Source organism: Athene noctua, chromosome 1 (assembly GCF_965140245.1).
Source record: "Athene noctua chromosome 1, bAthNoc1.hap1.1, whole genome shotgun sequence".
Lineage (NCBI taxonomy): Eukaryota > Metazoa > Chordata > Aves > Strigiformes > Strigidae > Athene > Athene noctua.
In genome coordinates, this window is record NC_134037.1 from 75,493,647 (window position 1) to 75,612,654 (window position 119,008).

The window sequence follows — 119,008 nt, forward strand, 5'->3', positions numbered from 1 at the left end:
TGTTCTGCAGTAATTTACTGTTGTAACATAGGACTGAGTGATGATTTTTAAGTGATTTTTCATATAGGAATGCCAAATGCTCATGTAGCAAACTAAACACTGTAAATTAAACCAGGCAAACCACCACGGCATAAGGGCCAAGACTCTGAAGGCGCCCTTCTCTAACGTACACCACAGCTTTGAGCGGCTCCACTGAACCCACAGGACCCTTACACTTCCAAAAGGGCTGAAAATGGTGGAAAAACAGACACAGACAAGTAATTAATTTATTTGTAAAGACTAACAAATGGTTGAAAGGATTGCTGTATGAAAAAAACACCACCTTATTGTCAGTGGTCTTCCAATTTCTGTATTTACAGCTGTTTTAAGTCCCCAAGCGTGGATCTGCATATTTCACAAGAAGATAAATGTTTTCATCGTTTTAACTGATACAGTATTTATCATCAAAAATTCACTGGACCGATTTTGCCTTTTTGCAGTGTTAATTGCCCAGAAATCCACTTTTAAATCACTCTTGTCACATGACTTAGAAGCCCTTTGGGTGCCTCTCTCAACATTTCACCTCACGGATTGCACCAAGGTTTCCACCACCACCACTACTCTGAGAAATCGTTTCTCAGTGCCTCCTTTTCCCATGTGTGATTGGCCACGGAAACAAGACGACACCTTCTCTGCTCCACGGGTTTCTAAACCCAGTAAGGCTTTTTAAAGCAATGTGAGCACCGCTGGCGCAAGTACTTGTGCTTAAAGTCACCGGAGCCAAAAGGCTTTCCTTAGTTTCCCCCCAGACGGACTTTCTTCCATCACCCCTCACACGAACACCTGTTTGTAGAGACCTGAAACACCCCACAAACCCAGTGTGAGGTTTTAACCTACCCACTACCCTCCAGCCCCGTTCTTCAGGGGCGTAACCCAGGCCCTTTCCCCCCGCCCGCCGCATACGTCGGGAGGCTTTGCCGAGGGAAGGCGGAGGGAGCCCTCGGCCTCGGGCTCACTCCCGGCCCCGCCGCGCCGCCCCTGCGCCCGCCGCCAATCACGCTACAGCCTCGTTCTGATCCTCCCTCAGCCACGCCCCACTGAGGGCGAACGGCCTTTTCCCCGCCCCCTCGCCCGGAGGCAGCGTCTGCGCCTGCGCCGCCCGTCGCCCTCCCGTTGCTTTTTCCGCCGGCGGGGGGGGCGGGGACAGCTGTCACCTTCCTCGGAGCCCATTGGCCGCCGGCCGGGCCAGGGCGGGTGCGCGCGCATCCCCGCGCCCGCCTCCCCCCCCGCTGCCCGGGAGGTCCTTCCGACTCCGCCGGCGGCCGAGGGGTCGCCAGCTGCCCGCCCCCTTCTCCCCGCCGCCGCCGCCGAGCTGGGGGGCCTGCCCCGCGCGGGGAAGTGAGCCGCGGCCGCCAGGGCAGCCGCAGCGCCGTTACCCCTTCGGTACGTTGGTGGCGGTCGGCTCCGCTCCCCCTCCCTCCCTCCCCTAGCCTGTGCGGCTCCAGGGGCCGCGGCGGCGGGCCGCCCCCCCACCCCGTGCCCTCCGCCTCCCCGCCGGGCTAGGGAGGGCGGTGGCCGGCCGGTCTGCCTGCCCGCCCGCCCGCCCGCTCCCTCGGCGACCTCCTGGCCGTACCGCGGCGGGGCGGCCTTGCCGCGGTCGGCTGCGGGGTGACGGTACGGCCGCAGCGGGGCTGGGCGGCCCGGGGGCCTGGGCGGGTGCCCCCGGGGGGCGGGAGATGCCCCCGCGGAGCGGGAGGCGGCCCCGGGCCAACTGCTCGCTCCTCGCCTGGCCGCAGGGGCCGCTCGGTGACCGGGGGGTGGGCTCTCCGGTGGCCGGTGTCGCGGGAGGTGAGGCACGGACTGCGCAGGGGAGCGCTCGCTCCTTGCCGAGTTTCAAGTAACTTTCCTCGTTAGGGATAACGAGACCTGCCCGCGTCCTGCCGGGGGGCGGCAGCAGCACCGGGGGGGTCACACCCGCCGGCCGCCCGGTGTGGCGACTGCGGAGCTAAAGCGGGGTTGCTCCCCAGGCCCCAGGGGTAGCGCGGGCATCGGCGCCGTGTTACCTCTCCAGAGCGCCACGGGTTCCTTCAGGGGCTCCTGTTTGCAGCCTCGTTGCTTCACGTGGTAGATACCGTCGTTTCCCGGCCGTAGGGGTTTTAAACGGATCCGCTCGAACAGAGCTGTGCTCTAGTTCGTACATCGGAGTGTGATGCCGAAGTTGGTGTGCACATGCAGACCTGGTGACGCAGGAACCCTTCTTTCTTTGGTTTAAGTGCAATGTTGTGGTATGTGTGCTCGCCGTTGGGGTTTGTTCCATTTACTCTCAGCAACACTCCGTGTGCATGAGTAGTATTTTGAAAAAAACACGTTTCCTTAATTCTGTTGCGTTTGAAATTCACATATATCAAGATCTGTGTATTCCTGAATGTTTCTGTTGATTTTAATGAATTATAAAATTTAGGGTTTGTTTGGGTTTTTTGTAAGATCCTTTTAAAATTATCTAGAATTCTAGGACTTGCGTCCTGTTCCAGCATAAACCCCTTTAACATTAGGATGTGGGATACTCGATTTAGTAGTTTATTTGCCTCTCATCTTCCTACATTACTTCTAAAAGTTGTATGCAGAAGCTGAATTGACATAGATACCTAAATATTTTCCTGTCTTTATTGACAGAGTGCTGTTATATATGAGATCATAAATCTGTTGCTATGTTCAGGCTCCTTATAAAAACAGTATTTTTTTTTTAAAAAAAGGTAACTACTTGCTCATACTTAAACATGTAGTTTTGAGTTAGTAGTTATTAGTTTCCCGGATGGTTCTAATATTCTGTAATCTGCTTCTTTATGTGTATCATTTAGTGTGTGTACTTTATTTTTAAATATTTTATCCTCAAAATCTGTTCACTGCCCTGGTTCAGTCAAGGAGTTGGATGTGTATCTTGACTCAGCTTGCAGTTAGTTAAAATCAGTAAGACTGTGTATTTAGTTTGATGATTGGTCCTACTGAAATGCACAGTAGAACAAGTAAGGGCTTCTTTGAACTCTGCTAACAGTTTTTATGTCCAGGTCCCAGGATGCACAGTTTCCTGTAAAAATGAAGTATTCAATACTGGTAGAAAGGTCATTAGGGACTTCTAAGGACAGAACTTCATGGCTTAGGCTCTAATCCATATTTTATGTAATGGCAGCTTCAGACTGGCCCAGTGTCAAGTTTGCTTAAAGTTTCGTTTGAACGTAGGTTTTGAAAGGAAGGGCTTTGTGTATTTTCCCCACATCCACCCCCAAATCTCCTGTACCTCCTGCACTTTTGTGGAGTTTCTTTTGCTGTCTCCTTCCACCCCCGCCTTTGAGGAATTCCACTGCCTCTCGGTTTTATATCTGTCCCACAAGATTCTGAGTAACAGCTGTGAAATGTAGCATTCTTGTTGATCGCTGTCTGGCAAAATGGTAAGATACAGTACAAGGTAAATGCCTCATGTCCAGCTTTGTGTGATGGCAGAGGAACAGAAGAGGCTTTGTAAAACAAAGTCCCTTTTGAACAGTTAGATTTCTTAGTGCATATGTCAGTGGCCAAACTTTTGCAAGTTTAGCGGCTACTGCACAGTGAAATTTCAGTGTAGGCATTTGATTTTTTTTAATACTTATTGCTGACTAATTTACTTTCTCGCAGAGACTAAAAATACTGTTGAGAAAACGACAAAATGAGTAGTCGTCGAAAACGTGCACCTCCATCAAAAATAGATGAGGAGAAGAAGAAAAAGCTCTGCTGGAATATGCATGAAGACCGTAGAAATGAGGTGATAGTGTTAGATGATGAAATAAGTAATGAGGACCATGTTCCAGGTCCAAGCACTTCATCAGCATCCTTCATTATTATAAATGATGATAGCACTGATGATCTCATTCAAAAAGAAGGTAGTGGCTCAAAATCCGTTAAGTTTTTGACAGTTAACGATGAAGACGACTCTTATTCCATCTTGACTCCTGTGTCAGTACAGCTAAACATCATAGTTTTGCCATACCGTGAGGATGGGTCCTGGAAAGCTTTGTTGGGAGAATTTGCTCTTCATCTTTCTTCTGAGCAAATTCTAACTGACGAATTCCATGAAAGGAGCTTTACTTTGATGAGAGGAGACTCTGATAATCACCTGCATGTCTGTGTTCATGAAAGAAGTGAAGAAGAGTACAGTAATGAAACAAAAGAATATCTGGGTGGTTATGAACAACGTATTTTGGTGGAACCAACTTTAGGAGGTGAAATGTTGGAAGGCTTGAGATGGCTGCAAAAGAAAAAGATAATTGGCCTTTATCAAAGACCTGGAGAGGTTCAAGCTTTAAAGGTATGGGTTCATATATTTGTTTTGAATTTTAAAAGTTCTTTTTTACTTGAAAAAGAAAATAAAAACCTCTGAACAACAAAGTCCGGCAGCTACCATATATTTTTATAACATGATTGAAAACATGTAGTTTCTACATGCTTTTGTAAATGTTTTCAGTGTGTTTTTTCTGAAAACTTACTTTTTACTGTGGCACCATTAGTAATGCATTACCCAAAGGAATCACAGAAGCTTTTAACTGCAAGGTACTGTATCCTCTGTATGTAGTGACTCTAGTAGATATATCTGTCTGTCTGCTGATTTTCAAAGCACTGTTGTTATTTTTATACTCTTGTTGATAATATTCTTAGAATTCTAACAGTTAACTAAATGGTAATTGTATAACCCTTTCACAGGTTGGAATTTATCTTCTGGAAGCTGGGCTAAGTAAACCAGAGTTTCTTAGTGATGGAGGTGGAAGACCCAAAAAAGCTAATCAGCTGATTCAAAAACTCATGGAAAAGTACTATAGTTTCTTAATTCCAGGTAATGCAATTCAGTTGAATGTTGATGGATAATTTTTGATATTAAAGTGTGTCTATTTTAGGAGTTTTAAATATAAGGTAAAACAGTAAGTTATTCCTGCCCCCTGGAGCAACTTTATTTTCAAGGTAATAGTATCAGATAATTCTCTCCATATTATTGTCTGACCATTAATCGTATGCTAATTAGTTTGTGGTCAAATTTCAGGTGATAATATTCCTTCTCTACAGATAAAGCACTGAGGCACATAGAAATCTTGAGTCCTTACCTTTTGGGGAGTAAAACCAGTTTTCATGGATTTATATGGTTTGTTTGAACAGATCTACAGTAACTTGTCTGAGTTACACACAAACTGTTTAAAAGGAACAGATGTTAAATTTGGAAGACTGTTGTTCCTAAATTTGGTGCCTAAAACACAAATTTGGTTTATATTGTGAAGCAGTTACAATGTAAACTACTACAAAATGCACCTTTATGACAACTTTAAGAATACACTGCTGCAAATTTACAAATCATCATTTTGGAATTGAAGGTACATTTGCCAGACTATATTCATTAGTGATACAGATTTTTAGGGTGATCAGTGACCACTTTATGGTGTGGTGACTTAAGAAACTCAAAAACCACAGTCTTGGACTTGTTCCTGATTGTAGAATGGATTTAAAATGTTAGCTGAAAACTGACTCAATAACAGTGACTGTAATATATACTGAGTTTCAGTGTTTTTGCAAGCAACAGAAGCCTAGCACCACCTGTATAATTGTACTTAATCTCAAAAGACAGAATTACGTAAAAAGTAGGCAATTTGCTAAATAGAAGCTAAAAGGAAGAGCTAACAGAACAAAATATATACATCTATACCCACTGTAAAGGACAGGCATGCAGCTGTTGGAAGAGACTTGAGAGATACCAAGAGAAGAGCCAGTATAACTAAGTATGTGGGGTAGGAAGATATTTCACATAAGCAGTCATCCTTCAAAAAACTGAAGTAATCTGACTGAAGCAAATTTGTCAGTTTAAGTTTAAAAGCACAATAAAACAGATCCAGGAAGAAGTCTGAAGAATGAATGGTTAAAGAGATGAATAATAATGTTTTTAAATGCATTAGGAGAAGTAAGTTCTCATAAATGCATTAGAAGCAGAGTATCTGCCAGAGAATTCATAGACGAGATGACTAAGGCATACGAAAGAGTGCTGAAAGTGATGCTATAGCAGGAAGCACAGTTTTCTTCTTTGCGTATCTTAGCATTGTGGAAGAGTGGTCAAAACAGATTGTTTATGGACAAAATGAACAGTGACCTATTTTGAGATCCACAATTATTTGCTGCTGGAACTTGGAGCATTTGTCTTCAGTACGCGAAAGGATAGATTTTTACAGACTATGTGATTCAAGGTAGAGATGAACAACTGAAAGCTTGCAAGCAGGCTAGGCAATGGTGATTAAATGTAAATTCAGTATAGACAAATATGAAGTGATGCAGAAAGGGAAAAAAAAAACCCAAACCAACCCTTACTTCTCATTAGAAATAAATTATGTCCTCTTACTTAACTGTTTCAGCTAGGGTTGTAGTTCAGTAGGTAGGTCTATAGCACGGTCAATGCACTAACTTCGTGTTCGGTGTCAGTCAAATCAAATCAGAGGTAAAGAACTGCCCTCAAAGTATTAGAGAACATAATGGGATCATTAAACCACTATATGAGTCCATAGTGTGCGTTAGGCTATTCTTCAAATTAAGAAACAAAGCACGTCCCAGAAATGGAAGAGATTTGGGAGGGAATACTCCTGTAAAGTAGTTAGAGTTTTTAAGCATGTACTTTTTTGATATAGCATAAAATAATATAGCCTTGATTCTGTGCTGATGAATAGATTGCTCTTAAGTGTAAGTTGATTTCCATTTCTAACAGCTTAGTCTGGGTTTGAATTTCACCTGTTGTTAAACAGAATTAATTGAAAATTTTAAAACTGCATGTGAGTATGTATTTTAACATTTGTCAGTATCCATCTAAAATGAACTCTACCCAACCACATTCTAAGATGAGGCTTCTTATTCTCCCCATTGATGAGCAAATTCTTGTGTTGATGGAGCTGTACACAAGGATTTACACAAATAAGGGACATGGCCAATCTGTCCCTACATTTAAGTTTTATATATTTGTTTTCCTCAATGTACTTGTCCCATTAATGTTCTTCTAGATAGTTTTGAGATTTTGTGGCAGGAATTCCATTTCAAGTTATGGCAAGCGTGGGATAGATGCATTAATGAATCTGCAAGAGTGGCAAAATATTTAATATGCAGAAGCTTCATGAGTTTTGAAGCTTAATTATAGAGTTAACCTCTTCTTAAGAAATTTGTTTACAGATATTTCTTTTGTTTGCTTTAATAAATAGCTGGTTTTGTAATGGCTTGTATCCTGTATCTGCTATTTAATATTACATGTGGCCCTGTGTTGCTTCAGTGAATGTACAGGCATAGATCACTTATCTGCTTTCTTAATATGAAAAAACCTATAGTCTTTATAATTAAAATTTTAAAAAAGGCTAAAATGTCTGTTTAATCACTATTCTAGTGAATGGTAAATGTTTTGGAGTTTGTTTTCCTGTAGTGTCATGGAACTATAGTGTGATATACTGGCAATAGCATATACCATTTTCCTTCAGTTTTCTTAAGAATAAATTCTTTGTAGAAAGAGGGTTTTTGTCTTTTTATGGCATTTATAAATACCAAATGTGACACAACAGGTTTTCCATTAATCTAGAATAAAGAGGGAAAAGATTAAATTTTCCTTGATGTAGATATTCTTATAGAGCAGTCTGGAAACTGCCCTACAGATGAAATGGAAAGATCCTACTGCAGATGCAATAGCTTAACTTTAGTTTAGTTGTCAAAGGAATTAAACAGAATGCTTGATTATGAAACATTCAGAGAAACTGAATTTTTGGGTGGTACAATACTATCTCTTTGTCAAAGGTAAAAAGTACTAAGATGAAAGCTATGTAATTAAATTGCATTTTGAAATGGTTGAAAGCATAATTAAATATTCACTGTTTAATAAGTAACTGAGAGGGGTAAATTTTTTTAGCATCCTTTTAAAAATCCCTGTGGTAGAACCATTTAATCAGGAAAAAAAAATCTTGGGGAGAGTAAACAAAACAAGAAAGACATGGACAAAACATATCCAATTATATAAAGAGCATTTTACTTTACAGTATGTTGTAGCATAATAGATTGACTTCTATGTAAACCAAGTCTATCCAGAATTTTTTCCAAATCCAGAGTTTATCCAAAATTCTGGATAGACTTGGTTTATATAGAAGTCAGTTTGTTATGCTCTGAAATGTGAGATTTGAAAACTTATTTTTAGCAAGTATGGTAATAGGTGTTGTTATAGATCAGCTTCACTGATTTGAGTTATACTCTGCAATCATTCTAATTTCTGTGTTCTTTCCATGAATTGACGAGTGTGTGAGAGGATCCCTTGAAACAGTTTCTGTAGTATATAAAGCATCTGCTTGGTGCTTTTTGTTTGGCTGGAACATTAATTAACCTCACATGTGCACTGATTGCCTTCTTTACAAGATTTTATATCTACAGTTTTCATGAATTTATAGAAAGTTAATGTTTTTCAGAATTCCCTTTTCCCTTGTGAAGCCCTGGAATTGTTCCACTGACTTAAAAGGATTAGGGGAGGGCACTGATGACTGCAGTGCATAGGCACATTATTTCCTGCTATTTGTTTTGGAAACCGTTCTTCACCTTCACCGTTTATTTGCAAGAAAGAAAGCTCTTGCTTTCTGTGGAAGAGAGTCCTAATGGCAGCCCCAAACCTTACTTCAAGGTTAAACTCCCTGGTGTTTGTGCCAGGTACATCTCATCTTTGTTAGTGTCAGACACTGTAATTTATAATTTGATTTAATTGTGCCTGCCATTAGATGTTTTCTCTTTTTATCAGTATATTATATTTTTAAATATAACTTAGGGTCACTTTGTGCTGAAAATGCTGTCCTTGACTTGCTTCTAATTTTTTTCTTTTGAGAAAAATTCTGAAAGGTGTCTTCATCTCCAGTACTAGCTAGGGTTAGTGTCTTCATTTGAACTGTAGAGTTTTACAGCTGTTTTATTGCTGTTGGTGCTGATGTTTTTAATTTTGAGACCTAAAACACTGTTAAAACTTGTCTTGTAAGTTTTTTGTTCCTTCATCTTATGTCAGTTTCCTTTGAATTTTTCATAAATTCTTCTACAGTGCTTGAGTGCTGTGTATCCCTATATACCCAAATTATGTGAAAAATACATAAGCACAAGGCCTTCTTTCCTAGAAGGTAGAATAGAAAGGTAGGCCTTCTGTCCTAGAGTGTACATAATTCTCTTGAAGTGGGATTTTAATTTCTAAAGTATGCCTTGTCTTAATTTTTGCAGTGATGCAAGTGGTGACTATTTTGTGTTGTTCTACTGCTACAGTCTTATTATCTAAATGGATAATTTAAAATTAACATGGAAGCTCACTGAAAAGAATCTCCTGGTTGTTTTTTATAATGTTATTTTATCAAAAAGGGCTTTATTTAATGAAAAATGTACAAATCCTTGACAACCCATTGTGTTTTTCCCCTTTCTATAAGATCATGGACCCACGTTAACATTTAAATCTGAAATGTGAGTTATTTGTGGTTCTGTATCAGTAGGATATGTTTAGTGGAAGGTCTTCATTAAATGAATAAGGTCTGGTCATTCTACCCCTAAATTCTAAAGGAAGAGCTTTGCTGATTATGGTTACCTCTCTAATCACTGTAGCATGTTAATCTTAACTTTCAGGAAAGTGCTCGTTGTTTGCTACTGATGTTAGCTGAGGCAGGTGCAGTCGTGACATACATTTAAGTGATGTTTTGCTGCAACATATTTAGTTAACACTAAATATGAAAGCAAAACAAGTGAAATGTTGACGAAAGTTGATTGATAATGTGTGTCTCAAATGACTTGGTGTATGCAGATGAACTGGAGGAAGATGAGGAAGAATCTGACATGGAACTAGAGCGACAAAATATTGAAGAGCTTTATGACTTTGTAAGGCACACCCATCAGGAGGATATCCAGTCACTGAGAGAGGATGTGCAGCATCCTGCATTAATTCCTATTCTGAGGCCGTACCAAAGTGAGGCTGTGAACTGGATGCTTCACCGAGAGAATCTCACAAGCACTTCAAGCAGTGGCAAGTATATGGGTCTAGAAAACTTGTGCAGTTGAGGAAAGTGGCATTGTATTGTCAGCAGTAATATTTTCTTGCTGTTTGATTAGAAGCTTTGTTAATTATTTCATTACTATTTTTATAAAAGTTGCTGTTTGGGTAGTAAACTAAATGATGAACGAAACCTTGTTGAACAGCAGTTGATGTATCTTGTTGGTCATGAAGCAGTGTGAAGGTAGATGTCTGCTTTTGTTTTTTAAATGCAACAGTATAACGCTGAGCAGTTCTAAGCAGTGTGCTATCTATAGAGAAACCTCATAGTAGTAACATGAACTCTTTCTCCGTAGAAAATGCACTGCACTTCTTATGGCGGGAGGTCATCACTCTGGATGGAGTAAAAATCTACTATAATCCATTTACTGGCTGGTATGTTTTTATAGTTATCTCTGAGAACACCTCAAGGTTGTACTTTGTGAAAACTTTATTGACAGCTTTTACCTGGAGGATATAAGATAGTCTGTAACTGTCATCACTGTTCTAATTCTTTAGTTGCTATTTTTAATTTGGAAAAAAAAAAAGCAAACTGGAGTATGTAATGCACAGGTAAAGATGTAAATCTCAGGTTGAAAATATAATTCTTAAAGCTTTTTTCTAAAAAAAAAATTCAGTGCAGATTTGTGATTTTTAAGATTAATATTTTTTAAAATTAGAACATCAGAGACTTCAATGTTCTGGTCCAGTGTTTTTAATAAGGCAGTATAATGCTTTTTATTAATACTGGGTATCGCATTGCTAGTTTTGTTGCACTTTTCTCGTTAATTTGGTTAGAATAGAACCTTTTGCTAGTTTACTTTTTTCCCCCTCTATAACTTTCAGATCTTTAACACATGTGAATATGAATATATTTCACTTTTTTTGGAGACTAATATTAGAATATACTACAATGACAAGGCTAGGTCTGTTAGGAGGGCAAAAAATCCAAAAACTGGCATACATACTCATCTTGGTCAGGTTTGTACACGCAAAAAGCTTGCCAACTTTTGTCAGTCTCAGTTTATCTAGTAAAAGCTATTGCCTCACCTGACAAACTTTTCCTTGCTGAAGCTGTGCTCTGTGTGTCCCTGAACACATGCGTCTCTGTCACACCATTCTGTAGTTACTGACCTTCATTTGGGAATGTATTTGAATTTTAGTATTATCCGTGAATATCCAGTTGCTGGACCCCAGTGGCCTGGAGGTATTTTGGCAGATGAGATGGGTCTTGGAAAAACAGTAGAAGTGTTGGCTCTTATTCTGACTCATACCCGACCAGACATTAAACAAGATGATCTGACATTACCTGAGGTAAGAAAACCAGGATAAGATTTAGTACGAAGAAAATGCTTTTCAGAATTAAAGGGAATATGCTGCTTGAGTTTTGCTTGGTTTAAATCCAGCTTTAAATCTGGACTTCTGTAAAAGCACAGTGAAAGTTTTTCCTTTGTAGGATGTTGATATGTTGATACTTGGTGGCATAAAGAGTGGAATGGTTGCATGAGAAGCAAGTGATAGTTTGCCATTGTTGAAGGGTGTTAGCAGGCAACTGTGCTCTTAATAGGCTGTTGGTAGTTCACACAAACTCCAGGAGTGTATAAATATATAAATTTGTCTACTACACTGGAAATCATTCTTCCCTTCACTTCATTGTATTGATGAGTATCAAACATCCATTAAATGTACATTCTGACCTAAAATAGGGACAACTTGGTGAATAAAGATTTCTGTTCCCCTTCTATTTCATATAATAAACAGGCTTATTTAGCAGCTGTTTTCCATCTTTCCACTTTCCTCATCATACATCCTGGTGAAAACTTAGTACGTTCACTAAAACCAAAATTTCTGTCTGGTGGGAGAGAGCCTTCATCCCTAAGTAAGCTCTTGCTACTTCTGTGGGTTCCATCCTTTTGAATTCATGGCAGCTCATTTCCGTGTACATGTAATGATCTCCAGCCTGCTTGTATTTTTATTAGTTCAAAAGACCCAGTTCTGGGAGAATAAGATTCTTCTGAAATTTAGCAGAGGGTCAGCACTGAGGAGTGTGAAGAGGGGAGTATTAGCACTAAAGCATCTGGATATCAGTTGGTAACAATAGCTAGACACCACAGGTTTTAGAGAGCTGGCGTTATGAAACTGTTTCATTACATGAATAGTTGGGACAGACATCTAATATTTTAGGATCTTTATGAACAGAATTATGTATGACATTGCCTGTGGTTAAGAGGCATTATTTCACTCATCCAGAAGGCCTCATGTCATCTGCATTTTTCTTGTCTTAAAATATAGAATGTCTTTGTGTGTTGTGCTGAAAAAAAAACCCAAACCTGAACCAGAAGTGTTTTATTCCAGCAGAGTTTCTTGATGAGTCCTGGCTCATGTAAGCCAATGTCAGAGTTACTCCCAAGTATTTCAGCTCACCGTCTGGAGTTGCAGTTACTGTTAAGAACTTTGTAAAGTAACCAGTTGGACAGGGCAGAACTGTTAATGAATACAGCTATAAAACAGTTAATCATAGATATATTGGCACTGCATTTGTTCCAGCTTTGGAATTATTCTTTATATCCTGGTTCTTGAGTATACATCTCCTTGAGTTAAATCACTATTCCTGAAGCACTAATAATATGAGTAAATTTTGGGGAGTCAGTCCCTAAAAAGAGAAGCTTACTTGTAAGTAACAGCTAACTAGGGCTTTTCAATCTATATTGGTTACCTCCTTTTGTGTTTCTAGCTATATATTAAATATGTATTTTCCTCACCCTATCAGTACACTTACAGCTGTAGATTCCTGCAGCTTCATTCTGAAGCAGTGGAGGACCCAAGCAGCTTGCAGGGCTGCTCTTTCTGTTCTCAACACAGGGTGCTGAACACCATTTGCTGAGAAACTGAACTGAATGGTACATCACTGTGTATGTTAAAAATGGTCTATCTGAGCAAATTGGTGAGATCAGAGCACACATCTATAGCAGCTTATGTTTATTTTCAAATGTGGAGAGGTCAATGAAGTTTAGAATTACTGTGAAAAGACATGACTCTAACTATTAAATGTTGTCTGCATTAGGGTAAGCTTGTGAACTTCTTTGTTCCACCTCAACCTTTAGAAGGAAATAAAAAGAAAAAAACAAGGGAGATGGAGCTTAAGTTGAAGGAAAAAATACAGTATCCCAGTAAGTATTTCTGATTACTTTTTTAAACACATTTTGCTTTTGTTATAAGTCCTATATTGGCTACTGACTGTGAGTGCAAGGCTACTCTTCGCTTCAGCAGAATGAAATGATTCTTTTGCTGATCTCTGATTTAGGATTGCATGCTGCAGACAAGTGATCAACACTTTTAAGTTACCAAATCAGATCTCTCTGCCACAGAACTCCATGTAATTAAAGGTGGCTGTAAGAGAGTCTACACATTTAACTGAAATATACTGTATTTTTATAAGCTTCAGTAAGAAAACTGAGTGGCTTATTATATTGCTACTCAATACTGTGTTAGTATCACTGAAAAATAGTGATTTGTAGGGCTTCCCATGTTAACCGTTGCGGGAGAGCTGAGCCCGCACATGACTAATGTGATCAAGCAATGCCCGTTTATTGTAACTAAGTAAGCCCTTTCATAATGTTCTCCCGCACACGTGAATAAATCCTCAAGATTGGACAGTTAACTTAGCCCGCGCTTTAAACCTTCTTATGGTTGGATAAAAAGTGCCACATCAGCCTTGCCAGGCTTCCTGCCTTGTGAAACTTCCTTCTCTGTTCCAACCCCTTCTGGGGGTTGTTTGTCTCCTCGAGTTTCTCCCCCTTCATTCAGGGTCACATCCTTATCGCATTCTTGCTCGGCTGAGGCTCTTATCAGTCTTGTTCTCATGCAGGATTGCTCACATGTCCATTCTCTCACAGAAAGTCCTCTAGAATCCCAACAAACTATGTCAAAACTGCTCCCTGGGTTGGTTTGTTTTTCATTTTTTCAGATGAACGCAGTGTTTAGTGTTTCTTTAATATGCATTCTCTGAGGTTACTTTCATTTTATTCAAGCTGTAAGGTTTTTTGCTTTTATTCTACTATAGGCTTACGAGTGATGATATTAGCAGCTGTAAAGGAAATGAATGTGAAGAAAGGAGCATCCATTATTGCAATATTTAAGTACATCAGTGCTATATATAGATATGACATACAGAGAAATAGACGGCTTCTCAAAAGAACTCTAGAAAAATTAATTGCAGAAAAAGTAGTAGAGCAAGTCAAAGGACATGGTCTGGCTGGGTCTTTCAAGCTGGGAAAGAATTACAAGGAACAGAAGAAGCGAGAAAGAAGCAAAGAGCAGGTAAAACATGCTGCAGGGGCTGGAAAATGTATTGTTCTTACTGTAGAGTTGTCTTTTAAACAGTGGTAAACATTAATCAAATCCTCAAACTGGAAACTGATATAAAATCTTTATGTCTTGATGTGTTTATACATTAAAAAAAAACCCAAAAAACAAAGGTGAGAAGAAAGTTTGACATTCTTGGTTAATTTTACTTTGTAGATAGCAAGGACTTCAGAAAGCATTCAAAAGAAACAGTTGATGGATGCTAAAACTCAAACCAAAGAATCAAGAAATAGTGATGTCACTTCTGAAAATGTCCTTAAAACCCCTTTACGGGTTGATATTGCCATGGAAGAACATGATTATTGTACAACTAGCAAAAATAACAGGAAATCTGAAGCAGATCATGAGAAGTCTGTAAAAGAGGATAATGTTCAGCAGGAAGCTGTGGTCCCAAAGTCTGATTTGCATGGCAGCCTCTTCGTCTCCAGTGATGTGAGCAGTCATCCTGATTTTGATGTTTCTACAACTGCATCTGATGTTCAGCAGGAAGTCCCAAAGGTCGAGTCCTCACATTCCCAAGAACATGCCAGCAGTAGTGTACAACATACCAGTTCTGTGTTTCCATTTAACACCTCTGAATACCGTTTTGAATGCATCTGTGGTGAGCTTGGATTGGCTGACTATAAAGCTCGTGTGCAGTGCCTGAAATGTTATTTATGGCAGCATGCAGAATGTGTAAACTACAAAGAGGAAAACCTGAAGATCAAGCCCTTCTACTGTCCCCATTGCCTTGTGGCAATGAAACCAGTTTCCACAGGAGCAACACTGATAATTTCTCCGAGTTCTATTTGTCATCAGTGGGTAGATGAGATCAACAGGCATGTAAGATCATCTTCTCTTCGAGTTCTGGTAAGATTATATAGCTTCATATTCTGGGGAGTTACTTTATCAAGGCTCAGGGCTTCCTGTTTGACACTCAGTATCATGTAAAGTTCAGACTTTCTTTGTCCTCTGTGTCAGAATTCTACATTTCTTGCTATTAGACCTGTGATTTGGAACCACACGGTGTTATTTGTGTCCTAGCAAGAGTCAGCATTTAGTTCTTCATTCTTAACTTAGTTGATCACTAGGAGATGATACAGTGGATGAGATATGTTCATGAAATGGAAGAAAATTTTGACCAGTTTCAACACAGGTGATTTCAGAGAGGGAAGGCTGTTTGTGTTTTTATTTTTTATTTTTTCTGAAAGATTACTATGGAACTTAGGCCTAACTATAGGTGTTTTGGCAGTGTAATGTCTCACTGTGCATTTGCACCTAACTAGCTCTCTGACAGTTGCTTCTCATTTTGTTCTAGATTAAAACCAAATGTTTTGTTAGGTAAAGAGTGTACTTTTGAATTTCTGGTTCACAGGCGTTATTGGGCCTTAGTGTTTACTGAGAATAACACCATTACAACTTGGGCGTTCTTTATAACATCTGTCGTATTTGTTAGGACGTTGCTTATCTGGAGACCTTGTATTGTCCCTTTGCTTGATTTCTAAGAGCCCTATCACTAAAATAAACTTAATTATAGATATAATAACTATGGCTATACAGGATTTTTAAAATATAGTTGCAAGAGTAGCCATTGTCTCTTATTAATGATGTAGTCAAGTTTTGTCCTTCATATTTTTAGGAGGCAGGAACCTTTGTAATGGTAAAGTGCTTTGAGAATCCTTCTATTTTGAATAAAATAGCAATAGTACTAGTAGATTAATAGAGAGGAAGCTTTGTGTTCAGGGATATGTCTGATACCTTCAGCTATCCTGCATAGATGCCCAATGTGTAAATGAGTTCTAGGCCTCCAGTAAGACATTTGTATGAGCAGTCTAATTAGCTGTAGTGCAGCAACTAAAAAATGTGTAAAACTTACACAGTTTTCATCGGAACCAATCCAAGTTTTATACCAGATTTGATGAAAACTGTCAGAAATAGATTTACATGGTAACAGTAAAATAGCTTAAATACTGAATGTCAGTACTTTTAAGCTGTGTGACACCTTCCATTCTAAGACACTGTTTTCATTTTGTTTTAACTGCCAACTGTAAGTCATCCAGACTTGCTTTCAGTGTTGCTTCAAAATGAAAATTTGTTTTTTCTGTAAAATCAAAATGAAAATAGTGCAGATGTTTCAAAGAACCATTTTCCCATGTTAACAGGTTTTGCATTTCATGTGAAGGGTGTTTTTTATTCTTCCAACTGCTTGCAACCCATGGGAAGTTCTTAATGGTTTTATGTAATAGAACAAGAAATTAAAATTTATCAGTAGGTCTTGCTTTGTGGCAGGTTGTCTTTTCCTGCTGCTGTGAGAACAACCAAAACTTGGCCAAGTTATAAACCTCCGTAAAATCTGTTCATGAATACTTGGAAGAGATCATTAGACTTTGACAGCTATTTTTTAATTCTTAACAGTTGTTCTGGTGAGCATGCTCCTTCTTTTCTTTTTTCCTCCTCCCGTTCTCCTCCTTTAGTTCACATGCATTGACCTGATTGAACGTGATTTGTTGTCACACTCATGCTGAACAGAAATTTTCTACCAGTGTTTCAGTTGACAGAAACACTGTTGCCATATGCACAAACGTAGAAGATTATTATTACTGGAAGGAGAAGTACAGTAAGGGTGAAATTAACAGTAAAATTGTGTGCTGATCATCAAGGAGTAAAGGGGGAAAACCAAAGGTTTTATAGTTACCTTAGTTTTGGTGTTTGTAACTATTAGTTGCATGAATTAACATTAAAGTTTGTGACACTGAGGGACTGGAAGGACTGTGTGGTTTGTTGGTTTTGTTTTTGTGGTTTTTTTTTTCCTTAAAAGTGTTTGTAGATAGTTGCAGGTAAGAATTAGACCATCTTGTTCAGTGTTTATATAATTATGAACTCACAGAATAAGAGAGGAATAGAAAGATGCTACCTATTTGAAGATGACACTAGAATGTAGATTCTTTCTAAACAAGATAGGGGTATTCATCTATTTTAATATTGTGATTAATATTAATAGATAAGTGGTAAGAAGTAGCTGATGATAAAAGTCTTAAAGTAAGCAATGGATGCCTGTAATTTTGAAGGAGGTTCCTGAGGTAAATGGGAAGTGAGAGACAAAGTTTGTATGAGAAGGAAAAAGGCAATTGATATATAGCTCTCGTAATAATTGCTTTTCATAGATAGAAGTCCTGGAAATTAGAAAACACTCATATTTTAAAAATATTTTTTGATGTTGTGCTATATTACACATTATTTGAAATTTTAACACATTTTGGTATTGTAAGTATATTGGGACTCATAGCACGTACTGCATTTTCTTTAGATATAGAATGCTACTGTAGGGAAGCATATAGTGAAATGTTTTGTTTAGCTTGTTAATTTTTTAAACTGCTGTATGCTTCCAAAAGGGTTATGCTTAAAATAATGAGGGAGATAAGAAAAATACTACTGATATTAGAACAAATATCATTATGAAGGGTTTAGAATAATACTCTGTTGGTGCACGAGGATTGTTTCTTATTAGGGTATTCTTTCTATTTCATGAGTCTCTATAGAAATCCTTTTTGTAGATAAAACATTACCCAGAGTATAATTTCTTTTTTAAAATGCTTTGCTGCATACTTACCTCCTTGCCTAATCATCCATGAAATTCCTGGGGTGGTGGGGAGAAAGGTAGTACATCTACAGTAAAGGAGAGAACAGGACGTAATACTGACTTATGTAATGTTGCTCTGTGCAGCATTACAGAATACTTAATCTTGCATACGACTTGCAACAAATAACTGTTGTAGCAAATATGGAAGTCTTATTTTCTTCAAAGGAGAAAAACAATAGTGTTTTGCAAAGATATAAATACTTAAGTATTTTGCATCAGTATCTGTATTGCATTTGTTACGGTACTTAATGGATCACCCACAATGCTACTGTATGAATACAGGTTTTATGAATGATTTCGTATTATGAGGAACACATCTAAAAGCATGCATGTATTAAGTTGTACTGGTATTTTTGCACTTTCCTCCAAGTGTCTCTTACCTTTGTTCTTTGCTGTTGTGCTACTGAATACAAATCTATGCAGGTGTATCAAGGTGTGAAGAAGCATGGCTTTTTGCAGCCACACATGTTGGCAGAGCAGGAGGTGGTTATCACCACATATGATGTCCTTCGCACTGAACTGAACTATGTAGATATACCCCACAGTAACAGCGAGGATGGGCGTCGTTTCAGGAACCAGAAGCGGTACATGGCCATCCCGAGCCCCTTAGTCGCAGTGGAGTGGTGGAGGATCTGCCTTGATGAAGCACAAATGGTTGAATGCACTACTGCAAAGGTATGACATTCCCAGTTATGCATTATTTAACTTGAAAAGGTTGTGACAAGCTTATTTTAAATAATACAATAGAGTTCCCTTTACCCCTCTTAACATTCAGTGCACTCAGGTAATTTGTCCTTGTAGGTTGTTCTTTAGAAGTGAGTTTTCCGTTGGAGATATTTACTTTTAAATGGTTCTCTTGTTGGAATTTTGGCAGACTGTGAAGTATATCCAGTTCAGAAAATACTTAACATAATCTATACTGACAGTTTAAAGAACTAGGTCATCATGTTGTATATGGTATTTGATAGTTTCAAACAAGACACTAGCCTGTTCAGTGACAAGGTTCAGAGGCATAGATATGTCCTTTGGGTCTAGAAGCTAAAATAGTCAGCAGTGTGTCTGCAGACTCTAGGGCTGCAGTCTGCAGGGGGAGATTATTTTAATTAGTACTCATCCAGTCTTTTTGCCCAAGACAGGAAGACAAAAAAGCTACTTACATAATGGATTACAGGTTTTTAATTTTTTTACATATGGTTTCTTCTGCTGTTTGCCTTTTGTGAACCCTTAATTGCACTTAATTCTTTGGAAAAGCGTATGGCTTTTATTAGCTTTCAGTTACTTTCAGTAAAGCTCAATAACTTTATACACGTTTTTATAATATATCGCACCAATGCTGCTTATAGGTCTGCTAATCTTACATACTAAAAAGATGTTCAGACTTCTTAAAAATAAGGTCGACCTGTTTTCAGACTGTCCACACTCTCTTTGTTTTTCCTTTCCTGCCATTGGTTCTATCTTCTTTTGCTAGGCTGCTGAAATGGCACTCCGTTTAAGTGGAATCAATCGGTGGTGTGTCAGTGGCACTCCTGTGCAGCGAGGACTAGAAGGTAAGATTTTATACAGCAGTGTCATCTGTAGGTTTTCCTTCTGCTGCTAACTAGATAGTTGTTTGAAGCAGTTAAAATGTCTGCTAGTTTTGCTCTGAATTCGTTAGGTATTTTCACTTGGTAAGCCATAAACTTGAACCATGTAATAAAGCTATCAGTAAATGTATCAATATAAAAATTGTCAAGCTGAAATCTTTTTATCTTCCTGAGTTAGACAAATACTTTGGGGAGTAGTGAAGCTGTATGTCAAACAGCTGACTCAAGTCTGTTTTTCAGTTTTCACTTAACAGAGTGGGTAAATATTAACCCCTCTGTGCTGCAACTAAAGATAGTCTGCTCTGGTTACAGAATCATTCGAACTGTCAAATACAGCAAGCAAAGCTGTATTTGCTTTTGGCATAGCCCTGTATGAACTACTGTGGGCATCAACTGTCATGAATATAAATTTTAAAAACCATACTAAAGCTTAGTGAAACTGTATAAAGTCCTTACATAAGGACTTAATGAATTGACATGTGTGGAGTAGGGAGCTGTATGTTAGCAGGTGTCATTTATCTTGTCTTTTTTGTGAGATACTCAGTTTCTGTAGACAGGCTTCAGACAGATAGGAAAAAAAGAAAGAACTAACTTTATCTCCCTGTCTTCTTTGATTTAGGAATATGTGCTACACATTGAGGCAATGAGTTTGAAAGTGGATAAATCAGTGTAAACATGTGCATTTGAACTATTGTTCAGTTATCAAACTATGATAAAAATCAGTACTGTAGATTAATTCATTATGGAACTGTGGATCAAATTTATAAATACACATAATTGTGAACATACATAGTTAATAAAGCAAACACTATAGAAGGAAGTGAATGATTTGACCATCATGGTTAATTTGAACAAGCCCTTATGTGTGATAGTGTTGATTTAATACATATCTGAAATGTTGTATTCTTATAATAGATGTTGGCTGGGTGCTCAGGCTATACTGAGGCAGCCCCCATCACACAGGGGATGAAAATTGCTGACTAATTGGAATCGGTGCTGCCACTGCTTTAATGAAGTGGGATAGGACCTCTGGGTAAACAATTGCTTCCTGCATAGAAATGATTCCCAGGACTTGTATTTCTCTGGTCTGTGATATATTTGGTTAATGTCTTCCAGCTCTCAGCTGAATACCAGAATTGCCATAAAGCTAACAGAATAAAGAATGTAGCCTCCAGATCTTTAAGAACTATCTGTAAGATACCATCATAAATTTCTATTCCTGCATGTCCACATGCAGCATTTAAACATGTGCTGCTCTATTTTTCCAGTAGGATTTTGATACAAGCTTAAAGTCAGTATGTCCTCAAATTTCATCCCCAAAAAAGAGGTTACTGAATTGAGCAGGATTAGCGAGCTGTATTTTCTGTGTTAATAAGAAAACAATAAAAGTGTGTTTTTGTTAAATTCTTCTGCCGTAGTAGAAGAAAGTGAAAGTCCTCTGAATTGCAGCCCCTTTTAGGATGGTGGGCAACAGACAGTTGGTGCACAGCAGGCTGAGAAGTAACGATACAGAGCAATATTGCTGTAGAAAAACCTGGCAAACCCAGTTAACCATATGCAATCACGTAATTTCTACCTCTCACTCCTGCTCTGAATAGGTTTAAATTCATCGCTCTTTTCTGCTAAACTTGAAATTAGGAAAATGTCTCACAAATAGGTGTATTCCAGCAAGTTCCATGAAAATGAACAACCAGTTAAAGGAGAGAATCCCCACCTTCCCTCACCTGGTACCCTGCCTCAATATAGTTATTTTGGTGAGGGAATGACAGGAAAATAAGCCGAAAAGATAATGACCAAAATATAGTTGCTTTATGCCTGGTAACCTTTCTATGAAAGTTAATTTTTTTTTTTTTTGAGACATACTGTGAGGTATTAAAATATGAACATTGTACTAAAACACTTTCTTTTCTTGACAGATCTGTATGGATTAGTCCTTTTTCTTGGAGTTGATCCTTACTGGGTCAAACATTGGTGGGACCAACTTTTATATCGACCTTACTGTAGGAAAAATCCCCGGCCTCTCTACAGCCTAATTGCCAAGATAATGTGGAGATCAGCAAAGAAGGATGTGATTGACCAAGTAAATAAGAGTTCTGGGTTTCAGAATTCCTGAACAACATTTATCAATAGCTTTATTTGCAAATTACTCGTTTTCTTTTTTAATTGCAGATTCAAATCCCCCCTCAGACAGAAAATGTACACTGGCTTCACTTTTCTCCTGTGGAGAGACACTTCTATCATCGCCAACACGAGGTGTGCTGCCAGGATGCATTGGCAAAACTCAGGAAGATTTCGGACTGGACTCTTAAGCTTAGCAGCCTAGATAGAAGGACTGTGACTTCTATTCTGTACCCTTTGCTGCGGCTGAGGCAGGCCTGCTGTCATCCACAAGCTGTTCGGGGAGAGTTCTTGCCATTACAGAAAAGGTGAATTTCTGTCACTTCTTAAATGGCTTGCCCTATCTAAAGCAAAACCCAATTGTCCCTGATGGTGCAAGATCTTGTACAGTTCTCAAACAAGCCTAATTTTGAGCTGCTTTAGTTAAATGTGCAACTATGACACACCACATGCAGTAGGGTAGTTAATGTAATTCTTGTGTTAAAGAACATAGTACTGGCAGGCAGTTCGTGCAGTAACATTTTAACTTTAAGATGTTAATAGGTACTAGAGTTGCAGGTGATAGACTGAGCATGAAACAAACCAGATTATTTTTGAGTTTTAAATAAGCCTCCTGATTTTCTTTTGTCTCTTACAAACTCTCACAATCATAAATGAGAACAAAGAGCAAAATGAATAAACAGAATGAAGTAATTATTTAATTCAAAGAAAATGTTGTGAGGGGGTGCATTTGCAGATCCAAACTTCAAAGCTGTTCAAATGCTTTTTTCTCTTTTTTGCGTGTTTTCAAGATCATCTTTCTCACAAATGCCCTGTAAATACCAGTTTTGTGTCATCCTTTGTTAGACCAAAAGCATGTTGCTAGCACTCTTTGTGAAATGTAGCTGCTACTTTTTCAGTCGATTAGAGGGGGGGGTTGTGAAAGAACAGGCTGTTTCTATTTCAGTCTCTCAGAGTACTGTCTATGTTGTTTCTCTTTTAAGCTACAGGTAGGGAGTAACTTAAACTTTTAACACTGCCAATTTTATTTCTACTGCTTCTTGGAATTGTTCATTCATTCTATTCAGTCTCTCTATCTCTTTATGAAGTTTTGTGTCCTACTTCTTCCCCTTTCTCATAGAGCATACCTACAGTGCCTAAGCAGCTGTAACTGACTTTGAACCTACTTCAGCAGGGACCAATACTAGGCTCTGTGCTGTAGCACTTTCTGTCTAACAGTCTGCTAGTGTGAAAGCAAGGGCTCAAAACATGGGAGAGATCAATATTCCCACCAGCCCATACAAGATTTGCATTAAAATGAGCCAGTGGTGTACAAATGAAACATGTAAACTAAGCTGAGTATGCTGGGGACAGCTTAGTACTGTGTTGGTTTTGGTGGAATGGTTGCAGACTGACAGCTGCATAGTTAACTGTGGTAGAAAGACTAGTAATGAAAAAACCCCCTTTATTAAAATTATATGTACAAAGAAAAGTTGTTTCCCAGGTCTATCCACATATCTTTTTTCTTGTGAAACAAGCTTGACTGCAGCAGTGGACATTTCCAGAACACAGAGATTTGACTCCTGGCTTCGGTTATATGTAGGAGAAAAATGAAGAAATTTAGTGCTAGGAACTTCAATGAATAAGACAAATTTACTGAAACAGGAAAGTTGATGCTGGAGCATATAGATAAGGGAAACTAGCCTGAAACAAGGAAGCTGAGTTTGGAGCATATTCTATGCTAGATGACTTTTTTCTCACATGTGTAGTGAAGACAGTAAATGAGACCATCTACTCAGAAAAAATATATCCCTCAAAAGGGAGTTTTCTAGGCTCCCATAGTAAAACTGAGTAAAAAAAAAAAAAACGCTTTGCTTTGTCTTAATAGGTAGTCTTAGTCTACGTATCAAATCGTATACTTTTGCTTTTATAATTTTTCTTGAAACTGCCGATGGTTTTGATAATGAAAGGTAAGTAGTAATGGTAGAAGTATCAGAGTATGAGCAGCAGGTGCTATGTGTATTTGCCTGTAATTCAGCTAATTATAAATAGCAATTATATTGATTTAAAGCCTGCTCCAGTGTAACAGTGTAGTGTAAGCTCAAGGACCAGTTTCTGCAAATGGAACAGTGTTGCAAGGAGGGTAAAAGAAAGGCCTAGTCAAGGGTACCCTTCCAGCATACCTTGGGCCCAGACTGCACAGGAGTTATACCACCTCTTACTCTGCTCCACTAGACTAAATGCCAAGTAGTAGATGCTTTTCCTGTATGTGAATGAGGCTGAGGAGCAGTTTTGGGGAGGGGATCTCGCAACAGCAATTGGTCACAGAGGCAGCCTCAGCTCAGCTGTTGTGGACTGTTGTTGTGGTTTACTCTCTTGTCTCTTTACATCAGTCTTCTTCCTGCCTGGATTCTTTGTCCCTTAGCCTTGCCCCAAGCTATCTTTCATGATTCTTTCTTCTTTCTCATATTTGTTCTTGCTTCTCCCTCTTAGATCTCCATTTCCTGTATTTTTATGTTAAGAGAATTATCTTCTGACTAAATTCCTCTCATGAATTACAATATTACAAAAAATGTAGAAAAGGAAGTTTAAAATGATACTTACTAATCTTCACTGTTCTTATTTCACACATTTTCCTCATTATCTTGACACCTCATGTGTTTTGCATGTTTAGATTGGTAACGGGAGAAATGTAGTCTCTCATAGCTGTTTTCATTTGAACAGCTTCTAGTGAAATGAAATCTATTTTTGCATGTTTCCAGTTCACTGCTGTAACAGAAGGAGCAAAATATTACACCTTCTGAAGGATTATTTTACCTAGTTCTAATTTTTTCTTGATGTTTGTTTCCTTCTAATTTTAGATGTCAACCTCTTGACATACTCGTTAGGGTAAAGCTCCAAGTGAAGAAAAGCTGACAACTAGGGTTTTTTCAATAAGTAAATAAATCTCAAACATTTGCAGAGTATGTTGTATGTATGTAATAATCTTTCATACTGCACAGTGTGACAGTTTTACTTGTCTAGTATTGTGGTTTCGATTCAAATTTTAGCTATTTTGTCTCCATTTCAGTACCATGACCATGGAGGAACTTTTAACATCTTTGCAGAAGAAATGTCGAACAGAGTGTGAGGAAGCTCACCGACAGTTGGTGTGTGCTCTTAATGGCTTAGCTGGTATCCATATAATTAAAGGTAAGACTAGATGGCTATAGCATATTCTTTACTCCTTCTAGTGGGCTAATTATCCTTTAGATGACACCATGTAAAAACAGTGGCCCTTTTGAATTCAGGGAAAAAGCCATAGTGAAATGCTGAGAAACTAGAGAGGCTTGTAACAGCGTTTGTAACAAAAATAACATTCATTCTAGAGGAGGGAAAAAAAATAGGTGGTGTTTAGTGCATCTTTGAGATGTCTGAGAGTATTTCTGGCTTCTTTGGCTTAAATTCTTTCTTGATTCTACCATCTGTATGTACTGGAGGATAAAAGAAGTCATACTTGTGTGATTCTACTTAAACTGCTTTTGTTTTATCAGTACTGCTTTCTTGGCTTCTTTTGTTCCCCCTGCCATGTAAACTGCTATGCTGACTCTGGAATCTCTTTGCTGCTACAAGCTCTGTCAATGTAGTTTTTGCCTGAATTAGAAGGAAAAAAAGCTTTGAGTGGGAAACAAACAATTATATTAATCTTGAATGGCCCACTAAACAAAATAATAATAAATGACTTAGTCATGAATGTGGAAAAAACCATCTCTTTGCCAAGTAATAAGTCTTCTAAAGCTGACAAGCTGCTTAAATTTTTCCAGTTCATGTAAAAGTCTTCCTTCAGAAGAGAACAAGCAAACTGCCTGTTTTATTACTTGCCTTACAGAAAGACTACATTCATGTTCTCTAGTCTGTAGGTAGCAGGTTTGAAATATTTGGTTATGATTGCAGGATAGAGATCAAATTTTTCACATAGAATTAAGTGCTTAAAAAGACTTCTGTACAGATTAAATACACTAGTAACAAAAGTTAAGTTTGGCCTTGTTTGAAAAGCAGATTGATTAAAATTGTGTCTGGTGAGAAACAAAAGCAGGACTGAGGCAGAGTTCTAGTCTGCTTCCCCCCCCCCCCCCCTACTGTTATACTCAGCCTTTATCAGCAAGGAGGAAATACACCTTATATATAAGTAAAGCCATGCATTTATTGTAGTTACGATTGAAATCTTATAGGTCTATTTGTTATGAGTCCAGATCTAATTGTTACGGGAGAGAAAGCGATAATAATCATACCCCTACTTGTTTCTACTGCTTGTCCTGGGCTTTTCTGTAAGCTTACCTTTCTACTGCCCTTCTGGGGCCTGAGGTCAGTGGTTTCATACTGGTGGTGGCAGTGCTATGGCAGGTTGTCACCACCTAGAGTTCTTCGTCAGGAGGAATAAGATGTTTGTGTTGATGGTTTCTTCTTTCTTAAGGATCCAGTTAGGGTCATTTTTATGTTTGCTAGCACACTTTTACACCTTTCTTTTCATTGGTCTGCAGCTCCACATTAACACCAAATTTAGTGTATGTGATGCCTTTTATGAATGTTACATACTATTTCTTTGTTCTCTTTGTTGCCCCTAAAACCAGTTTTGTCCAGCTCTAGGTCTGCATTTCTTTGACTGTGGGTGAGTTGTTTATAGCCATGGCTTCCTTATTCACTGCCAAGCCTGTGCACCATCTCTTAGCATCCCATGGCTGTACTTTACACTGCATCCTATGTCTTTACTTTTCAAGGCCTCTGCTATTGTTACTAGGCCTGTATTTCTCTACACTACATCATTGTGTTAGTTGTAAGTATCTCATTGTACATGGAATAAATGCTTGTTACTGCTATCTATATAAAGCTGTGGTTGTACCACACAAAGATAAACAAAAGTTTAAAAAAATAATAAAAATTAGCTATAGACACCTAGTGAATTAGAGAAATTGCTGTCATGGTGAAGCCAAGTAAAAGGTACAGGCAGGTCAAGAAAATCTAAAAGGTGACCTGCCAAAGCCTCAAGCTTGAGGCCTTGTAAATTCAGCACACAGCTTTTTGGCCTGTTATTAGTAATGGCAATAGTATATTGCAGGGCTGCACCCCTACAACTGACAATTGTTTCAGTGTAAGAAGCAACAAATCTTGAAATAGGGTTGTTGGATATGTAGGAAGATGATTTCTGTTCTGTTACCTGTCTTCATACATTACATGTCCCTGTACTTCTCTGTTTTGAGTCTTTTAAGACTATTACTGGCTAAGTAAACTTTCATCAGTTGAGAAAAAATTAAAATAGATTTTTTTTTGCTGCTTTTCCATATGCAACTTCAATTTTTTTAATTTATATTTTACTTTATATAAACTATTTTCTGAGAAGTGATTGCGATATTAGCAGCTTACATTAGTAGTTATGCTCCCTGCATGTATTTAACCATTTCCGCATTTCTGAAGTGTGACACAACTTTCATCATTTTCCCTGGAAGTAAATAATGTATTTGCAGTGCAAATTTAGCAATGCATTGCTGCAGTGAGTTGTAGGTGATTTTTTTTTTTTTTTAAGTGCAACATGAAATTTTTTTTGGACTCATGCAACTGTGAATACATAGTAAGATCAAGAAGTCTACAGATCTTGCAGGCACAAAACTTTGTGAAATATAATACTCTGTCTTTTACCAAGTTTTTGGGGGGGGTGGGGTGGGAGGGAGGGGGCGTGGAATGAATAGGGAAGATTTGCTTGAAGAGAAGCAGATATTATACAGCCTCTCTAAAAACTTCTTATTATGTTACAAGTGATGTCCAGTCATGGCTGCTTGTATATCTAAAACCCAACACAATGTGTATTTTTTTGTTACTCTTTTTTAATTTAGGAGAATATGCGTTGGCTGCAGAGCTGTACAGAGAAGTGCTACGGTCATCTGAAGAGCACAAAGAAAAGCTCAAAACAGATTCCTTGCAAGTGAGTGAGCATTCAAATGTAAAGAGATGTAGTTAAGAACTGGAATACTTTAGATTTAATTTAACAGGTCAGTCTTTTCTTCCTTCCAGTGGTGTGCTGAATGACTCTTTCAGCCTGCTGTCATTACCACAATCTTTAGATAAGAATCTGTCCAGTGACCTTCATGTTTCTGCTTTTTATTTAAAAAGCTACTGTATTTCTAAAAACTTTTGCTTGTGAGTCTTAATGATATCCCAGAAGCAGTGTATGATCTCCACCTGCTGTTCTCCAATAAATTTAGCAAGCTGGATTCCTAGACGTGTGTGTGACTGTGACTGCTCACATTAACGATACTCATGGGAACACAGGATGTTGGGTTTGCATTGAGAATGATATTAATGTGAAAAACGGTAGAGAATAAAATTGCTGCACTGTAAAATGTTCTCTGAAAGGGCATCAAAACATGAAAAAGAATCAAAGTAAATTTTCTCTTCAATAATATTAATACATTTTGAATACTGTATGAAAAATACGAATATGATTCCCTGATAAAAAAGGAATGGTTCTCTAAGTAACATCTTCACTTTTCTTCAAGAAATATCTGTTCTAAATTGACCAAAATTATTTTAAATAAAACAAGATATTTAAAATGTTAATGACAGATAAGTAAGAAGGGATCAGTTCTCTATTTCTTTACTTTGCTTGCTTCACTAAGTTATTGTTTATCTTGTATGTGGTCATCTGATGGCTCCCTTGTGCTTCTTTGATCCTTCCTTCTCCTTTGACTTCCCAGAGGCATTTTTCACTTAACATAGCCATATCAGCATAAGCTTGTTAAACTACTTCATAAGGAGTTTTTTAATTAAGATGGTTTACTGGATTATGCAATCCAGTAAAGCTTTTTTTGTCTCCACAAAATGTACACTGCCTAATATTGCATTTGTGTAATAAAACTCAACTTCTGTTGAGTATTTCCCAGTTGTGTAGACTTAGCTCTTTAAGATAATGGTGAACCACTGCTGACTAGTGCTCTTCAGTGGCTGAGACAGTAACAGGGCAAAGATGAGTGAATCCAGGAGGTGAGAAGGGCACAAGTTCATTATAGTGGAGGTTATTGGTAAGAGTTTGTGGGAGATATGCAGGCATCATATTATTAGGGGTCTAGTTTGGGATATATAGGGTGAATTTAGGGAAGAGGAATAGAGTTGCCTTATATTCAAGTTTATCTTTCCTAAAAAACCTAAAAAGGTCATTTTTTTTCAGTCATCTCTTATTTCAGAAAAGTGAAAAATATGAAAAATTATTGAAGCTCTTGGGAGCTGGGTTTTTTCCTTATACTTTATTTTGCTTTAGGCTAAGTGAATTGTCTCCATAATATTCTGAAATATAAAGGAATGAGCTCTGAGATAAATTGTTTTCCATAGTAGTCAAGGGCTGTTTTAATTAGAGTGAGTATGGGACAGAATCTGATGACTTGGTGTCAAACTTGCCTGCTGATTTGCTTTTGAGATGTTGAAGATGGTCTTGTTAATGTTTCATTTCCTACCTCAGTAAAATGGGGAAAGGAATGTTTATTTTCTTTGTAAGATGCTTCCAGATTAACAGAGGAAAAAAAAATAATAATTTTAAACTAATATTAATTTCTTGCTGTTTAAGCTTTTCTTGTCACAGATGTTGCAATGTAATTTTTTTCCTGATTGCTGTTGACTTTGTGTATATTTAGAGACTTCATTCTACACACAATTTGATGGAATTGTTGTTAGCAAAGCACCCAGGAATTCCCCCGACTTTGCGTGATAGCAGACTTGCAGAAGAGGTAAACAGTGTTCATTTTTATGTAAATACATTTTGAAGAGCACCTTTTTATTTTTTTATCATTCAATATTTTCTGTACAGAAAAAAATTAAATAGCTTTCAAGTTAACTACATACATTTCCTTTCAGGTTAATAAAATAGAGTTGTTTAGTGTGTGAGATGAGAGCAGAAATGTCCAGTAAAACGCTGCTGTTCTGAATGTTTGGTGATCTTTGTTATGAATGTGTTTTATGGAAGTTTCAATAATTTTTATTATGATTTCCCCTCTCCCACAATGTTCTTGTGGAAATAACTTGCATAGAAGGTATTGATAAAGAATGCATCATCCTGAATTCTTTTGAGTCCTTTACTTCCTCACACTCTAGCTTTTCTCACTTTAATTGCAGACAATGTCTTCTCTTAAGTGAAGTTTACTTCTCTTGTATAAGTGCCCTGTATTCCTAAACACTTCCCCATCCCCTAGTAAATATAAGCTACTACTGTTTAACGCATCTTCTTATGCTTCAGAGCTGTTTTTCTACCTCTCTTTTTTTGGTCCTGCATGTGGTACTGATAGTGTCTCCTTTGAAACCTTCTTGAGAAGGTCCTGATTTGCAGTGTTCTTCATAGCCTAACGTTGCTAGTGGCATCTATATAGTGGCTCTCCCTGTATAACTTATGTTGTACTCACATGGCTTACATGGCCTACAGCAACTGCTTCACCTCTGACACTCTTGTACTGCCTTAACATCTAGAAAGGTTGACCATCTTTGGTCAGATGAGCAAGTCACTGGGCATTAGTTTCTGTGTGCAGAAGCACGTTTAACTATATCCTTAATCTTAACCGGGGAATATCTGGTAAAGTAGCTGGGATCACTGTTCCCCACTGGTTGCGTAGTGGAAACATGTACCACATTTGCAAAAGAACATTGTTATTGTGGCATCATTTGGGTTGGAAAGGACCTTGCGAGGTCTCTAGCTGAACCTCACTCTTGGAGCAGGGACAACACTGATTTCTGACCTTGTAGCTCAGGGCTTTATGCAGTTGGGCTGTTAAAACCTCCAAAGAAAGAGATTTCACAATTTATCTGAGCAACCTGTTCCAATAGTTTGTAATCCTAATAGTGGAAAAAGTTCACATAGAACCTCCCATTCCAGTTTACAGCCATTGTCCTTTGTTCACTTGCTGTGTACTTCAGTAAAATGTCTGGCTCCCTGTTCTTGGTGATTTCCTTCTGGCTGCTGGAAAGCTGCTATTTTGTATTCTCTAAACCTGCCTTCTCCAAGGTGGACAAGCCCAGTTCTTTCAGCCTCTCCAGTTATGTGGTGGTGATCAGTATCTGTCTTACTATTTGGTTATCTTGTGATATTTCATCATTTTAATGCAAATTCTGTGCATAGGTAGCATTTTTTTTCTGTTTTAATGAGACTTGTTCTCTTTAAATATTTAAAGAGGCTTCCTCCCACCTTTATAGAAATACTGCCCAATTTTTTATTGACCTGTAACTCTAGCAATTTTTTTATCACCTTGTCCTGACATTACTGTAAAGAGGAGGATCAGAAAATTTGTATTTTGCTTATAAATATGAAGCAGAGATTGTTTTTCATAGGTATCTTTTGCCAGTAGCTCATCCAAATATTTGAGAGTCCTGTCCACTCCTGGTAAACTGAGTTCCATCTGTAACAGTAGTATCTTGATAGTAGGAAATAAAAAGGAAAACTTAGGGTGTGTTTTAAGTTGAACAAAATAAAGATATTTAGTGAAATTGGAATGTAATTGTGAAAGACACATATGTACATAATGTTACTTGTAAGAAATGTAAGTTATTTGTTTTAGTTTTAAAAATATCAAATTGGTACTGATTATATTGTGAAGACACCTGCATACCAAGAGGGATTTTCACTGTCATAATTAATTTTTATGAAAAAATTGTATCTGATGCACCTAAAAATAATAAAATTTAAACTTTTCTGTCACTTATGTATGAGTCATATATGTAAGTAAGTTAAATTGTCCTGTTCTTATATTACTCTAGGATCTCTTTCTTGTTTGCTTATTCAGCACAATATATTATATGGAGAAGTAAGAATCATGAGATAAATTCCAGTTCGTTTTTGTAATTCCTAGTGTATTCCTACTGTGTTGTTTGGACTTGTCCAAAAGAAAAATTGTGTAGTTAGCCTCTCTGTAGTCATTTGTCTTCTGGAATGTTTTTTTTGGAGGGCTTACTAATAAATGCTAGATTCTAAGGGGAAAAAAACAACGCTAAATACTGCTTACAGACGAAAGTGGGTAGCATGTAGGTAGCTAACCATTTCAAAACATTGTGATAGCTGGGGAGTTTTTATATTTTCAATTATTCCTCATAAATAGGATTTGTGCATAATTTAAGCTTTTATTTCCACACAGGCAGAACAACTTCGACAGCATTATATGAGTAAATCCAATGCAGAAGTTGCAGAAGCCCATCAGGCCTTACAGCCAGTTTTTCAGACCATTCGGGAACTCCAGAGAAAGGCAGGTACCTCTTACAAATTTAGTCTCTGAATTCTGAGATTGTTTTAAAATATTGCTTTCATCTGTTTATCTAGAACTCCAGCTGTTTATTATCTCAAATGGTTCTTTGAAGGCCTATTTGGAGTGAGACTTTGGTATTGGGCCTGTGCACGCAGCCCCGAAACATACTCTGTGTTTCCCGCTTAGAAGCACACGGTACTTGATGGAGAGATGATTAAAACCAGAAGTACATGGTGGGATGATTCTAGTAAAGTTTAACACCATGCTTGATTTTTATTTTAACAGTGCTTCACCTGTAATTTAGGTAAATGTTAGAAGTTTTGGCCTTGAAATGTTTCTGTGATGTTTCAGATGTTATTTCAGTTACTTTCAAAGGAACTGCTCTTTGACGTTCATTTAGTCATTGTGCTTAAGGCTTAATTATGTTTAGTCAATCTGACAATTCAGGTTTCATGGAAATGTGTAAACCCTTAATGAATTGATGAACACCCGAGTTTAAATGCTGCTTGTCCCTTGCATAATAGTAAACAAATAATAAAGAAATGGAGGCAAAAGGCACATGAGGAAGTGAACTTCTACATCTTTTTTTACCTTTCAAAACAATAAGGTCACTTCAGTGTTGCTCCATTAATTTTAGAGAGCTTGCTTTCTCTGATTAAATGATCCTTTCATCTCAGAGGAAAACTCAGATTACAGTAACTCTGTGGCTATTCTGTGTGGATGGCCTTGGTGAATTTAACTCCACTGAAGCAATTTGAAGGTGTGAATGTAGATGGAAATGAAAATTTCTTGATCGTGTTTTCACTTAAACAGGAAAGGGATATTTTTAAAGCATTCTCTCATGTTCCACTTTCCATGGAATTTACCAGTCTGTGTGTGTGGCCTAAAGAGCAGTATAACCCTCTGCTCCAATGAGTAAATTGGTTGTTTGTTGAATGTGGATAAATCTGTTCTTTTGCGTACAGATACATTCAGGTTCTCCTTGGTGGTTGGATGTCATCCAGACAGCAATACAGTATGCCATCGATGAGGAACTTGTTCAACGTGTGCAAAACGAAATAGCCAGCAACTACAAACAGCAGACTAGTAAACTCTCCATGGCAGAGAAGTAAGAAAAATAACTAAAATAGGCTAATGAATACAGTTAAGTCTGCTCAAGTCCTCTTATCAGTTTGTGCTAACAGTTTTGCAATTAAATAGCAGGCATTTCTCCTTCAGAACATCTGGGCTGCAGTTAAATTTCAAAAACAGTTCCCCAAAAAGCATAACTGGATAGAAGACTTGGAAAGAAAATCGGGGGAATTACAGTTTTCTCCTAGAGAAGCATTCTTTTAAATGTTCCTTTGTATTATCTGCTGTGGTTTTACAGTCTACTGTACTTGTGCAACTGTTGTGTAAGAAAAATTCAAAGTTTGTTGCATTAAATTTGTGAAAACTCTAAAAAACTTACTTGCTTAAATGAAAAGTAGACAGGCAATATCAGAAAATCTTTTCATAACATCATAAAACAGCATCATTGTTTTTCTGAGCAAAGAATTTTAGTTTGGTTTCATGTTAGAGACAACAGTACCACTGTTGTGCGCAAATACAGAATAATGGATTGGAAGGGCCATCTGGAGGTCACCTCATCCAACCCTTAGCTTTTATAGATCCAGGCCTATGCACAGAGATATAGTTTAGGGTATGTCTAAGGATTTCATAGCCTCTACGTGAAGCTTGTGCCAGTATCTGACCCACTTGGTGGGGGGGCAGGGGGGGAAATCTAGTTAATGTTGCCTATGTTGCATCTTGTGTCCATTGTCTCTTGTCCTTTTGCCATGCACCTTAGAGAAAAGTTTGGCTCAATCTTCTCTGTACCTTCCAGTTAGATGTAGAAAGCAATAAAGTCTCTGAGCAATCTCCTTTTAGGGCTGAATAAACCCTTTTTCTCCCAGCCTTCTCTTGTATGTTCTGTGCTCCAGCTCTATAAGTTTGTTATGGAATATGAAGACATAGAACAGAGTGCCCTCACAATTTAACTGCAGGCAGTTTTCTCGGATGCATGAACAATCCTTATACTCTTAAATACAGTCTTTCTGAACCATGTTTTAGTTAAATACATATTTTAATATATGTAAAAATACAAAAATAGATCAATGCATATGTATATAAATATCCAATATCTATATAAAATGCGTATCTATGTATCAGTTTAGATACTTAAAATATGCGTAGGTTTTAAATATGTCAAGACACATTCTCCACTATGACTCCTCTGTTATTGTGATCCCAAAAGGTGGCAATTCCTTGCCCTTGCTGGAAGTAAGCATATCTTTTACTTTTCAGTACTTAACATAATTCTATTGAATAATCTAAGTAAAGATATAGAACTTTACCTCTTCTTCAAAACTCGGAATTATGCTGAGAAGGAAGAAGGAAATTCTGTTAAAAATATATATTGGGGCCACCCACCTGGAAAGTAGCTTTGCAGGAAAGGATCTTGGGGATTCTGGTGGACACCCAAGTTGAGCAAGAGCCATCTATGTGCCCTTTGTGGCAAAGAAGGCTAATGGTATCCTGCACTGTCTTAGACAGAATATTGCTAGCAGGATCAGGGAGGTGATCCTTTCTGTGTACTGAGTGCTGATGAGGCAACACCTGGAGTACTCTGTCCAGTTCTGGGCTTTCCAGTACAAGAGAGAGATAGACATACTGGAGGGAGTCCAACAAAGGGCTAAGAAGATGAAAGTACTGGAGAGGCTGAGAGAGCTGGGACTGTTCAGCAGTACAGGGGGATCTTCTCAATGTATATAAATATCTGAAGGGAGGTACAAAAACAATGGAGCTAGGCTCTTTTTAGTGGCACTCACTGACAGCACAAGAGGCAATGGACACAAACAGACACAGGAGGTTCTCTCTAAACATCAGGAAACACTTTTTACTGTGGAAGTGACTGAGCACTGGCACAGGTTGCCCAGAGAGGTTGTGGAGTTTCCTTCCTTGGAGTTACTGTCATGGTTTGAGCCCAGAGGGCAACTGAGCACCATGCAGCTGCTTGCTCACCCCTCCCCACTCAGGGATGGGGAGGAGAAAATAAAACAAAAGGCTTGGGAATAGATATAATGATAGTGAGGGATGACTCACCCATTATGGTCACAGGCAAAAGACAGATTCCTTAGGGGAAGAAAAAGAACATCAACTTAATTTGAACACTACCAACACTTAATTTTCCAATCAAAGTAGGACAGTGAGAAATACAAGCACATCTTAAAACTGTTTTCCCCCCCATCCCTCCCTTCTTCCCAGGCTCAGCTTTGCTTCTGATTTCTGTCCCTCTTCCCCTCCCCAGCAGCACAGAGGGGCAGGGTATGGGCATTATGGTCAGTTCATCACCCATTGTTTCTGCTGTTCCTTCCTCCGGGGGGGGGGGGGGGGGGGAATGACAAGTGCTGATCTCTAGCTGAGTATTAGAAATGCTTAATCCAGGATATACTGTGGGAGATTTTTATAAGTCTGGAATATTTGGCAACTGTGATAGTATTAACAACAGATTTACAGTTGCCATTTACATGTATTTTCACACTACCTCGTTAGGCAAACTCATCTATTCTAGTTTAAAATATATATTGCTCAAGTAGCTCATTAAATGCCAAACTTACAGCTGTTAAACCTGTGCTTTTCTCTCCGCACTTTATAAAAGGGATGTTTTGGATCAAACTTTCCATATGGGGTCTTGTAATACCCTGTCTTGTATATGAATGCCGGACCTTGTACAAATGGCGCACTCTCAGCAAGAGACATCTGCTCACAGGAAAAACACAATCTGGGAAGTGTTTAACTGGTGTTCATGTTCCCACTCCAATCAAGAAAGACAGATAGGGGTTTTTTTTAAATAGTTCACTGTCATGTCCATTTAATAATTTTAATTTCGAAAGCTAACTTGCAAAATGCAGTATATTTTTTTTGTGATGGGTGTATGTGTCTGCTGTGAATCGCACAGGTGCATTGAAAATCAGTTTGTTGGCCAACAGATGCAAATAAGAGTATAAGTATGTGCAGTTGTTTACCTTTAGTAGATTTGTGTTGTGGACCAGAATGTTTCAGATTGGTGTTGCCTACTAATATTTGGTTGCATTTCTCAAGTCTTGGGAAGAGTCCTTCTTTTCTGCAAATACCAGCCATCGTTTTGAGGGACACAATGGAATGATTTCTAACAACATTACATGTAGTAGTAATAAGCTTTTGCTTATGATATGAATTTTATATGTTGTCCTAGTTTAATATTTAGCTGGTTTTCTTCTACTTCAAAATACTGAATTAAGTTTGGATTCAGTGACTCAGTGTGCAGTTAGTTCCCTTTTTCTTTAAATCAGATTCCGTGACTGCAGAGGCCTTCAGTACCTGCTCACAACCCAGGTGGAGGAAGTGAAGAAGTTTCAGAAGATTGTAAGAGAAGCAGTGAAAAACTTAGAAGGCCCTCCCTCTAAGCAGGTTATTGAGGCTGCCACTATCTGCCATTTGCGACCTGTTAGACTTCCACTTAACAAGTATGTATTGAAAGTAGAAAATATGCTTTAGATGTGTACTATTAAATTTTCCTTCATTTGAAATAAGAGATTAAAGTCTTTATTCTGTACTCAGGGTTTGCATGCACACAGATATCACAGATCTGTTTGTTAGAGTCATGACCTTACTTAGGTGTTATTCTTACAAAATCTTTTCCTGTCAGTGATTATATTGAGTATACATAAGACTGTTAAATTGAGGTTTTTTTAACGACACTGTGTGATTTTATATGTTGGAGTAGGGAATTAAAGGAATTACTTTGGTTTCTAATAAAATTCTGAGTGCTTCTGTTTTTAATCTTCTGTATTGCAGCTGTGTCTTCTGTAAGGCTGATGAGTTGTTCACAGAATACGAGTCAAAGCTCTTTTCTCATACGTAAGTTTATAGCTTTATAAACTGCTCACTATATAAAAAAGTGGAAGTTGGATTGTTTTACATTTTCTACTTTTGGTTTTCTGAAATAACTTTATGAATGCATTACAGCAACTTCTTCCTAGTGGCCTTGATACTAATTTTATTAGGTTTAATTTTCTATGTAAATTTACTTTTTAGAACTTGCATACAAGGAACGAATACATGCCACTTCTCAAGCTGCTATAATATGACCATATATTTGAAATGAAGGTTTGAAGTGTTCAGAAAGTGCCTGAATAAATACGAGTATGCTAATTACATGCGTATTCCTGTTTGTGCAAATATTTGCAGTCCAGTTGCAAGTGGTACACTACTATACTCGTTCATAGATTTATTTTTTTTATTTCTGTGTAATTCGTAAAGTAACGAAATTTGACTAAAGCTACAATGAAAGAGGAAATTTCAGACGTGAATGCAGCTGTGAGCTGAAAGAAGGGTTGCACCAGCACATGGTATGAAAGAAGTATGCATAGGGGACAGTGCTGAGAGTCATAGATTACAGCCCTCTGCATGCTTTCTCTTTGAATTTTATCTTTTATATGCTTCGCAGTGTCAAAATTGGATGCAAAAATCTGAAGGTCACTGAGAAAACATTTTGAAAAGTCTTTACAAGTGAGAGCTCTGTTACCTAATGATTGCTGGAATCATGAGGAAACTGTTTCTGAATTAGCATTATTTGTCAAGGAGGGAACTGGGAAGCTGTAGTGTTCTTAAATAGTGCAATGAACAGCAAATTTTGCATCAGAGCTTAACTGCAGCTCTTACTGATTTAAGAATTCAGAATTGCAATTTTTTTTAAAATAAATGTGACATTAATGATTAGTAACTACTGAAAGATAATCAAGTTGTGTAAGCTGCTCATGATTTTGAGGTGACAGAATGGCCTGGACATGATTTCATTGCTGATACCGAGATCACTCTGTTCAAAGCAAGCTTTTGGGATATCAGGTAGTAAAACAGCTGTTTGTTTGTTTTGCTTTATTCTTTAATCAAATAATAAAAGGCTGAAATATATGGTGAATAAGTAGAAATGCATGTGGAAGTACAAAATCTGTGATAAGTATCATGTTGGGTTTGTTTTTAAGTGTTAAAGGCCAAATGGCAATATTTGAGGAGATGATAGAAGATGAAGAAGGGCTTGTTGATGACCGTTTGCCCACCACAAGTAGAGGACTGTGGGCGACCAGTGAAACTGAACGTGCCTTGAAAGCTATTCTCTCCTTTGCCAAAGCTCACCGAATGGATGTTAAGCTCACTGAAGAAGGCAGCATATTTCTGGAACTCTTTGAAGCGTGGAAAAAGGAATATAAGGTACAGTAAATGAGATGGTGGCAGAACAGTTGTGTAGTCCATTCAATGTAATATAAACAAATTTAAGCTGAACATGAACAAATCTAATTTGTATTCCTGAAACTAGGGTTTGCCTACACGAAGCTTTTTCACAGTACTTAATACGGGATTTGATTTTAAATTCTTTATATATGATTAAAGAGTTTCTAAAAGCTATACTGGCTACTAAGCAAATTAGTAAGCTATGTAATTGCATCTATTAAGACAATATACAGATATAATTAAATGTGTTTGTTTACTTAAATCAAAATATAGCGAGACTCAGCAAATCAAACATTGGTCCATTCTGTAATACAGTTTACCTTCAGTCTTGTGTTGGCTACAGATGTCCTTTCACTATTGCTTTATTTCCTGGGTTTTGTTCACTAGACAGTGTAACCTGAAATAGTCTCCTGTTGTTTGGATCAGAGAGAACTATAGGAGTATACTGTGGATTTCTTTATGTATCCCTGCGTGTCTGTGTTCCCTTGCAGTGAGTACAAACCAGTGATGGAGAAGGGGAAAGAGCTGTTGCACAAAAGGGTCTAATCCTCTCTTACAGCTTAGGTGTAATCAAAAGTGTTTTCTCTTGAATGGTTCTTCTCATTTTAATAATACAGACTTCAGCTTCAGTAGAACATGCTTGGTACATTGGTGTCAGGTTTATTGACTCTTATGTATGCTTTTTTTTTTACAGTCTGACAATAGAGGAAATTCCTGTTCTTGAAGGGTTTTCACCCCTGCGATCTTTCTCTCAGGCCTTCTATATTTCATGGTTTAGGAAATTGTCACTTAACTTGCTTTTTCCGAGGAGGTTCTGAAAAAGCAGTTTTTCCTGTAGAACTATACTATCCAAGAATTTAAACATCTGTTATTAGCTTTAGTCCACAGAAGAAGAGAAGATATTCTAGAGACCGATTTACGTTATGTACCTTAGATTAACTAATGGAATTCAGTCTGTCTTTGGTTTTTTAGCAAGCTTGATTACTGATCACCCACTTACCTCAAATTGGTAGCGTGATTTAGGAGTGGGACTTAATCTGGAGCTGCCTTAAAAAAATTACTAGGTTACAGTGTAACACAGTACAAAACTTTTTTTTAAACAAAATGACATCTCAGTCAGCTTTAACTATCAGATACCTAAATGCTATTGAACACGTTAAATTGTACTGTTCACAAAGTTGGGTCACTTACAGTACCAAAATGCTGCTTGGAGAATAATGACCTTAGCTGTTCTCATGCTTCATTATTTTACGTCCATGGTGTGTAGCGGTTCACAAAAGGATGACATAAAGTAATTACAAAGGCATTGCTGTATGTTGGGGATTTTCTGCTGCAAGTTGGGAATGCAGTCTCTTCGTGTCCTTTTACTTTAAGAAACAAAAGATGGGACTAATATGCCGATGAGAATGAGAATAGTGCCTTTATGATTCCATCTGTTGTGACTTGGAAATACTGATTCAGTTGTCCATACTATAATCTACATTGAGCTACAGGGATGATACTCTGTAAAATAACCCTTAAATCTAAAACAAGCTGCCTCTTTTTTTGCCTTGGTTTGAGGTTTTTTTGGCTTACTTTCTCCCTTATTTTAGTTCAGTTTCTTCAGTTTTGGGGGAGTAAGCACCCTTCAGCTTATTCTCTGTCCTTACCAAGTATACCAGGTTTAATAAACATAATTTTATATTTATAATCTAGGCATAGCTCAAAACAAATGCTTCAGTAGTCTTTCTTGAGCTAGAAGAAAAACTCCAAACAAACAACCTGCACACCCTCCAGCAACTGAGTGTTTAGAAATATCTTTACAATTGAAAAATTAGAAATCAACAAATAGTAATTTTTGGCATTTGCAAAAGGTCTTAGAATTTCAGTAAGATCACTGAAGATTTTTTATAAATATGTGATTAGTGGATAGCTTGGGAAGAAATATTTTACAGTATTATCAGTAACCGAAAAATAATGTCAGTTTATGTGTATAGTATACTTCCAGTTGTAGCCATTTCTGTTGTAGAAAGCCAGAATTTACTTTTTCGTGGGATAATTGAATCTGAGGTTATCTTCACCTTGTGCTTGTCTGTGCCTTTATGGAGGCCACTCAAATTTCTTTAAAACTTACTTCATCTTTAAGAAGCAGTCTTAGTACTATAATAGCTACCTGTTTAAAATTGCTTAATCATTTTACCTTATTTTATTCAGCATTTGCTTAGTCTTGCAAGGCATTTTGTTTCTGAACTTTTAGTTTCATTAGTTATTGTAATATTTGTAGAAGAAATGAGAGACAGCTATTTATAGTTTTTCATAAAGAGGCTGGAAAAGAAAGCAGGCAAGATGATCTCTATACTGTTTGTTTTACTTTGTCATTTGTTGTTGTGTGAATTACTATAAAAAAAAAAACCTCCAAAACGATTTTCACTTTATATATTGTATGGCAGAGCCGTATAAAGGGAACTCAACTCAGTTCTACTAATTTGTGTGGACTTTTCTTACAGTTACTTCATGAATATTGGATGGTACTGAGGGATCATGTGTCTGCTATTGATGAACTGGCAATGGCTACAGAACGGCTGAGAGTGCGTCATCCTGATGAGCCGAAACCAAATCCACCAGTTCTCCACATCATAGAACCGCATGAGGTAAAGTACTTGGCAGGAAATAAGTGGGGTTTTTTTTCTGAAAGAATCTACCTCCTACAAAGATAAAAGCTCTATCTAGATGTATGTGTAAGGTCTAGAATATGCCTCTGTTTCCATTTCAGAAAGCCTTGATGGAGTGTTCCTATCTATTTCTATATTCAGTGTGTGGGCCTTTTTGAGCTTATAACTCTTATTTTGATATATTTTTGTCTGCCTTCTGACTGTAAGAGTGGCATGTTTCCAAAAGACTGCTGTCCTTTCAGCAGCAGGTGAAGGCCCTGAGACCTTTCTCTGCAATTGCTCAGTTTTCCAAGCTGGTGCTAAAAATCAAGTTGACCTGATTTCTCACCCATATTGCTACTTTCCATAAGGACATAAAACCAGCAGTGAAAACCTAAAAGACAAATTTTTTTTCAATATCTTGGAATTTCTGAGCCACCTCAGAGATACTTTCTGTTCATGAACATAAAGACCATGCTGGGTTGATTTAACTTCTTTAATTATATTTTTTTTTCACTAATAGAAATATGTTTTCAATAGAAACATTTTGTGCTTTTTTTCATTGAGATTCAGTGTTGGATAAAAGTGCTTCTTTTTTTCTGTAGGGAAATAGATTTTCATTTCTGTATTAAAGCAACTTTTAAAATAGAGCACTTTGCTTAAGAAATGTTTAACAAAGTCTAAGATTTATGTATATATTTGCAACCATAAAAGAAAAAAGTGTTACTTTGGCCTTCATCCTTTGGGTGCTTGCCTCTTCTGCAGTATTAATAACTATACCACCACCAACTGTAATTAATCTAAAAAGGAGTCAGCTTGATGTTTCTGTCTTTGTATACGTTCAATGAAAAGTGAAATCTTCTAAGAAGTATAAAGAAACTAATTAATTGTTTCTTCCACATTGTTTTTGGAACCAGCAGTAGAGTCTAAGATGTATTTGACTGTAAGCAAAGAGATAATAAATTGAATGAAATTTGACAGAAACTTTTAAAAAATAAAGTTACTTTAAATTGGTTTTGTCTCTGGAAAGAACCAGTAATGCAAATAAAACAGAAAAGAGCAAGTTTGGATACCTCCTGGGTCTCAGCCTGTTCATAGTACTGTGTTCATACTGGGTACAGGAAAGGAATAATCAATCAATTTTGCCTAGGGAGAAGCACATCTTTACATTTACAGCATGAGCTGTTCTTTTGTCTGTCCCCAGTAAATTATTCAGTTGAATTTTTCCAAAAAATCAATTTAAGCTTTATTGTAAAACTTTTTTTTTTCTTTTTTTAATATGTGTTTAATACTGTTTCCATAGGTAGAGCAAAATCGAGTGAAACTTTTGAATGACAAGGCAGTTGCCAAATCACAGCTTCAAAAGAAATTAGGACAACTCCTGTATCTCACTAATCTGGAAAAAGTAAGGTTTACAGTTCTTGGTCTTTACCAAAGTGATGTACTCTATTTACCTACTGGAAGAAACCTACCATTATTTTTATTTAAAACTTAGATTTTAAAGAAAATAAATTTTATGTGAAGATTCATTACCTGTTGAGTGTTTTAACCATTTAAAACTAGTGCATAGTTTTATAACTGTAATTAAGAAAATAGCCAAAATATATAATAAATAGCTTTATGACTACACAGTAACACAAAGAACAACTGAACATTAAATTTCATTATAACTAACTGGGCCATGTTTACTAGAAGCTTTGTAAAATTATGTACCTCTCCACATACCGTTGCTATTTTACAAAGAGCTTACCTTCTTAAAGAGAGGACAAGCAGGTCTGTAGGTTAAATAAGTGTAAAAAAACTAGACAAACCGCATGTATGTTATGTTACTTTAATCATAATGTTCGGGTAAGTACAATTGCACTGAAGTAATCATAGTTAAGCATAATCAAGTATGTTTAAGTGTTTTTACAACAATGTGAAGCTGTTAGGAAAATATGAGGAGTTTCTTGTCTGAAGCTTGTATTTTACCAGGATTTTTCAAAGCTGTAGCAGACACGGTGGTATCTGAAGGATTGCAGTATGATCAGTTCTGCTTCTACTTACCATAAGTTACATACATTTTTTTTTTTTAATCCTCAAGGTAGACTTATTTATTAATGATGGTTTTTAATTTGCTCACACAGGTTTTTTTAAGGACTTCATTATTATTTTTTTCTAGAAGCTTGCTTTAAATATAGAATAACTTTTTTATTTGTTGAAACACAAAGTTTATATTTTTTTTCTACTTTATAGTCTCAGGATAAAACTACTGGGGGAGTTAACCCAGAACCATGTCCAATCTGTGCACGTCAGCTGGGAAAACAGGTAAGCTATTGAGTCAACAGTTTTGGTTTTAGAACGTCTTTACCTAGATCTGAGTCAATTGTACATCGAATTTTCAACATCTGATTTCAAATGAATATTGTATTGAAAGAGGAGAAATAAGCCCTTTCCTGCAATGTACCAACCAGCCTTTCCCCTGAAATAACATCTTGCTCGGATGCAAGCACCTCTACTGTCTTTAGCTGTTGAAATCTGCTTAAGTGTTTGGGCAAAAGTGTTCCAAAAATGTGTGTTGCTGATTGTTTTATAACTCTTATAAAGTTTTGCTTTTGTCAGAAGAATATCTCTGCCATTTATAAGCTAACAGAAAGAAGAAATAGTTAAGCTTCTGTATATACTGTTATATTTTACTGTAACTGCTCTTATTGATAGTATTTTTTTTCTTCTAGCCTTTAAAGAAATGGTTATTAGCTATTTAAACAGTTTAAAAAACCAATAGAATAAAGACTAGCAATCTGGATTTCTTTCCCCACCACTTACCTGTTGAACTGCAGGAACTGAAATCTAAGTGAGATTTAATCAAAACTGAGTTATATCATAAAGTACAAAGCCATAGTTTACTTATTGTGCATTAAGTAAAAACATGAAAGGACTCCTGTACAGTCAAACTAAATTGACTCCTTTTCTAGGGTAGCTATTTTAAGGTGGTTTACCTTCTGCTAGCTTTAATGTGTAAGCATGAACCAGTGTCCTTCCAAGTTTCCAAAATCTCTCCTATGCTCTTCCAGGGGTGATACAGGGTTTTACAGAGAACAGTTGTTTGCCCTGTTAACTGCCACTATGCTTCATCTCTGAACTGGAGGAGCTCACTGAAATTAAAAAGAATCTTTTCTTTAACTTTGGCTGGGACTGCCACTTTAGATGATAGTAGCCATCATGTTTTAAGGAACTCTTGAAATTCTTTGCATCCCATTACTGCATGATTGAAAGAAAGTCACAAAGCCTAAAAGATCTTTCGCTTGATAATCAGGCATTTAGTCAGTTCCCTCTGCTACTTGGACACATGAAAACTGTTGGGGTTTTTTTTTCCCCACTTAGAATGGCCTATAGAACAGACTAGTACAGAGTATGACGTTATTTCTAGGTGCAGAAACACTGGTTTACAAATTCTCTGTTATGGAAGGTCATAAGAAGATGTTCTAGGCCTGCAAAGGAAGAACAGCTTCTGCAGTGAATTCTTTTGTTTCTAATGCATTCTGTCAAAAAAATGTATTTCTTCAAAATCTTCTTTCTTCCTAAAGCCAAAGATGTCTATGATTTAACAATAGGTAAAAATTAAAGCACTTTATATATTCATACTCGATCAATCTTTGTTAAAAAAGTCCTAAAGACTTTTATAAAGGGCAATACAAACATTTGTGTAATCGTTTAAAAAATGTTGTAAATACTTAATCTGTGTACTTAGTCTATGCATTAAGAATCATCTTATTCATGGAGATGAAAGACTACTGTCTTTTCAAGTTTAAAACTGGAAAAATTCAAAAATCAAATAATAAATGCAAAGAACTTCTGTGGATCATGAATCTTTCTGTGCTGGAAGACTTTGAAATGCAGGCTTTTTAGCAGCTGGCGTGCTAAAGATTCTAAAATTCTTTAGTTTTTATCTAATGAGTTTCATGAAAATAATGTTTTTATGAAAATATAGTTTACTATGTATTAGTGCACTGTTTTTCTTTTGCATTGATCCAAAACTGATATTGTGCTGTGTTGGTTTCTTTTAATTCCCTGCATAGTGGGCAGTGCTGACGTGTGGACATTGTTTTTGTAATGAGTGTATAGCTATCATCGTAGAACAATATAGCGTTGGCACCCGCCGGAGCTCAATTAAATGTGCCATTTGCAGGCAGACAACATCTCATAAAGAAATATCGTATGTCTTCACTGCAGAAACCGCAAATCAGGAGGATGATATTCCTGTAAAGGTATGTTGTTTATATGAGCTTTGTGGCCCAAACTTTCAGCAGTGCATATTTGTTGTGTTTTCTGGCATACTGCATTTAGGCAGACAAATCTAGCATATCATTTTATAAGTAGGTTCACTTTATAATTTTTTTAACAGGTATAGTACTTTTTCTTTTAAATTGGACATGACTTATATAGGCCTTTCTTGCAGTGTAATCAGTGGTTTTGCATTTTTCCCCAGGGAAGGACACATATTTTCATGTCAGGTGAAAGCTTTTTTGGTTTTTTGTTTGTTTAGGGTTTTTTTAACTTATCCTTTTCATAACTTAAGAGTTTTGGAAACAAAACATGAAAAGAAATGGTGTGGAAGGGGCTATCTTTTTAACACCCACTGTTGCAATGTGCCTGAGAAAAGACCTTGTATGCAAGTTACAAAATTACACATCTGCTAATGTACTGCTTGGGGGGAGGGAGGGAGAGATGACAGCTTCTGATGAGCTTTAGTTATGATTTGGTTTTTATGCATTTGACACTGGATAGAAATTAGTGCTGTTTATATGCAGGTGTTTGGTTGTTTTTTGTTGTGGTGTTTCTGGTTTTTTTGTAGCTAAGATGAAGCTCTTTGGAGTTACAGTTTTGCTACGTTTGTTTGAAATGAGTGGTTTGAGAAAGCTGTCTGTAGTATAAGGCTGTTAGGATAATGTAAATATTTAAAATTGATAAGTCTTCATTGTTAGCCAGAGAACTTAAATTCTGATTAAGATTAGTCGTCTGGAATGTTTCTTGAGCTACCTGAGAAGTAGAGTAGTTGTTTTGCATTTTGCGTATCTGTGTAATATTGTCTGCTATACAAACCATAATTAGGAGGGAAAAAAACCCAACTACTTCTTTAATAGGGGTGAATGAACATTAAAAACCTGAAGAGAGTTTTTATCTATGCTTCCTCCATCTAACTTGTCTAATAATAAATTACTGGGCAGGTTCTAATGAGCATATGCGGTAACTTGACCCAAAGATTATTCAGTAATAAATCAAATCACAGTAAAGAAAATACAGAAGATTTAATCCTATAAAATACTATTTATCATAAACAATACTTTTAATTGGAACCTGTTGACCATGAATGTGTTCTTTGAAGAAAGGTTTCTCTGATGTGATGTTGGGGACATTCTCTTTTCCCTATAAGAGTATCATCAGTAACATGGTTGTGAGGCCACTTTATTCAAGCTCATCCCCAATTCTTTTGATCTAGTTGTGTGGTATAAGCTTTTTCTCTGTATTCTAGAGGAGTGTTGACTCTCTGCAGCTGGATACTCTACAAGTATTATTTCTGGGGTTTTCTGTTTGGTTTTGTTTGAAAAACCAGAAGAAAAACTTTAGAAAAACTACTAGTATTTCTTGCCTGTCTGCATTTTGAACTACTTGGTATTTGGTTAAAGCCTCACTGACTCAATATATATACCTACTGAAATGATGATTGTTGAATAAAGAGTGGCTGCTGGTCTTAGAACAGCTTCATGCCTGGGCAATTTCTTTCTCAAGGCTTTCTACTGACAATGTACTGCTCTGTTGAAGGCTGGTAGCTGTGTTCTCCACTGTGACTTTCTGTGTTTATTCCTTTTAGCCTGACTTTCTGAGGAGAATAAGGTCTTTTCATTGTATATCTTAAACATCTTCCTTAATTTAACAACCCTTAAGTTCTTTTCAAACATCCTGAGAGTCTGAGTTTCAAAGGTAATTCACTGTCTACAAGTCTTGTTAAAATAGCCGTACACATAAAGGATGTCTCCTACTTAGCAAAATATTGTGGCTTGACTTTCCCCTTACTACAAAAGATATCTTAAAGTTCAAGTTTTTAGGGGAACTTTATTTGTGTAACTTGTGTGCCTTCCTAATGACAAAAGTTAATGAACTTCTAGACACAAATCTGTAGGAAATCAGTCCGATTGCTTTTTTTTATCTACTTTTCTTGGTAACAGAGGATTTTCATTGGGTTGAAGGCAAGGATGGAGGAAGACACAGTATCTCCCTGAGTCTTCAGTAATACTGACACATATGTAATGCATAGATATACTTTTACTTGCACAAATCTGTTATAGAATACTGTTAAACCAAAAAACTGGTTATTGCAGTTGTGGGGAAAAAATAGAGGATTCTGGACTAAAATGCAAAGGTAAAAGGCTAATATTGGTAATATTTTGATTTAGATGGTACTGCTATCTTTAATTAAAATATGATTATAATGCAGCTGGACATACTAATTGTAGTTTTAATCTGGTTAGTACAGTTAAAAGTGATAATGACATGTGCTGACAAAGATTTCCATGGTGTCTGTGAGAGTCTTCTTGAACCTTGAGGCTATATTAGAGTTGCTGGCCTGTACTGAAGTCAATGCTACCACGTTCACACTAGTTACGTCAGCCTACGTGGACAACTGGAATTCCGTTTTATGGGTAGACGCTTTGTAAATCAAATTAATAGATTTGAAGTAGTTGACAGCATGTGGCACCAGGGGGAGTAAATAGGCTATATTTTTGAAGTGCTAGTTATTAGGACCTTGCTTCATACATGTGTTTTAACAGATTATTTCCTAAGGGTTTAGAGATATCACCAAAATTTCAAACATGTTTCATAAATTACATTAAAAAATAAATAGAATAATTACATTTCATAAATAAAACAGAGAAACATGTCATCTACTGTCCCGTGTAAAGAGTTGTAGTGTTCTCTTGAAGTATTTCTGCATCAAAAACTTCAGGCAAAGCAAAAATATTAATCCTGTGTGAATTTGCATGTCATCTTGAACAAGGCCCATTCTTATTTCGTGAAAAATAACAATTTATACTGCAGCTTCACTGTATGTACTATCAAAACAAGCAGCAGTTAAAAATAAAAATTTTTGTCTCATATTTCCTTAAGGACAGTTGACAAAGAATAACTTACTATGGTTTCTATAGAATACTGAATTAAGATCAATATCTCGCAGTATATATATGAAAATTTGTGTGTCTTATTCAGCATCTGTATTTTCATCTGAACTTTCTCAGTCTCTGGTCTCAGTATTCAGTACCCTTTTTTTTTTTTTTTTTTTGTCATGTGCATCTTGTTCTTTATTGGACCAGCACTAGCCATCCTAAGTTAATGCCTTAGATGTAAAAGGAGCATTTTATACAGAGAGAGGAATATTACTGGCATCCCTGCATGTTTTGGTTCTGTAAAAGCTTCCAGTGTCCAGTCAGTATTACAGTGGGTATTGCCAGCCTGTCATCTGAGACAGAAATTGTTTGTTAGAGGGTAGTTCTGATTCTAATGTGTGCTGTTCCATAATTAATTACAACTAGTTATCTGTTTGTAAATACTCATCTGTATGTTCAAGAAAATTACAAACTCAAGATGTATGGGTATTCAGTGGGGTAACATTCTTTTAAAGACAGACTGAAAACAGGGAGCTCATAATATCAAGGGTTCTTCTATCAGTTTCATCTCTCCATAAATATTGAGAACAAAATTGAAATTTCTTGTGTGCTGTGAACCAAAGCTTTAGTCAATTGTTAGTTCAATGACAAGTCTAATATATATAGTGTGTTTAATATAATGTAAGCAGAGGGATGAAGAACTTTGCACATTTGTTATCTTGGTTAAAAAATAGAGCAAAAAGACTGTAACCACTTTGATCATTCTGGTGTTCTTTTCTTCACCATAGTTCCTCTGACTGATCTTGTACAAAGTCACATTTATAACACCTGAGTCACCGGAGGTCTAAAGGGTAGAAGAATCAACAACAGTGGCTAAAGCTACTATCTCTTATAGCGGGGAAAAATAGGACCTATGGTGATGTCCAAAAAAGTCTCTGAGGAAAAGACAATCAGAGCAGATTAGCCAGAATTGTCATCACTGAATGAGGTGGATGGTATTAGAAAAGCACATAAATGACCCTGGAATATGTGGGAAATACCAGAAGTTAGTCTTGGATCTCCTAACTGTAGGTGGTTATGATTGGTGGGCAGCTGCTGTAGGGCTGCAAATACATCATTCAGCCTTGCAGATCGTAACACCTACTGACATACGCATTTTTAATTGTCTGACTTTTGGAAACAGTGTTAATGTCTACCAGATGCAGCAGAGTTGACATGGAAAAAGCTGGTTTATTTCTATGCCTGTGACAGAGTCACTATGGAAGACCCTGGGAAATAAAATGGTGCTGCTTACTGCAACCTTTCGAAAAACAGTCTGCAGAAGGTCTTTTATCTGCATTTCTGGACCACTGGAACATTCATTTAGCTGCATAATGTATGAATGGTCAAGCAGCCCAGCATTGGTTCCCAGCTTGTGCTTAGTGTGCTTACATGCTTCGCCACCAATTCTGCAAGCAGCATAACTTCAGTAAATTTGATCTGTCATCATAGCAAGCCAACATAGTTAATTCAATGTTCAGAGGACAGGTGCAGACAGAAATAAAATAATTTTATTGTCCAGCTGAATCTAGTGCAGCTTACTATGCATGTAAGAACCAGTCAGGAATTAAATAAGGGCTTCTTAAAAAAACACATTAGGTGAAATTGCTGTAATACAGAGTACATGCTGAAGGATATAGAGGGAGATACTAAAGAACTGTTTCTTGGAATCCTCTTCCCAAATTATAGGGAAAGGGAGGAGTACAGAAATCAAAGTGGAGAAGAAGTAGAATGTAGTATTGGATTCCTTAAGCACTGAAATACTTCTGAATGCAGAGTGTGAACATGTTTCCATTGCACTGCACAATCCTTCAAGAATTAATTTACCAAATTTGTATTATTTAAAATATATTTAACAAGCTTCACAGTACTGAATGTTTGACGTTGCCAGAGTGAAAAACAAAATAACCGAAACAGTGTTCAGATAATTTTTTTTTAAATATTGTTATTATTTTCTTTCATTGCCAGTTTTCAACAGGTGTGAAGGGAGGGAAATTTAAATGTTCATTTGCAAGGTTCTTTAAAGATTATGCCACTAAGTTAAACCTCAGGAGGCCTAACTGGCATGTTTGGTGCAACTGCACTGCTTGGGCTATCCATTCTGCCTCATGTAGAACTACGAAGGTGTATTTCTTGGCACTTCATTCTTCCATGTACTGCACGTGCATTAATACACCCCTGATCCTGTAGCCGTGCATTATAAGGGAGGTATAAAAGCAGTTCAGTGCTACTTAACCTGCCCTTCCTTCAGGTTGCTAATTTTTAAATTTGTGTAAGATATGTAAGAGTCCTAATATAACATTATTTAATAAAGCAATGAATGTGAAAGGAGTTGTTTAATATCCAGTTTTACTAATGCGCTTCTTTGACTTTTCGAAGGGAAGTCACTCCACCAAAGTGGAAGCTGTGGTCCGAACACTGAAGAGAATTCAATTTAAAGATCCAGGGGCTAAATCCTTAGTTTTCTCAACGGTATTAATCACCATTTTCTGTCTTGTCTTTGTGTCTGTGTGAGTTTAAAGCTGTCATAATATTTTCAGGAATTAGTTTAGCTACCAAGATGTTCAATCACCCTGTACAGCCACTTGATTGTTTTGAGAATTTGTAGGGCAGTTCATGTAACTGAGACATGAACAATGATCATATTCAACAGATGTAAAAGCTTGTTTCTTTAAAGGACAAACAGATTTATATGGGAGCATTAAATATTCTAGATATTTTTTAATGTAATGTCTAGATATTTTTAATACATTGCAAAACTTTGTGTTGGCTCCCAATTTCTTTTATTCAGGCTGATCTTTTTACTTACATTTGTTACTTAGTTTTATGAAAGATTCAGTTCATGGCACACATCTTTTTTTTTTTAACTTTTTTAATTGCAGTAAAATGCTAGTATTTTGAAAGGCCTTTTTATCTACTCTTTCTTAGGGAAGTTAATTAGTATATTTTACTTGTCATTGCTGTTTGTAATGTTGAGTTACTTTTATTGTACTGTGTGGTGTTTTTTTTTTTTTTTACAGTGGCAAGATGTGTTGGACATAATTTCAAAAGCTTTGTATGACAACAACATGATTTTTTCTCAAATCAATGGAATTAATAAATTCCAGGTACATAAAGAATATCTTAATTATTTTCAGTGGGGAAATATTTGATCCTTTTACTTCATTGCTTCATTTGAGAAACTGAAAGAGCAGCAAATTTGTTTGGCAGAAGCTTTGATATCTAACTCATTAATTCTAAAAATCATAATCACAAAAAGCTACAGTTTAAAGCCTTTGGAGATAAACACTACATTCACTTTTGAGAAAGAAGCGTTGGCATGGATATTGAGGATGAGACACACTGATCAGTGTTGCAATAAGTTTTTGTCTTCCTGATAGCTATTGAGTATCTGTTCTGGGATGACAGGTCTTAGGTCAGTCAGGTTGCAAGATTGTCTGTAGTAACCACTGTAATCTCTTGAAAATATAGAGATGTCCCCTACACTCTTTACCAAGGAACCTTATGCTCCTGTGGTGTTTGCCTTTTAGGAAAATCTCTCTGCATTTAAATATGATCCCAACATCAACATTTTGCTGCTGCCTCTTCACACTGGTTCCAATGGACTAAATATCATTGAAGCAACTCATGTTCTGCTTGTGGAACCTATTCTGAATCCTGCACATGAACTACAGGCCATTGGCAGAGTACATCGTATTGGCCAAACAAAGTAAGAGTTAAAATTACAATGAGTGGTTTAGATATGGTCCAGAATAGAACTGCATACTGTAATCAGAATACATCTAGTTCACTGAACTTCTCAATTTTGGACATGAGGGTATTCATAGGAATCCTGTTTTTAAAGATGACCATATAAGGGACAGAAAAATAAAAGTTAAAGTTTGCAAAAAATACACAATGCTTAGTCTTTTTCTGCAATAGAAGTAAGAAGCAGAAGCAAATTGCATTTAGGTATTTAGGAAGAGTACAGACTCTTGAATCCAAAATCCTGAAAAACCTTGTTCAGCTGCTGCCCTATTTTATTCATGTTGTTGATGCTTTATTTTTTAACTTTGAAGTTCTGATTGTAAGCATGTCCAGAAAAGCCTTACCTTTGCAGGTCTGAGCAACTCGCCATTTATGTCCTATGTGGCGAAGTTCAGGCATGGCCCTTCCTAGTTTCCTTGAGAGGCTCCTAGCTGGTCATTCCCAGCTCCAGATTAGGAGCTGCGTAAATTGTTAGGGGGTTTTGGGGTGCTTTTTTTTGTTTTAGTTTGGTTTGCTTTTTCCAAAAAGAAAGTTGCAGCACACATTCTTTAGAACTGATAAAGTCTTAAACCACCGTTCTGCCCTCACCCCTCTCTAAATCTTTTTGAAGACATTAATGAGTTTGCATATCTCTTGTTTCAGTGTTGTAAATTTTACATGGGTAGTACTGAACACTTAACAAAGGTTTTGGAAAGTTCGTCCTGAACAGATAAGAGCTGTATGTTTTTCCTTAGGTTTCATGTCACTTAAAAAATAATTTTAAAACCCTACACATGAAGAAGAAAAATAGCTGGAATCACTTCTGGAATAATTATATTCTAGAATAATAGTGGGGTTTTTGTTCTGGAAAAGGAGGCAAAGTGAGAGGGCATGATTGAGCATGTATGTGAAAGAATATTTATGAACAGGTGGATATTTGGGTGTGTTGGTAAAGATTTTTGAATTAACTGTGCGTGCATAGGAAAGATTGATTGCAACAGCCTGAATTATAATTTTACATGATGCTGGCACAAAAGGTCCGGCAAAAACCTCACAATAAAACCAGAAAGAAAAAGTGCTGTACTTCTTAGGAATAAGCCTTCAGCAAGGCTTATTTGACAAAGGGCTGTGTCTAAATACAGTGAGCATAAAGGAATATTCTGTTTGGTTTCACTGGTGCAACTATTACCAGTTCAGTTGAGTTCTTTCTTATGTCTCTTTTTTTGGGTAGACTGTCTGTCAATTACAAAGTATTCCCCCAGCATTCCTCTGTGTAATGTTACCTGCCAGAGTTTCAACTTAAGATCTTAAAAGCATCCAAGCACTTTCAAGGGTTCATATCTTGAAAGATGTTTTATTGGAGAGCCTGGAGCAATTTCTCATTTTTGTCTTTGGATCTGTCTTTTTTCCATTTCACACTCTCATGCCTGGCATTTCTTTTTTTATTACAGCTTTTTTTATTATTATTTTAGTTCAGAAATGGAGTTCTTCTTTTATGTTTATTGTCATTTTGGGTTTTATATTTTACTGGTGTTCACAATTACATGTTTAGTGACTACAGTTGCTGACTTAAAAAAATTACCGAATTTTGCCAACTTCATGAACAATATTGTTAAAACTCTGGGTATGAGCTTTAATTATCCATTACACTGAGCTCTGTCTCTTGGACTGATCTGTGACAATGCAGTGTAAACATTGTATGTAACTAGTGGGGCAAAGTAATTTCTATAAATGACAGGCTAGGCTCTTAAGGGTCGTTTGTTTATAGTAAGGACACAGAAACCAGAACTTCAGCCAGCATCTGCTTTAGGAGTTTAGTTAATACAGCTTATATTCATGTAGTATGTAATCCAGTGGAATTGTGTGCTCAGGGAGACACTAAACATACTTAAATTTCAGTGGAAGTTGTTAATCACCTTGATTTCTTTCTCAAAATGCAGAGGCATTTTTTCAGCACTCTTGCAATAATTAGTATGAGACAAAAATGTGCTATTGAACTTTGACAGTAATGGTGTAACTTCTGCTCACTTCTGGTCTTGTTTTCTTTTCTTTAAATGCATTCAGATCTACCATTGTTCATAGGTTCCTGATAAAAGCAACAATAGAAGAGAGAATGCAGACTATGCTGAAAACTGTAGATAGAAGGTATGTGTTGAATTTAAGATCGTTATTGGACTGAAAATGAAAAGGTGGTTCTCAGCCATAATTCTGTTACAGTTAGGTATGAATATCGTATATATAAACTTTAAACATTCTCCTTGAAATTGTTTTGATGGACAAAAAAGTTATAAGACTTTAAAAATTGATCTTTTAACCTGGTTCCAGTAACTTGAAGCTTAAAGTATTTTAATTCTCTGAAGAATATTTTAGTTATATTTTGTTTCATAAAAGCCCAATTAATAAATTACATGTTATGATTTATCTTTTCAGTTTACCTTTTCCCTTTAATATGAAAGCATTGCAATTAATGGAGTGATACTAAGGCCACCAGTGGGATAACAGCATATAAGCTCTAATATAGGACATAAAAATAATGAAAGAAATAACTAAAATTCTACAAACTTAGTCTGTCAGTGCTATGTCACACTGGTTGGTTTTGCAGTCAGTGCAGATGCTAGCTCATAAGTCAGTCTGGTGTGCAGACACAGAAAGCACTTTTCACTGTGTTTATCTTTTCAAAATCTATAAGCAGTGACAGAGTAGGAATGGAAGATGACACCAAGTTGGGTGGGAGTGTTGATCTGCTCGAGAGTAGGGAGGCTCTGCAGAGAGACCTGGACAGGCTGGAGCCATGGGCTGAGGCCAACTGGAGGAGTTTCCATAAGGCCAAATGCCGGGGGCTGCCCTTGGGCCACAACAACCCCCAACAGCGCTACAGACTTGGGGAGGAGTGGCTGGAGAGCTGCCAGTCAGAGAGGGACCTGGGGGTGCTGATTGACAGCCGGCTGAACAGGGGCCAGCAGTGTGCCCAGGTGGCCAAGAAGGCCAATGGCATCCTGGCTTGTGTCAGCAATAGCCTGGCCAGCAGGGACAGGGAAGGGATCTTGCCCCTGTACTGGGCACTGGTGAGGCCACACCTCGATTCCTGTGTTCAGTTTTGGGCCCCTCACTACAAAAAGGACATTGAATGACTCGAGCGTGTCCAGAGAAGGGCAACGAAGCTGGTGCAGGGTCTGGAGCACAGGTCGTACGAGGAGCGGCTGAGGGAACTGGGGGTGTTTAGTCTGGAGAAGAGGAGGCTGAGGGGAGACCTCATCGCCCTCTACAGCTCCCTGAAAGGAGGTTGCAGAGAGCTGGGGATGAGTCTTTTTAACCAAGTAATAAGTGATAGGACAAGAGGTAATGGCCTCAAGTTGCACCAGGGAAGGTTTAGACTGGATATAAGGAAGCATTTCTTTCCAGAAGGGGTTGTTAGGCGTTGGAATGGGCTGCCCAGGGAGGTCGTGGAGTCCCCATCCCTGGAGGTGTTTAAGAGTAGAGTTGACATAGCGCTGAGGGATCTGGTGTAGTTGGGAACTGTCAGTGTTAGGTTAATGGTTGGACTGGATGATCTTCAAGGTTTTTTGCAACCTAGATGATTCTGTGAATAAAAGTGGTATTTACATTCTTTATGCAGAAAGTATAAGAGGTTTGTACCGCTTTAACTATATTGTATACACATAACAAATCTTTTGCTGTTAAAAATTATGAGACTAAGAATTTATGTGCGTATCTTTGGCTGTAGTTATGAAAGATTTCAGCTTTATTTTTGAAAGAATGATTTAATCAATTTCCATATCCGTAAAGTAGCACTGCTTTTGCATAGGTAATTCAGATAAATATGCAGTGGTTGCATGATCCAATGAGGGCTAATGTTTTGAAAGTAATATAAAACCTTATGCTTGAACCTGAAGCCAGTCCCTTAAATGTTAAGAGGGCAAAGCAGATTATCCTCTGTTCTGCTGCCTCTGCAGTGTTTGGTGTTGTCCACTGCTAGGGACAGTAGATGGACTTTGTGTCTTACTCAGAATGTGCAAGAGAAGTAGCTGATCAGTGTATGTATTTTCCGTGATAGAAAGTGTGTTTTCCTGCTGAGATTCAAAGCTGAACAGTTATTGGATTGTGAACTACGTGGTCTGTCTTCAGTGTGTACAGTTTGTTACTTAAGTTGATTCTTCTCTGATGTCTGCGTGCAACTTTTTCCCACAGCCACACGAGCTCCTCCATGAAACAGTCAGAAGCCTCAGTTCTGACAGTGGCAGACTTGGCTGACCTTTTTACAGAGGAAACTGAAGAACTTGAGTAAAAACATTGGTTTGGCCTAATGAAATCAGAAAGTACATGACCTAATAAGCACTGGTATATAATCCATTTGATCTGTCACTCCTGTAAACATCTAACATTTGTCCATAATATCTATTAGAAATCAGAAAGTCTTAATTGTTACTGTTTTATTCTGTGGTGATGTCCTTAGCAGCACACAGTTCTGATAGCACTGGAGAAAACTTGCACTTTGCACATTTTACAAAAACATGGATATTATTCCCAAAGAGCATTTGAGCTGGATGCTAAAACTGAGATTTTTGGACCCTTGGCTGAGAGGATTTTTACCATCAAGTTTGATTGGCTAGTAGCTCAGTCTGAGAGCAAAACTATGAGGGTGGTTGGGTGGGAAAGAGAAGCAGAAAACACTAAAATTTAATTTTTTTTACTGTACAAAGAATTGTTGGAAAGAATGACTGTAAATTAATATTCTTCTAGAAAGGGCTTGTTAGCGTTTAATGCAGAGTTACTGAACGTCTTACTGATAACACTTTAAATGACTAATCTTTACTAATTTGAATATTTGTATTAGGCTTTTAGATATTCATAAAGACTTGTGACAGTTAAAATCATTGTTAATGCTTACTCATTGCAAAATGATAATTAAATTATGCTTTTTGGATGTGTGTTGGTCTGGTAATCAGTTAAATACTTGAACTTACTGTACATGTTTTCACATATTCTTGAAGCCATGACTGATTTAGTGCTTTGTTAAAAAAAAAAAAAAAAGTAATGTATTTGTTACAGAATTTTTTTTAAATTAATTGGTTAAGCTGCTGATCACTTCATAACCATTTGGTGCTTGTGTACATTTTCTCACACTGTTTCTTTGTCTAGTTCTCCCGCTTAAAGATACAGCAGTCTAAATACTCAAGATAGATGAAATTAAGGTAGGCAGTCTAATTATTAGATACCTAGTCTTAAGTTAGATAATCAGTGGAGAGAGATGAAACTTGTGAAACTTCATCCTTAGATACACAAGATCACTCTATCTCTATTGACAGAGAGCTTGGAAAACAAATACAGGCTAACTTTTAGATAGCTGAAAGTAGGCAAGATAAATTTTAAGTCTTTTGGCCTAGATTATGGATACACATTTACATAACAACATTTCTGAAGGTATTACAGATGCAAGCTCAGTTATGCAGTTGATGTTAAACAGAATTTAGTCTTTAGAGACTGGGCAAATGGATACGCATAAGCAACAGGCTACTTCCCTCAAATTACAATATTTACTATTTCAGTAGAAAGTGTTTTCTGTGTATTTTAGAAATCTTGAGGTTGAAATTGAGTCCTTTAATAAATCTAATCTTAGAATTTTTACTCTAATCATATATGCTAAATAGATTTACCATGTCTTATTGAGCTTCTTGAATTCTGCTTTCAGTCATACTACATTTGAGTTGCACTGTTTGGATATTAAGCTTTTCCACATGGTAGACAAGTTTTCTGCTGCTGACAGCAAATGTGAATAGAATTTACATGAATAATATTGTATCAATAAGTGGGTTTTTGGCATTTATAGTGTGTTGTCCTTCTGGACCAATTAGATACTTTGTTCTAAAGACTATTTGAGTTAAATTTACAGACAATGTATCTTTATTTCCAATATTTGTAATAGTGTTAGTCTTACACATTTTGTTTTGGAGATTACTGATCTTTTGCAGATTACAGTTTGCAGCAAGGGAAATAGAATAGATGGTAGATTATTTTTTTTTTAAATGAGATTGATCAAACAGTTTGCACTTCCATCTTCATCCTTGAACATATTGGTAACTCAGATGACCCTGAGCAACCTGATCCAGCTTCAGAATTGGCCCTGCTATGAGTGATGTATTGGACCAGATGACCTCCATGGATCACTTCCAGCCAAAATTACTCTACAGTGAACTGGAGATCATGTGGTATAGATACTTCAGAAACTCTGAGGGCAGCAACATTCCAGTTTCCTCATTGTCCTCAGGGAATTTTAATATTATGCAACATAATGTGACTGAATAAGGAGCTGCTGTTCACTCTGAGAAATGATATATTTATGTTAAAAACTGTGGAAGCTCATAGTGTTTACATTCATAGCTCCCATTTTAAATAACTAGATGTGGGAATAATAGTTGTCAGTGAATGTGAAGAAAGAGAAGCAAACTGAAAAATATCTGCTATGAGAGGTTTCCCAAGCTTTGCAAGTTACTAGCTTATTTATATAAAGATGGTGGCTTCATTGTTTATTTATAAAAATGTGGCTTTTGGATTCCTAACCAAAAGAATAGCTTCTCATCAAGCAGTTCATGAGTCTTTAGTCCTGAGTTAATTTTTTCTTATGCTCACATAACAGCATGTTCTAGGTGTTCTCTCGACTGCCTTGGAGGACCAGGACCTAGAGCTCTGGAGGTATAACATTAAAATGTGTTCACTAGTTGTGTTAAAGCACTTCTTGAAATTGGAAGGTTGAACCATTGGAGTATACGGCATGTGTCGGTAGTAAAATGGATCTTTCAAGTTCCACATAATACTAAGTACAGAGACTAAATTTAAAGAATTATTTTGAAAAAGAAGCCAAACTTTTATTTACTACTTTTTCCCATTCTTTGCAACATTTAGTTCCTTTGACAAAGGTTTTCTTTCAGACATCTTAAGACACCTCATGAGGTGAACTCTTTTTTTTTTTTTCTTTTTTCTTCCTATGGGTTTCTCTTATCAAAGCACAGTAAGCCTGTTTTCACAGTGTTGCCATGATTTTGCTATCAAGGGAACACTCTTTTGAAAGACAGTATCTTAACTGACAGCAAGCTTTGCCCTATTGTAATAGTTCAAATAATACTCATAGAAATGGCATTTTTCACAGAAGACAAATATATAAATACTGACTGCAGTGTTCACGTGATACTTGTGTGGACATACACACAGTCATGTACCAGATTCTCACGGGTTCTGCTAAAACATGTAAACATGACCCAAGTTGACAGTATTGTTTATCTAGTGAAGTCAATCCCTGTAAAAATGAGGCTTCAGCTGGTTCCAAAGAGCTCAGTGCTGACCTTTCAACTCTTTCAGTTCCATGACAAATGTTGGGAGTTTTTTTATTTTAGTTGTTAAGGATTTCAGGACAGGTTCTTTAGGTTCTTTTCGCTGTATATAAAAGTTCAGTGCCTTGTAGAACAGAGCTGTCATGTTATTTAGGTTTCTGTAAAAACTTGATGGAAACAGTAGATTTCCTTGAACCACACAATACGATTGTGTTGGAAACTAAGAAGTGGATTCCCTTATGGTAAGTTTGATATGGAGCTCTGTGAATTTCACTGTGGATCTTTAAATGAGTTTGTAAGTTCAGGTCCTCTTTGCTCTCTAAATAAAGACTATGCCAGGAAAAGTTTTTCATCTTAACCTGTTAGGTAACTTTTTAGCATACTGATGAAAGTCTGGGGTACACTGTAGTTTTCATGTAGATAATACGAAAGAATAATGTGCATGAGAAGACTGAGGTAAATAAAGTTGTGTGTTAAGGAATGGACCTCAGAGTTGATGATGCTTTTTGTGAGATAAGTCTTCCAAAACCACTTTTCTGCCAATATCTGTAGATGTATTCAAGCTGTCTGCCAGCAGTGCCCTCTACTTCAAAGGTAACTGTGCTTCAATACAAATGTGAGTGGAATTCTACAGAAAATGCACAGTTGTTTCTGGTTAAAACCATAATTAGACATACTTAGACATACTTCCTCCTGTAAGATTCTGTCTGGATTAGTGGCTGAGGACCAGATAACAACTCTCTACCACTGTCTTTTCTGACACAAACAGTGCTGTCCTCTTTCCATCCCTTTTTGCAATTCTTATGACTACATTATATTTTCTAGGAGTCCCAGAATTAATTAGCAGCTGCGCTTCAGTTAAGTTGGAGGGGAAAAAGTCAGTGATGATCGATCTTGCATTGACCAGTGTAAGAAAAATTAACCTTGAAATTTATTGCTCCCTCAAGGTAAGGGATTAGATGAGTTTCTGAAGGAAAATCTGGGTATTTTTTGTATCTATAAATGGAGCCTGTGTCTGAAACTTAAACTAAGACTTACTGCTTAAAATCTGTATGATAAACTTTTCTATAGACTGAAAGGCTAGTTGCAAAGCTACCGTGTCTGCTTTTTTCCTTTTTTGGTGCCTGAAATAAGTAAGGTCTTGCAAGATTATATACTATAAATGTAGGTTAAAGAAATTTCATATTGGAGAAAAAAGGAGGTCCAAGGCATCCTTGTCTCTCCTTCTTGCTCTGTCTGTGCGTCTCCCTTTCTCTGTGTCTGTCATTTTGCCCCACCTCTGCCACCTCCACCCACCCCCAGCTCACTCAGTTCGTTACACAGAATGTTTGTGTTTGGCCAGTAGAAGTAGAATAAAACTGTCATAATCCATAAAATTACTACAGTAAAACTATCTTATTGTGTTGGGGGTAAAGGGAATTTTAGCCTAGTATAAATTCTTTTTTATACCTGCAATATCTTCATTTATTCTTATTCTTCACCACTGTAGAAAATGTTGAGTTTCAGTCTGTTAACTTTTATGTTTCTGGTTTGTTTGTTTTTTTTTTTTATTGTACAGCTGACATATAAAAAGGACCTGGTAAACTAATTACTGACCAGTCAGTGAGGCTTACAAGGTTTTGGAATCATAAAGTGCACCTGAACCACTATCACAAGTCCCAGTGCATACCACTGTTTTGTCTTCTCTTCTTTAGCAGAAGAAGAAAGAATAGATAGCTACTGAATCGCTGTAGTACTGAATTCAAGTCCCAAGTAGTCATTCTACATATTCTGCAGTCACACACCATATGAAGATGACTGTTAGTTAAACTTCTAGTTTTCAAATGTAGTTAAGGAATTAAGTCATATGAGGAGTAAGTAAATGACATAGGGTTTCTAAATACTAGAATAATCCTACTTAGAAAATTGGGATGTGAGAAAACTGTAAACCTCTGGCTCAGTTTTCTTCTAGATACAAGATGTCAGCCTTCCAGGCTCTTTGTTCTGTATATTTATAGATTTCACACAAGCAAGTGCCTAGCCCCATTCATTCAACGGGACACATACCATATTTTACTAGTTTAGGAACAGATGTCCTTATTTCCATGATGTAACATCTCTTGATTTGGTAGCAACCTTCTCATCAATTAGAAACTACCTTTCCAAATTTTACCAAGTGTAAGGTCTGCCTGTTCACAGAGTGTCTCAAAATGTAAGTTTTTAGTGTGGGCTGCCTTAGAGAGTTATGGGGTGGTTTATGCTGCTTTTCCTCCTATCCTGTGGGGGATAGCAGGATTCATGCTGTTTTGCTATGAATTGTCCCCTCTTCATGCTAACAGGTTATCATCATTTCTCAAACAACTTTTGCTGATGCATCTAGACTTTCTCTTGACTATGTCATTTGGTTAAGAAATAAAATCCAGGCTACCTTTCTTGTTATCCTGATGGAGTTTTGTCCTGTTGCTCTTGGAGTCCCCTGAGTCTGAGGACCATGAGTGTGGAAACAGTCACTTTCCATTTGTGGATGCTGAAATTGTAAGGGACCAGCTGTATCAGCTGAATGTTCACAAATCCATGGGGCCTGATGGGTTTCATCCCAGAGTTCTGAAGGAGCTGGCAGATGTTATAGCAGGATCCCTTCCATCTACCAATGGTCTTTTGAGTCTGAGGAGGTCCCTGCTGACTGGAAGTGAGCCAGTGTTATTCCAATTTACAAGAAGGACACGAGGGAAGACCCAGGGAAGTACAAACCTGTTAGTCTAACCTCACTTCCTGGAAAAATTATGGCGATTATACTGAGTACTATTGAAAGGTATTTACAGAATAATGCAGTCATCAGGCGCAGTCAGCTTGGGTTCACAAATTGAAAGTCCTGTTTAACTAATTTGATATTCTTCTATGATAAGGTCACCTGCCTGGTGGATGAAGCGAAGGCAGTGGATGTGGTTTTTCTGGATTTTATTAAGGCTTTTGATGCTGTCCCTCACAGCATCCTTCTGGGCAAGTTGTCCAACTGTGGGATGAGCAGGTTCATGGTGCGCTGGGTGAAGAACTAGCTCAAGGGCAGAGCTCAAAGGCTTGTAGTAAACAGGGCTACATCTGGCTGGTGACCGGTCATCAGGGGTCTTCCTCGGGGTTCAATTCTAGGGTCAGTCCTGTTCAATATATTTATCAGCAATCTGGATGCAGGAGTTGTATGCACCTTTACCAAGTTTACTGATAATTCCAAACTAGCAGGTGCTGTTGACTGTCCTGAAGAACAGGAGGCCTTGCGGAGGGATCTAGTGCATTGGGCTGTGATGAATGGGATGAAATCTAACAAGTTGAAATGCTGGATTCTGCACCTAGGACAGAGTAACACCAGGCTCAAATATAAAATGGGAGAGGAGTGGCTGGAGAGCAGCCCTGAAGAAAGGGATCTGGGGGTGCTGATTGGCAGCAGGCTCAATGTAAGTCAGCAGTGAGCCCTGGCAACCAGGAGGGCAAATCCCATCCTGGGATGCATCAAACACAGAAGAGCAAGTCAGTCAAAAGAGGTGATTGTCTGCTGTATTCAGCACTGGTGCGGCCTCACTCTGAGTGCTGTGTGCACTTCTGGGCCCCACAATTTAAGAAGGATGTGAAGGTCCTTGAATGCATCTGGAGAAGGGCAGCAAAGCTGGTGGAGGGGCTGAAAGGAATGTCCTTTGAGGAGCAGCTAAGGACTTCAGGCTTATCTAGTTTGGAGAAAAGGAGGCTGAGGGGCAACCTCATTTCTCTCTACAGCTTCCTGAGGAGGGGATATCTTCTCCCTGGTATCCAGTGCCAGGACGCATGAAAATGGTTCAAAGCTGTGCCAGAGGAGGCTTAGGCTGGACATCAGGAAGCATTTCATTACTGAGAGGGTGGTCAGACTCTGGAACACGTTCCTAGAACGAAGGTCTATGCCCCAAGCCTGTCAGTGTTTAAGAGGTATTTGGATGATGCCCTTAACATGTTTTAACTGTTGGTCAGCCCTGAATTGGTCAGGCAGTTGGACTAGATGATTGTTGTAGGTCCCTTCCAACTGAAAACATTCTACTCTATAAGAGAATGGTACTTAAAATGCCAAAGTGCATTCAACCATTTTTAATGGCTTGTTCTGCACTAATAGAGTATATGCATATATTAATTTATATATTCAGTATGTCATCTTGGACAACCAAATAATTACTATTAAAACTGTGTATTTATACAGGGCCACTGCTCTACTAGGTGCTCCATATGTGTTTATAAAAAATGCATTGATAAGCATTTGATAAGATAGGGAATACATTTTATAGAGAACAGGTAAAGCCATTATATTTCACATATTTCTTATTCTCCCACTGTGACGTTTTTTGTTTTGCTTTTTCTCTGCATGCAGTTGACTTGGTTTGTATTCTGCACTGTAGGCTTAGAAGCAACGCTAGAACAAATGGTGAAGGAATAGACAGAACATTTGACTGAAGTGATAAGCACCTACTTTTACATCACAAAACTGGAGGTTTACTTAAGCAATGTGAAAGTCAAGTCTTTTGGGGGTGGGGCATTATTTTTGTGTAATTTCCAAACATAACTGTATTGGGCTGTGGAACAAATTCCTGGGAACGCCTCTTCTATTTTCCCCTTTGGCAGTCCAGGTCCTGTGAATGGGAAATGTTGATTGCAGGTTTCTGATCTCCTGTTTGTTAACATAAAGGACATATCCTGCTCACAGAAGGACATTTGCTCATAAAATGACAAATAATTTTACTACTTCTTCCTTTTCCCATGTCTATTAATGCATATTTTTAAGAATGTATTCAGTAGCTATAAGCAGTGGAATTGGTTTCTATTCGTTTCTCCCAACATACTGGAAAGTAAACCAAAGTAGTTGCAGGTATAGAGCTAACAGCTCTTCTCTGCAATGTTGTTTGGGTTTTGGTTTTTTTTTTATATGGGGCACTTTAAAAAATAGATACACTTTATTCGGCAGCAGATATACCTAAATATGACATAAGATCTTCCATAGTATACTACCATTCTCTTAAATGCATGCCAACTTCGTAGAGCTAACCTCCAAATATCACAGAGACCATGCTGTGTGTCTGGTCCACACAGGAATGGGACCAGCAGCAAGGAAATGACATACATGTGTTGTTTCTCTTCTAGTCTTCTACAAAGTCTTAGTAAAGCAATGTAGGATTTTATGGAAAACGATTACACTGTGCTAACTGCTGTCACCATTGTTAGGTCTTGAAAGCAGATCTGATGAAAGGACATCTGTCACACAGCTCCTCTTACAAAGGTAGAAAGCCCAGAGCATTTCACCACCAGCCAGAAAAGAGATGGAGGGAATATCTATGGGTCCCAGTGATGTATTTGTATCTGCTGCTGCTGTTGCACATGCTGCAGTGGACCTGCACTGGATGGTGTTGGAGGAGTTGGGGAGGAGGCTGGGGGAAAAGCTTGAGGAATAGTTTAAAACCTTCCTCTGAGTGTTCTGCTGATTTTCCTGCGGAAGAAATGAGTCGCTGATATTAGCAATGAATAAACAAAGGGTGAAAGATCAGAAGTGTAACGTATTTACTGAAGCTTAATGTTTGTCTAAATGCAGCAGCACATTCTTGTGTGTTCATGATTTGAAATGATAGTAACTTTCTTACTGAAATCTTGGGATATGAATATACAGGGCTTTCCAGTGGTTGAGAAAATGGGAATATTTGAAAAGCTTTAGCTCTGTGATATGTGCTTTAATATGCACCTAACAAAACTCATAGGATTCCCTAGCGAAATTTATGCTGTGGATTTGTGAAGGATAACAGTTCAAACTCCTAAGTTATAAATTTGTAGACCTCCCTGAAACAAACTGACAAGTTCTGCTCAATAAAGGAAGGTAATTTATCACTGCTGCTGTAAATGCACAGGTGTCTCTGAAGGGGTGAGACTTTCTAATTGCCACTTGGGAAATTTTGCACCTGGTGAACTTCCCTGTCAGCAGAGGGGTGGAAAGCAGTAAGCCTAGACCAGTCCTGTTGTGCAGGGAAACAGGCTACTGGGAAGCCTTGCCAAAGGTTTGAGCCTGCTATGTCAGAAGGTGTTTTTGAGGAATCTCTCCTTTTGCAGTCATCAGGCAACTCATAAGTATAGATTTTCTGTAAAGTTTCTACAACTCTTAACATATGCTTTCTTCATCAGTAAGCTACCAATATTCAAAATAACTTTATTTTTCCCCCGTGGAGCATGTATTTCTTTTTTGTTATTCTTAACAAAGGTGGGTGCCTCTGAATCATTTACAACTCTTTTTAAAAGCCTCTGAAATAGAAGTGAAGGACATAAAACACCAAAGGGGTGGACAAAGTGAATGAAGTGAGGAAGGTTCTACTTCCACCTAGTAAAGGAAACACTATGCCACTGCTGTAGCACATGAGAAAAACGTGTGCATGAGAGCATGGCAGGGGGTGGGTTCAGTCCTATCCTGGGGGAATCAATTCTAAAATAGGTAGAAAAGGCTTTCTAAGTAATGTTGGTCTCCACTGACTGCACTGTAGGAATCCTATTGTTGGGCACAGGACACCATTTGGTTATTTTTTGAGGTGCTTGATTCTGTGGAGTGGTTTTAAATCCCCAAACCGTGACACCAGACTTCAACTCTTGAGAGATTCTTACACCTTCCATTGAACTGAAAAAAAACCCCAGCCTTTATTCCCAGCAGAGAAAGTAGTTGGAAAGGCAAAGATACAGAGATGTCTTCAGAGATATCCTGACTTTGAACAGCAGAGGGAAGTTTGATATTGACTGTGCTTTGCAACATCTTGTTTGATGGTTTACTGACTGCTTCTGTGCTGAATTCCTTAACTTCAGCAGAGGACGCTGACATGGGAGAAGGTGAGTTGTGTGTTTTTCTTGAAGAAAATACCATCGTTGGTTATTGAAAAAGGGTATTTCCATGGAGCACCTGTAGCAACACAGAAACCTGTAGGCCAGGTTCTTAACATATGCTGGTATAATTGTCAGCTTTAAAACTTAAATCAGAATCTGTCATAGCTGTGTAATAACAGGAGGCAGTACTTCCTTGGTGTCATACTGATTACAGTAGGATGTAGAATAATTTTAGATAGTACCAAAACAAAATTTCTTTCATAACCTCTGAATTAGTAGAATACTATAACTTTGCTGCTTGAAAAGGATAGCTAGAGCCTTTGTAATGTTTTAAATCTAAATAGATAGATTTTAAAATAAAATGGTCAGTTGCCTTAGTGTCAGCTGTGCCAGTTCCTCATTTGTTCATTATTATTTTGTTACTATAATAATGTTAAATTTAAAAATCATTTGCAACATTAATTCCTGAGAGAGATCTTTGAATTACATTTAAATTTTTAACTTTTTCAAATAGTTTTAATAATCAAATTACTATGAAGTCTTTACCCACTTTTTGATAGAAAAATGTTTTCTTATAGATAAATACCTATTAACAAATACTTTGTCAAGTATTTGCAAATACTTTGATGTCTTGGAATTTAATTATAGATTTCAGTTTGGAAACAGAGAATAATTGAATTGGTCTAGTAATAAATTAGTGAAACTAATCAGCTTTTGCAGTGGCAAGTTAATGACTTGTAGAAAGCAACCCATGGGAGGGAAAAGAGCAGTTATCAATTGTGTTCCAAAACTGAAATTCCTGGATGATGAGCCAAGAAAAAGTATTTTGATTACCCTATCTGTTTCCTTGCATGATACAGACTTTGTAATTTTAATGAAATAGTTTATCTAGAAAGTAGCAAAACTAAATTTTTATTTGAAAATTACCAGGGATAGATAAATGTACAACTTGATGTTCCCTTGGTCTCAGACTAACTGAACATTCCCATCAATAGCCTTTCTTTTGCATTCACAGTTTGCTGTCAGAATTACATCATCTGTCTCTTAAGGTTTGCAGCTATTTCAAAGTATTGGTGAACACAAATTTTTGTCTTATATTATCCTGCTACTGAAATAATACTAATTATTGTAATATTCATTAAATAGCTTTTTCTTTCTGTCTTTCTGGTTTGTGGAAAAATAGCTGGCGCCTCTCCTGGGAGACAGTGCTTAATAATTTGTGTTCCTTTTCTTCAGTGTGTAACTGAATTGTCTGATAGATGTTACCTGCTCAGTAGTACCAGTTAATAGGAATGCTCTGCATGTGTAAATAATTGTTATTCAAAACTACAATTACAATATGTGTAGAAGCCCAGGGGTCCATAATTATTTTTTTCAGTGTGGTTGGTTGAACCCAGCTCTAAAACTGCTGCTTTCTGGAAACAGCTAACACTTCTGCACAGCATTTCTTCACTGCAGTCTCCTGCACCATAGAGACTGGGCCTGGGACGACATCTCGATAAAGTCATCTGTCAGATCAGTTGTATCGCATTTCCTTCCTAGAACTGTAAATCAGTCCTAGTCAATCCCAATATACATAGAATTATTTTTAAGAGTGTGGTATAATTAGGAGACCTCTTTGGCGCACTGCTGTACTGCAGTTCATGTGTTACTGTTTCTAATTCCATTTAATGTTTTCAAAAATGAATAAAAAAAATTAAAATTGTTCAGTTAGTTATACCTAGACAGAACCTGAAGAATTAAGAAAATAACTGATGTTTCAAAAAAACAAAAATTATTGATGAAGTTTGAGAAATGATATTGAAAATAAGGTTTCTTAAGTCAGCATTCCAGCAGGTCCTTACTTTTCTGGGCACTGTAAAAATGCTTGGGATACAATTCAAAATCAAATTCAAAACGGGAGATTTTCTATTGAGTAAATGGTCTGTGGGAGGGAGAACCTGCAACCAGAACAGAAGCTTCAAAGGATGGGAGGGCAGTGAAGGGCCTTGCCCAAAGCCAGACACTGTCAGAGAGGAGAGGGGAGCCCCGGCCCCCCAGCACAGGCGCCCACGTGAGCCCGCAGGCAGCCAGCGCTGGCACACTTGTGTTCGGATGCCCGTATCACACAGAGCTGTTGGCACGGTAAGTGTCGGAGCCATTCAGCACAAGCTGTGGCTCACAGTGCCCGCTGGCCCACAACGGGATCCTGCTCCTGCTGTTACTGTGGTATTGTATATTGATGGCACTCCACAAAGGCCCTTGTGACTTGCTGAGTTGTTCCTTGCAATGCTCCCTGTTCCCAAGTGTCATGCGCAGGCAGAGCAAGATTGTCATCCATGTCCCCCAGGCCTCGGCTGACAGTTTTCACAGCCGTCCTGCACTGAGCAGCCAGTCCATCTTCCTCAAGAGATACCAGTCATAGCAATAATGTGGAAGAAAGTGTGACCCGGGGAAAAACACCACATCTATGAACTATCTGATGACATCACCTGTACCAGCACTTGTGCTAAGGAAGGGTGGGGGGCACGGGGCAGGGCACGGTAGGGTGTTGGGTTTGTTTTGGTGTGGGGTTTTTTGTTTGGTTTGGGTTTTTTATTGTTTTCCACCTTGCTGGAGAGACGTCTGTTTTAATACTGTAATATAATGTACGTGGTGAGAAATGAAAGGTAGGATTTCAATGGAATCACCCTGAAAACGTCCATTTCACACTGAGGTTTCACTGTGAAGGAGTCAGAAGACCTCTCTGGCTTTGGGAGCCTTGCTGCCCAGACTTTGGGCAGGTGGGGATGCATTACTCATAAGGACATGACTGAAGGGTGAGAAGGAACCGGGGCAGTGGATCCTTCCCGGCTGCTCGTGTGAGAGATGATCCCTGTGCACATTTCACAACCCACTGCAGGGATTCCCCTGGTTTGAGGGGGCATGGGTGTGCGCTGCTGATTACTGGAAACTGTAATCCTCATCCAGAGAGGTGGAGAACAGGGGTGTGTGAAGTGGAACTGCAGTGAGAGAAGTGGGAGTGCGTGGGTAATGCTTTGGGGGGCAACTTTTTAATCCTAACCCTCACAAAAAATTAGAAATTATTGCTACATCTAGTTTCCCTTTGTTTAGCTATCCATGGTATCCTGAATAAGGAAGATCGTCTTTTAATAGAGCAAAAGTTGTTAGGTGTTTGTATGGTGAAGGAAAAGGGAAAATCTGGACTTCTGACAGAGCTAGAAGCTAAACAGAAGTCACAGCTGGAAGGAAAGGTCAAAAGTTAAGGTGTGCTGGTGGCCATTTCCAAAGAGATGTTTAAACAAGTTGGTTCCTTTGAGTAAGTTTCAGAATCTGAGGACATGTTTTGCTGTCAGTCAGTCCACTGTAAATCTGGAACTTTACCGAGTTTTTCCGTGCTCCTGCCAGTGCAACTGAGAGTAAACTTTGGTTCTGGTTACATCCATCTAGAACAAGCTGCAGCTTGCCTTATTCGCAGAAGAATTCCTTTTGACTTCATAAAGTTTTTCATGAGTTGGGACATCTGGATTTGGTACAGTAATACTTAAAATTGCAATGTTGCTGTAAACACTAGGATGTTTACAGAAATGAGAGACAAATCAGACCCCTGCTAACTATTTAATGGGAGCATAGGGTTTCTTCCAAGAAAAACATCTGAGCCCTCTAGGGCAGCATCTGCTCCCAGTGTTCTGTTCTGCAGGATGATTAAAATTAGCTTCCCTGGATTCCTGTATAAAACTGTCAGCTTGAGAATTTCCTCTGCCTCGCAATTGCTAATTGCACTAATTCTCTTAAGTGTCAGTGAAACTGTAATGGGCGCTGAGCAGCTGTCTCCCATCCATTGTGAGTTTCAGCCTCAGTCTGCCCGAGCCAGGGCACGCATCGTTTGATAATTAAACGCTCGGCCTCTGTTCCAAGTGAACAGAAAGTGAGCTACTATGAAAACTGAGGATGAAGATGAAGAATATTTAGAAAGGGAGAACTGTCTCTTAGAGACCTTTCCCTTGTATCCAGGTCTAAATTTTGGAGACTTTCCGAGTTAGACACACTGTATGGTTGCATTTCTGTTCCTCAGACCCCTTCTTAAATACAAATCGTCCATTGACAGTAGAAACTGATTTAGCCTATTTTTCTACGTCCTCACGATGCACTCCAGCATGTAAATTTAAAATGGATAGCCACCATGACAATTTGGAGGATAATTAGTACATAAAAACCTTCACGAGCTGCTTTAGTTACAGTGAGAACTGGTCATAAACCGGTAGGAATTTACCGTCTGCAATGTGGCAAAAGCATTTGCAGCTCTCTGTGCCAGAGGTTAGCTGGCAGCGAGAGGGAACTGCTGCTGCTGAGGTGGAATTAACTGGCTGCAGCTTACATGGATTGGTCAGGTTGATGCTAAACTGGTGACTCAGTGGTAAACAGAGAGCCAGGGCTCTCCCTGTGCAAACCCTGCAAGCAGAAGAAATACTCTTACCCTCATTTTGCAAAATACCAGAGGTTTTATGAACGACTGCAAAGCTCATATAGAAAGCACAAGGTTTTCCTCACCCTGGCTGGTATAATTAAAATGCTTCCTGACACAATTGCCGCCTTGGGATCTTAGCACCAGCCTTGAGCCTGAGATGTTGCTGAAGCTCTGTCCCTCATTTACCAGACGGGGAAGGATGGTAGTACTTACTAATGCTGTTTTCAGAAACCCTACTGGCATGGCCTCACTCGATCCGTGGTTTCACTGAGCCCCAGTGGATGAGTCACATTCAAGTAAAAATCTCCTGTGGCTGGAGATCGTCTCTTCACGCCATCAACTAGATTTGCCGTAATGGCAATGTGAAGCTGAGTATCATCTGTCTATTACTAATGCAATACTCAGTATTTCCTTGTTACTTTTCCTGGAGATTTCATATATACATTAAAGGAGGGAAAAGACACAGCAGGACCTTCCTCTATCAAATAATTTTTCAGCTTGAGGACTGCTCTTCCTGCATTGCCAACAGGAGGAGAGTACTCCAGCCTTCTCTGGAAACGTTTGTATGTCACTGCTCCAGTGCTTCAGGAGCTGTTTTTTGGATCAGGTCCTCTGGTACTGAGCCATGAGTTGCCTTGCTGCCAGTTCACCTGCAAAACAGGGTGAGCTGTGCACAGGAAGAGGATATTTCAGGGCTGTTGTGTACTGATGTGGAATGGTGCCAAGCCATCACCTGGTGTCAGAGTAGACACCTCCAGAGCCTTCTGGCTCCAGCAGACTTACTGGGCAGTTCATCAAAATGAGAGTTTCATACCGAGGGGTAGGAATGCCTCTTCAGTATCACAGTCTGTGATAAACATTGCTCTCTTCCCTGTCCTATCCAAAGATGTTAGTACTTACAAACTTTCTGGGTCTCTTGGTATCTATGCATGTACTCAAGCCGGACTTTGCACTGAAAACAACTTGTAAGTGGCACACACTACCTTCAGCACCAAGAGGGTCATTGCAAGGAAGAACTTGAAAAATGAGCTACGCTTTCCCTAATACGAAGTCCACATTGGGATATGTTCCTTCCTCTGTTTGCTAACATCTGAGCAGAAGGGTCCTACATCTGATGGGAAAAACAAAGGATACACCTTTCCATTCCTGTCTCCTTTCTGAGGACACTGTGTCCCTGTGCTGGGCACAGATGTGAGGAAAGAGGGTCCAACTCTTGCACATGAGACACAAACATTCTGGTTCTCCACAGGCCAATTTCCAGTTCCCCAGAATCTATATTTAGCAGTGCTAATGAAACTGAAAATAAACACCTTGGGTTACATTTAACAGATGCTTTTTTTTTTTTTTCCTTTATTTGTTAACCATTTCTCAGGTTGCTGCACATGTTCCCTCATTTGAATTCCAGTGCCACATGACAGCTGAGCTGTTCCTTGGTCAGCTGCTGGTCTCAACTCTGCACTGTGTCTGTGCACTGTGGTAAGCTCAAAGAGAGGAACCTGTGGCATTACTAATACTAGAGCACAGGGTGGGCTTGAATTCTTGCTCAGTTTTCACTTGGAGTATTGTTCTCAAGAAGGGATTTGCATCGGAGAGATTTTCATTGCTTCTATTTAATGTGATATAATTTATTAAGGAACTTGTCGATAGGTGGCTTGGGTAAAGAAAAAGAAGACATCAGGGCCTAACAGTTGCTTAAATTATTTCTCCAAGAAAGTTTTTCAAGCTTGCACTGTATTTCACAACTTAAAAACTGGTCTATATTAAAGGAAAAAGATACAGTAACAGAATTGCTTTCATGATGGAAGTCATTTGTTATCATGTATAAAAGGTTTATTGTATCTCTATTGCTACTAGCGGAAAAGGCACTGGACTGGTTCCTAATTTCAGTGGTCATTAACTACCGTGGTGTGATAAGGTGTGAGGCAGTAATTACTGGTTTTCTGGCATATTGTTTCCGTGATCTCTGAGTTAGGAAACTGATAAATTAGGTTAGAGCTTGGTAAGATTTCATGAAGAAGATCTGAGACACCCACTCAAGCAACCAAGGATGAAAGCTTCTAAAGTAAGCTTTATCCCCTGAGATGTCCATGCCCACTGCATTCATTTCCTTGAATGGCAAGGACTGCCAAGAAGCCAGCAAAACAGCCCAAGGAAACATCCCTATGAACTGCCAACTGCTTTCCTCAAGGGGTGCATGTTATACTAGTGCTTAGGGCCAGGCATGTACAGATTTTAAATACCTATTACCTCTGCAGAACAAGACTTCATCAAAGTCCACACTTGGGCTAAGAAGAGATTGATCCAAACATGATTCAAAGAGAATAAATTTCTTCCTAAAAATAAAACCTGTATATGAGCTGGACTTGTTCTATACTATATATATCACACATAATTAGGGGCTTAAGGCATGACCGGTAAGTTGAGAGCAGAGTTGTTATGCTACTCCTGTTTCTATAGCTGACCTGGGATTTCTGGGCATAATATACTTTAAATATGATATCCAGTTTCTGTCAAAGATTTTGTCATGTATTTTTCCTTTGAGAGTGCTAGTCTAAATGCCTCCTATATCCCATGGGCCAAGTTCTTTACTTCACAGTGCACCATGGGATTTCTGGGAGAGCTTCAGTGGGTGGCAGGAGGTATATCACAGGGAAGTAAAATACACAGAATAGAGTGGAAGCATGAAAGGTCTGAAGAAAACATTCCCAAGGCACTCTGGCCACTTACTGGAGCACAATTCTATGTCAAACTGACTTGAAATAAATTAAAAAAAAAATATTCTTAAATGTCAAAATATTTATGTTTTTTACATTTTTGAATCAGCATTTTCAAAAACCTTCCATTTTATAGAGGAGATACTATTTCCTGTTCAGGATGAAGATAAATATCAAAGTATTAGGAAATTATGGAAAAGAACATTCTGACTTTTTTTCCCTTAGCTGTACTTATTTCATTGTACCTTTTGTGACTGAACCTCAGAATAATTGTATTTCCACATACAATTCAGTCCAGCCATTTATCTTTAGATAGAAGGGATTTTGTTAAAACTGAATTAGGCTTTAATATGATGAAGAATCAAACTGGACTAGGCTGTATAAACTCAAATGCAGAAATCAATTAAACCTTTTTCTGTACCAAGGACCTGACTGAGATGGAGGTTCCAAATACCTTTTTTCTCAAAAAGAATCCTCTGATTCTAGTAAGTACTCATCCACATTAAGCAAATAGAGTATCTTTATGCCTTCAACTGTGGTTTTTTTTTCCTTGTAACCAGCATTATTTCATTTGATCTCAGTGACAATTACATATTCCTGTAGTCAGGCTCACTGTAATAATGTAAAACTTGCTGAATGTGGACAGACAGATAATGCTAGAGTATGGATGTCATGTGCCCCTGCAGCACACAGTGGGCTCTCTAGACTTTCATCTGAATTCAGATGTCTCACTAGACATGTCCATGTCAAAAGAAAGAGCAGAAATGATAAATCATTTTCTCTAATTCTTTCTAATCTTTCCTCCCTTTCAGTAGTAGAGAAAACATAAATTGTTGGTGGTAGCACAAAGAGAACTCCAGGCTATCAACGTGGTGAAAGTCCAGAACAGGTTAGAACAAAATCAACAAAACAGCATCCATCCTGTCACTTTCCTGAATTCAGCTGCAAATCTCTTCAGCTTAGTGTTGTCTGATCATCTCAAGGACTTTACAGGAATTTTGATGAATAACATGTTAAAAAAATAATAAATTAAAATCATTACTTTAAATATAAGAGAGCCTGCAATAAAACACTGGTCCTACTGTAGTTCTATTAATATTTCCAAAAGAGTTAAATCTGGTTTGCAATTCCTGCACTTGAATATTTCATCTGTCTCTTTTCTCTTACTTTCACATAAACAGACACAATCTTTACGTCCTGTATCACAAGCAATACAAAATTACATATGGCTCAGTTTGTCATGTGAAAATCCTTTTTTTGTCCTATCTATTGAGTCAAATGAAAATGTGATGGTAGGTAAAAGGCTTCTATTTTCCCACTTTACTATGTATTTTGCAAGAGACGTGCATTCCTGTTGACTGCCTACAGCCAGCAGCATACAGTGACTTGCATTTCAGGGTTCAAGAAGAGATAATGCTGAAAAGAACACAAATATGGTAAAATCTGATTGTTCTTTGCATGCATTTTTCTGGAGCTGGATAGGAAACACCTACATGGTGTTTCCTATCTCTACATGGTGTTTACTGTTGTGCTTTGATGTAGTGCTGTACAATTTATTATTCTCTCAGCCTATTAACCACATATAGTTGAAAAATGAAATTTTGTGTGGTAAGAGGGGCAGAAATACACAACTTCACATTGAATTTTGCGATGTGCTTCAGTCAAAACCATGGAGAACAGAATTATGAAAATACTGAAATATTGTGCTTTGACATTTTAATGACGTGTTTCATGTTGGAAAAATAAAAACATTATTTCAATGCCTTCAGAAAGAAATATGTTAGTTGGCTTTAAAATCACATTTCTCATTTTGCAATTAACCTAAGGGAAAAAGTGAAAGTTTAAATTGATTCAAAATGTTCTTGTTTGTTGGTCTGCTTGTTTTATCAGAGATAAAAACCCATTTAATTTCTTTCCAGACAAATTTTTTTTGTTGTTTTCTTTCTTAAGGTTGGCAATTGACTCAAAAAAAGCCTTTATTTGTCCAAACATGTTTACAACGTTTCAGTTATCAGAAATGTCATCTGTTATGTAAGAAAACTCTGTTTTGCAGCATAAATCAAACAGTAAAAGAGGAGCAAGGTTTATACTGGAGTTTCCTAAATCAATCTCAGAGGATTTTATTACGGTTGCCTTCCAGCTCAGATGATCCAGGCAGACGATTAGACATGAGAAATTTGCCCCTCATGATTCAACAGCAAAACTCTGCAAGAAAATATCCCAGTGCTTCTGCCTGCATTACTCCAGAGCTGTGTACAAAGCCTAAATGGGAGCTCCACTCAGCTACCAAACAAATTCTGAGTAAATGGGGATATAGATCTCCAGCTACTTAGCGTCTCCATCAGCACAGCTCCTAGCTGTCAACTGTGTGTCCTGTGGGTCTGCAAGCCAGAGCTCTCCGTGCTGTGGTTGAGAATTTGATTCCAAGAAAAGAACTAAGCACCCATTTTGAGATTTTTGGACCTATGTTCTTTCTGCTGTAGTGTACAGCTAAAATTAATAGCTCCTTTTTTAATGTATTCTTTAGAAATTAAATGTTCTATTTCAGAGCCTGAAATATGTGTATATAAGGTAATGACCATCTAGCTATTAAATGAGCTAATACTAATATGCAACAAGCTGCTAAAAATTATCATTTCACTCCAGATCTCTGATTTATATCTGAACAACCCTGAATGACATGGTACTGAAAAAGCAAATGTTTACGTGTTCAGCATTAAAACCAAGTTGACAGTCTACGGAAGTAGAGTGGTAATATGAGCAATGGCCTGCTGTTGAAAAGGAACCTTTTTTTCCCCCTAAACACCATGTCTGTTTCTTCTGCTGTTGCAGCTGGGGTGGCTTAAACTACAGAATAGCACACGTGTTTGACGATGCAGCAGAGTTCTGTATTTTCTCTGTCTTTTGTTGCTGATGATGCCCTGTATTAGTTTCTTATTATTCACTCAAACATCCATGAGGACTGCTGATGTTTCCAGAAAATTTTATGACCATGAAGAGTTTGCATAAACTTAATGCATCATTTGAATAACTAATATCATTAGTAAGATATTAGAATCATTAGGCAATGAAAGCAAGGATGCCTATTCTGCAAGACTATATTTTCTTTAAAAGACTGACAGACACTAAGCAAAAAGCTGATGTTGCTCAAAGTCCATGGGAATAGATCTTTGTAGAGACAAGAACAAAAACTTGCTATATGTGCAGTTTCAGAATATACATTAAAGAAAGAATCTCACAGCCATAAAAAGGCCAAATTCAGAAGATTTACCATAGGTGTAACTTAAGAAGAAAAATCAAACAAGGCAAAGCAGCTTTCTCCACTTACATTCCTTGGATAATAATTATAATTTGCAATGTGAAGTAATGAAATATACAACAAAAAAAAAAAAAAAAAAAAAAAAAAAAAAAAAGAAATCAGGATAAAGATATGTGCGTGTTGGAGAAAAGAAGAGAAAACCACTTTCCCAGAAGGCAGGGCATTCTGCATGTGGAAGGAAGGGGCATGTGAGGCTGCCTGACTTTTAGGTTTTAAACACCTATCACCAAAAAGGTGATGTGTACTTTTGGCTCCACTACTTTACACAATGTGAGTTTAAGCATGTCTGGCACCAACTCTTAGTGGGAAATTACTTTAATGAATGTTCATTTTCTCCTCTTAAGCTGCTCCGCTTTGAGAGCTAACAAAGCCTGGCTCCTTACGGATTTGCATGTCACCTCCTGCCTCCACTCCACTGCTGTAGCACCAGCCTCTTTCAATGCCACCACCACAAAGTTTTATTTCCTTTCAGGTTTTCTGGAGCATCTACCTTCTGCCAAGCATTTAGAGAATCCTCTCCAGAGCCCCTGGGCTGAAGGTCCTTCTGGTCCCAGCTTCTGTTGAAAGCTGTGCTTATCCAGAACCTCATCAGGCCAAGCCTGGAGTGTTCCCTCCCCCAGATACTCACACAGTGATATCCCTAGCTCTCCCTCACGTCCCTTTTGGTCCTTCACCAGCCCCTCCACACATTCACTACCCACCCCACCATGGTCTGCGGCAGGGTGGGAGGAAGCCTGGGGCCAGTGAGTCACATCTTCATTGGGCCAACATGCCAATGGGGCTGCCAGCAGCCTACTTCCAGGGAGGAAAAGGGAAAGGAGAGGCATGGCCCTTCTCCCTCTCAGCACTGGCAGCACTTCCCTTCTCCATCTGGGTGTTGTTTTACATGTGACGTGTGTGAAACCTTACTGTCCCTGGGAACTACACCTCTATCAAATGAGCTGAGGGTGGGCTGTAGGCTCAAAAGGTGTCGGATGGTGTGGTGCTCTACACTAAACTGCCTAAGGCTCCTGTCTGTGCCTCGTTGCAACGTACTGAAGTGCCCCCTCAGATGTACTAAGGTGAGAGCAAAAGCAAGCCTGGAGCTCATGCATAAGGTCCCCCTCAAACCACCCCATTCCAAAAACCAGTCTCTGTTTGCAGAGCTACGGCTCAGCCGTGCCTTAAGGCTGGGAACCCTCAAGGACAGAGCAGGCTGTTGGCAGCTGGTGTAGTGCCTGACTTGGGAGAGATCTGTCTTTGCATCTTGGTGCTAACAAAATAACATAATTGTTATTAATGATGATTGCTTTTAATAGAGCTGTGTGGTGCACAATGATAGAAATGCTCCCATTATGAAGGTTTGTATAAACAGCAACTGCTGACAAGTCTCCTTGTCTCCTAATATTTCCCTATTAACTTCTGACTTCTGATGATGCAAATGTTGTCTTCACAAACACAGTACAGTGTAGCTTCTCCAATATAGTTGCAAGAACCTTTATTATTTATTTATATTGCATTTGCTTGTCAATACCCTATTAATTACATGGCACAACAGCCTGACGGGGAGAATAAAATCTGTGTTGACATCAGGTAATTTTAATTTTCATCTTAACTGGAGTTAATAAACTGCTCTCTTTAAAGATCCACAAAGAGAACCAGCAAAATTAAGCCCAGGGATGTTCCTTGCCCTAAGAGTGCCTTTTCACTTGACCCCTGTAACAAAGAACAAGGCTAGCAGAATTTGCCTTGGTCTGCTTCAAACTGTAAGATCTTATGATTGATTTACGTAGGTATGATGTTTACTGCAGTAGGGTTTTAGCTACACTTGTGGCCTCTCTCCAGGCCATGTAGCCTTACAAATTTTTAGCACATTTACGAGGATCCTGTAGATCAAAGTCTCACAGTCAGAAAGCTCTGGAGCTCATGCCTTACTTTGCTGCAGCTGGTCAGACATGTCCCTCTGGGGAAGGACAGACAAGCCCCACAGCCAAAAGCCTCCCTCACATCCTCAGCATGACTTCTGCTGACATGCACGTACACAATGCCCGCGCTGGGCCACAGACACTCGTTGGTTTGGGTTAGGCATTTCAGCCATGAACCCTGACTCAAAAGACTCACAGGACCGGCCACTTCTCCTTTTTGTGGTAATCCAGTGCCCTGTGGTTTTGAGCGGGGAGTTCCTGGGTCACGAGCTGGACAAATGGCCACTGCATGTGCACAAAGCTGCTGTACAGCCCACACACAAAGTGCTGGGGGCACCTGGCTGTGTCACACCTACCCTGCACCCACAACGTTGAGAGGACGCGCACTTGCATGGACCAAGGGCTTTGGAAGCACCAAACCCAAGCGCGTTACAGTGCCTGCACGGAGCGGTTACGTGGGACAGCAGGATACGCTGGCTATACCATGTTTGATCTGACAATGTGGGCAGGTCTGGGCCAACTTCCATGTTTCTGTGAAAAGTTCACTGTAGCCTTTCACAGCACAGATCCTGATTCAGCAGAGCACTGAACTCATGCTGCAGTTAACGTGCATGTGTCCTAGTGAATTGAGTCGGATTTGAGTTTTACGTTCTGGCTTTGCTGAACTGGGCTCTCGAGCAAACTCAGTTTCATGTATCATCTGGCAAATGCTGGCATCAGAAGCATGGAGTGTCTGACACCATCAGAGTTAGGAAAATATGCTAGTTCATGTGATTTTAAAGCAGTAATTTTGTTTCTTAAAATAAGAAGTTCTTTAGAGACACAAGAAATTCAAAATTAAAATTGAAAGCACTGAAATATGGATAGCTGTAAGGTACATGAAGAGTGGTTTTTCAATTCAGACATGCTTCTTAAGACCATTCATGGATTGTCTCACTGTAACAGTATGACTGCTCTGAATCATTCACCGCACAATTACTCTGAATACAGAAGATGAGAATTTCTCTGTCTCAGTGCTGCTATACAAAGATTTGAAGTTTGAGACTATATGGACTACTATATCCTTTTTTACTCTGGAAGACAATGTTTTTGTTAGAATCAATTTGGTATATCATGTGATTGTATTGGGTTTGCATGGCAAGGTTTTGGTAGCAGGGTGACTACAGGGGTGGCTTCTGTGAGAAGCTGCTAGAAGCTTCCCCATGTCTAACAGAGCCAACGCCAGCTGGCTCCAGTTCAGACCCACCACTGGCCAAGGCCAAGCCCACTGACAATGGTGGTAGTGCCTCTGTCATAACATATTCAAGAAGGGTGGGAAAAAAAAATAAATAATGGCAACTTCAGACAGAGAGAGGAGTGAGAATATGTGAAAGCAACAGCTCTGCTGCCACCAAGGCCCATAAAGAAGGAGGGGGAGGAAGTGCTCCAGGTGCCAGAGCAGAGATTCCCCTGCAGCCCATGGTGAAGCCCATGGTGAGGCAGGCTGTGCTCCTGCACCCATGGAGGTCCATGGTGGAGCAGAGATCCACCTGTGGAGGGCCCTGTGCCAGAGCAGGTGGATGCCCGAAGGAGGCTGTGACCCTGTAGGAAACCCACATCGGAGCAGGCCCCTGGCAGGACCTGTGAAGAGAGGATCCCACGCTGGAGTAGGTTTGCTGTCAGGACTTGTGACCCTGTGGGGGACCCACGCTGGAGCAGTCTGCTCCTGAAGGACTGCACCCTGTGAGAGGGACCCATGCTGGAGCAGTTCATGAACTGCAGCCTTCAGGACAGACTCACATTGGAGAAGTTCGTGGAGGACTGTCTCCCGTGGGAGGGACTCCACACTGGAACAGGGGAAGAGTGTGAGGAGTCCTCCACTGGAGGAGGAAGGAGCAGCAGAGGCAGCATGTGATGAACTGACCGCAACCCTCATCCCTGCACTGCTGTGGGGGAGGTAGAGAAATTGGGAGTACAGTTGCACCTATGAAGAAGGGAGGGGTGGGGGAAAGGTGTTTTAGATTTTATTTTTTATTTTAGTTTTCTATTTCTCATTACCCTACTCTGATTTGATAGGTAATAAATTAAATTAATTTCCCCAAGTTGAGTCTGTTTTGCCTGTGATGGTAATTGTTGAGTGTCCTGTCTTTATCTTGATCCACGAGCCTTTCGTTATATTTTCTCTTCCCTGTCCAGCTGAGGAGGGGAGTGGTAGAGCAGCTTTGGTGGGCACCTGGCATCCAGCCAGGGTCAACCCACCACAATGACTAAATTTTTTTTTAAATACTTCTGAGGTGAAGGCTGGAAGATAGGCACTGATGCCAAACAGCTACCATGACCATTGTGCTTCAAAATCATAGAATCATTTAGGTCAGAAAAGACTTCTAAGATCATTGAGTCCAACTGTGAACGTAAGAGAGCTCTCACTGGTATTTAGTTAACATAAACATTTAATCAAGGGAAGAGAATTGATGATGTAACAAAGAAATAATTTCAGTTGTTGGGCACAGTATTTTTTTTTTTTTAATAAAAATGCTCATTAAGAGTGAAATAAAGAAAAAACTTGGGAAGAACAATGGCAACCATGTTTCCTGTGAGACCAGAGCACCGAGATGGCAACGAGACAGCAGAGAAGATGATGACTGACAAAGCTTTGCCACAGGGTCCTGTGCTCTTTCTGTTCCAGTGATGACCACCACTATGACCACCCCAAGCTATCAGCCCCAGGTCCTTCTCTCGACTCCTGTTCATGCTTCCCTATTCATGCATCACTCTGGTTCCAACAGTTTTTTTCATAGTAAAGATCCATTACGAAGTTAGATCATGGTTTAGATGAGCATAATGATTGATGTAGTGATGTGGCTTGCATCCTCTGACTTTCCTAGTCTGATGGACCATATCCCTCCACAGGTAGGTCGGTGGAAGGCACCCTTTGTGGTGTCCCCATAATGATGAAGGTAGTCAGATGGACATCAAGATGCAGAGTAAACTACTCACAAGAGGAATACATTTAAGAGGTATTACACATAAAGGATACCTCCAGAGAGGTTGTATCCTCACCTAGCTGGTAAATAATGCATGGCTTTTGGTAAAGGGAGGAGATCACAGAGAATGGGAGACTTGAGAAACACAAGAGCCTCATCTGACAAACCTCCCATGGCTGATCAACTAAACCATGACTCTCTGTGATGAGTCAGTAGCAGAGTCAGGCCAAATGGCGTCTTCACCACTTCTGTGGTCTATTCCCTCCCTGGTTGTCTTTTCTCTCATCTTTGGAGCTCTCTGTCTGGTTCTCCTGCTTGCTGAGCGAGAGGTGTTCCCACACAGAAGACCTCGGTTTTGCTCTCCTGTGTCCATACCTCATAATTTTTTTCTCACTGTGTATTTTCTCTGCCCACTCCTCCATGGACACACACTGCCAACATTGCCCCTGTGATCCCACTGCTTCTCTGTCCCCAGCAGTCTGTTTCCAGCCACAGCCCCTGTGTCTGTCAGCACTGGCACTTTTCATTTTAAAACTGTTGGAAAAAATGTTGGAAAGATTTCAATTAAGACTCTTCTCCCTTTTAGTAAAAACTAGATGCTTAACTGAAATGAGTTAGGTTCAGCCTCCTTCCAAACTGAATTTGAAGGGAATTTATTAAAAAGAACTGTCATATTTAAAAATATATAAACTCAAGTGAAAGTCTGAATCAGTTAAAACTATAAGAATTTTCACCGAACAACAATTATCCTCTCTTCTTTTGAGTTTGTCACAAATACCAGTTAGTTGAAAGCACAAACAATATGCCTTTAGCTTTGGAGTTAAAGATTTATAAACATCACAAAATTAGATTTGTCCCCTTACAGATTCCAGGACAATAATTCAAATTGAAAACTGCTGGTGTACACCAACAAAACACCCTTCACACCCTGTCCAGTACTCCTCTGTAGAAGAAAGCATTGTATTCCTGTATCATACATTAAACATTTTATGAAACTAGGGTTAACTGACATTTTTCTGAACAGCATTTTTCTTATTAGAGAAAATATGCTATAAAACTGAGTATTTTTCCAGAGGAATGTATTGTCCTTTTGAAAAAAATAATGGAAAGAATTATTGCTTTGATGAAATTCAGTGTGCTTCATTTGGACTTAATAGGTTATGAGTAAGGTTGAAGCTATTCCAAACAAAGGTCCTTACTTTATACTTCAAAAAGACCTGTTTGAAACTTTGAATTAATATTTTCTTGAGTTCTTATTTCATGGGAAACTTTGAAAATTTAAATTTCCCTTTCAATTTGTAACAAAGGGAAAAGTCAAAGTAGAAATGTTCCATAGAGGAGAAATTCTATATGTTGACCAACTCTACCGTAAGATCATTAGCTGAACTATATGTACAGTCTCACCATGCAGCCGTATATATTTTCATATTACTATAAGTTCCCATGTAATTTTATTCCAGAATTTAAGAACGCATTAAAATAATCACTAGCTCATGAAGGAGGGAAAGAAAACATTAAACATGTTAAGTAAATGTAGATTTGCATTGTGATACCTCTGTAAACCTAGACAAGACACATACTTCTGCAAGAAGCTTGCAGTTCATCTCTGTGAATTAGTAAAATAAAGACTGATAATAATTTAAATATATTACCTTTTCCCTCACGATAATTTGAGTGGAAACGCCAAGCTAATGTGTTTATCTGCTGGTTATGAACAGAATGACAAGCCAGGGATGAGCAATAGCTACTGCTGCAGACTGCGGGGATGGGGATATGGGCTGCCATCTGACAAACTATCAGCTGCTCTTGATCCACATTAAGATGTTGCTAAATTGCTATTTCCCAGCTGCTCCTCGCATCTTCCTCTTCAAATCCTCATCTCTGCTGGTTTACCAGCTCAGCTGAGAGCTCTGGGTTACAACGGGAAACAACATAGCAGCGGGTCTTAATTTGGACCACTGTGCAGAAGCAGGTAGTAACTGACTGATGAGACAAATAGGCAATTTAGCATAAACTGTCCCCCCTACCGCTTTCTTTACAACGTATGCCCTTCTCCTTGGGGCCTGCAGCTGGATGTGTGTAACCCTTCACATAATTTTTGGTGGGAGCCCTCAAATACTTTCTCGAAGGAATCCAGAAACATGCATGCCAGCAATTTTAGTGTGGCCTGTCTTACAACTTTATTGTTAAATCTTTCAATAAAGTGATCATCACAGCTTTCACTTTAAGGGGCAATTTTAAATTTTACAGTGTGCAGAAAAGCTAATGTGTACAGCTTGAAACAAACAAATAAAAAGAAATAAAAGAAATTGAACGTTTCATCTAGTAAAAAACTTGTTCTTTGAGGCAAGTTAATTTACAATAGACAGAGTCACTCTCCCCTGCCCCTCTCCAAGTATACTACCTGTTTCCATATTTCATTAAAAATGCTAAAACATGAAACCTTGATTCCAAAACATTTTGATTCAGAATGCCACCATGTTCCCTGGAATTACAGTTTGCTTACTTTGTGAACCAATTCTCCTCTACAGACAAGATTTTCTGGCTAAGCTGCATTTTTTTTTTTTAATATGGAGGGTATCATGAAATCTGCAATACGGCCAGAGAATCCAGAATATAGGGTACTGGATCTATATCACCCATTAGGAATCAGTATTGTCAGTAGTCTGCCAAATAAGAAAATGTAAAAAATATTTTGCCAATATTTTTCCATTAAATAATTTTTCTTTTGCGACCATCAAATTGTCCCAATAATAAACATACACCCACCCCTTTTTTGATACTGAGAGTTTACAATATGGGATTCTTCTCTAAAATGCAATACATGTATGCAATGATGCCAAATGTGCTTTACCATAAAGTCAAATATTTGCAACAAGTCACACAAAAGGATTGATTGAAAATGGAATGAACTCAGCACTTCACTTGAACATTTTTTTAAACAAGCATTTGAACATTTCTGAGGTCTTTGTTCACTCCTAGTGTTAAAGCACACCAATCTCAGCAGTGCAGCCTCCGGTATGACACCAGAGAGGTGACCCCTGCTCTAGCCCCTGCTGCAGCCCCCTCAGCTGCCCAGCGCCGCAGAGAGGGCCAGGTGCCTGGGAGGGACCTCTCAGCACCCAGCTAACAACAGGCAAGGGGAAGGGAGGCAAGAAACTTTGTAATAACACACCTGAGACAAGTCATTGTACGACATCTGATGGCCAACACTGTTAGAAGGATGTTGTATCACAGAGGCCACCTCCCCTAAACCACCTTTTATCTAGCTATGGCCTGCCTCATCGCGAAGTCTGACACCCCACTTCTTAATTTACCTTAGGCTATCCTTTCTAAAGACAGGCACTAGAACTTGATTCCCTTTGAATGCTCCACCTGAAAGGTCAGACTTACAAAGGTACATCTGCCTCCATCTGAGGCTGAGCTGGCATATTTAGATGCCTCCGTGTTCATAAAACAAGATTTTGTGACCTTGCCTCAGGAATCATCTCCTTTTGTTTTTCCATTTTATTCTAACGCTCACAGAAGAAAGAGCAGGCAAAAGAATGAAAATGTTTGTCCCTGCAGTCCTTCGCTTCTGTCCTCTGGCAAGTCTGAAAAAATTAAAACTGTTTAAAAAGTAATGTGAAAATTTAGAATTATTATTTTTAAATGCAGCGGACCTTTTATAGTGACATAATCTCTTCAACGTCTAAAACAAACAGTTCCACAGTCTAAAAGTTTTGTGATCTTTGAATCTAACTGCAGCATATCTTTTACTTTACATAGTTGCCCACAAGTTGTCAAGGATGAAACCCTGCCTGTGCTGATGAATAGAGAAGGAGCAGAAGCAGCGTTCAGGATCCAGATGTTCAGATTTGTTGGTGTCTCTTACAATTACATTTTTCTGCACTGCAAAATTCATATTTGTCACAACACTGCAGCTGTTTGCAAGCCCCTAAGTGCTGCATGTGTGATGTGAGGGTAAAGATGAAGTTATGTTACTGTTGGGCCAACCTAAACTGTTGCGAGCAGGTCCCTTATGTGGGAGTTTCTGAATCCCAATTGCTGTCATTTAGCTGGTGCTTAACCCTGAGCAAAGCATTCAAATATGGGGCATCCCCATTTACAAGAATAATAATTCTTACAGCCTGTGCAATGACTCAGCAGAAATGAAACCCAGGAGAAATCAGCAAAGGTTTTTATTTCAGCCTTACACTTACAGCTAAATAGCAAAGTATTTAGCCATGATTAATGAGGCAAAAGTCCCATCGAAATCAATTCGTGTTTTACATTATTTGGACTGATATTATTTCTAGAGGAGCCTGTTTGGTGTTGTGCATAGAAAAAAAGATCTGTACTGTACTGATGGCTGTTTACAGCTGAAATTACACACTTGAAGTCCCAAAGGAAAACAAACAGCAAAGAATTTGTCTCTCTCTGATGAGACAATGTAATGTGGTACCAGAAAGCAAGCGATGTTACTTGTTCCTAGAGGAGTTATAACTAGGTGACATTTACAAGCATTCAGCTAATGAATTATGGGCTCTTGAAATAGGAGTTTTCTAATGGGAGCACTATAATATTCCATCCAGAAGAACAGATTTTTTTTATGCTGTGGGATCCTATAGCACCCAGAAGAGAAATATTCTGTAGATCAGAAGAGAAAATATTATACCATATTCTCAGTGCTTATGAGATACTATGACACAAAATACAATATCTACTTGTTAAGTTTCAGGTGGTAGAGGTTTAGACATTAATGGCAGCTGCCTCGTGACAACAACAAGGTTTTATGAACCAGTTTGTTTCATTAAAGATATATCTGAAATGCCACCACACTGACATTAAACAAGGGATGAAATCAAAGCAGAAGGCAGTATGACATTTTGGAAATAGACTTAAAACCAGACCCTAGGCCTGAAAGTCACAAGATTACAATGCGCTCAACAAGTAAAGTCTGACAAAAACAATACTAGGGTTTACTTCTGTTTCCGGATATAAATGTCATATATTGCTTCTGACCTTGTTACATAAGTTGTCCCCACAAGAGCATGGACTTTCTTTAAAAAGACAAAACCCCAAAACTTTAGCAACATGTGATCCTATTAGCTCATTGCTCACTTTATCTTGTGATTCAAGACCTCAGCAATCCAATGTCAACATATTAATAAAATACTTTTGAAGGACACAAGTAAGTCATTTACCATTACACCTGATTATTTTTCCTAATAGGACTGAACCTAGCCTCATCTAATGCTGAGGAAAAGGAGATTATGGCACCATAAGGATCAGGACATATTCTGTACTGACCATTGCTAATGTGAGAAACAAAGACACCTCAAGATGTATCTGCAGAGTTGGTCTTGATTTGATCATAGGAGGTTATCCAGCAATGGTTGTCTTAAACGTACTTGAATATCCTTTTGTGTGTATTCGTATAAATGACAGTTATGTTACATTTACTCATTCATAGGAATAAAACTGATGGGGGAGGATAAGAAAGACTCAAAAATGCATGGCCAACCTTAGATCTTCTTCAAAATGTGCAGCCTGATAACATCAGCATCTATTTGCTGTAGCTGACTCCATTTTCTCTTTGTGGAGTAAGATAGATTTTTGCCACATAGATTTTTTAGGTTTTGGAACAAAGTGACACTGAGTTCTCAGTGTAATATATGGTCAGAGGCCTCCCTCAGCCTTACCCAGCTGTTAGGGCTTACAATGTCTAAGGTCCATAAACTTCAGAGCATTCAGACCCCTGCTTCCAGGCAACAAATTGGCCTGCCATAAGAAAATCTTACGGCTACAAATTAAGTACTGCCTATTGACTCCTTCTGCGGACCTCTCTCTTTGGTATTGCACAGTATCTTAACTGGGACATTCCCAAACCTCCAGCACATGTGTTTATGAAGAAGAGATAGCTACAACCCTAATAACTTCCCTGCACAGCTGTGACTGGAGGGAATTATGGGCTGAGAGCCCAATCAGTGAAGCAAGGTTTTATTTTCGTCTCTGCAGCTGACCTGGATGTTCAGCTGCAACCTGGATGTTCAGTTCTGGGTATGTTGCAAGGGTGTGAAAGGGGTAGAATTTCTGAATCCTGATCTGTTTTATTATGGATGGTGAAAGTTCTTCCTTAATCCTCAGTCTTGTTTTTGAAATTCACTGTTTCTGGAGAACTGGACCAGGACAATGTCATGCATATCAGGATCTTTCCCCAGATGACTGAGCACACTGGGAATTCCCTTCCCCATTCCAACCAAGATGCTGAGAGATGCACTAGCATTGCTCAGTGGAGTTCCCCAACATCACACGCAAGAACTTGATGACTATATATAGGGCTTGGAAAGAGGAAAAGCTTTGTCCTTGGAAAAAGGGAGTGTGTAGGATGCCAGGTTTGACCTGTAATTGCAGGCAGAAGCATTTAATATGAAGGAGTGCCCTACCTTCTCTTTGCACAGAGCCTTGGTTGAAACAGCCTGCTTGGAAAGAAAGGTGGAAACAGGAAATTACAACAGAAGGCCAATTTTACAAACAGCTTAAAAACACACTGTTTCTGCACAACATTTTGCCCATATACTTCTTAATCTGAGCATTCATTGTAATACTGCTCTCCTTGTTACACTCTCTTCCTACTAGAATTGTTATCCTCAGGATCACATTGACAGCCCTGTGACTTTTATTGTCGTGCCAAAACTGCCTCTGATTTATCTGCTTGTGATACATCTGTCAGTTTTGCCATGAAGAGCCAACAGTGTACCAGCCATTTTTTGAAATAGCCACGGTAGTTGTCCTTGCGTCTGACAGTCACCAAAACTTAATCCATTAACTCAGAATTTTGGAAGTATGTGAAAACTTGCTCCATATGGAAGCTCTATATAATATATAGAAATTCTATATAATTCTATATAACATAGAAATCCAATATATAAAGATATTACATATAAATATATAATAATCTATATAATATGCACAGAAATATAAGCCTAAATAAGCAAATACAGGTATTTCCTTTTGTCATATCTGCAAATACTAGGGACCAAGAAACAGAAATCTTTTAAGCTCACAGAGTAAAAGGGTATGTTTCAAGCCTGAGCTCAAATCCTAAAGTATCTTCTACGTCCTTTATCACCCCGATGTTTCACACTAATGTGTACAAGTAACCTTTCCCATTTTGGATGTGACCAGCATTGCTGGTAACAGCTCTGAAACATAAGTACAGTTGATAAAACATATGTAACATGTAACATATGTAACATGAAAACCCCATGGTGTAAGAGTAAAATGCCCAAGTTTAAACCCCGTTAATGTCCTTTCATTGTTCTTCTTGCATGACTAAAAGCATATGTGATTAGGAATTAATTCTCAGACAGACTGCCAGTACCTCTTTGTGAATTATTCTAACCTTTTGCAAGAGCTACATTGGTTTGCAGTGGCAGAAAATGAACTCTGATATAGCTATATGTGTGCAAGCTGCCCCAGGCTGTCTATAGCTCAGGGTCTTTGTCTGCATGTTCAGGCCACTACTGACCTCAAATGAGTTTGAACGATCCTGTCTACAAAAAAAGCTAGTGTTCCACTACAAGTCCTCTGAGTAGCAGATACTCCTGCTTTGGCTACAGGACAAGCTGTGTCTTATATCTCTGGAGTATTGGTTTGCATATACAGGTGTCAGAGCTCTCTCTTGAAAGAAGACAGCCCCTATGCACGAACTCACAGAGCTGGTAGAGCCATTCCTTCCTCTACTTGGTGAGCTTTTTTTTCTAAGCGAGCAGGTTTGTGCACAAATTAATTGACTTTTTTTTTTTTTTTTTTAGAGAAGCATATATAGGCCTGATAATTTGCCATTTCTTTTATCAGAATTGTACTATGGCAGAATGACCAGAGACTCAACTCAGTTCCCCGCTCACATGATTTCTTATGGTCCCATTAAGCAAAAGCTAAAAGACAACAAAGAAACAACTCCAACTGAGTCATAAAGTGGTTCATTAGAAACAAAACAGGTTTACATAGCCTGGTGCAATTCACCAGTGTGTTTTTAAAGTAAAAAATGTCACACTGCTTTTAAGTTGGTTTCTTATCACTGTTTGAGGAGATTAAGACTGAAATCTACTGTAACCCAAAAAACTTTAATGTACTCATGCACAGTTGTCATGAAGGGGCTGGATTTCCTTGCCAGTGTACTCTATTGGATGAGCATGTATGTGCACAACCCAACCAGGTGTTCCTGTCTGACTAATGAATACACTGCTTCCTGATCCCTCCTAATGACTGGGAACTACCATGCCTTCATGCCAGTAAACTGTGGCACAAACTAAAGCTAGAAGTTTTGAGGCACATATGGTTGATAGTTTACTGGGGCACCAACGAGCTCTAATTGCATTCCAGTTAGTCCTGACTGCTCCTTCTCCCCTGTCATGATGCTGCCAAAGCCAGAAATAATCTACAGGGTTGCAGAGCAGGCAGTAGTGTTTATATGGTATTTTGACCCTTGCTTCCCCTTGCAGCCCTCCATGGCACTCCCAAGTTCAATCACCTGATGTAGTTCTATCACTTGACCTTTGGCTTCTTTCCCCCTCAGATAAAACACTGAAGTGGCATTCATCACACTACCAATTCAGTTTTGTAAGGGAAAAATAAAAAGAAATTAAAAGCACCAGTGGCTGACTGAATCTTGCTAAGCCTTCTGAACCAATCACCTGGGTCAATGTTAGCTAACATTTTTCTTTTAAAATACAATAGCTCTGAAATAGAATCTTTATTTGTAAAACAAATGACGTAGCTTGGAATCACTAAAACCAGAAAGGTCACACAGTATGGCAAGGCTGTCTAGTAAGAATATCCCCAAACATATGGAATAAATAAAAACATTAATAGACTAAAATTGCTGAAGTGTAGTTATACAAAGAACTTGTTAGTGCCAACAATAATGAAATCCAATGAAGGTGTTATATCATTGTTAATTTTATTTTTTTAATGTGGAACTCCATCTCCACTAAAAAGCAATTTTGTGCTATTAAGCCCAGGAGGTACAATGATCCTTCCTTAGAAGCACTGCAGCTTCTAAGCCGAACTTGCTGCAAGCTCAGAGAGGATTCCTTGAAGCTGCCATGTAAAACTCAGCCATTCACACAGCTCCTCACACATGCGGAGTCAGAGGGCCCAGCTCTTCCCTTTTTCCACTACTCCAAATCAGACACAGCTCCATCAGGTTCTCTATGATTACCCTGCTATAAAACTTAGGCAATTTAAGAATTCAGGCCTAAAGCACTGTCTAGCCTAGCTGCCACCCATAATGGAAGATGCAACACCACGCAGTGGAGAGTCTTCCCTTCAGACTGGAGATGGATTCATCCTCTCAGCTGGATTACGGAGGATGAAGCCTCTGTGAAACAACAGGAGAGACCCACAGGGCTGAAAACAGCCCCCTCCTCCCAAAGGCAACCCACGAGTTGGAGAGGCAGTATCATATCCCAGACGATTGTACCCCGCACATGTGTATGGCACAAAAGCGTTCCGGGTATAATTTCATTAGAAGACCACCACACTGTCCCTTGCTTAGCTCCTTTAACAATCCCACTCCATTCCTCCTGCCTGAACGGTAATGGGAGGTAAAAGCAAAAAGTGAAGAGAATGTGTTAAGTCACAAAGGAGTCATTTTTGCACCAATTCACACTCTGTCCTAGATAATTAACTGCAGGTGCAGTACCCCTTCCCCAAGCTAAATAAATTGGTACCCATTGTTTCTGTATTGTTGTTTTGCTTCAGAAATGTTCTTTTATAAATGCTTTTGAACTGGGGAAACCTAATCAATACTAAGATAATTTACTATCTGTTAGATCTTATGGGAAGAGGCTCCTCTAAACAAACACTGCCTATTGCTTTCTCTTCAGATAAAAACAGACTTTGGCCAGTTGAAAGCTTACTCCTTGGGGGAGCACTGATGGCAGTTTTAATCGTAACTGGAATCTCTGGAGAACTTTTAATTCAGCTAAGAAGCACAATCCCTTCTACACCAGCGCAGTTGACTATGACACATTTTCACACTTGGAAATAGCCTCATGATCTGCACATTTCTCTGTCATTTCTCACAGTCTAAATTAGCACAAGACATCACAGGGTGCCACATCTAATTAATCATTAAGTTCATGGTTTTCATTGTGAGATAGTTGAAGATGTCCGATAACTAATGTTTCAATATAGTTTAACTATGCCTGTGCATAGTTTATTAAGAATAGCTGAAATATAAACACTGTAATTTATTACAGGTATACTGGGGGTTTCACCTATGAAAAAGTACTCCAAACATAACCATCATCTGACAGTTTTAACTTTTGTCTTACAAAAAAGGTGTCTTTGTCTGAAGTCAACACCGAATGACCACTGAAATCTTGGGACAGTTATTCAGACCATTAATGGGATTAGGTTTCAAAGATTATGATGACATACTTTAGTATTCATTAATACATCCACTCATGAGACTTATAAACAAGTTTCCATGCAATAGCACATCATTTTCTTCCACTCAGAGAGAACACCGATCCTTTCTATCTTGCTACTTCGTAGGTCTATAACCAACCAAGGGAGTCCAATTTAGCAGGATTAAACCTTTATTGACTTGAAGGTATTTATATGCCAGTACCTGGGTCAGAGCACCAAGAATTCCCACAAAACATACATGGCACCCACCCGCCACAGTTTACATGCTCATTAACTAGGTAGGTGGGCAATTATGCTGACACTGGGACACCTAATCTGATGTCAGGGTAGATTTTCCTACCAAAAAAACTTTCTTATGCTAAAGAAGGAATATGACAAAACACCACCAAACCCCAGAATTCACACGAGCTTCTCTAGCATCTTCTTTTATAGTCTGTGTTCCAGATGTTCTAAAAGATCCAATGTTACTACTATCAAAAAGCTTTTTGAAAGAGAATCTGATTACTATGCTACTTCAAGTCTCTAGGCTGTTTACAGGCTTTTTTAATGACAGAAGGGGTACCTTGTTAGAGAGGAGAGGCTTTGCTTGGAGACTTATAAACATAAAGGCATTAAAGTAAGTATCAGATCTCTGGATGGGCCTAGGTTGAAAACACAAACCCAGGAGGTGCAAAAAACTTCTTTTGAGGTCTCTGTTGTTTGGAAACATCCTGCTCTTAAAGCTGTGCAGTGCAAATTGCATATGCAGCTTTGTGGGCAGATCTCAGCTGTTTATTTTTACACACTGCTAAATACGAACGCTCACGCATTAGTAAATCTCCTTACAAATGCATTTCGGAAACATTTGTCATTTTTTTCCCTCTATATCTTCATGTAGAAAGAATTTCCAGACCCAAATACCTGTCAATAAAAAACAACTGTGATTGTTAGAATTTGAAACTAGAAAGTGCTTAAATAATTCACATTTATTACAACATGACAGCAAACAAATTGCACCTTCTACAACCTTAGGAACAAATGTGTTTTATTTCACACACAGTTACCAGCTTACAGGAGACTGTCTGCAGACCTTGGCAACTGCCTTGGCATTTGATACAGGCTTTGCTTCAGACAAGGGGAAAGACCCGAATTACACTGCCCCAAAAGAGTCAACTTACACTTCACTCTTCTGTTGACTTCAGTGACAGTACAGAACAATACTGGACCAGACATGGATACTCATTTTCCATTTATGAGTAACCAGAATGAAGTTTCACTCATTTTGGATTGAAGCCAGTAGAAAATAGCCTCTCCAGTTGTTCACCAACTGAATCCTCAAAGACCTTCTGGCTTGTAGGTCAATGGTACCAAGCCAAATTGTATGAATAAAACTTGCCTGATTACCTTAAATAGCAGTACATGAGAATGGTGATGACTGTCAGGTGGGGTAGAAGGGGATAGCTCTGAGAGTGCCAGTAAGTAGATGCACTAAAGCATTAGAGAAGCAGCAGATTCTTCCCTGACTAAATGACCAGAGGAATCTCAGCTGAGGTATAAGAAAAGTCCCAACCACAGAAATTCATTCTCCTCACTCTAAAGAAGCAATTAAAATAAAAAGCCCCACTTCTGTCATAGAAATCCAGTTCCAGCAACAGTCAGTCAGAGACACAGGCACTGCAACACCCTGTGTAATTAATACCTCTGCAGCAGGTTCTCAGCCAGCCACAGCGTATACTCCACTGTGAGACCGAGCAGCACAGCAAACTTCACCTGACCCACAGAAGACAATTCCAGTATGAGGCAGTTGTGAAAATCTCTATATGGATTCTGCCCAGCAATTTGTATAATTGCCTGCTGAGCAGGTGAAATTATTTTGCTTGGCTTCTGTGAGTCATGGAGCCAATCCCTACCATCTTCTGGACCTCACTTGGCTAGATGATTATGTCTTGATCCTATAATCAAACCTACAAGGAAAAAAAGGGCCTGTCCTCAGGATCAAGGAAGATCAAGGCTCTAGTCTAAGGGTGGGGCAAACCTGAGAGTGCTTATTATAGGAAGAGCTGGCAACAATGCCTCATATTAAGGTCATCTTATGCATTGTCTTACATACCTAACACGAAAATGACAGCTTACATCCTTCATCTTCTCTTATTTTTAGCATAAGAAAAGGTAAGAATCTTCCAAGATGCTAAATGTCCAAACTTGGCAACAGTCACATCTTCTACTTTTTCCCCACCATACTTGGGTTAAATGCTAAAAGATTGAGGGAATCTATTTGGCTTGCTCTCAAAAAACTACCACCTCTCTCAAACAGAAATCTACACAGATGGCAGGGAAATAAGGTCTTTGGAAACCAGGTGCAGACAAGGTTTTTAACTGGAAGTTTAAAGAAAGAATATTATTTTCTGTGAATTAACAAATTAATCTTCCCAATCTTCTGTGGCCACAAAGTATGTTTGTGTTAGTATGTTCCTTCTGAAAAAAGGGTATGGTCCAAATAAAATTGCTTTTCTCTCAAGACCACAAAATACACCGTACCCCTCAAAACATGACATGCATTATCAGGAATAAGGACTCTCAACAGTCTTAACACCCCGAGTAATTCCTGCCTAGCTACAGCTCCCTTTTAATGGTTGGCTGGTATAGTCTGAAGAGCAGAACCTGCAGAGACAGGCTCGACACCCTGCACCTCTGGGAGCAAGTGCAGGTTTCTAGGAAAAAAACCAACACGTTTTTCTCAGTGCTTTGGAAGCCTGCAGGGTGACCTTAAGCCAAACCTGGGCTGTGAAAGGTGCTAGACAGGCACTGCCGGTAACACCAAAAGGCGTATTTCGAACTGGCTGGCAGGAAACGCTTTATTGAGGTGACAACTTCAGCAAGGCCCAGTGTCACCGAGCCCACCGGTGCCCCAGCCGAGCCGAGGGGGTTGTCTGGGCGCAAGGCAGCAGCTCGTGCCCGCTGTGCGCTCCACCCAGGCCCCGCCCTGCTCGTTCCACCGCCTGCAGCGGCGGTGGCCGGCTCGGGCTCAGGAGAGCTTCGCAAACGGCAACCCCGCTGCCGGGAGCCGCTGGCCCCGGCCCGGCTGGGCTGGGCAGGCAACAGCCGTCCCCGCCGGGCTCTCCGGGCCGCAGCCCGGCCGGCAGCACCCCCCCGCCCCAGACCCCCGCCGCACGCTCCCCGACCGCAGCCACCGCGCACGCGCGCGGGAGAGAGCGGGGGGCGGGGCTGCCGGCGAGGAGGCGACATCCGGGCACCCGCCCCGGCGCCGTGGCCCCGCCCCTCTCGCCGTGGCTGCCGCGCGGCCGCTGGGGCAGACCGGCCGTGCCGGCGCCGCGCGCTCCCAGCCTCTCGCCCCGCCCCTCGACAGCGCCGGCGGGGCCCGCGCCCACCGCCCCGCCCCGCGCCGCGCGCGGCCGTTGGGGGCGCGGCCGTTAGCGGGGCCGCGGCCGTTAGCGGGGCCGCGCGGGAGCCCGGCGGGCGGTGAGGCGAGGCCAGGCCAGGCCCGGCCGGGCGAAGCGGAGCGAGCGCGGCGGCGGCGAGAGCCCGGCGGGGGAAAGCGCGAGGCGCCGCGCGGCCTGCCGCGCCCTCCGGCCTGCCGAGCGACGGGGACGGGTGAGCCGCAGCTGCCCGCGGTCGACGGGGCGAGCCGGGGCCTGCGCCCCCCCGGCGGGGCTGCGTCCTGCTCCTGACCGGCGGCGGCTGCCTGGCAGCCGGGTGGTAAACAAACGGCGGCCCGGCGGGGGCGAGCGCCTGGGGTCGCGGCGGGGCGGGGGCGGCCGGGGCTCGGCGCCGGCTCGGTCGCGGCTCCCCGCTGTCCCTGACAGGTCCCGGCCGGGAGGCGGGGGCGGCGCTGCCCGCAGCCCCCGGAGGAGGCCGCGCGGGGTTCGGCGTGCGTGCTTCGCCCGTGTCCCCTCCTCCCTGCCCGTCCCCCCGGCTCCCGCAGGGCCCGAAGTGCTGAGTGTGTGTCGGTGGTAACGTGCCATGTAGGGTGGCCGCCCCGCCCCGGCTCCGGCCCCGCTGCGGCCCTGCCGCTGCCGCCGCCTCTTAGCCCGCGGCGCTGCCAGCGTCCTCCGGGGCGTCGCGATTTCGTGTGGGAAGGGGCAGGGCCGGGGTCTGCCAGGTGCTGTCGAGACTGCAGTCGGAGAGACTCCTTCCTGCGCGGAAGGAGAGGGGAAGAGAGCACGCAGTCCAGAGGTATTGCTGAAATCCTTCTCTAATCCCCCGTGTTCGTGTACTTCGAGTAGCTGTGCTCAGATCATGCAAGAGATGGTGGTGTGTCTCTTACCGCCTTTTTTGTTTGATGTCTATTACTGACGTGCACCGGAACCTTTTTTTACCTTCTTTCTGAACATGAAGAAGGTTGCGTAGCTGTACTTCTGCAGCCCCGCAGGTTGGCAATCGGAAGCGTCGCGGGAGGTGACAGCAGCTTGTTGAACGGCACACGCACGTTGAAACAGTCGTGTGGCCTCACTTCCAAAAGTTCTAGTGCCGCCGCTGTCATTTGCAGCGGGTCTTCTGAATTCCCCAGCGAAAAACCCGTGGGCTGGAGAGACGGCTTGCTTTTGTTCTGTAAAATTGTTCTCGGATTTGGCTGAGGAGCTTTTCATAATCCTTGTTTCCCTTTTGCTGATTATGTTGTTAATACACCAAAATAAGTGTGTGTTAGCATGCTAATCCAAAATTGGGCCTGTGCTGCTGTAGCAACAGCATCACCTGTGCCAGCACTTCAGGCAAGAGGTCTCCTTCTGCTTTGTCTCGAATCAGTGTGTAGCACTTGATGGTTGAGTCCTTTCCCTGGACAGCTGCTGCCTTCTCTTGTGTGATAATGTCGTACACCTTAACTTGTGCTGTGATCTGGAGGGTTGAGGTTCGTGCATCCCTGCTGATGAGGATGTTAGCTGTGCGCGTTTGTGGTCTCCCTCTCTCCAGCCCTCTCCCAAAAGTACAAAAATATTATTAAAATAACTTTGGTTGCTAAGCAAGTTAAATACCTGGAAGACTGAAAAGTATACTGGCGACTTTAATCCACCTTCCACTCTATATGCATGTAAATATCCGTACCTAACTTCTCCATAGTGGTCAAGTTTCATCCAGAGAAGAAATAGATTCAAAGGGTGAATTGGGGTTGTATTGCAAGCTGAGACTTTTTGTAGGGTCTCTGTCTCATTCTTTTCCAAAGTTAGAAGGTCGTAGAGAACAGGAGAATTCCAGCAGAGTGGACAAAGGCTGTGCAAAAGCAGTGTTTCTACTTTGCTGCCCAAATGTTTGTTCTTTTGCACTAAGTTCTTTTACTCAGTTAACTTCTTAAATTTGGATTATACTTCCCTTGCCTTGTACTTTGGTGTTAAGAGGTCTAATGGGCAAAGTCCTGAGTTTAACTAGCAATATCTGGTTGGAAACTTTCTGGGCAAGATTTCTGTGCATCTTTGGACAACCAAGTTTTTGACTGAGGTCCTAAAGAGTGTCTTGGAGCATATGGCTATTAGTTTTCAAGTGAGCTCCTGTAGCTGCAGTGGATTTCAGCTTTCTAACCTATGCTTTGTATTCAGTCCAACTGAACTAAAAATAACAACATTTCCTTCATATTGATAGACCTAGGTCTCTGGTGAGCTCTGTCTCAAATGAGACAAATGCTGTTTTCCTCTGGCAACGACATCCAGTGGGATAGATGGGAGCAGGGAATCATTTATCTAGTGATCACTGTAGTGGTGATAATTCTCTTTAAGTTTGCACAGTAAGAATAAAGGTAACAAGTATTTGTTGGTGTGATGGTTAGATTGTATAAGGAGTAAGTATTCCTGAACAGACCTCAAATAAGCAAGTAGTTACATTACAGAGGGTTACAGTGAAATCCTAGGTAAGCTGTCCTAAATCTGGGCACTGCCTAGTCTCAGTATTGAGCGAAGGAAAAAGACTGAAAAATCTTGTAATATAAGCTGGTCTGAAGCAGGCCAAGAGAGTTAAAATCAGAGAGGAGCTCTAGATTCTGACTTACTTTGCAAGCTACTGTTTTCTGTAGTTTCTGAGGTGACACTTGAGGTCTTGTTTTACTGTAATTTGTTAATGCTGCTTGAATCTACAATACCCTGAAAACCCTCACAGTCTGTAGAACATCTAATTGAGTCGACTGTGCTGTTGCTTACCAAATGCCAAACATTGATCTAAGCTCTTAATGTGAAATCATGATGAAAACCTGATAGGTTTAAACTTAAGGCATGAGAACAAAAGGCACAGTGAGGTAAAATTCTAATTGGTGTAGTTACAGCTCTTCAAATAAAACTTAAGGTAGTGGTGGTTCAGGCTTGTCTTGGTTACATAGGTGCCGGAAGATGGGTGGTGTTTAGCTTGTTTGTTAAAGTTGAAGCTTTGTATTTGTCTATTTAGAAGCATCTCTAGTAGAAACTGTAGTTTTCCAAAAGTCCTGTGTGACAGAGAAATCTGTCAGAGTGACAGATTCATTGCAAATAAGATCTTTTTAGGAGTGTGCTTTATTGACATAGCTGTAATGCTCTTACAAAACCTTGTTTTAGCTGAGTCACTATTGTCATCGGCTATGGAATGTGTTTGGATGGGAATGTTCAGCTGGAGTCCGGGAAAAAAGTAATAGCATCAAGCTTGTTGATGTTTGGAAAAGGCAGTTTAAATGATACTAGAGATCAGAAATTGATGACTCATTGTATGTCCTAAAACCCTGAGTGCAGATCTTTGTGTTTTCCAGTTTTCTGTTTAAGTTAAAAATGTATCTAAAGAGCAGGTATAACATGCTCATTATGAGATGCGTTCCCAGCTTCCTGTCATCAGCTATTTGAGATCGGTGAGTTTTGGTTTAGAAAATCCTTTTTTTTTAAACCTCGACATTTTTTACTATTTCCATTGGTTTTAAAAACAAGCAGCCTGGAAGAGGAAAAAGCCTAACAGGTGCTGCAAAAAAGTCTTTCATTTGATAAGAAAGTGAAATACCTGAAAATAGAGTATATTGTTAATACTGTCTCTGTTCTTGTTCTCCTGTTCTTTTGTTCTGCTTTCAATTTTCAAAATATTTTAGGACAAACTCCATCTTTTCTACTTCAGTATTATCTGCTGTGGTATGTGTATGTGGGGGTCTGTTGTATTTTTTTTGTGTACTATCTACTATTGTACAGTGGTCAGGCCATCGTCTAACTAACAAGGATGTATTTTTAATAGAAAAAATAACCTTATATGTGCAGAGTACATGGCATCTGCATTTCGGTCTGGGATCTTGAAGACTTGTGTTCATGTTCCATTTACTTTAAAATTGTTTTCTTATTTTGCTATGGGAACTGGTTAAACTTGTGTAGTAAGACCTGAAACAGTATATTAACAAGATTTTTGGCCTGTTCTCTATAAATATACAGAGGTCAGGAATTCTGCAGCAGCATGTATGAATTAAAATATTATGTAAGAAGGAGGATTTATTTTTGGTTTCTTTTGGGTGGCTAAAACTACCTGCTGTAATGTAGAATGCATTGTTTCTACCTGATCCTAGAGGAAGGTGTCCCTGCCCACGGCAGGAGGGTTGGAACTAGATGATCTTTAAGGTTCCTTTCAACCCAACCATTCTGTGATTCTGTGATGATTTTCTCCAGTAGCTCTGTTAATGATTTCTGAGAAATGGCTTATTTTTGTTTCTGTTCTTCTGAAGGATTTGTGAGATAATATTTGGGGATAAGGATATCATTCATTGTTCCTTCGGGTATATCACCTTGGTTCTGTCTCTGTTAAGTTTTAGTGATAATCCATGCATATGAACACATGGAAGAAGCAGCTTGTTACAGTAAAGAGCTTTCTGATATTAAACAACTGCTTAATAAGTTCGTAGGTCCAAAGACTGAATCTGGACAAATTTTAACTAGACTAAAATGCAGTTTGTGAAAGATTGAAGCTTTGATTTTTTTTCATTTTAGTTCTTCAACTGTTGCAATCTTTAATTCAGGTTTGGTTTGTTTTTTTTTTTCTTCAGTGGTTCCTGCTGGAGCAAGCCAAAGAATTAAGTGAAGTAGGTCAGAATAATAACTTGGTAATGTCTTCTAGCCTTAAATATAAATAGGTAACCATCTAGTGTGACTAACAGCTAGCAATAAGCTAAAATGTCAGAACTTAGGTTGCGCTTGCAAAGTCTATTAGAAGCTTATTTATTTTTCTGTAAAACCTGCAAAATATTTAAACATTTGTAGCTCCAGGTAGTGTAAGCACATGACCTTTTTAGAGGATTGTACATAAGAAAGCAGTCTGTATGCCTGAAATGAAACCTTACTTTTGATCTCATTTCTTGCAGAGTCTGCAGCAATCGAGGAGTCGCACTGAGTTCAAGTTCAGAAGTGCTTTACACATGAAATCTACTGGCTCTCTAGGTGTTTCTGCCCTCTCACCATCTCAACAGGTAGAGTGCTTTTGTGCCTGAGCCATGCAGCAAGCGTAGCTGTTCCTGTTGTGGTTGTCCTGTGTCAGTGTGTGGCAAAAGGCGCATTGAGGCCTTTGGGTTTCTTCTTTGGGGAATGTGTCCAGGAGACAATAATGCATGGCAGATCTGTCACAAAAGTACTCTAAGGAAAAGCTTAGTAGTCTTGGTTTCGATTTTTAACACTCATAGAGTTTAATAGTGATAGAAGGTGTTCTATCATTCCATCAGAGCTTCTGTTCTAAAATGGAGCTAAGCCAGACACATGGGTCCACTTCAGTCAAAGCAGCATTTTGCTTTGAGTCATTTTCCCCTTAAATTTTAGTTTTTTTCGCTGCAGTGATTTGAGAGGAAATATCTCACTGAATTCTCTGAATGGGAGGTAGATGGTTTGCCACTAGGGAGAAAGGAACTCCTGAAGTGTTACTCAACAGAACACAAAATACAGGTCAGCTCCTGTAATAGGATGTTTGGGGCAGGAGTAGACATGGAAAAGTTTTTCTTTATAAGGTGGACATAAAAAAGCTGCACTGACATAGAATTCTAGTGCTCACTGTTTTTGCTGTAGTTAGAAGTTTCTTTTTGTTTTGGTCTGGTTTGTTTTTAAGGTAGATGGATAACTTTAATTTATGCTTCACAAAGCAGTTAGTATGTACTCCTTTGATACTAGATCACTGATAAAACTAGAATAATTCCAGAAGTATGTATCCCCCCGCATTTTTTTTCTTGCAATAAGAAGTCATGTTTTGAGCCTGACTTTTTTCTGCCTCTTTTGTGTAACACATATAAATTGCTGTAGACTGATAATGGTAGAAGTGGAATACTACTTGCATAGTAGTTTGGGCTTTAGTAATTGAAGCTCCTTCTCATGTATTCAGTGATTAACAAAAGCATAATGTAGACTGAATTCTGGTATGTCCAATATGTGCAGTACTACCAGACAGGGAAGATGCTTTCTTTGTTGTGGATGACTGTTTGAGAATGCAGTGAAAACTTGTATATCCAAATGTTTTGAATATAGTTTTAACTTCTCTGATCTGCCTAGTTGTAAGAGAATCCATGGTTGTCCTTGTGAACTCAGAGGTCGGGGTGGTAATTTGTGTCCCATAAGGTTGAGATTTTAAGTGGCATCTGAAAAGATTCTACTTCCTAAAAGTATGTTTGATGTAAACTAGTTTGAAAAAGTATAAGGCTTCACAAGGTTCCTGTCAGAAACTTCTCTTTCAGATGAGAAAAATTGTGTAAAAAAGAACAATTGCCTTAGTATATAAGATATGGCCACATGTACTACTGTTACCTGTGCAACTGCAGCACATACCTTTAAATTTGTCACCTCTTGGTCATGTTATTTCATGTTAATAACTAGCAGTTTGTAATGTTTGGTGTTCTTTTGAATTCACCATTTTAAAGTAGTTGGTATATTAAATAAATTAGTGTAGCGTTATAGACTAATGTTGCTGTATGTCCCCGTTTCCTGCTTTCCTAATGCTATAGAGAGACATTTAAGCAGGATTTGAGGTACCTAGATCCCTAATATGAAGACAGTGGCTGCAGTGGCTTTGGAGAAGCCTCAGGATGGGGCTAGTTAACCTCAGACTTTGTGGAGTCTTGAGGAGTAGAGTTAGAGCATCCTCAAGCAGAGATGGCAGCTAGTGGTGGAGCTTGCTATTCTCCAGTTGAAACAGTGCTGAAAACATCTCACTGAACTTTCAATTTATGTTTTTCATCAGATATTTGAAAATGGATGAATCAAAACCCACTTCAGACCAAACAACCCAAACACTGTCACCCCCAAACCCAAAAAGGGAGCCTAACATGCATAACATATAAATTTAACAGAGCCATGCTGTTGTTGTAGTAGATTGAGGTGTTGGGTTTTAGATACAGAAATTGTTACACATTTTGTGCAGAATAGGAATGCCAGGACAAGAAATTACCTTCTAGAAGACTGCAAAGCTTGTTTAAAGCATTTGATAGTTAGACCTGTTAGTCAAGGTGAATGATAATTATTCTCCCATGCATGGTAGGATATAGAAAAATAAAATACCTTGTTCAATAATTGTATATAGTACTGCCAATTCTATTTTGGCAGAATATTCTAAAGCTCTTTTTATACTTCTGTCTAGCTTTTGCCCTATTTTTTTCTTGCCCTTTTTTAAACCACCATCACTTAAATCTCTCTCTCACTTAGCTAGAGACCTGGATAAAAGGTGGAAGATTCAAAAATACAGCATTCTCTTCTGCAACCTCCAAAACGAAAGGGGATTCTGTAGAATGGTTTGCATATATTTGGCTGCTTGTGAGTGGATTTGGATGCTCCTGGAAGTTTAAACCTGTAGTACTCCCTGTGTCTTTCTATTCTACTTCCTCGAACCAGTAATTTGAGAACTTGTTGGCCTGTTTAGTCAAATTTGATAGAGGGAAGAGGCTCAAAGATAGTTGAGCTTTACAGGTTTGGTGAATAAAAGGTGGCTGATTAATAGAGGGTTCCAATAGCAGTAATAGTTGCTGTGATTTCCTGTCTTACTGGCACCAAAGAATTCATGTTGGGGAGAGTAAGTAAGCAGACTTCAGGTTTAATAATACTAAGTACAGGTCCTTACTACACTTTGTGGTGTAGAAGAAAGTGAGAGCTTTCTTTTGAAAGTGTGGCGACTGAAACACTTATTATGCTATTTTAATGTTTGTATTACAACAGCAACTGAAAATCATGTGGCTGTAGCAGCTGGAATTTTAATCCTTTTAATTATGACATTTTCAAAGCATGTTCTGGCTGATTTGGTCAGCTGACTGTGTAGTATGTACAATAACATCAAGTGATTGCACAGATTCTGAGAGCAGTGGTCACCTCACTGGAACGGGATGTATTTTTAGGTTTCTCTGCTAGTAACAGTCAAGTGTGTGCACTGAAGCATCTCATATGAACTTCAGCTAGTTGCTGACACTATACTATCGGAAAAGGACAGCTGTTTGTTCTTGCTGTAGTCATTGATCTGACACTTCTCACCAAATTGGCAAGGAACACAATGGAGTATAGACACTGTAAATATTATTGGTACATGTTTGAATGGTGGGTATTTTTTTTCAGGTCAGCAATGACCCTTTGCTAACCCTTTCAATTTTCTGTATCAGAGGAAATGAAAGCACTTTGTTGCCTCCAGCAAGGGTTTTCTTTACCCTTTACCCGACAGTTTTCCTTTACAAGGCAGTGTTTGGGAAAAGGGTGGTGGGTTTTGTTTTCTGTGTAGTACCAGTGGTATATAGATTTTGGTTGTTCAGAGGAGAATGATTCATATGTGGATGCCCTTAATGAATCTAAGAGGTGCTAAGTTCTGTGGTTCACAAAGTTAGCTTACAAAATGGAGTGAGTCATGACCATTTGTTGATTAATGGATGTGCTAATTCTGGAGGTCTTGTCCATTTATTTCACCAGTTTGAGTCATTTGGGTTTTTGCCTTTGGACTTAATTTGCAATTTGATACTTGAGTTCTATCAAAAGCCTTAACTAGTTTAAGCAGTCCAGAATTCATGATTGCCCCAAAACAGCTGTTGAGTTTGAAGCCCAGGTATTAAAATTAAAAATGCAGAAAAGCACATTTAATTTATATAAAAGGACTTTGTAGTAAGCTATAAATAAAATGTGACATTTTGATTAAATTGAAGTTCTGCAGCAGGTGCTGTGAAGTTAAGGCTTGTGAGCAGGACAGAGAATTTTAATGAGTGTCCTGCTGATGGTCTAAATGATGTCCAAAGAGATTAAGTTATGTATTTAGTTAAGGAGCCAAAGGATTTGAATTTTAAAAGAAATGGCAATTAATACCAAACTTCTTAGTGATCAATAAAATTCTTATTTATTGAAACTGAGAGAGCAGGTTACTTCAACTATTTAATTGATTGCGTGTGTAATTGCTGCTTTATAAAAACAGTTGCAAGCATCTGTTCTAGAACTAATTTAGCATCTACCTGTTGGTAAAGCATGGTATTTTAGTGTCTGCTCTGGCTTTCTTAGACTGTTAGTGATATTTGATGTTTTCACCATGTTTTGTCTTCTCCTTACACACTTGAATATTTTATTTGTTTGTATGAAATCATTAAGTTTTGATGAATATTATCTTATGTGTGAAAGGAGTCCAGGAGCCTGAGAAAAGCCAGTTATCATCATGCAACTCGGGTTTCACAATCTGACTTGTAAAGACCAAGATAGTGTGTTAGGGAGGAGGATGTTTTACTGTCTTAATAGAATGTTCTGTGTAAGCTCACATAGGCTATTTAAAGATAGTATTTAATGATGGTTGACTAATTTAGGGTATGTCTGCACAAATGGTGCAGGCAAACATGAGCTGAGTTCGACTGTGTTCTGAGGTGTCTGTATGTGGGCCAGTTTTGGCCTAGAAGCAGTAGAACGGTGCTGGCAGAGCAGCGTGCGCTAGCTCACGTGCTGGCCTTCTGCTCCAGAAGTGGCTTGCTTCTGGCCATCTTCAAGTGAGCAGGGTGCACAGCTTTCTGCAAAGTAGGTACACAGTGTTTGATTTGGTTTTTTTTTTAATTTTATATTAAAACATAATTGTGGGTAACTGATTAAATTAAGCCTTACTGCTAGCAGTCTGCTTGTTTTATGGGAGCAGGACTGTGTTTAGATACATGAAGCAAGGGCTGAGCTCTGTGAGGACTCTTGAATTATAAACTAGCAATTTTCTCTTTCAGGGCTGTTTCCATTTTGTGTTAAGCGCTTTAAAATACACACAGAACCTGAGAACTCCCTTTTGATCTCTGCTCACTTGTTGACTTGAGGAGAACTAGAGGTCATTTGGTTTCAGTCGTGATGCAAAACTGAAATTTCTTTGGCCTAGCAACAGGTAGGCTGCCATATTTGGCAGGAATTACTTAGGGCTTTGCTGGAAGAACTAAAAATAGAGAAGTCAAATAGTTTTCTCTTGTTCATTCTTTACTGAACAAGTTTCAGCTCTTTGCAGTAGATGCTATCTGACTTAATATGCAAGTTTGTTGTGGTTTAAACCCAGCTGGCAGCCAAACACCACGCAGCTGCTTGCTCACCCTTCCCCAGCTGGGGGATGGGGGAGTAAATTGGAGGGGTAAAGAAAGGTAGGACGACTCATAGATTGAGATAAAAACAATTTAATAATTGAAATAAAATAAAAATGAAAGTAATAATAGAATATACAAATGAGTGATGCACAGTGCTGCTGCTCACCACCTGATGACTGATGCCTAGCCCGTTCCTGGCTAGCAATCCCAGAGAGGAGAAATTGTGAAACCACAATCCCAGAAGAGGAAAGTGGGCGTCCCTGCCAACCCTCATCTGTATGATATGGAATTTTTCATTGGCCAGTTTGGGTCTGTTGCTCAGACTGTGCTCCCTCACAGCTTTTTGTGCACCTGCACATGGACAGGACATGGGAAGTTAGAAGGTCCTTGATCTCTTAGCAACAGCTGAAAACATCAGTGTATTATCAACATTCTTGTCCCAAATCCCATACTGAATCCAAAACACAGCACCATTCTAGCTACTAAGAAGAAAAGTTAGCTCTACCCCAGCCGAAACCAGGACAAAGTTAAAGCAAGTTGTGTGCCAGAAAGGTTTGCTGAAATGTTTAGCAAGTCAGTCAGTCATTGAGTTCAGTGACTGATGCACTTGACGGTTTGTTCGAAACTTACTTGTTACTCAGTGTATAAATACTAAGGTATGGTGGGGAAAATTCAGCTGTGTTTTGCCTGCTAAGTGTAGCACATATGCTTCTTTGTTAGAAGTGTTCAGGAGAGTGGGTGGCTAAAATATTTGAGTTATCCAAATTACGACGGATGGGGGGATGAGGATTGATTGCTACTTAAATTTGGCATGAATTTCAAAGCATTAAAAGAATACAAGTGAAGTGTCACATAGATTTCTATTTAAATACTTTAAATTATTTGAAGTGGAGTGTCTAAAAGACAGTTTTGTTTCCTCTTAGCTTCAGTTTGAACAAAAGGAATAATACTAAGCAGGGTTTTTTTTTTTACAGTTTAGAATATTTTTAAGAAGTTTTAATGTATTAAAACTGAACTGTTTAGCCTGAAGACAATGCGTGAGAACAGTTCTTAGCCAGAATAAGATAAGGAACCATTTTTATTAATCTCAAATTCTGTAAACATTTTATTTTCCAAGAAAGTTGTGGGAGGCTGGGGAGTGAGGAAAAGTTGTAACTGTGCAATGTATTTTTGGGACAGTATTTTGAGATTTGGCTCTGTACAAGTCATTCTCTAATATCTCTGAACTGTAGTCCTAATGGTATCACTTACAAGAGGGAGTTTGTTAGAGCATAGCGGAGAGTTTGGTCACTTGCGTGGGCCTGCACTCCAGCTAGTGAACAGTTCCAGAGCTTCTGAAAGTATGGTACAAAGATGTAAAGTCTACTTTTTTTTTTTTCTTTATACCACAACAAATAATTGATTTGTTTTGTTTATGCCAATAAGTTATTATAGATTATGCAATAAATTTTATTTGGATTTTTAGTGCTGTTTGGCCTTGTTATGTAAAGTTGTTGTGTTACCCTTACGCTTTGAACTGCTGGTATTGTAATCAGGATGGCCATAGGATGCATTAAAAAAATTACCTCTTGTAGGTTGAACTGGAGGTATAGATAGGACTATGTTGCGTAGTAAAGTTTTATGTAAAAGTTTTCAATGAAGCAAAAGGACTTACTTAATGTGTAGTATAATTGCTACCCTTGTGCAACAACTACTAATAAAAATAAGGGAGGAGCTATAGGTAAAGAAAAAAAGTGAAGAGCTGTTGTCAAGACTGCTGTCTGTCAGAAGCATGGAGAGGAGCAAATGGGATATGACAGCGGACTGAGATTCACACTGAGCGCTGCAGTTGCCTTTAAACAGAACTGCATGAAGATGTCAGAAGCTTAGGTTGTAGCAAGCAGCCCAGGGAAAGGGTTGCTTGTGTTTAATTCAGAGAACTGGACATGAGGATGAATCTGGCTTCCTTTACTTTATCTCCTTACTCTGTAGAGTTGTATGGTTTATGATTTTTAGGTAGTAGGCCATAGTCAGCAATCACGCTTTGTTTTTCATTGAGCCATCTATTTGCAGTGGGCAAGGGAAAAATGCTGTTCCAGAGGAAAGCGTTAGACAACATTTTTACCTAAGTTGCGTATGTTATACCTGGTAAATAAATGCATAGACTGTGTCTTGAACTCAATACAAATGTCCATCTTTAATTTTCAGGTGAACTATTAAACACCATTTCTTTGTGATAAAATTTCATATACTTGTTCTCTTAAAAAGGCTACTGATCAGTTCACATTGTGTTAACGTATATCTCTCTGTACACGCAGAGGATGCAAAACTGCAAGTAGTAGTAAATGTTAACAAGACTGAGTTAATATTTCATGCTTTTGTCTCCTTTCTCTTCACTCAGAATTGGATTTACAGTCATGGAGGAACATCAACAACATCTACACTGTGTGAACTGTGTCAGCCGTCGTTGTATGACCAGACCAGAGCCTGGCATTTCCTGTGATTTGATTGGCTGCCCGTTGGTTTGTGGAGCAGTTTTTCACTCATGTAAAGCTGAGGAACATCGCATGTTATGTCCACTTGAAAGAGTGCCTTGTTTGAATAGTGGCTTTGGATGCCCCTTCATAGTAGCCCGAAATAAAATTGCTGATCACCTAGAAGTTTGTCCTGCAAGTGTGGTATGTTGTACCATGGAGTGGAATAGATGGCCAGTCAGTTACGCAGACCGAAAATCTTATGAAAATCTGAGTAAAGATGTTGATGAAGTGGAGCAGCTAGATATGGCTTTAGCCCTTCAAGACCAACGCATGTTATTAGAATCACTTAAAGTAGCAACTATGATGTCAAAAGCAGGTGATCAAATACCAGAATCCAGAGAGCAAGCCTCTGTCAAATCAAGTGCCCCAGATACAGTGCATTCAAATGGTTTGATGCCTGTAGATGAGGAGTCCTATGGTGCACTTTATCAAGCTACTGTGGAAACAACGAGGAGTTTAGCTGCCGCTCTGGATATCCTGAACACTGCTACAAGGGACATTAATTTGTTAAGTTCAAGGCTCTGCATTTCACCGCATGAAATGAAAGAAGATACTGAGATTAAAGAACAAGCTTCCAACGGCATTATTCAGGATAAAAAGTCTGACCATGAATATCCAGATGAAGATAACATAGGAGCAGTTGGGGGAATTAACTTTGATAGCCTGAGTCAAAATTCACAAATGGAGCAAAATGGTTCTAGTGATATTTGTTATGATGTAGTGCAAAAACATGACTTAAATCTAAACCTCAGTAACTCCTCCCTTCTGTGTAATGGCTTTCATGTAGAGAATGAATGTTCAAAAGTGTTGGACCAGAGTGAAGATCTTGGTATATCTAATTCAAAACCATCCAGTGTAGCAAATGGTGAATGTACTACATCTCATGATGATGAAGCATTACAGTCTTGCAGCTCTTTCCCTGTAACAGCACAACTTAAAGAAGTAATATCAGCTGATCACTTAGTTAATGGCAACATTACTCATGTACTACTTCCCCATAATGCTAATGAAGAAGAAATGTTAGAGAGACAAGTGGAGCAAGAAAGATTGAGAAATGTAGATGCATTTTCACTTTTACGGCATCGATCATACAAATTCCTTGTTAACCACTATTGGTCTACACCAAAAGAAGACAAAGCTGTTGATACGTCAGATTTGGAAGTAACAGAAGATCCTATGGGTCTTCAGGGGATTGATCTAATCACTGCAGCTCTGCTGTTTTGCCTAGGAGATTCTCCTGGAGGTAGGGGGATATCGGAAAGTCGCGCTGTCGATGTGTATCACGTTGACTTTGGGACCCAAACATTTTCTCTCCCATCTGCTATATTGGCCACAAATACGATGGTGGGGGAAATAGCTTCAGCTTCTGCGTGTGATCATGCCAACCCACAGCTCTCAAATCCAAGTCCATTCCAGACCCTTGGACTGGATTTGGTATTGGAATATGTGGCTAGATACCAAACAAAACAGCGTTCAATGTTTACATTTGTTTGTGGACAGTTGTTCAGGAGGAATGAATTTTCATCGCATTTTAAGAATGTGCATGGTGACATTCATGCTGGCCTTAATGGCTGGATGGAGCAGAGGTGTCCTTTGGCATATTATGGGTGTACATATTCTCAACGAAGGTTTTGTCCTTCAACACAAGGGGCAAAAATTATTCATGACCGCCACTTACGGTCATTTGGAGTTCAGCCTTGTATATCCACAGTGTTAGTAGAACCAGCAAAAAGCTGCTTAATTGGACTACACAATGACCATCTGAGTAGTCTACCTTTTGAGGTTCTGCAGCACATTGCTAGTTTTCTAGATGGCTTTAGTTTATGTCAACTTTCAAGAGTGTCACGTTTAATGAGAGACGTGTGTGGGAGCTTGCTTCAAGCACGTGGAATGGTGATACTGCTTTGGGAGAAGAGAAAGTACCCAGATGGAAGTTGTTCTTGGCAGATAAAAGAAAAGGTAAGTTACTTTTTATTTTGAAGGTGAAAGGGCAGGTATTAAATTGGTCATATCTGCTTTTTCCCTTAATGTTTTTCCTGATCGCTACTACTGGTTTTTGATATAATATCCCTTCAAGAAACAGGTTGTTGTATAGAACAACAATTAGTGAAAATAGCTAGCAGGTTGGTTCCGTCTTCTCTGCACTTGAAGAAGTACTTCATGTCTAGTTTTTGTCTAGTTACTGGATGTAAATAAATTAACCTCTGTTCTTCCCAAGATTTTAAAATACTGGATGATTGCTTCGTGATTTTCTTTAATGTCAATATTCTATGAAAGTGGGAAAGTTGCCTATGAAATTTGCTTTTTCTTGCCTTTATCCTGTTTACAGCAGTTTTAATTTTTTGCTAACCTGTTGAGACTCTATCCATTGCCATGATATTGAGTGCCATAAGTATGTAAATAATTCCTCAAACCTTTGGGTGACCTTCATATAGTACAGTTTTCACCATTTCCCACCAGCCCTGCCAGAACTGCAGAGTATTTGCAGCAGTCATTTGGAATTGCAGAAGTTGATAATTTCAGAAGTGGATTGTTGTGCCTGGTCATGCAATACTTTGTCATTTAACTTCTGATTGCATCTACTTTGTAGATGCAAAAAATATTGCCTGTCTTTTTTCCCAGTGTTCAGAGTTGACTTGGAATCTGTATCAGCCTGGGACTGGCTATAAACAATTCTGTCATGTTGTTTTTTAGTATGATTTATAGTAGTTGCAAAACATAGCCTGAAAGTATTATAGCACAAATATTTAATTTTCTGCTCTGAGTTCAGGTATCTTAAAACATTTTGAGCTTAAGTGCAACTTATTTTCTAGGTTTGGCGCTTCAGTACAGCCTTCTGTACTGTGAATGAGTGGAAGTTTGCTGACATCGTAAGCATGGCTGACCACTTGAAGAAATGTAGCTATAATGCTGTAGAGAGAAGAGAGGAGGCTGTTCCGCTGCCATGTATGTGTGTAACACGAGAACTCACTAAAGAAGGACGTTCACTGCGCTCTGTTTTGAAACCAGTACTTTAAGTAATGCAACCACTCCAATTGCACATACACTCAAGCACCTGATATAACCTCGGTAATATTATGTGACACTTTATTAATGTACTAAAGATACTTTCTAGCTAAATCTACTCTGTCACTGTGTATATAAGGTTTGAAGTGACATTTATTTTTTATAATACTGTTTAGCTGGAAAGTAATGAAAGTTGCCTTAACGTCTGAAAAATTCAGAACTTGCTGGACAGGGTAGTTTTATCTAACTTATATAATTTAAGAACAAAATCCTAAAGGTGTGTTTTCTGCTTCACTGGTGCCCATGTTGCTGTTGACAACATTTCAAAAATGGCCTCTAAATGGTATGTACATTTAGATAGGAAACACTGAATTATAGTGAGACAGAATCCTGACCAAATGCACTTTCTGTTTTTGGTCTACTTTTTTTTTTTTAACAAAATTATAATCCAAATATTTGAAAGATAAGGAAGAATTCAAAACTTCATAGTAGACATCTCAAACACAGCTTTTAAGCACGTCTTTTCTCATGAAATCAGTGTTCTAGTGCTCTTCCTAGTTAACAGGTGATCTAGGATCAGCTTTTTTAAAAAATTTTTTTAGGAATGATCTAAGCAAACTCAGATTTACAGCAGCTTAGTTTTTAGTACAACTTTCTTTTGACATGTCAACAATTATTATTTTTCTTCTGAACTATTAACAGTTATTTCACTTCTGGGAGCAAAACTTTTAGAGCTAAAAACATGGAATACTAGTTTTTACTCTTGCACCTACAATGACATCGATATAATATGTTTAAAATGTTTTTCCTTGTCCTGCAGTTGGCTGAGGGTTAAATTGCTTGAGCGGTCAGAAATTCAAAGTATGTGATAAACAGTTATGAATTTATAATTCAGCTAATGAAAGGGCTTTACTTGTTCTATGGTATTGTGAAATGTATTGTCTCCTTTTCTGTTAATTTGTCTATGAAAATGCTGCTTTGTTGAGGAGCATTTTAAATTACTGGTATGTATAGCAAATGTATCATCTTCATAAGATGAGACATGATTTGTTAATTGCATAAGGCATATCAGAAGTGTATGTTCAACCACATCTGTTAAATGAAAAACTCCAATTTGCTTCCAGTCTTCCATAATAAAAGATATTACAAAGCATTCGTGATTGGAGAATACATGCTGTGAAAAATGGCCTGGTATAGTAAAACTGTAATAACTTGAGCTGACTTTCCAACTTGTTTGTATTAATGTTGGTGTCTCTAGCCTGTTGCACTTAGCAACTGTGCCACAAAGCTAAAACAGAAACAGACCAGAGCTTGGAACAAAGACATACAGTATGTATTTCCATTATAGGAAAAAATAAGAGATTAGTAAGGAGAAGATGTTTACAAAAATGGCTAAATTTATTACTCCTAATTTCTGTACTGGGCCATTGTTTATGGCTATTCTGTCTGCAGTTCGCAACTTTGGTATCTGTGCATTTTTCATTCTGGGTCTAGTCCAGGTAAACATTCACTGCCTTTTTCTATCCAGAGTGCTACAGGTGCCCAGAAAAAATTAAATCTAGTTCTTCAGTGCCATGAGTTGAAATTACAAGAGCTCAAACAGAAGATCTGCCTGGATCTTCAAACAACATGTTCTCTTTCCACACTCTTTTTTTTTTTTTTTTTTTTTGAGAGAGAGAGGAAAGGAGTAAACCCTCTACAGAAGTTAGCAATATTTGCAGTAATCCTTGGAAAGGAGACTCTAGATTCATGTACAAACCTGACTATACCAACAGAGTTTTCAGTAGGGATTTTAAGCACAGCTCCCCCCAGCCCCTGTTCTCTGAGTGCATTGAAATGCTTATTACCCCCAAGTTCTTCAGCACAAGGCAGGAGACAGACTTTCATTCGTTCTTGTCTTTTGGCTCTAATGGCTCCTTACTGCAGCTCTCCAGTGTCTAAAAGTAGTGTGACTGGAAGGATCCTGAATATTGAGGAGTTTGTGCTTGCATTTATGGCTAAATCTATTTTAAAACATCTGTCTTGGGTTACTGGTATTTTTTAGTCAGCAGTGTGGTGGTTTTGGTACTTGGCATTCTTTGTAACTACTCAGAACCCTCATAAGTATGTTAGGCAGGCCTGTGTCTCAGTCACTTAGGATAAAAGAGGGTGTTCAGTTAGAGGAGCTGGGGTTGGTAGAATCTCACTGTAGCACAGTGCAGATGTACATCTAAAGTATCTTCAGTTGCTGATTTATTAAAATGAACTTTTTAAGTACTCTGTGTTCTTCTTAAGAAATAACACTATTTCTCAATACATGCACTTTTGTTTTCAAATGTAGATACAAGCTTTTTTGTTTAATTAGGTTATTTTTTATGAGAATCCAGAGCTATTAAAATATCAATATTGTAAACAAAATCTGCCTTGTAAACTGCTCCAAATGCAGGAATACAATATCGTTAGGATAAAAACTGTTTTTTACACTGCTATGCAGTTTGTAAAACATCTCTGGTGTATAGTCAGTCTATCAAAATGTGGCTTGTTCACATTTGCCCTTGAATTTTAAAAATGTCACATCCCTTTCCTGGTACATCTCCCTTACAGCATATATAGACAGCTGTTCCAGTCTTTCTTTTACTTGATACCACATTGCTACTTTGTTTAAAATATTATGTTTTCAATTATTATGCAATATTTTTTTGCAATGTCTGTTGAAATCCTAATAAAACTTTTGGAGTTTCTCTTTTAGTATGATTGTACTCTTTTTAAAGCTTGTCACCAGCCTTCCAGTGTTCAAACATGGTGCTCAATGTCTGCCTGTAGGATTTCAGTAAGTACTCAAAAAAATCAAGTTACATATTTACAAACATTTAAACATTGCATAATTTGGAAGTGATTAATATGTATTCACATTCACTTCAGTATGAAGATTGGCCATTCCTTTTTAGTCTATACACCCATTTCTGTTGCTTTGGTCTGTTATGCAGCATAGATTTCCTTCCACATAGATTTAACTACGTAACAGTGAAGACTCATATTGTACCTTGTAGGTTTGTTTTAATTGTTTTTTTTCTGAATAATAAATTGGAAATATTATCTGGTCAGTATGACACACACTTTACTGGTTTGTGAAGAACATTTTCAGTGTATTGTCTCATGAGTAAAGTTTGCTGTAGAAAGTTGTTCATTAAAATGGCATGGAAGCAAAAATTTAGGGTAGTTTTTAGATAATAGTTGTAGTTCAGACTGTTTGTGGAATGGCAAAGCATAGAACTTCATAATAGAAGACTGCCCAGAAATTGACCTTTTACCCTATTTGCTAATGTGAGTACGCTAATAGTCTTTACAAATAAAAATGTACCTATACTACATAAATCTTACAATAAATTAATCTAAACTGTGTCAAGTAACATGGTGTGACTCATGGTTTAATTTCAGTCACTACAGACTTGTGGCTATTTTACTTTTTGAACAGGCCACATTAGCCTTTTGTTTTTCTCTCTCCATAAGTGGATTAGATATTCCGCTGTGTAAGGACATATTTTTTTGTTTAACTTTCTTGATGCTTAAAGTATTCTAGAGGATTTGCTTGTATGTTTTAGCTGTTTTTTCTGAGAATGCTACTGCCAGAACTATCTTCATAGGTTCTTATCTGCTGAATGTACTTTCTTAAAATGATGTTTATGTTCAGTGGAGACTTTGATGCTTGCTGTATTACGAGAAAGCTGATTTAAATTCTGTTGGTCAGAATGTCTGTTTGGGCATCTTTGATCATCTTCGGATGAGCAAAATGTAGTGGTTGTTTACAGCACTGAGGGAAAATTAGCATTCAAATAGTGTTTATAAAAAGTTATGGCATGTAAAGCAGAGACAGTTTGAAGAATGGGATTCTCATAGTGTGACTGTTCAGCATGTGGTGAATATTGTAACAGTAATCCAAACTGGAGAGGAAAACTGAATGAAGAAGCAGGCTTAAAATAACGAAGGCATCCGGTCTCAGCATAGAGACTCTTCTGAGGGACTCTTTGTGAGAGTGCTGAGAGTTTGACTTGTGCGTGGTGATGCTGTGTTTTACTGATGATTATCAGTCTTTCAATGATAGTGGGAGTTACCCAGCTGCTACTTGAGCTCTAACATGCTTTAGTTGTAAACTGTCTCCAAGCACTGCCTGCATTCCTGAACCAGGTATTAGTTAAGTTGAATGCAGTCCTCTCTGCTGAATGCAAGGTGTGTATTTGGTATAAGTTCTACATGCTGGTGGTGTCAGAGGAAATTGTAAGAGTAATAGAACAGTCGTTAAGGTACAGAAGATTCATCTGCTTGGTTTCCATCAGTATTTGCCAGAAAAAGGGAACAAAAATGTGTCAGTGGGTGCAAGGAGCAAAATAAGATGATTGATAGCATTCACTATAGCTTGCTAATGGCCTCATAGTTGAGAAAACATTATTAATCATCATTAGATGCACTATGAAATGTGATAGCAAAAGTCCACACCTCTGCTCTTTTGACAAACCAAATTCTGCGACACGTTCAATAATAGGTATGCAGACTGGTTATAGCCTCAGGTAGAAGGCAAATATATATAAAATAAGCATGTGTGATGTTAACTGCAAACTGTAGGAAAAAATCCTAGAATTTGATGAGGTATGAATTCATGTAAGACTGGATTTGTATAATCAGTCAGAAAAATGTGATTTCTGCCTTGGGACTATTTCAGTGTTCTGGTGCTTGGTTTTATCCTAAACTGTGCTGACATTTATTTACTTCTTTTAAATCATAATATGAACGAGCTGCAGAAAAACAGTAGTAGGACAGGTTGCAGTGACCTTACAAAATTGTTTGACAGTGTCATAATGTAGTAGTGAACTAAGAATTTTACAACATAAAAAAAAGTGGAACACACAAAAGAGATAATATATGCTTTTCATTTAAGATTTGCCTTTTTTTTTTTTTTCCCCTAAGATGCATTTTCAATCATGTTACAAAAGAGCTATCTTCAAGCTTATTGTGATTTAAATGGAGACAATTCTGGTAGCAAAATGAAAGTCAGGTTGCATGAGTATGTTCATGTGAACATCGCAGCAAAAGGGTAGGCTGCGGAACAAAACTAATATGATTATGTGACTGGTTAGCAAATGAAGAGACAATGACCTGGCAGGAATATATGTTGGACTTTGTTCAGAAGTGTTAACGTTTGATTGTTACGTGTTGTGTAATCTTCTGAATATTGTGTACTCTAGTATTGTAATCAGATAGTTGTGTTCCACATGTAATTCTGGAGGCCTCTGCAGCAAACAGGAAATAATGTGCCACTTCATGAGATTTGAACCTTGGTTAAGGTAAAATATGACTGCTATGAACTGTGGCAGCTGCTTATGAGCATCAGCTGTCTGGAGTTTTGCGTCATTATGTATTTCAAGAGTAAGGGATGAGTGGATGCCTTGTTGCCTAAGCATGGTGGCTTTACCTCTAAGCAGGAAGGGTTTTATGTGGCATCTCACTGTGCACATAGTTTTTGATATGCAGATAAGTAGGATGTTCTTGCATTAACAATACAGTAAGACTAACTTCTCAGCAGATGGGATTGCACACAACACCAAATTGCTTCTGTGTTTTGTGATAAAACAGGTTCAGAATAAGTGACCTGTGACTTGGACTTCAGTTAACTGGAGTTGCAACTTGCAGATGTATTTTTCAACTGATGTCATTTTGGATAAACAGAAGCATTTATGTTAAAGGTTAAAAATCAAAACAAACAAGCCAACCAGGGAAAAAAAAAAAAAACCCACACCAGAAAACCCACCCCAAGGACTAGAAAAATTCTCTGTGATGAGAATTTCTATATATAAACAATGTTCATTAATGTTTGTTAGGAAAGCCTAGCAAGTAAATAGAAAACTCAGTTTCTGTATTTTGTTCCAATGAAATCTACTGCATATAGATAAGAAAGTGCATCATTTTAATGTAAAACAAAACCGAAACTCATTTACAAAAGCTGTGTGATTGGCAATGTCACCCTTTTATTGTCCCTTTGATCTTCAAGTGAAGCTTGAATGATCCCAGATTTACTAATTTTATCATCCATATGTTTTTTATTCTCTTTGACTAGTTCAAGTATGTAACTTCTCTAGGTGTTTAATGGGCCAAAGCAGTTTCGAGTACAACATTTAACCATTGATCTTTGTCCTGATTGTAGAGGGTCTTTGCTAAGATTCTGGTGGTTATTGTATACCTCCAGTACAATGAGGTGATCTTTTCAACCTTGTGTTGAAGATGAGGGAGGAGGGCAATTCTCATATATAGTTATGGTCCTCCATGCTCTCTTGAAGCTCTTCAGTTTTCTAGGGGTCATGTTGAACCTACAAGAGTCTCATGTCATGTCAGTGCTTAATGTTTGCAGTTTGTGTCTTTTTTTATTTCAAGTACTATACAAGTTTCATAGGAAAAACTATATACTTTGCAGGGAAGCTGACACAAAAAAACCAAACCCAGAACACTTAATTGTCTCTATGCTTGAGTATTCACATTTCAAGTAATTTGGAACGTGTGCCAGATAGGTATCACAGACCAATGTTAACCAATATCGAAATCATTCTCTTTTCTGTCCAAGGTGGGGGAAATCTCTGGATCATTAAATTTGTTTCTGATCATCCAATTAGGACACCTGGAGAAAATATGTTTTTTCGAAGTGGTAGGAGGAGGAGGCAGATTGTAACCAAAAAAAGGATTCTCATTCTGGCTGAAGCAGCAAAAACCTGCCTTAGTTTTAGAACTTCCTGGAGTCCTGCTGCTTAATTTAATCCATAAGAAATTCTGTGGGTACTCCTTAAACTCATCTCCTTTGGAAAGCAAGTCATGGCAGGTGAACTCATATTCAAAGAGAGAAGCACGCCTGCTCCTCTCCAAAATAATTATAACGTGGCAAAAGACTAGCAGCTTGGTCTACTTTGGTCAAGTTGAAAAGCTTCTCTTCAGTGCTTAGGTATGACATGGTCCCTGTGATCTTTGGTCACTGATTGTGGTCTGAGAATGGGAAGCTCTCCAAAGTTTAGTAAAAATGCATTTCGTAGCCCTTTGCACACCATTAAGGGTCATTCTGTGTTTTTCAGTCATGTCAGGAAAATTTACTCAAGGACTTAGCATGCTGCTTCTGCTTGGGAACTGTTCATTATCACCTGGTTAAACTGATCTTGTCTCTTCACAAGGACATATTCGGTGCATTTGACCATATGCCTCCTGTTGAAGCTAACAGCCGTTTTGATGGCTGTGATTTCCACTGAATGATTTTTAAAAATTCAGCTGTTATGGCAGATTCTGTTTATGCAAGATACCTTCTGACTCTCCAGGTAAATGTTGCCCTCTGTGCATACTTCACATGCTTCCCTGGGATATTGTCTTACTGCTGCTGAAATCAGGAGATGACTGTACCTGATACACCACCATAAGGTATACACCACCATAAGGTATACACCACCATAAGGTATGGGTATCCAGGATTGAGGCCCTCCACCCTGGGGGTCTAAGGCATGCTTTATCTTGGACTGTGCTGGGTTTATGTGGCAAGGTTTTGGTCACAAACCCGTGGGGGTGGGAGGGGGGACCTCTGTGAGAAGAGATGGGACTGTCCTGTGCTGAACATGGTTCTAGATGGCTCTGCAATGGATCCACCGCTGGCCAAAGCTAAGCCCATTGATGAAGCTGGTGGTGCCTCTGTGGAAACATATTTAAGAAAGGGTGAAAACCATTGTGCAGCAGCTATGCGCGAAGTGACAAGAACATGAGCTGCAGCCCATGGAGGTCCCCATGTCAGATCAGGTGGATGTACCTTGAGGGAAGCTGCAGCCTGTGGAGAGCCTGCACAGGAGCAGGCTGCTGGCAGGACCTGTGGCCCCATGGGGCACCCACGCTGGAGCAGTCTGTTCCTGAAGGACTGCACCCTGTGAGAGGGACCCATGCTGGAGCAGGTCTTGAAGAACTGCAGCCTGTGGCTCATGTTGGAGCAGCTTGTGAAAGACTGTATCCCATTGAAGGAATCCCACTCTGGAGCAGGAGAAAAGTGCAGGGAGGAAGGAGTGGCAGGGAGCAGCTGTTATCAACTGATCACAATCCCCATTCTCCATCCACCCTGTGCTTTTTGGAGGGGGAAGAAGGTAGAAGAGTCAGGAGTGAAGGAGTGAAGTTGAGCCTGAGAAGAGGGGTGGGGGAAAAGGTGTCTTTAGTTTTGTCTTTGTGTCTCACCACCCAATTTTTAATTGCCAATAAATCTAATTTTCCTCAGGTCAATTCTTTTTTGCCTGTGATGGTAATTGGTGAGTGATCTCCCTGTCCTGATATCAACCCACAAG

The 119,008-nt window shown here is 38.9% G+C and overlaps 2 protein-coding genes across 4 annotated transcripts; both read left to right on the forward strand.

Moving 5' to 3' along the window:
- The first annotated feature begins 1,267 nt into the window (after nt 1-1,267).
- On the forward strand, nt 1,268-56,708 carry SHPRH (SNF2 histone linker PHD RING helicase). Its single transcript, XM_074896600.1, has 30 exons — nt 1,268-1,422; nt 3,649-4,318; nt 4,711-4,840; nt 9,821-10,039; nt 10,363-10,441; nt 11,209-11,359; nt 13,110-13,215; nt 14,109-14,365; nt 14,567-15,259; nt 18,453-18,704; nt 19,498-19,576; nt 21,529-21,692; nt 21,782-22,038; nt 24,780-24,901; nt 27,577-27,665; nt 29,368-29,460; nt 31,849-31,956; nt 32,922-33,064; nt 36,309-36,482; nt 36,814-36,876; nt 38,001-38,226; nt 40,734-40,877; nt 42,181-42,282; nt 43,113-43,184; nt 44,936-45,124; nt 50,438-50,530; nt 51,079-51,165; nt 51,589-51,767; nt 53,849-53,929; nt 55,973-56,708. Exons 2-30 carry the CDS (start codon nt 3,680-3,682, stop codon nt 56,067-56,069), a joined length of 5,088 nt encoding a protein of 1,695 aa, XP_074752701.1. The 5' UTR covers nt 1,268-1,422; nt 3,649-3,679; the 3' UTR covers nt 56,070-56,708.
- A 38,456-nt stretch (nt 56,709-95,164) lies between these two features.
- On the forward strand, nt 95,165-113,411 carry FBXO30 (F-box protein 30). Of its 3 annotated transcripts, none has more exons than XM_074896602.1 (4): nt 95,165-95,309; nt 99,994-100,098; nt 107,543-109,637; nt 110,492-113,411. In XM_074896602.1, exons 3-4 carry the CDS (start codon nt 107,559-107,561, stop codon nt 110,693-110,695), a joined length of 2,283 nt encoding a protein of 760 aa, XP_074752703.1. In that variant the 5' UTR covers nt 95,165-95,309; nt 99,994-100,098; nt 107,543-107,558; the 3' UTR covers nt 110,696-113,411. The 3 variants fall into 3 exon arrangements, with proteins under 3 accessions (XP_074752703.1, XP_074752704.1, XP_074752705.1); XM_074896604.1 differs by lacking the exon at nt 95,165-95,309 and adding an exon at nt 98,126-98,511; XM_074896603.1 differs by lacking the exon at nt 99,994-100,098.
- The last annotated feature ends 5,597 nt before the right edge of the window (nt 113,412-119,008 follow it).

Excerpts from the sequence above, each read along its gene's own strand:
- SHPRH (XM_074896600.1), top strand. The coding sequence starts at position 3,680 with ATGAGTAGTCGTCGAAAACGTGCACCTCCATCAAAAATAGATGAGGAG. Across the intron at positions 4,319-4,710 it reads GAGAGGTTCAAGCTTTAAAG|GTTGGAATTTATCTTCTGGA; the intron begins GTATGGGTTCAT and ends ACCCTTTCACAG. Across the intron at positions 45,125-50,437 it reads AGGATGATATTCCTGTAAAG|GGAAGTCACTCCACCAAAGT; the intron begins GTATGTTGTTTA and ends GACTTTTCGAAG.
- FBXO30 (XM_074896602.1), top strand. The coding sequence starts at position 107,559 with ATGGAGGAACATCAACAACATCTACACTGTGTGAACTGTGTCAGCCGT. Across the intron at positions 109,638-110,491 it reads CTTGGCAGATAAAAGAAAAG|GTTTGGCGCTTCAGTACAGC; the intron begins GTAAGTTACTTT and ends CTTATTTTCTAG.